Genomic DNA, 112,892 nt, shown 5'->3' on the forward strand with positions numbered 1-112,892 from the left:
GTTTACTCCGAACCAATATCAAGCATATACTGCCAAGTAACGGTAATATCTCGTGTTTATATAGAGGGAGACTCTTTGAGGTATTAGAATGAAAGTGGCATTAGAGATGTGGGCTAATACTGGGTCTTGAAGGACCTTTTTGCCACAGGATGCCCCCTGACCAGACCGAGACTGTTATCCAAGAAAGTCTATATAGCAGCTAGGTCTGATTCAGTATCTCAGCATGCACAGTAGCAACTCTTTGACCTACCTGACCTACCACCAAGGCCAGAGGCGCTGCTCTATTCATGCTATACTCTATACCACTGTATCTCAGATAGAGACCTATTTAGGGACATGGAGACTCTGCTACAGTGACCCCACTGTGCATATATCTAGCTACTAGATCAGACTCAGGTTTTGCCTATACCATCTTTATTGGAAAACCTGAGCCTTGCACTACTTGACAGGGGTCACTTTTATCTATTTGTTGGCATAAGAGGGCTTATTCTCTAATTTTAAAAAAGAGGCTTCCTCTAATATAACTGCCGCTATAGGCAGTACTTGCTCTATTTTGCCCGTTCACAGGCACAGCTAAAGAATTGCTACTGTGCACGCTTTATCCATGTTGGCACAAGAGGGCTTATTCTCTAAAGAGGGCTTATTCTCTAAAGAGGTCTCCTCTAATACAACTGCCGCTACAGACATTATCTGTTCTATATTGCCCGTCCTCAGGCACAGTCAAAGAGTTGCTACTGTGCATGCTGAGATACTGAATCAGACCTAGCTGCTATATAGACTTTCTTGGATAACAGTCTCGGTCTGGTCAGGGGGCATCCTGTGGCAAAAAGGTCCTTCAAGACCCACTATTATCCCACATCTCTAATGCCACTTTCATTCTAATACCTCAAAGAGTCTCCCTCTATATAAACACGAGATATTACCGTTACTTGGCAGTATATGCTTGATATTGGTTCGGAGTAAACTCGGAAATACATTATGAACAAGCACCAATGATTCGTGCTTTGTGTACTAATAAACATATAAAATTGATCCTTTAGTACTAAACTCATTGATCTCCTGATGACCCGCCATTATTAGCGGAGAAACGCGTTGAGAATAAATGGAAAGAGATTATACAGTACTGAGAGAGCTAACTATGAGTGCATTAATGCCGATACTAGTAATCTGAATGAATTAAGAGTCCAGGACTACTAAACAGGCCCTGGAAGGAGAAGAAGTGTGCTCATTGACATTTATACTGGGCCCACAACTTGTCCTTATATCCTTTCTCTTTTGCTCGCATGAATTCAAGCATAAGAGGGTTTCTAGAGAGGCTTATAGGTTTATGAATAATGATATGAAGGCCCGCACCACTGCATGATACATTTCAATCAACCTTTATTACAACACAGCTCTCTAGAAACTTATTTTCCCTCTGTTTAAAACTATACTATGCTCATCTATTTAAGCTTCATTGCTGAGTCTATCTAGTGATGGTAGCTGATTTGTTCGTTACTTTGATAGTGAACTAAGAGCACAAGAGAGGGACACTAGTATAGAATTTGGTCCGAGTTCTTTTTAATTGTTCGTTGATTAAAGCCACTGTACGTTGCCAACTTCCCATAACATGCTCTTCCTCTCTGCTATGATTGTATACAGAGGGAAGCAGTATTAGGATGTGGCACCTAGGTCCTTGAAGAGACTCTTATATCTCCATCAACCCAGTGGCTTCTGTGTTGTGCCCCGTGTTCGTTTAAGTAATTTTAAAATATAATTAATAAAGAATTATCATTTTAGATTTGTCTAAACTGTGAAAGGGCTGTTTTTATATGAAAGCACCTCCATCCACTGGGGTTTTTATGGTGGGGAATGCGATATGAGGGCGAGATTCACAGCTCTTTTGAAGTCGTGATACTTCAGAGGAATCGAGGAATAAAATATGTATATACATAGAGAAGCATTAGATTCTCCTCAGGCTGCATGTACCAATGTCCCTCTGCAGAATGTGCCACCCCTCTCATTCTTCTCACTTTTTACTCTTAAAGGTAACGCCCATTTTTAATCAAATTTACCCCCAGACTGTTGGTTGCAGCCCCTTCTTAGCCTTAAAGGCATGCTCCATCCCTGTAGTTCATGGTTGCTTCTTTATGTACTTTACAGCCTTTCAGTATATACACAGAGGTCAGTTAGATTCCCCTCAGTATATACACTTAGAGGTCAGTTTTATTCTGTTCAATATATACACACAGTGGTCAGTTATATTCTTTTATATTCTCCTCAGTATATACGCATAGAGGTGAGATAGATTCTCCTCAGGATATACACATAGTGGTGAGGTAGATTCTCCTCAGTATATACACATAGAGGTGAGGAAGATTCTCCCCAGTATATACATATAGAGGTCAGTTATATTCTCCTCAGTATAAACACACAGAGGTCAAATATATTCTCAGTATCTACACACAGAGGACAGTTATATTCTCCTCAGTATATACACATAGAGGTGAGGTAGATTCTCCTCAGTATATACACATAGAGGTGAGGTAGATTCTCCTCAGTATATACGTATAGAGGTGAGGACAATTCTCTTCAGTATATACACACAGAGATCAGTTATATTCTCCTCAGGACATACACATATGCATACATTATATAGGGGGTCATTTATTTTTGCACTTAGAATTAAATATTCAAGTTGCGACCCTTTTATTTTTGCTACTTAGAACCAAAAGAATGATCATGTTTGTACAACACCGGGAAGTTACATAATATAGGGGGTCACATACTTTTGCACTTAGAATTGAATAATCGAGTTGCGACCCTTTTTCTTTTCTATGTAGGACCTAAAGAATGGTTGTGCCAAATTTCATGTTTGTGTGGCACTGATGTGTGTTATTATGTATATTGCAAAGGGGGTCTCTTACTTTTGCACTTAGAATTGAATAATCAAGTTGCGACCCCTTTACTTTTTCTATTTAGGATCTAAACAATGCTCGTGCAAATTTCACGTTTGTACGACACCGGGAAGATACATAACATAGGCGGTCACTTACTTTTCCACTAAGAATTGAATAATCTCATTATGATCCCTTTACGTTTCCTATTTAGGACCTAAAGAATGGTAAGGCCAAATTTCAAGTTTGTACAACACGGGAAAGTTAGAGAATTAGATTAGGTAAATTACATAAGGGTGCACTTACTTTTGCACTTAGCATAGAATAATCAAGTTGTGACCCCCCTACTTTTCCTATTTAGCACCTATAGAATGGTCCTGCCAAAGTTCAAGTTTGTATGACATTAGGTACATCACATAGTGTAGTAGCCCAGAGTTGGGCACTACAAAAGTAAATAAGATTGCTTGTATTTAAAATCTGTGTATGTGCCTTTAAAATGAATTTTGCATATTCATTGCTTATTACACATTCTGCCAGAAAACCTGCAGCGTTCCTGATTGGCTGTCAGGAGTCTTACTCTGATTGGGCATGTCACCACCCAGCAACAGGTCTGTGATTGGTGGAGGAATTCCAGTCAGAGCAAATTTCAGCTAGGACTAGAGAGGTGGAGTTCAGTAGTCAAATAGTATGGCCGGGTCAGATCCCACTGCGAGTATTCTCGCAGCGGGATGTGGACCCGTGCCCCTGCACAGCCCTCTGGCTTACATGCTTCCTGCATCTCCTCTCTGCATGCGCACAGAGGAGCCAGCCCATCACCACTGACATTTCTGTGCGGGCCTCTGCAAGACCCGCACAGAAATAGAACATGCCGTGATTTGTTTTCCGCGTGTGTTTTCACATGTACAAATTGCAGCCGTCTGCAATGCAATCCTATGCAGGCGGGCATGGGCGGGAAATCCCGCCGCGGAATTTCCGCCTGTGTACAAGGGCCTAAGGAAGCAAAGACAAGGGCAGAAGAGATAAAATAGTGCGGCAAGAAGGCAGATATGTGAGTAACAAAGGAGAAGAGAGAAAAAAGAGAGCAAATAACTAAAATAAACATTTTTTGTTTGAATAGAAAGAGAAATTTACAGTCAGAAAGAGAAATAGCCTAAAAGAAGATTTTCTAACAGGAAACTAGATAGAGAAAGCCCAGTGTCCAGATGTGGTTCCTGTATTCATATAAGAAATAGTTTACCTCAAGAAGTGTGTTGTCTGCGATTATTTAGATCAAGATGCAAAATACAGATGTGTTGCCTGTATACATTTAGAAGAAGAAGTGTTACTGACTACTCGTACAGATGCGGCTCCGGTACTTCTAGGAAATAGGATTTACCTCAGAGAATTGTAATATATTGAGGACTGCTCTCAAAGAAAATAGTCTGTTATTTTGGTTTACTGCTTATCCTTGTCTCCTGGAGTCCCTTCTTGCCACCATAACACCAGCAATGAATAGCACCACACCATCCTCCAGGGGAAAAGGACCATTCCCAATTTTTATTTTATTTTTTCCTTCTTATTTATTTTTGCCCGGAGGAGGCTGGTGTAGGGCTGGCGTCATTAACAAATTACCAATTTATCACCATACCCTGAACGAATCACGGGTAGCAATGTAAGAAACAGCAAACTAGAGAGACTTTATTTTTTATGCTACAGCTTTGAAGTCTCCGAGCAGGATAGAGCCGCTGTGCCTAAAGCGAACAGGATAGAGCCGCTGTGCCTAAAGCGAACAGGATAGAGCCGCTGTGCCTAAAGCGAACAGGATAGAGCCGCTGTGCCTAAAGCGAACAGGATAGAGCCGCTGTGCCTAAAGCGAACAGGATAGAACCGCTGTGCCTAAAGCGAACAGGATAGAGCCGCTGTGCCTAAAGCGAACAGGATAGAGCCGCTGTGCCTAAAGCGAACAGGATAGAGCCGCTGTGCCTAAAGCGAACAGGATAGAGCCGCTGTGCCTAAAGCGAACAGGATAGAGCCGCTGTGCCTAAAGCAAACAGGATAGAGCCGCTGTGCCTAAAGCAAACAGCATAGAGCCGCTGTGCCTAAAGCGAACAGGATAGAGCCGCTGTGCCTAAAGCGAACAGGATAGAGCCGCTGTGCCTAAAGCGAACAGGATAGAGCCGCTGTGCCTAAAGCGAACAGGATAGAGCCGCTGTGCCTAAAGCGAACAGGATAGAGCCGCTGTGCCTAAAGCGAACAGGATAGAGCCGCTGTGCCTAAAGCGAACAGGATAGAGCCGCTGTGCCTAAAGCAAACAGGATAGAGCCGCTGTGCCTAAAGCGAACAGGATAGAGCCGCTGTGCCTAAAAGAAACGTACCACAAAGGTACCGGATAAAATTTCCTGAGCCTTAAAGCAAGGGACAAGATTTGAAAGCCCTTTGAGCCTCCAAAATCAAGGACATGATTCCTCTAACCCTCTGAGCCTTATAGAGGAAAGGAAACGGTAGCAGACCCTCTGAGCAGGGGCTGGCGTCACAAACAAATTCTCAATTTACCACCATGCTCTGCCCAACCCACGGGTAGTAGTTTAAGAAATGCCAAACAAGAGACTTGTTTATATGTAGCCGCTGGAACTGCCGCCCACGCTTGCAAGAAAAAGGCAGCTCGGTCAACGCCAGCTGCCATTTTTTCACCGGCAACCGCGTATCCCTGTTCGCCACGATCTCCCCCGACCATTACATATATTGGCGTCACTAACAAAATTAATAATATTTACCACCCTGCCTGACCGACGGATAGCATCACGCTAAAGAAAATGCCAAACTAGAGACTTATTGTTATTTCATATGCTACCGCTGTTTGTGGGGGAGAGCCATGGAGCCTCGCATTCCCGGTCTTCCCCGACTGCTACACATAGGGCTGCACTTAATTTTGCACTTAGCATTAAATAATCAAGTTGTGACACCTTTACTTTTCCTATTTAGGACTTAAAGAATGGTTGTGCCAAATTTCATGTTTGTATGACACCAGGAGGTTATAGAGTTAGTGGAGAGTCAGTCAGTGAGTGAGTGAAGGCTTTCGGCTTTATATATAGAGATGCGAAAGCTCTCGCTGACTATCCTACTGACCACTAATTCTCCCACTTTCCAACTAATTCTCCAACAAAGGTGAAATTTGGCATGACCATTCTTTTGGTCCTAAATAGGAAATGTAAAGGGGTCACAACTTGATTAGTCAATTTGAAGTGCGAAAATCTGTAAAAAAAAAACATGATACATGAGATAATTGTTTTCTCAGAAACCAAAAAGCCTATGGAAATGATATTTTGCACACACACTACCTTCAGGTCATTGAGGCGTACTAAGCAGGCCTTTTTGAAAAAATTCATTGTCCAACCACGATAATTCGCAATCAAGATGCAAATCTTGAAAATTCGGTATGTAAAATTAAATCTATTTCCCATTGAACTATTAAAGGGGTTGTCCCGCGAAAGCAAGTTGGGGTATACACTTCTGTATGGCCATATTAATGCACTTTGTAATATACATTGTGCATTAAATATGAGCCATACAGAAGTTATTCACTTACCTGTTCCGTTGCTAGCGTCCTCGTCTCCATGGTGCCGTCTAATTTTCAGCGTCTAATCGCCGGATTAGACGCGCTTGCGCAGTCCGGTCTTCCTCTTTTCTGAATGGGGCCGCTCGTGCCGGAGAGCGGCTCCTCATAGCTCCGCCCCGTCACGTGCCGATTCCAGCCAATCAGGAGGCTAGAATCGGCAATGGACCGCACAGAAGCCCTGCGGTCCACCGAGGGTGAAGATCCCGGCGGCCATCTTCACCAGGTAAGTAAGAAGTCACCGGAGCGCGGGGATTCAGGTAAGCACTATCCGGTTTTCTTTTTTTACCCCTGCATCGGGTTTGTCTCGCAGCGAACGGGGGGGCTTTTGAAAAAAAAAAAAACCCGTTTCGGCGCGGGACAACCCCTTTAATATATTTTATATAAACTTATTTCTAAACAAAATGTCTGTTGAATGCATTATTGGTGATGGACACGCTATAGTAGCAAATACTACTTCAGATGGTTTCTGTCTACATGGTCACCTCCACCTGGTGTTTCCTGGGTAACGCCAAGAACCATGCAAAATAGTGAACATATTTTATTTCTCGGTTCCTCTGAAGTAACCACGACTTTTAAATTTTCATTACGAACAACAGGTAAACACATATACCAAGGTAAGTTGGGCAAAGCCGGGTATATCAGCTAGTGTATATATAAAGGTAAGTAATAGTCTGCACTCACCTGGTAATGTATAGAACAATGGGAATATGATGCATGGCCCCTCTGACGGACCCCCCTGTACTGTTACCTCCCACTGAAGTAATTCTCACCATGCTTCCTCTTTCCTCCTCTTCTGCTTCCTAGAAAGCTCTTACTTGCACTCATGACTTAATATGGGAACTTTCACACGGGACGGAATATTCCACAACAGCGCTGCTAATCTGCCATCCCTGAATTCCACAGCGAAATGTGGGTTTTGATGCAGGATTGCTGGCAGGATTCTGCTATTCCCACTTCTGCACCAAAATCTGCATGTTAGCAGTGTGGATGTTTGGGCTGAATATTCCACAGAAGGACGTATTCTGCAACACTGTTACATAATATCCCGTCATGTATGAAAAGTCCCTAATATCTCTCCGTCTTGTAAATTCTTCTGGCTGCTTTTCTTTCACTTCCTCTTTTTTGCATCTTCTCTACATTTGTTTTAAGAAGCATAAGGCTGATTTCACAAGGGAGTATTTATGTCCACAATATGCCGAGAATAGAACCCATTGATTTTAATGGGTTCATTCACATTTCCATATTTTGTACATTTTGGCTCCGCAAAACAACCCCGCTGCAAGCTCTCCTTTTCTGCGCATGTACACACCAAAGATCCTCATAGGGGTGCGCAAATGTGCACAAAATATTCAAGGAAATGAGTAATACACTGTGTAATGCTGCTGGAAAATGAACACATCAGTGTGCCTTTGTTTGTCATCTGTAAAGCCCAATGTCCACAAGCAGATCTGATTTGCAGAATCCACGTCGGTCACTCGCGTAGAAGATTTGCAAATCAAGCCACCCACAGGGAAGTATCCGCACATGAATTAAACCATGCAGATATTGGGTCAGTTCTTATATAGCCCTAGCTGCTCCCAACCACTTGGGGGTAAATCCACCACTTGGATTATCCTTTTGGAATAGAAAGTTTAGGTTCCTAATGAGGCTGCGTTATTGTAGCAGAAACGCGTTGAACCTTGCGAACACTCCTTATGTCTATTACGCTGATTAGAATACAGTAGAAACAATCCTGGTATTTAATTTAATATAGCAAAAAATTCATCTACTATAGAAATTCCAAGAATAGTGCAGTAAAAAATGTTTCCAGGATAGATTGAGATTATTGTGGTTCTCCATTTGTTAGGAACCATTATTCTCGTACCTGGATGACGGTTTTGGAATGTCATCCATCCATTTAGGTGACAACTACAAGATTGCATGAATTGCAATCGCTTTTTCCAGAATTAGTCCTTACTGCATTTTCTATATTATCTGTCCTTCCACCAGATTAGTGAAAGGGATTTTGTGTGTGTCAGTCAGTTCGGCCTTATTGTTTTTAATATAGTTATTAACCCCTTAAGGACATGGCCTATTTTGGGCTTAAGGACGCAACAATTTTTGGCTGATTTTCTTCTCCGTTTATCAAAAGCCATAACTTTTTAATTTTTCCGTAGTCGCGGCCGTATAAGGGCTTGTTTTTTGCGTGGCGAACTGTAGTTTTTATCGGCGTTATTTTTGGGTACATTGACTATATTGTAAAACTTTCTTTTTTTTTTATGATAGCAGGGAGAGAAAACGCATCAATTCTGCCATAGATTTTTTTTTTTTAAAGCGCTAATCATGCAGCATAAATGAGACAATCCATTTTTTTCTGCAGACCGGTACGGTTACAACGATACCGAAATTCTTACTTTTTTTTAGTTTTTTCCACTTTTCTGCAATAAAAACCCTTTTCTTGGAAATCTTTTTTTTTTCTAAATCGCTGCATTCAAAGTCCTGTAACTTTTTAATTTTTTGATGTACGGAGCTCTGTGAGGGCTTACTTTTTGCGAGACGAGCTGTAGTTTTTACTGGTCCCATTTTGGGGTACATACGGCTTTTTTGATCACTTTTATTGCGTTTTTAGTGAGGCAAAATGCTAAAAATTAGCATTTTGCCTCAGTTTTTTAGCGTTTTTTTTTTTTGCGTTTTTTTCCGTGCACAGTCAAAAGCATGTGCATCTTATTGTACGCATTGTTAAGGACGCGACAATACCAAGTATGTGGGGGTTTTTTTACCTTTTTTATGCTAATCTGAGAAAAAGCATTAAAAAATGTTTTTTTTACTCTTTTTTTACATTTTTTTAATTCATTTCTTTAATGTTTGTTTTTCTTTACAACATTTGTGTCCCCCGGGGACACTTTAACCACTGCCCTGATGATCGCTGTCATAAGGCATGGCAGAGCTACTGCTCTGCCATGCCTTATCGCTTATACAGCGATCTCAGGCACTGGTAATACAGGATGCCAGTGTCTGGCATCCTGTTACCATGGCGACAGGCCGGGCTCTCGCAATAACATTGCGAGAGCCGGCCGGAGACACAGAGGGAGCGCTCCCTCTGTGAACTCTTTCCCTGCCGCGATCTACTTAGATCGTGGCAGGGAAGGGGATAACAGCGGGACGCTGGCTGTGACTGACAGCCGGCTCCCGCTGTGGGATAGCGCGGGATCATATGTGAACCCCCGCTATCTCCAGGACGTAAGTTTACGTTCTGTTGCGGGAAGTACCCTGCTGCCAGGACGTAAACTTACGTCCTACAGCGGGAAGGGATTAATAAAGGTTGTTTTTAATAAAGAGATAAGAATCATTACAGTGAAAAGTATATTCAAAGAACAGATGATTCTTCTGCCACAGTGAAAGCTGAGTGGGTTCGAAAGCTCATTGTAACATCATGTATTTTTGTTAACCATTAAAAGGTATCATATCTACAAGATTACTTGGTTTCTCTTGCTGGGAACAATCACATTTTGCTCAACAGGCTAACACCGTAACAGACTTTTTTTTTTTTTAAATCATCTGAATAAGGACTTTATTTTACTCTGCTAAGTTGCAACATACCAATGAGCAGAACACAATATTATCTATGTATTACAACACAGAAAGGAAGCCAAAGTCAAAAACTCTTGGGGCTACTAAACCTTTACCTCCTCTCATGCAAGCCAGGGGTTAAACATGTTGCAGCATTCATATAAGCGAGTGCCCGGAGATAGCATGGAGACTCCAGGAATTTACTTGTTACTTTCTATGTTGTAGGAATGTTTTTCATGTTACAGACTTTGAAAAATAACATTGGACATATTTTGAAAACTCACAACAGTGAAGAACAACAGTGGGCAAAACTCATGTCCCTCTGGGGCTTCTCCCCACCAGTGGTGTTAATAAAGAGCAAGCAAACACTGCAGGACTAATGGGCTCACGGCTTATTGGTGACAAGCAGAGCTTTAGCCATCTTTTCCCTGAAGATGAACCCAAATATGATGTCTTCCTTCTGTTTCTTCACGTAATAATATATATATACTTAACACAAAATCATCAGAAGCCATTTTAGTTGACCCTGTAGACCCGCTGATTACTAGTCCAACCTTATCTGGAGACCATAAGTTTACAAAGGTGTACAAATCATAGACAAGTATAAGCCTCTGCCAACTAGCATAATACTCACCAACTCCCTTCACTTCTCTGCGTGGTCTGTAATCTGATAAATTAGAAGCATTTTACCATTCTCACAAACTTCTCCTTTTTGTAATTTCCCTATTCTATATACAGAAAACTGCATGACCACATAATTTATCTGTTCAGAGCTCAGATGAGTAATGGCAGCCCAAATATAGTTTCTATAGAATGCTTATAACATTGTATTTGCCAGTGACAAGATCTAGTGTGTTGCAGGGTGTCATATATTAATACTGTTGCTTGTCATGAGCGACTAGGCGATGACATAAGATTGGGTCAGCCTGATCCCATTTTTGGAAAAATTGCAGGAAAAGCTGCAGTGAAACAGTATATAGCAGCAGACAAACAGTGCTGTATCCTTGGGACCATAGAATCTGCATCAGGTTTATATGTCTATGAAGAATGTGCCCTGTACTGTGGGAGAGATAATCTGCAGAGTGTATATTTCTACTGGTGTTAAGGGGGAAGCGTTTTATGATCATGAGTTTGTGCAGTAATGATCTCTGGTCAGTTTCATAGGTAGACACAACTTGTAATATAAGTATGACTTCTGCTATTTGTTCTCTGTTATTGGTGTTTGTATATTTTTCATAGTGAGTAAAGGAAGGATATGATTGGCTGTGGTGTCACAAGGAAGGGCGGTGTGTTCGCAAGGGCGTAGTTTATGCCAGCTCTCTCTCTTAGGAAGGCGGTTGCCAGATGGTGTTTTACATCAGGCTCTATGGCACAGTTTAACGAGATTTGGCCTACAGCCTCCAAGGAATAGCTGCTAATTGTTTGTGAGAGCTCACAAGGCATACCCATTCAATGCAATTTGCTGGCAATGACTGGACTACCCTTGTGCCCTACTACTGTCTGTGTTAGGGACCCTCAAACCGAGGATTCATGGTTGCCAGATGCAACTATAGCTGGACTTGAAGGAATGCACCACCGAGTAAGTTGCTACACCTGAACATTTTCACCTCCAATTTTAAGATTCAATAGAGACTCGGTGTCCTTAACGTTTTACGCAGGTAACCTCTGGTAACTCCGGAAGACAAAGCAGAGACCACCATCTCAGTTTAGGACGAGCTCTGTTCATTCTGTAGGATAAGGACATTACAGCTTTGAGTGAACAGAGCTTGTTATACATTAAACGGCTGTAGCTTCAGTTCTAGCAGCCATATCAACATGCTTTTGGTGTCATCTAAAAGTTTTTAAAGGCTTTGAAATGACACCCAAACCATGTTAACAGCATATACATATATTTTTTTCCCCAGAAAAGTAGTGAAAAGATGAAGTCACCATAATTACATTTGCATAAAACATGAATTCAAAATATACAATAAAAAAATGACCTTTTCAGCAGGGGTTTTCCAAATTGAATGTGTCTGTTGGGCATTAAAATAAAAGTTGTTGCAGCATAAAAGCCAGCCCATCGTGTATATAGGCACAAATTGTTGTCTACCTTTATGCAGGAGTGCAATCAGAGCCACAAGAAATACCGTGGCTGAAGAATGTGTACAGGTCCTGTAATCCTCCCAATGGGAAAAGAGAATCCCATTGCCTGAACTGCAAGTGCCCACCAGCACCCCGAACAAGAGTAGGACCCCATGGGCCCATCCCACTGGTAAGTCCCCTACCCCTGCAGTTATCGGAGGGCCTGACACCACACAGGGTTCCTTCAATCACATACTTCCTATCATTTGAATTCCATATATAGTTTTTAATCCCTACTCCTCCTTTCCTAAATAGGAATTCTCTGAATACTAACAGATCCAACCCTTCAAGTGACCTAGTTAGTGGGGAGAGTCCAGTGAAAAAGGGACTGCTATCATACATAATTTTCCTCTAGCTCTAGGTCTTCCTGTCATCCTAGAGCACTGTGTCACCTAGTTAACAATTTTCATATCCTTAACATAAAAAAGAACAATGATCAGTTGTGTTCTTGAATTTTCTATCAGCCTCAAATTTCTCAGGGCCTCCTATAGGCAAGTGTCCTGCATGTAAGTACATTTACACTCTGTAAAAAAATATAATAATAAAGCACCTAGGAGATGTTGTCATTTTGTTGCAAAACTTGGCATGCTGTTACATCTCAGGCAGATATGTAAATGATTAGAGTTGTGGTGTGATTAGATGAACGGTATTGCCTTTTAAGGCAAGCTAGAGGCGGTACAACAGGATACTAGAGCCTCTATGCCTGCCTGTATCACATCTTGTACCCAAGCTAGAGGCGGTACAACAGGGTACGAGAGCCTCTATACCTACCTGTATCACATCTTGTATCCAAGCTAGAGGTCGTGCAACAGGGTACTAGAGCCTCCATGCCCACCTGTATCACATCTTGTATCCAAGCTAGAGGTGGTACAACAGGGTACTAGAGCCTCCCTTCAAGTTTTTTCCTCAATATATTTTCTTTTTGCTCTGATATTGTGATCACTTATATCAACTGTCACGTCTCGGTCAGCACACGGTTAATTATTTGCCAGCACACCTAGTTTCTGTAGGTTCTATCCAGACTAGCAGGGTTAACAGCTCCTGTACTTTATAGTCTAGGTTAATTAGTCCTGCTAATGTCTAATTCAAAATATCCTTTCCTAGTGGATAATACAAAACTACTTTCCAAATTTCATGTTTCTAACTTCAGTAATTTCGGCTCTGCATTGATGAATCAGTCAGTCGTGATATTTTATATATATGAGATTATACAAGGTACTTGATGCGGTTTATACGGCTAAAATAACTAGATAATGGTGGAGCAATGTATAAAAACGGATGATAACTTATTAAGAGACTATTCCCATGTTGTAGGCAGAAGTCCCAACCTTTTATACTCCGTGAGCCACATTCAAGTACAAATGTAATGTTAATGTACAATTTTGATTTTGGTGAAACACAAAGTCATGGCATTTGAAGCACTTATTATACATCAGATTACCAGTGTTCTGGGTATAGAGTACGCCGGTGACATTGTTGATATAAATATCATACTACTGTCTGTGTATATTTCCTAAGGCCACTATGGCAAGTCACATGTTAAGGACCAGGTTTCTAGAACAATGATCTCTATCCTATGGCTATCAAGCAACCCCAGCAAATACCGTTTACAGCTGTCAGGAAATGCTGGGAGTTATGGTCTGATGACAGTGGTGGGAGTTATGGTCTGACATAGCGGATTAGGTACGGATCTGTCCAATGGATTTGACATGGATCCACAACACATTTCACTCTTTGTGTGAAATCGGCTGCGGGTCTACTTTAAAATGACCACCAATATTATGGATTTTAATGTGGAAGTTGATGCAGATTTTGGTGCGGATTTTCTGCTGCAGAGATCCGCTAATGTGAAAGCGCCCTGAAAGGTATTTTCAGATTTTCTGCGGACATTCGGCAGTGCAAAAATCTGTAGCAGATCTGTACCAAAAACCACATCTAAACCCATTCAGTGCAGATTTTGAGGTTAATTTTTATGTGGAGTTGCTGCAAATTTTTCTGCCATGGAAAGTCTGCAACCATATTGCATATTTAAAATATTCATGTCACAGTACAGAAATTATATTCTAACAAAACAAATGTGTCAACTTTTATTTATTATTTGTTTATTATAAAATCTAATAAAACTTATAGAAAAGAAAGTCTGCAACAAATCCACCACCTGTTAAAAATAATAGTCCCATCTGATTGCCCTTTTTACACTTTATTAGAGGGCCAGCACAGGGGGAACTTACATACCCAAACCTTCTTTGTCTAGGGTACTTTTATATATACCAATAGTCACCCCAGCAGTAGATCAAACAAGTGATTATGGGCGACTGTTATACCGTGTATACATAGGAACCCACAAAGCAAATGAGTGCACCTAAAAACCGAGTGACTATCGGCCAGTATAACAAGTAGTCGTTCATCTATGAATTACTGCTTGTTTACTCTAAGTTGAGACAGGCAGCTGGAAGAGATTTCCAGGACTCTCCTCCTCCATTCATCGAACAATTATCACTCTTGTGTAAAAGCACAGGAACGATAATTGCCGTGACAGCTGCCCAGCGCATAAGCGACCGGCGGTTGTCATCCTTTGTCTCTCAGGATTCCTCCAAGTCTCCCATGCTCGGCGGCTGGTTACCTAAAACTCAACCAGATCTCCCTTGGCCCTTCTCCACTGCTGTCCCTGGCTAGTGCCTCTCCTCACATGACCCATTTAGCAGCACTTTTCATGCGTGTGGAATTATCACATTGTCCATTGCTGCGGGGGAGGCTATGCCTGCTTGACTGAGGATCCAATCGGGACAGAGAGACAAGAGTATCATAGTAGTGGCAGCGCAGTATCAACAGTCTAATAATAATAATCTTTATTTGTACAGTGCCAACTTATTCTGCAGCTCTTTAGTGGTACAGTCTAGTGGCACATTATTAATAGGGACGATTTGGATCGCCATGGCCCCCATGGAGCCTTGGGCACAGGGCGGACGTGGCCTTTACCACTATTACAATTCGCCATTGGTTGATTTCCTCTTACAGTCCACAAACATACTGGCAGGTTTTCTGCAATATGAAATTGAACCTATCGTATTTAAGGGAAATTAGATGATGAGCCCCATTAGGGACAGATGTAAATGGTGATAATCACTGTACAACGTTGCAGAACATGTTAGCGCTCCATAAGTAATGGGAAATTAGATAGTGCAGGTCTTTATTATTATCGTGCTTTCAAGCTGTAGTAGATATCAGTTTTCTGTTCTGTTAATTCCTAAAAAACAGAAATTGATAAAAAGAAACATGATCAGAAGATAAATATACCCAGATCTGCTTTATTTCACAAGAGTAAGACCAAACAATATGCAGCGAAATGGGACTTTAGAGATGATAGTTAGGAAGCACTATCTTATGACGGTTCACAGGATAATCAGAGGGTCTGTGGAGACATGAATAGAAGGATGCTGATGTGCAGCATAGGGACATCTGCTGATAAATGATAGACATGTTGTCCTAGTTTGTAGTCAAGCACTGACTCTTTTGGACGTAAACACTATAAAAGGCGCAGAGTGGGAACTGGACATTCTATCATAACAAATAGTGTGTGTGTAATATATATACTGTATATATATATATAAATATATATATATATATATATATGTGTGTGTGTGTGTGTGTGTGTGTGTGTGTGTGTGTGCATGTGTGCATGTATTTTTGTATATCTCAGTTGTTTCTGGTGAAGTGAAGTTGTAGATTGCGGTACAATATGATGATTTAATTCCATGATGAGCTTCTGGTAACTGGATGGAATACTGCCAATCAGCAGCTACCGCCAATCACAGATCTCAGCAAATGAGCATTGAGGTTTGTGATTGGTGGTAGCAGCTTGTGATGTTCCGTACAAAGGCTACCACAGGCTGTTAATGGTACATCACTGGGGAGACCCAGAACTGTCAGCATGGGAGATAAGATGAGCTGGGAGAGTTATAGTTTGTTATTTTCTAAAGTCAGACTTTTTATACAAGCCTTGTTACAATGACCAGGAATTAAAAGCAAAGCCAGCCTCCGTGTACATACAGCTGTTTCAGGGTTTTTACCCTTCATCAGTGTACAGTAGTACCAAAACCAGACTCCTACTGCACACTAATGAAGGGCAAAAACCCTGAAACAGCTGTATGTGCATGGAGTCTGGCTTTGCGTTTAATTCCCGGCCATTGTAACAAGGCTTGTATAAAAAGTCTGACTTTGACTTGAAGGAATGCTGCCTTTCAATAGGTGGCACAGTGGAGGATTTATTCCATCTTCCTTATTAGCCAGTAGAGCAAAATGTTATTGTTCTCAGTAACAGAAACCAAGTAATCCTGTAGATATGATACCTTTTAATGGGTAACAAAAATACATGATATAGTGAGCTTTCAAACCTACTCAGTGTTCCTCTTCATTAGTTGCAGATGTTGGTGTAGTGGCTCAGAGTTTGCAAGGCCCCTCTATAATGTTAAATGTCTGTCTTGTGCAATGGTATTGTCAGTGTCTTCTATGTTGTTTGCATTCGATGTGTATTGCACCTTTGCAGCACTGAATGGGTTAATGTCTGGGAAATGTATATTGTTGTATGTCATGTGACCTTGTAAGATATGTGGTTGCAAGGTGTAGGAGAGGGGGGGGGGGGGGTAGTATTCTGCTGTTTTCTGCTATCCTGCTTGCAAGAGAGCACAAATGAGCAAGTGAAGTGAGTGAGTGAGCCACACAGACAACCATCGGTCTGTGTATGAAGAATAAAGGAAAGTGAGCGATTCCCTACCGCTTGGCCTGGGATTATTCTACTTGGGATGTGCCAGTGCAACCGCTAAAGACTAGAGATGAGCGAACGTACTCGTCCGAGCTTGATGCTCGGGCGAATATTAGCGTGTTCGGGATGCTCGTTACTCGTAACGAGTACCACGCGATGTTCCGGTTACTTTCAGTTTCCTCTCTGAGACGTTAGCGCGCTTTTCTGGCCAATTGAAAGACAGGGAAGGCATTACAACTTCCCCCTGTGACGTTCAAGCCCTATACCACCCCCCTGCTGTGAGTGGCTGGGGAGATCAGATGTCACCCGAGTATAAAAGTCGGCCCCTCCCGCGGCTCGCCTCACATGCCTTGTGACTGAGTTAGCTGAGGGAAAGTGCTGCTGCTGGTGCTGCTGTAGGGAGAGTGTTAGGAGTGAGTGTAGGCTTCCAGAACCCCAACGGTCCTTCTCAGGGCCACATCTATCCGTGTGCAGTACTGTGGAGGGTGCTGTTAGCAGTGTTGCACAATTTTTTTTTTTCAAAATCGGCTGTCTGCAGAGCATTGCGCCCTGCAGTAATAGTCCAGGGACAGAAGTGGTGGTTAGGCAGGGAGAGTGTTAGGAGTGAGTGTAGGCTTCAAGAACCCCAACGGTTCTTCTTAGGGCCACATTTAACCGTGTGCAGTACTGTGCAGGCTGCTGTTAGCAGTGTTGCATATTATTTTTTTTCAAAATCGGCTGTGCAGAGCATTGCGCCCTGCAGTAATACTACAGGGAGAGAATTGTGTAGGCAGGGCCAGAAGACATATATTATTGCTTGAATATAGTCAGTGGGCCTTTTCTTTTTTAAAAAAGGGAAAAATTCTATGTGGCCTGCCTCTGTCAGTCCTCAGCATTCTGTGTACGTGTGTGGTGGGTGGAGATAGTAAAGAAATCATACGCAGCCAGCTACGTTTAACAGGAGGCTTGCGCCAATTTATTTCCTGCCTTCCTGGGAAAAATCACTGCTCTGCTGCACTTCATATAACTGCATTTCTGTGGAACAGATTTCTTATCTGATTGAATATAGTCAGTGGGCCTTTTCTTTTTTAAAAAAGGGAAAAATTCTATGTGCCCTGCCTCTGTCAGTCCTCAGCGTTCTGTGTACGTGTGTGGTGGGTGGAGATAGTAAAGAAATCATACGCAGCCAGCTACGTTTAACAGCAGGCTTGCGCCAATTTATTTCCTGCCTTCCTGGGAAAAATCACCGCTCTGCTGCACTTCATATAACTGCATTTCTGTGGAACAGATTTCTTATCTGATTGAATATAGTCAGTGGGCCTTTTCTTTTTTAAAAAAGGGAAAAATTCTATGTGCCCTGCCTCTGTCAGTCCTCAGCGTTCTGTGTACGTGTGTGGTGGGTGGAGATAGTAAAAAATTCATACGCAGCCAGCTACGTTTAACAGCAGGCTTGCGCCAATTTATTTCCTGCCTGGGAAATCAAATCACTGGTAATACACCATGCTGAGGGGTAGGGGTAGGCCTATAGGACGTGGACGCGGGCGAGGACACGGAGGCCCAAGTCAGGGTGTGGGCACAGGCCGAGCCAGTGCGGTGGCCAGGGGTAGAGGCAGGGCCAGACCGAATAATCCACCAACTGTTTCCCAAAGCGTCCCCTCGCGCCATGCCACCCTGCACAGGTCAAGGTGCTCTACGGTGTGGCAGTTTTTCACAGAGACGCCTGACGACTGACGAACAGTGGTGTGCAACCTTTGTCGCGCCAAGATCAGCTGGGGAGGCACCACCAACAGCATGCGCAGGCATATGATGGCCAAGCACCCCACAAGATGGGACGATGCCCGTTCACCGCCTCCGGTTTGCACCACTGCCTCTCCCCCTGTGCCCCAACCTGCCACTGAGATCCAACCCCCCTCTGAGGACACAGGCACTACCGTCTCCTGGCCTGCACCCACACCCTCACCTCCGCTGTCCTCGGCCCCATCCAGCAATGTCTCTCAGCGTAGCGTCCAGACGTCGCTAGCGCCACAGTTTGAGCGCAAGCGCAAGTACGACGCCACGCACACGCACGCTCAAGCGTTAAACGTGCACATTGCAAAATTGATCAGCCTAGAGATGCTGCCGTATAGGCTTGTGGAAACGGAGGCTTTCAAAAGCATGATGGCGGTGGCGGCCCCACGCTACTCGGTTCCCAGTCGCCACTACTTTTCCCGATGTGCCGTCCCAGGCCTGCACGACCACGTCTCCCGCAACATTGTACGCGCCCTCACCAACGCGGTTACTGCCAAGGTCCACTTAACAACGGACACGTGGACAAGCACAGGCGGGCAGGGCCACTATATCTCCCTGACGGCACATTGGGTGAATTTAGTGGAGGCTGGGACAGAGTCAGAGCCTGGGACAGCTCACATCCTACCCACCCCCAGAATTGCGGGCCCCAGCTCGGTGGTGGTATCTGCGGGGGTTTTTGCGTCCTCCACTAAACCACCCTCCTCCTCCTCCTACGCAACCTCTGTCTCGCAATCAAGATGTGTCAGCAGCAGCAGCACGTCGCCAGCAGTCGGTGTCACGCGGCGTGGCAGCACAGCGGTGGGCAAGCGTCAGCAGGCCGTGCTGAAACTACTCAGCTTAGGAGAGAAGAGGCACACGGCCCACGAACTGCTGCAGGGTCTGACAGAGCAGACCGACCGCTGGCTTGCGCCGCTGAGCCTCCAACCGGGCATGGTCATGTGTGACAACGGCCGTAAGCTGGTGGCGGCTCTGCAGCTCGGCAGCCTCACGCACGTGCCATGCCTGGCCCATGTGTTTAATTTGGTGGTTCAGCGCTTTCTGAAAAGCTACCCCCACTTGTCATACCTGCTCGGAAAGGTGTGCCGGATCTGCGCACATTTCCGCAAATCACACACGCATGCTGCCACCCTGCGGACCCTGCAACATCGGTTTAATCTGCCAGTGCACCGACTGCTTTGCGACGTGCCCACACAGTGGAACTCTACGCTCCACATGTTGGCCAGACTCTATGAGCAGCGTAGAGCTATAGTGGAATACCAACTCCAACTTGCACGGCGCAGTGGGAGTCAGCCTCCTCAATTATTTACAGAAGAGTGGGCCTTGTTGGCAGCCATCTGCCAGGTCCTTCGAAACTTTGAGCAGTCTACCCAGGTGGTGAGCAGCGATGCTGCAATCATTAGCGTCACCATTCCTCTGCTATGCATCTTGAGAAGTTCCCTGCAAAGCATAAAGGCAGACGCTTTGCGCTTGGAAACAGAGGCGGGGGAAGACAGTATGTCGCTGGATAGTCAGAGCACCCTCCTGTCTATATCTCAGCGCGTTCAGGAGGAGGAGGAGCATGAGGAGGATGAGGAGGAGGGGGAAGAGACAGCTTGGCCCACTGCTGACGGTACCCATGCTGCTTGCCTGTCATCCTTTCAGCGTGTATGGCCTGAGGAGGAGGAGGAGGAGGAGGAGGAGGATCCTGAAAGTGATCTTCCTAGTGAAGACAGCCATGTGTTGCGTACAGGTACCCTGGCACACATGGCTGGCTTCATGTTAGGATGCCTTTCTCGTGACCCTCGCGTTACACGCATTCTGGCCACTACAGATTACTGGGTGTACACACTGCTCGATCCACGGTATAAGGAGAGCCTTTGCACTCTCATTCCCGAAGAGGAAAGGAGTTCGAGAATGATGCTATACCACAGGGCGCTGGTGGACAAACTGATGGTAAACTTCCCATCCGACAGCGCTAGTGGCAGAAGGCGCAGTTCCGAGGGCTAGGTAGCAGGGGAGGCGCAGAGATCAGGCAGCATGTACAGCGCAGGCAGGGGAACATTCTCCAAGGCCTTTGCCAGCTTTATGGCTCCCCAGCAAGACTGTGTCACCGCTCCCCAGTCAAGGCTGAGTCGGCGGGAGCACTGTAAAAGGATGGTGAGAGAGTACGTAGCCGATCGCACGACCGTCCTCCGTGACGCCTCTGCCACCTACAACTACTGGGTGTCGAAGCTGGACACGTGGCCTGAACTCGCGCTGTATGCCCTGGAGGTGCTTGCTTGTCCTGCGGCTAGCGTTTTGTCAGAGAGTGTGTTTAGTGTGGGGGGAATCATCACGGATAAGCGTACCCACCTGTCAACCGACACTGCCAACAGGCTTACACTCATCAAGATGAACAAAGCCTGGATTTCCCCAGACTTCTCTTCTCCACCAGCGGACAGCAGCAATACCTAAGCAATACGTAGGCTGCACCCGCGGATGGAAGCATCGTTCTCTCTCACCATCCAAAACGGGGACATTTCTGCTTCATCAATCTGTGTATAATATTCCTCCTCCTCCTCCTCCTGCTCCTCCTCCTGAAAACTCACGTAATCACGCCGAACGGGCAATTTTTCTTAGGGCCACAAGGCTCACTCATTTTTCTAAACAATTTTTATACGTTTCAATGCTCTTAAAAGCGTTGAAACTTTAACTTGAACCAATTTTTCGTTAAACTGGGCTGCCTCCAGGCCTAGTTACCACTTAAGCCACATTAACCAAAGCGATTAATGGGTTTCACCTGCCCTCTTGGTTGGCCATGGCCAATTTTTTGGATGTACATTAGTACTGTTGATACAGCAATTTTTGTGGGCCCTCGCCTACAGTGTAATCAAATGAATTTTTAGCCCACCTGCATTACAGCTGACGTTACATCCGCTGTGTTGGGCAATGCAATGTGATATATTTATGTACCGCCGGTGGCTTCCTGGCACCCACCCATGCTGTGGGTCCACAGAGAATTATAAATGCATCTGAAACCACATCTAAAGAACCCCAGTCAGACTGGGGCATGCAGTGTGGGCCGAAGCCCACCTGCATTAAGCACGACATTACTACCTCAGCTGTGTTGGGGAATGCAATGGGATGTTTTTATGTACCGCCGGTGGGTTCCAGGGAGCCACCCATGCTGTGGGTCCACAGGGAATTATAAATGCACCTGTTTCTACTTCTAAAGAACCCCAGTCTGATTGGGGCATGCAGTGTGGGCCGAAGCCCACCTGCATTAAGCACGACATTACTACCTCAGCTGTGTTGGGCAATGCAATGGGATATTTTTATGTACCGCCGGTGGGTTCCAGGGAGCCACGCATGCTGTCGGTCCACAGGGACTTCACAATAGGGAGTTGTACCTGCCTGTGTCTATGAATTAAAAACCGCGGTCTGACTGGGGCATGCAGACACCTTGACAGAATGAATAGTGTGTGGCACATAGGTTCCCCATTGCTATGCCCACGTGTGCAGCTCCTGATGGCGGTGGTACAGGATTATATTTCTCATTGCTTCTGTACAGCATTGTGGACTATCGCCCCGCCCCTTTTAAAGAGGGTCACTGCCTAGCCGTGCCAACCCTCTGCAGTGTGTGCCTGCGGTTCCTCGTCATGGCAGACGCACTTATAAATAGACATGAGGGTGGTGTGGCATGAGGGCAGCTGAAGGCTGCGCAGGGACACTTTTGTGTGCGCTGTGGACACTGGGTCGTGCAGGGGGGGTTGGGCAGCATGTAACCCAGGAGAAGTGGCAGCGGAGTGTCATGCAGGCAGTGATTGTGCTTTGTTGGAGGTAGTGTGGTGCTTAGCTAAGGTATCCATTGCTAATGAGGGCTTTTCAGAAGTAAAAGTTGTTGGGAGGGGGGGGGGCACTCTTGCAAGTATTGTGGCTTAATAGTGGGACCTGTGAACATGAGATGCAGCCCAACTTGTAGCCCCTCGCCTGCCCTATCCGTTGCTGTGTCGTTCCCATCACTTTCTTGAATTGCCCAGATCTCACACATGAAAACCTTAGCGAGCATCGGCGAAATACAAAAATGCTCGGGTCGCCCATTGACTTCAATGGGGTTCGTTACTCGAAACGAACCCTCGAGCATCGCGATAATTTCGTCCCGAGTAACGAGCACCCGAGCATTTTGGTGCTCGCTCATCTCTACTAAAGACTGATTAAGGAAGGGATCGTTGCTTGGTGGATGAAGGCACAGGAATCGTGAGTGTGGACCGGTAGAGAGTTGGAAAGAGAAAAAGAGTCGCCGGGAGCAGGATCTCACAGATAACTAAGACTGTGGAATGTCTGGATTCCCCTAAGTATCCTCCCTGTCACACTACCTTCTCCTGTTGTATCTGCTGCAAATGTACTGTTGACCATGGATGTTGTTATCAAAGTGCAGTAAACGGACTTTACCGACCATTCCCAGTTTGTCCAGAAAGTTATCCCTGTGTGTGGACTCAGTTATTTCCTACAACACGTTTCACCGCAGCGGATAGAACGGTGGCATCACGAGGGACAAGAAGATTTAGGGTAACTGCTAGTTACCATTTCCCTGTGACCTCCCCCAGCAGTAACTTGGACGGGTCCCAAGCTACCCTCACGGAAGGAGATGGTAGAGCCACAGTGACAAAAACCTTTATCTACCCCGCCATCTCCTCGGCTGTGGGCCCACTACTCAGATGTTGCATTGGCGCCTAGATTGTGGTGATGGATCTCCGGAAATGAAGTATGTAGTACTAGTTTGAAGAATGAAAGTAACCAGAGAGATGGAGGTGACTTGCCTTTCCAAAAATTGAGACATTTTATTAACATAGAATGCTTATTAAAATGCATGAGAAGTTCAAGCACGGTGCTCTCCTATGCGGTGGAAATACTTTACTGGTTTTACTTCAGTAAAGTTGTAATTTTTTTAAAATTCTATTCTGTCTGTTAGCTGTTGTGCCATTTTTGAACCTGCATCACAACTCCACCCTGTTGCATAAAGGCCTTCGATGGCAGTAGATAGCTGTCAGTACACCTAACCTTTCCATCCTGCTGCTGGCGCTGGGCACTGCTGAACAGAGTGCCCTCCTGTCTGGCATCTCCTACATTTTGTATTTCTCTAGATGATGTCACCCCCTGCCTTGCTGCAGCTATCCTGACCGCTGGCACTGATAGATGCGATGATCAGGTGGGAGGAGTCATAGGGCTGGGGAGAGGGCAGAGAGTGGACCTTCAGCCATGGATTCTTGGCTAGTTAGTGGTGTCGGCACAGACAAGGATGGACTAGAGGCCCCGTGTTGCGTTCGTGTGGGCAAGTGAGCACCGGACCCACAGAAACGTGACCAAGGATAAGGAATGCCAACAGGAAACCAACACTCACCTTGCATACCAGCACACATAACAGGTGGAATTGCTGTTAATCAATACGAGGGATTAGTTTGTGAATTGGCCAAGTCACTTAAGCTTCAAGCCCAGCGATTAAGAGCCCTTAAGTCTCGCAGTCTCTACACTAGCAAGACAATTCAACCCACACTGAAGGGAGGATGGCAGGACCCTACCTAATAGGCAAGGTGATCGCCTTGGTAAAGGCAGCCCCATGCTGGAACCTCGGTCCTGACTATCCATGAAGGGTTCATACATGGAACCAGAACCGACTAGGACGCAGAACACAAATCACACACCAACACACTAGGGTTAGCCTGCAAGACAGAACAACTAAATAGAACAGGACAGATCACACCTAATGTCTAGCCACCAGCACAGGCATATAGAACAGGGCGCTGTTCACAACATATACACAGAACAGGGCTCTCCACACCTAATGCCTGGCCACCTTCACAAAAACCCGACCAGCCACTGTTCAAACACATAACACATGTACAGTAGAGATGAGCGAGCGTACTCGTCCGAGCTTGATGCTCGTTCGAGTATTAAGGTGTTCGAAATAATCGTTACTCGAGACGAGCACCACGCGGTGCTCGACTCCATTACATTTCCTTCCCTGAGAAATTTGTGCGCTTTTCTGGCCAATAGAAACACAGGGAAGGCATTACAACTTCCTCCTGTGACATTCCAGCCCTATCCCACCCCCCTGCAGTGAGTGGCTGGGGAGATCAGATGACACCCGAGTATTCAAATCTGCCCCGCCCGCGGCTCGCCACAGATGCATGCTGAGAGAGATCAGGGAAAGTGCTGTCTTGCTGTAGCTGCTATAGGGAGAGTGTTAGGTGTAATTTTTGTCTTCAAGAACCCCAACGGTCCTTCTTAGGGCCACATCTGACCATGTGCAGTACTATTGAGGCTACTTTTAGCAGTGTTGCGCAATTTTTTTTTTTTTTTTGTATATCAGGCGTGCAGACCATAGCGTCCTCAGTCTGCAGTCATTTTACAGAGTATAGGGGCAGTACTGGTGAGGCAGGGACAGTGGTACAGGGAAAGAGGTCTACTGGCTATATAGGCAGTGGGCTTTCTCACAAAAAGTGGGAAAAAATACTATATTTGGCCTGCCTATGACCGTCTTCAGTTTTACTGCATGTCTGCTGGGGGTAGTAGTCGCTGATTAATACCCAGCCTTGCGCATAATTGTTTCCTGGCTGCACTGGGCTTTCAGTAACCACAGTCATCCTCCAACAGGGAAATCCAAATACAGGGTATATCAGAGGCAGTGGGCTTTTTCCCAAAAAGTGGAAAAAAAGACTATATTTGGCCTGCCTGTGACCGTCTTCAGTTTACTGCGTGTGTGCTGGGGGTAGTAGTCGCTTATTAATACCCAGCCTTGCGCATAATTGTTTCCTGGCTGCACTGGGCTTTCAGTAACCACAGTCATCCTCCAACAGGGAAATCCAAATACAGGGTATATCAGAGGCAGTGGGCTTTTTCCCAAAAAGTGGAAAAAAAGACTATATTTGGCCTGCCTGTGACCGTCTTCAGTTTACCGCGTGTGTGCTGGGGGTAGTAGTTGCTGATTAAAGGAGATGTCCCGCGCCGAAACGGGTTTTTTTTTTTTTTAACCCCCCCCCCGTTCGGCGCGAGACAACCCCGATGCAGGGGTTAAAAAAACCACCCGCACAGCGCTTACCTGAATCCCGGCGGTCCGGCGTCTTCATACTCACCTGCTGAAGATGGCCGCCGGGATCTTCTACCTTCGTGGACCGCAGCTCTTCTGTGCGGTCCACTGCCGATTCCAGCCTCCTGATTGGCTGGAATCGGCACGTGACGGGGCGGAGCTACACGGAGCCGCTCTCTGGCACGAGCGGCTCCATAGAAGACTGCTGAAGACCCGGACTGCGCAAGCGCGGCTAATTTGGCCATCGGAGGCCAAAAATTAGTCGGCTCCATGGAGACGAGGACGCTAGCAACGGAGCAGGTAAGTATAAAACTTTTTATAACTTCTGTATGGCTCATAATTAATGCACAATGTATATTACAAAGTGCATTATTATGGCCATACAGAAGTGTATAGACCCACTTGCTGCCTCGGGACATCTCCTTTAATACCTAGCCTTGCGCATAATTGTTTCCTGGCTGCACTGGGCTTTCAGTAACCACAGTCATCCTCCAACAGGGAAATCCAAATACAGGGTATATCAGAGGCAGTGGTTTTTTTTCCCAAAAAGTGGAAAAAAATACTATATTTGGCCTGCCTGTGACCGTCTTCAGTTTACGGTGTGTTTACTGGGGGTAGTAGTCGCTGAATAATACCCAGCCTTGCGCATAATTGTTTCCTGGCTGCACTGGGCTTTCAGTAACCACAGGCATCCTCCAACAGGGAAATCCAAATACAGGGTATATCAGAGGCAGTGTTTTTTTTTCCCAAAAAGTGGAAAAAAATACTATATTTGGCCTGCCTGTGACCGTCTTCAGTTTACGGCGTGTTTGCTGGGGGTAGTAGTCGCTGATTAATACCCAGCCATGCGCATAATTGTTTCCTGGCTCTGCTGTGTCCGTTAGATGATCGCCGTCATCCCGCCAGAGGGAAAGAGTATACATATATACACTGCATACGGTGTCTGTCTGGTTTTTCACCTCATCATTTAAAAAAAATTGAAGCAAAATACTTAAGGCCTACCACTGGCCTTTGGCCACTTGACTGCTTCTGCCCTGCGAATTCCAGTAGCTCAGTCATACGCACCTAGGTCTGACTACAGGCTTGCGCATTATTGTTTCCTGGCTCTGCTGTGCGTTCCGTAACCGAAGTCAGCCTCCAACCACAGGCCAATAAGCGGCACATTTAATTACAGCGTTCTGTTTCTGCTCTACTCGTAATACACCATGCTAAGGGGTAGGGGTAGGCCTAGAGGACATGGACGGGGGCGAGGACGCGGAGGCCCAAGTCAGGGTGTGGGCACAGGCCGAGCTCCTGGTCCAGGTGTATCGTAGCCGACTGTTGCGGGATTAGGAGAGAGGCAAGTTTCTGGGGTCCCCAGATTCATCTCACAATTAATGGGTCCACGCGGTAGACCTTTATTAGAATCTGAGCAGTGTGAGCAGGTCCTGTCGTGGATGGCAGAAAGTGCATCCAGCAATCTATCGACCACCCAGTCTTCTACGCCGTCCACAGCTGCAACTCTGAATCCTCTGGCTGCTGCTCCTCCTTCCTCCCAGCCTCCTCACTCCATGAAAATGGCACATTCTGAGGAGCAGGCAGACTCCCAGGAACTGTTCTCGGGCCCCTGCCGAGATTGGGCAGCAATGGTTCCTCTCCCACCGGAGGAGTTTGTCGTGACCGATGCCCAACCTTTGGAAAGTTCCCAGGGTCCGGGTGAGGAGACTGGGGACTTCCGGCAACTGTCTCAAGAGTTTTCAGTGGGTGAGGAGGACGATGACGATGAGACACAGTTGTCTATCAGTGAGGTAGTAGTAAGGGCAGTAAGTCCGAGGGAGGAGGAACAGAGGATTCGGAGGAAGAGCAGCTGGACGATGAGGTGACTGACCCCACCTGGTTTGCTAAGCCTACTGAGGACAGGTCTTCAGAGAGGGAGGCAAGTGCAGCAGCAGGGCAGGTCGGAAGAGGCAGTGCATTGGCCAGGGGTAGAGGCAGGGCCAGACCGAATAATCCACCAACTGTTTCCCAAAGCGCCCCCTCGTGCCATGCCACCCTGCAGAGGCCGAGGTGCACAAAGATGTGGCAGTTTTTCACTGAGAGTGCAGACGGCCGATGAACTGTGGTGTGCAAGGTTTGTCGCGCCAGGATCAGCCAGGGAGCCACCACCACCAGCCTCACCACCACCAGCATGCGCAGGCATATGATGGCCAAGCACCCCACAAGGTGGGACGAAGGCCGTTCACCGCCTCCGGTTTGCACCGCTGCCTCTCCCCCTGTTCCCCAACCTGCCACTGAGATCCAACCCGCCTCTCAGGACACAGGCACGACCGTCTCCCGGTCTGCACCCACACGCTCACCTCCGCTGTGCTCGGCCCCATCCAGCAATGTCTCTCAGCGCAGCGTCCAGCCGTCGCTAGCACAACTGTTTGAGCGCAAGCGCAAGTACGCCGCCACGCACCCGTACGCTCAAGCGTTAAACATGCACATAGCCAAATCTATCTCTCTAAATCCGTTCTCTATCACCATGAAAAACGGGGACCTTTTAGCTTCATCAATCTGTGTATAATATTCATCCTCCTCCTCCTGCTCCTCCTCCTGAAACCTCACGTAATCAGGCCGAATGGGCAATTTTTCTTAGGCCCACAAGGCTCAGGCATATGACTTTAGTAAACAATGTTTATACGTTTCAATGCTCATTAAAGCGTTGACACTTGCACCTGAACCAATTTTTATTTTAACTGGGCTGCCTCCAGGCCTAGTTACAAATTAAGCCACAGTAACCAAAGCGATTAATGGGTTTCACCTGCCCTCTTGGTTGGGCATGGGCGATTTTTCTGAGGTACATTAGTAGTGTTGGTACACCAATTTTTTTGGGCCCTCGCCTACAGTGTAATCCTAGTAATTTTTATGGGCTTCGCCTGCACCCATGGTACAGCAAGGTGTGTGGGGTTGGCCTACCCTTTTGCTACATAAATGTAACTGGGGCCTTGTCTATACTGCAACTACTGAAATGTGAAAGAGACTGTTATCTCCCTAAACTGCTGCAACGGAAATTTTACTGTGGCCTGTCTTGACTGCTACTACTACTGAAATGGAACTAAGACTGTGCTCCCCCTATACTGCTGCTTCGGAATTGTTAGTGGGGCCTGTTTTGACTGCTACTACTACTGAAATGGAACTAAGACTGTGCTCCCCCTATACTGCTGCTAGTGATATGTTACTGGGGCCTGTCCAGACTGCTACTATTACTGAAATGGAACTAATACTGTGCTCCCCCTAAACTGCTGCTAGTGATATGTTACTGGGGCCTGTCCAGACTGCTACTATTACTGAAATGGAACTAATACTGTGCTCCCCCTATACTGCTGCTAGTGATATGTTACTGGGGCCTGTCTTGACTGCTACTACTACTGAAATGGAACTAATACTGTGCTCCCCCTATACTGCTGCTAGTGATATGTTACTGGGGCCTGTCTTGACTGCTACTACTACTGAAATGGAACTAATACTGTGCTCCCCCTATACTGCTGCTAGTGATATGTTACTGGGGCCTGTCCCTAATGCTACCGCTGAAATGTTACTAATTCTGGGCTCTGCCTATACCGCTGCTAATGCTATGTCACTGGGGTGCGGAAACGGAGGCTTACCAAAGACATGCTGACAGCGAGGCCATTTCCCACCAGCGCGGTTACTGTTAAGGTGCATATAACCACAGACACGTGGAGAGGACACGTAGTGCCTCAAAAACATCCCCCTCCTCCTCCAACAATGAAAACATTCTTGGCAAATACCTTAGCATTGGTCCATCTGGTGGCAGTCCAAGAATTTCACCTTTAACGACACAACAAGAGAGCCCCCCCACCATCCCCCCGCCACGGCCCATTTAATCCTGGCCACATTCCGAAAACCAACTAAATAAAACCGCGCTACTAGGTCCGCAGTCGCGACCACATTCCCAACAACGCGGTTACTGTTAAGGTACATATTACCAGTCTGACTTGGGCATGCACTGTGGGCCGAAGCCCACCTGTATTGTATCTGAAGTTAGCTCTGCTGAGCAGGGCACTGCAATGGGATACATTTATGTACCGCCGATGGGTTCCAGGGAGCCACCCATGCTGTGGGTCCACAGGGACTTCACATTACGGATTTGTACCTGCCAGTGTCTATGTATTAAAAACCCCGGTCAGACTGGGGCATGCAGTGTGGGCCGAAGCCCACCTGCATTTAATCTGACGTTACCTCAGCTGTGCTGGGCACTACAATGGGATTTGTTTATGTACCGCCGGTGGGTTCCAGGGAGCCACCCATGCTGTCGGTCCACACGGACTTCACATTAGGGAGTTGTACCTGCCTGTGTCTACTTATAAAAAAAAAACCCAGTCTGACTGGGGCATGCAGTGTGGGCCGAAGCCCACCTGCGTTTAATCTGACGTTACCTCAGCCGTGCTGGGCAATGCAATGGGATTTATTTATGTAACGCCGGTGGCTTCCTGGGACCCACCCATGCTGTCGGTCCACACGGAGTTGTATTTGCCTGTGTCTACTTATAAAGAACCCCAGTCTGACTGGGGCATGCAGTGTGGGCCGAAGCCCACCTGTACTTAATCTGACGTTAGCGCTACTATCCGGGGCACTGCATTGGGACAAACTACAGGAGCAATACAGCGCTGATGAGATGTGCACAGCTACGCTAGCATTGGAGTCTGCTGAGGGTTTGTGCAGAGTCCTATGTCCTGGGTGCAGTGAAAGTCCTCTTTCAGCCTAGGATTGCTGAATCTGTGGGCCGAGGCCCATGCCGTGGGCGCGGTGCTAGTCTGCCATGTTTGGCCGCTCAGATCAATTTTTTGTTCATGTCTTGGGTTTCCTAGGACCCACCTATGCTGTTGGTGCAAACAAAGGCACTGACTGACTTGGGTAGGGGCAGAGCGCTGGCGGCTTTCCCCTTGCAGTGTGGATTGAGCTATGCGACACCTTGACAGAATGAATGCTGTGTGGCACATGGATTCCCCATTACTATGCCCATGTTTGCAGCTCCTGACGGAGGTGGCACAGGATTGGAGTTCTCATTGCTTCTGTACAGCATTGTGGGCTATCGCCCCGACCCTTTTAAAGAGGGTCGCTGCCTGGCCCTGCCAACTCTCTGCAGTGTGTGCCTCCGGTTCCTCCTCATGGAAGACGCACTTATAAATAGACATGAGGGTGGTGTGGCTAAGAGGCCAGTGTGTGGCATGAGGGCAGCTGAAGGCTGCGCAGGGACACTTTGGTGTGCGCTGTGGACACTGGGTCGTGCAGGGGGTTGGGCAGCATGTTACCCAGGAGATGTGGCAGCGGAGTGTCATGCAGGCAGTGATTGTGCTTTGTTGGAGGTAGTGTGGTGCTTAGCTAAGGTATGCCTTGCTAATGAGGGTTTTTCAGAAGTAAAAATTGTTTGGAGGGGGGGCTCACTCTTGCCGCTATTGTGGCTTAATAGTGGGACCTGGGAACTTGAGATGCAGCCCAACATGTAGCCCCTCGCCTGCCCTATCCGTTTCTGTGTCGTTCCCATCACTTTCTTGAATTTCCCAGATTTTCACAAATGAAAACCTTAGCGAGCATCGGCGATATACAAAAATGCTTGGGTCGCCCATTGACTTCAATGGGGTTCGTTACTCGAAACGAACCCTCGAGCATCGCGGGAAGTTCGACTCGAGTAACGAGCACCCGAGCATTTTGGTGCTCGCTCATCTCTAATGTACAGGCATGAAAGACCAACCAACCCTAAAGTGAAGGGATACCAGACACCAAACACACAGCAAGCTGCACAGACAGGGAAACCAGACCCCAAACACGCAGTAAGCTGCAAAGGAACCATGACTGCTCACTAGGGAAACCAAACCATAGAGTAAAGGCATACCAGCTTCTTCTTGCAAACAGACTGGAAGTGATTGGCTAGCAGGAGAACACCACACCCAGCCAGCCAAATTCACTCACCTGAGAAGGTGTGCTTCTGGAACCCTGTAGAACAATTGATCCCAGCAGCACAACCTGACACCCAGCAAGCCTGCTCTTGCCTCTGCAGATGCATACTGGCCACTGACAGGTAGCTGTGCTTGCCTTTCAGTTGTGCACTGCCCAATCACTCAAGACAGGCAGCGCTGCAGCTGAATGGCAGTAGTGGTAGTGGTGGTTCAGAATAGAGGGAGGGGATGGGGGTCCTGGGCAATTACTCAGTGTGCTTCAACCTCCTGCCACAAATGCAGACCCTGTCAGCCATCTTTGTTTGTCCAGGTAACCTTAAGGAAAGACACATCTGCATATTAAGGAATGATGCCTCCCAAATACTTTCTATACAAGGGGATGAGGTTTCACGTTCCAATGAGAAGGGAAGGAATAAAACAGCTCATTTTAATATTTTCCTTTGAGCTCGTACCTGATATGTGGATTCCATATCTTGTGTCTTGGAGTCAGGAGATGCATTTCCTGGAAAATAAAGTATATTTTTAGTCAGTTGCATGTTCTTACAGTTTTGTTAGATAAGTATTTACCCCCACTTCTAGTTATTACCATTAGCATTAACATAAAGAGGTCATCCCAACTTGACTACTGCTTCTCAGAAGTACCTGGCCACATATTTCTGCTGCAGCGGCCATAACAGGAGAACCTGAGTATTACATGGCACGTGCGTGTTTTCCAGCTCCCATAGTAGTCTATAGGAAGCACGCACCAAAGATAGGACAGGTCCTATTTTGGCGCACACCCTAAACCTGTCCTATCTTTCGCAGGTGCTGGGATTCTGCGCTGCTACCCATTGGTTCTTATAGAAGTGTTTTCTGTGCACACTTAGGGCGAGCACCCACTGGCGATTGCGTTTTCCGCGCGTTTTTCGCGGTGTTTTTCGCGGCGTTTTCGCGGCTTTTCCGTTAATTTCCATTGACATTCATGGGTGCATTAGGAGAAAAATAAGGACACATATGCAACTGACAGTTCCTATGTTAAAAACGCAAACGCAACGCAAAAAAAACGCCAGTGGAGAGGAACACATGTTATCTCTATGCCTGTGCAGGAAAAACGCAAAACGCAGGTAAAAAAACGCCAGTGGGTGCTCGCCCTTAGGGTGCCCACCCACTGGCGTTTTTTTTTTCCTGCGAAATTCGCAGCATTTTTTTCTCTGCAGGGGTCTATGGGACTTGTAATGTTAAAATCGCAATCGCGCAAAATCGCGATTTCGCGGTAAATTGCGATTTTGCGCGATCGCGATTTTAACATTACAAGTCCCATAGACCCCTGCAGAGAAAAAAAATGCAGCGAATTTCGCAGGGAAAAAAATTGCCAGTGGGTGGGCGCCCTTATCCTGCGGGCTGACAGCACTCATCTGAACAAGCCCTAAGAGTGATTTAATACCCAAGATTTTGGGAAACATGCTGAAGTTTTGTGTGCTGCCATCTTTAAAGCTGCCATTTCATGTGCAATATAATGCAGTGAAAAACTTTAAAAAATTTCTATATTACAAGTTGGTTTGGAAAAGAATCCCAGACTCATTTTTCGGAAAAATAGATCTATACAAAATTTATTAGCACCCTTCAGACCTGAATTGAGAAAAACTAAAAAAATAATGAAAATGGCAATCTTGATAATAGATTAGGGATTTTTAGATGCAATAAAGGTAGATGCAAATGCTGCCAGCATATAAAAAGACAGAGGAAATCTATAAATATGGGATCTAAAGAGGAGATTACTTTAAAATTCAAAGATAGATTAGACTGCGATAGCAGATACGTTATATATATGCTAGAATGTAAATGCGGGATGAGATACGTAGGAAGAACAAAAAATGCATTAAGGACACGTATAGCTAACCATAAATTTAACATAAAGAGGGGCTATAGTAAGCATAGTGTGTCTCGGCATTATGCGGAAACACATAATTGTCAGTCCGATGAATTAATAGTAACTAGGGATGAGCGAGTATACTCGCTAAAGCACTACTCGTTCGAGTAATGTGCTGTAGACCAGTATCTCCCTGCTCGTCCCTGAAGATTCGGGGGCCGCCGCGGAGCAGGGAGCGGCGGGGAGGAACGGAGGGGAGATCTCTCTCTCCCTCTCTCCCGCCCGCTCACCCCTGCTACCCGCCGCAACTCACCTGTCAGCTGCGGCGGCCCCCGAATCTTCAGGGATGAGCAGGGAGATACTCGTCTAAAGCACATTACTCGAGCGAGTAGTGCTTTAGCGAGTATGCTCGCTCATCTCTAATAGTAACCCCTTTAGAATTAATTAATAGCAAATCTATAAGCCAATTAAGGAAATGTACTGGATCTACAGGTTGCGCACCTTGGTACTGCTAGGACTGAATGAAGTACTAGAAAAAATATAAAAGGTTTATATCCCCGTCTTTAATTTTTTTAAATACATTTTTTTTTTCTAAATAAAATTTTATATATTCATAATAATTACATTTTTTATATACTACATTAATGAAATATGGGCCGATATAGCCCTTTATTTTAAATTATATATTTATACATAAAGTAAATTAGATGGGTTTATGAATACTATTTATATTTGTTTCATAGTGCTTTTAAGATTAAATATAACCAATATAAGGCACCTCGAATGAGAAGGTGAAAGAGGTAATAGAAGGGAATCACTCCCCATGATAGTAAACAGAGTGAATAGAGTCTTTTTATAAATGAATGAGTTTCACTGAGTAAATGACTGACGTTTAGGGTCACGTGTGTGTGTGTGTCTGGAAATGACGTGTTGAACATGTGATGACAAGATGGCCCCGACAGTGGCGTCTATCAGAGAATCTGAGTAAATTCTTGTAATTTATTGAAATGTATAAATGTGTGTATTGCTTAAACTTATGTTATGCTTGATAAGGGCAAGCTTATTGCCGAAACGCGTTGCATGTTAAATAAAATAGTATTGTATGGACCGCAGAGTCCTATAGTGTATCCTTGGGATCCTTGAGCGTGGGGAACTTTTAAATTTTCCTGGATTGCTACTTTGTACCACAACCTGTGGTGGGCTGTATTCCCGAGTCGGCTCTCAGAAATCCGGATTTGAAACCCAGGGTGGTTTACGGGCGATCGTTTATATCGGGTGCCAGCGGGCTCTCAGATTGGGAGTTCTGCTGAGCACCAGGTGAGTCTGCTTAATATTCACCTATATACAAATCTCTAGAGAAAGATGAGGCGCTGACATTTAATTTTTTTTATCTAACAGGGGCCAAATGGACAAAGGCATTTTTTGTGGGGAAGCGTGGGAATGTTTTTACAGCATTCATGGTGCAGTAAAGATGATGTTATCTCGTTTACTATTACAGCAATATCAAGTTTCTATAGTTTTTATGTAGTAGTACTTAAAAAAATACATTTGAAAAAAATCACTTTGTCGCTATCTTTTGACTCTCACCATTTTATTTTTCTATCATGGCAGCTGTGTGAGGGCTTGTTTTTTTAAGGTGATTTGTACTTTGTACATTGAAAACATAGGGAGAATACCGCGGACTTCTGCCACAGCTGTCACAGCTGTGGCAGGAGTTTCCTTCATCCCCGCAGGGACCACAGGGATGAAAGAATCCTCTGCCACAGCTGTCACAGCTGTGACAGCTGTGGCAGAAGTGCAGCATGGTATCCCATTACTTTCAATAGGATCGGCACTGCTGCCGGTCTCATTGAAAGCAATGGTTTGTGGCAACCCCTGCAGTATGATTTTCGGGGAAGGACTTGAAATATAAGCCCTTCCCTGAAAATCATCATTAACTGGTTAAAAAAGGAAAAATCACCTCTCCGTTGCTCAGAAGCGTCCTCCGGCTGGCTCCTTGGCACTGCTGTCCAGCACTTTCAGCAGGCAGGGATTTAAAAATCCCCGCCTCCTGAAAGGGCTGTGCTGATTGGCTGAGCGCTCAGACGATTACAGCTAGTGCTTATCTATTTATATATATATATACTGTATATATATATATATATATATATATACATATATATATATACACACATATATATATATATACACATATACAAATGTGAGCCTGATATGGTGTGGTTTGTTATTGAAACAGCTCAGCCCTCATGTGTATGCATTGGGTCACTACATTCTATGCCTCACATTCACTCATCTTCACCATAGCATCAAAAAGCTGGACCACGAGTAAGGTAGCCGGCACCACACTCTTATAAAAGCTGTCAAAAGAAAATCTTTGTTGCCCATAGTAACCAATCACAGTGTAGCTTTAATTTCTTATACTGCTGAGATAACATGAACGCTGTATTGTGATTGGTTGCTATGGGCAGCAAATATTTTCTTTTAGACAGTTTTCAAATGAGTTATGTGGCCCATTCTGTACAACAAACTTTGCGCCTCACATCATCTACATCCACCCAAGTGGTGCAAAGCTATCTCTCTCAATCAAACACACAAACCTACATCATAAAATGTTCACTTTTTATCAATCATCTGCTGAGGTTCCAAGATGACTGTTTCATGTAGTGGCAAAATCTTGATTTAACAAATTACAAAGTTATGGGGTTGTCCCACTTCTTGCTGTTTTGTTGCAGGAATCAGACAGCTCCGTAGATTACTCAGTGGCCAGAGTTGGTAATGCAGGCTGAGTCCTATTGAAGGGAATGGGACTCAGCCTGCAGTACCAACCTGAGTCATTGTGCAATGTGTGGAGCTGTCTGCTTCCTGTAGCGAAACAGCTAGAAGTGGGACAACCCCTTTAAGTCCTGTAAAATCCTAATACATCCTTGAATATAGCGAAATGGAGCACCGAGCTGCAGAGAGAATAAGGCAACGAAGAGCCAACAGAAGTGAAGAACAGCAAGCTGTTTTCTACTAGTACATCTATAACTATCTATGCACATTTGCCTCGTCCATGGCAGCTTTATATATAATCTTCTAGCAAAATATTTTAAAAGTCGTTCAACATTTTATATAGATTGAAATCCAAACTGTAGAGCTTTGTGCTCAGTGCAGCCAAATACTGTCCTCCCTTACCTAATTGTCTTTTCTCCATGTGTCTCTTCAGACAGAAATAGGACGCCACATTAATGAGAATGAAGGCGGCGATGTTCCCAATAACTATCCCAATAATGAAGATGGAATCCACGACTCTAACTGTACAAACTACAAAGATGGCAATGATGAGTTTCATCAGGTATGACACTACTACAATACAGGCTTACAGGGGTTGTCCCACCACTAAATGTTACATCTTGTCATTAGATCATGCAAGACATCTCAGTGGGCCCCTCTTTCTAGCAATGCCCCAGTTAACAATAATACCCTGTTTTGCACCAGTCAGTAATAATACCTTCTCTTGCCACTTTTCAGTAATAGTGACACCTTTTGCTGCCTTTTAAAAATGGGATAAAATAAAAACAGTACATACCTCCTCTGTAGCTCCCCGGCAGCAGCAGTCGGCGACACTGGTCCGAAGTCTAACTTTCGAGTTATGCAATCATGTGACACACACATCATTACTGCAGACCGTCCTCGATCTCAGTGATCCCGAAATATCTGCACTGATCATGTGGCAAACCACATGATTACATAACCCCTTAGTCAGACAGCGGGGACAGTGGTGCCGACTACAGCTGCCGGGGAGCGACAGAGGAGGCGAGTATGTACTGTTTTTATTTTATTAAACAGATTTTAAAATTAAAATAAGTGGATCTTGACTGATGTACCATACCCAGCAGCCCGGGCTCCTTCTCTTTCTCGGCCCCTGTGCGCTGTGGGCCCTGACAACTGCCCGGGTTTGGCTCATGCTGGCGACAGCCCTGCACCCATCTAGTAGTGCAGTGGAATACCTTTGACCTTCAGAACTACAACCTGAAAAACCACAACATTTAGTCATCATGTAGATTCCAAGTGTCGCCGCATTCCAAGAGCCATAGTAATGTTATTTTTCCATTGTCAGAGCTCTAGAAGGCCTTGATTTTTGCGGGATAAACTCCAGTTTTCAATTATCTATTTTTTTAGAAACATGTAAAATTTTGATAGATTTTTATTCAATTTTTTCTAGGGACAAGAATAACAAAATCTGTAATTCTGTCATGTTTTTTATTTTTCACTGCATTCTCTGAGCAGTATAAATAATATATTAAAGTAAATCTACAGGCCAGTACGATTATGCCAATACCAAAATGTAATAATTTTTTTTCGCTACATTTTCACAGTTTAAAAAAAACTGAATATTTTTTTATCGCTGCATTCAAAGATCCCTAGCATTTTAATTTTTTTTTAGCAACGGAGTTGTGTAAGGGTTTTTATTTAGCAGGATGGGTTGTACTTATTATTAGTACTAGAGATGAGCGAGCGTACTCGTCCGAGCTTGATACTCATTCGAGTATTAGGGGGTTCGAGCTGCTCGTTACTCGAGACAAGCACCATGCGTTACTCGAGTCAATTCCATTTCCTTCACTGAAAGTTTTGCGCCATTTTCTGGCCATTTTTTTTTTTTTTTTTTAATCGGATGTGCAGGCTATAGCGTTCTCAGGCTGCAGTCTGTACTACGTAGTATAGGGGCAGTATTGGTCAGGCAGGGACAGTGGTAGTGTGGAATCCTGTGTACAAGAACCCCAACGGTCCTTCTTAGGGCTACCTGTGACCGTGTGCATTTAACTCCATGGCTGCTGGGAGTTCTAGTACCTCACTATTGCACAGCTAGGCCTGCTTGCAGGCTTCTGTATTATTTTTTTTCTGGCTGCAGTTTGTGTAACATAAGCGCTGTCTCCCTCCAACTGCATGCCAAGAATTCAAAAATTTTTACACCGCCTGTGCCTGCCATGAACTGCACGCAGAGCGTACAGCGACAGCCCCTGATAGAGGGAAAGTCAGATATACGCTATATAGCCTGCATTGCATTTCCCCCCCAATTTTTTTTTTTAAATCCTTCTTACGGCTACCTGTGACCATCTGCATTTCACTGCGTGGCTGCTGGGAGTTCAGGTGCATCACTATTGCATATTGCATAGCTAGACCTGCTTGCAGGCTTCCGTATTATTTTTAGTCTGGCTGCAGTTTGTGTAACATAAGCGCTGTCTCCCTCCAACTGCACGCCAAGAATTCAAAAAATCTTTACACCGCTCTGTGTCTGCTCTATTCGTAATCCACCATGCTGTGAGGTAGGGGTAGGGCTAGAGGATGTGGACGCAGGTGAGGACGCGGAGTTCCACGTGAGGGTGTGGGCATAGGCCGAGTTCCTGGTCCAGGTGAATCGCAGCCGGCTGCTGCGGGATTAGGAGCGAGGAAAGTTTCTGGGGTCCCCAGCTTCACATTTTCTTCCTCCCAGCCTCCTCACTCCATGAAAATGACACATTCTGATGAGCAGGCAGACTCCCAGGAACTGTTCTCGTGCCCCTGCCCTGATTGGGAAAAAATGGTTCCTCTCCCACCTGAGGAGTTTGTCGTAACCGATGCCCAACCTTTGGAAAGTTCCCGGGGTGCGGGTGATGAGGCTGGGGACTTCCGGCAACTGTCTCAAGAGCTTTCAGTGGGTGAGGAGATCGATGATGATGATAAGACACAGTTGTCTATCAGTGAGGCAATAGTAAAGACATTAAGTCCGAGGGAGGAGCGCACAGAGGATTCGGAGGAAGAGCCGCTGGACGATGAAGTGACTGACCTCACCTGGTTTGATAAGCCAACTGAGGACAGGTCTTCAGAGGGGGAGGCAAGTGCAGCAGCAGGACAGGTTGGAAGAGGCAGTGGGGTGGCCAGGGGTAGAGGCAGGGCCAGAGCGAAGACTCCCGGCCTGAACCCACACCCTCACCTCCACTGTCCTCGGCCCCATCCAGCAATGTCTCTCAGCGCAGCGTCCAGCTGTTGCTAGCACAAGCGTTGGAGCGAAAGCGCAAATACACCACCAAGCACCCACACGCTCAAGCTTTAAACGTGCACATTGCCAAATTGATCAGCCTGGAGATGCTGTCGTACAGGCTTGAGGAAACGGATGCATTCAAAAACATGATGGCAGCGGCGGCCCCGCGCTACTCGGTCCCCAGTCGCCACTATTTTTCTCGGTGTGCCGTCCCAGCCCTGCACATGTTGACCAGGCTGTATGAGCAGCGTAGAGCTATAGTGGAATACCAACTCCAACATGGGCGGCGTACTGGGAGTCAGCCTCCTCAATTCTTTACAGAGGAGTGGGCAAAGATGGCAGATATCTGCCAGGTCCTTGGAAACTTTGAGGAATCTACCCAGATGGTGAGCTGCGATGCTGCAATCATTAGCGTCACCATCCCTCTGCTATGCCTGTTGAGAAGTTACCTGCAAAGCATAAAGGCTGACGCTTTGCGGTCGGAACAGGAGACGGTGGAAGAGAGTATGACGCTGGATAGTCAGACCACCCTTATGTCTATATCTCAGCGTGTTTTGGAGGAGGGGGAGGAGCCTGAGGAGGAGGAGGAGGGGGAAGAGACAGCTGGGTCCACTGCAGAGGGTACCCATGCTGCTTGCCTCTCATCTGTTCAGCGTGTATGGCCTGTGGAGGAGGAGGAGGATCCTGAAAGTGATCATCCTAGTGAGGACAGCGATGTGTTGCGTACAGGTACCCTGGCACACATGGCTGACTTCATGGTAGGATGCCTTTCTCATGACTCTCGCATTCTGGCCACTACGGATTACTGGGTGTACACACTGCTCGACCCACGGTATAAGGAGAACCTTTCCACTCTCATTCCCGAAGAGAAAAGGGGTTTGAGAGTGATGCAATACCACAGGGCCCTGGTGGACAAACTGATGGTAAACTTCCCATCGGACAGCGCTAGTGGCAGAAGGCACAGTTCCTAGGGCCAAGTAGCAGGGGAGGCGCAGAGATCAGGCAGCATGTTCAGCGCAGGCAGGGGAACACTCTCCAAGGCCTTTGCCCGCTTTATGGCTCCCCAGCAAGACTGTGTCACCACTCCCCAGTCAAGGCTGAGTCGGAGGGAGCACTGTAAAAAGATGGTGAGGGAGTACATAGCCGATCGTACCACCGTCCTCCGTGACGCCTCTGCTCCGTACAACTACTGGGTGTCAAAGCTGGACACGTGGCACAAACTCGCGCTGTATGCCCTGGAGGTGCTTGCTTGCCCTGCAGCTAGCGTTTTGTCAGAAAGGGTGTTTAGTACAGCTGGGGGAATCGTCACGGATAAGCGTATCCGCCTGTCAACTGACAGTGCCGACAGGCTTACACTCATAAAGATGAACAAAGCCTGGATTTCCCCAGACTTCTCTTCTCCACCAGTGGACAGCAGCGGTACCTAAACAATACGTAGGTTGCACCCGCGGATGGAAGCATCTTTTTGCTGCAACCGCGGATGCTAGCATTGTTATCCATCACCGGAAAAAAGGGACATTTACCTTTGTCAATCTGTGTATGATATTAGTCCTCCTCCTGCTCCTCCTCCTGAAGCATCATGTCATCACGCTGAACTGCCAATTTTTCTGCGGCCTAAAAGCCTCATATAACTTTTTTCAAACAATATTTCTACGTTTCTAACTAAAGCATTGAAACTTCAACATGAACCAATTTTTTTAACAGGGCTGCCTCCAGGCTCTGTTACACTTTAAGCCACAGTAAGCTAAAATATTAATGGGTTTCACCTGCATTCTCGGTTGAGCAACTTTTCTGGGGTACATTTGTATTGTTGGTACAGCAATTTTTTGGGCCCTCGCCTACACTGTAATCCAAGTAATTTTTCTGGCCTTCGCCTACACTCATGGTACACCAATGTGTCAGGGGTTGGCCTACACTCTTGCTACAGAAATGTAACTGGGGTCTGCCTACCTATACTTCTGCCACAGTAATGCTACAGGGGTCTGCCTATACTTCTGCAGCAGAAATGTTACTTTGGTCTGCCTATACTTCTGCTCCTGAAATGTTACTGTGGTCTGTCTATACTGTTACAACTGAAAAGTTACTAATACTGGGCTCTGCCTATACTGCTGCTACTAAAATGTTACAGGGCTCTGCCTATACTGCTGCAACTGAAATATTACTGGTCTCTGCCTATACTGCTGCAACTGAAATGTTACTAGGGTTTGTCTATACTGTTACTACTAAAATGTTACTGGGCTCTGCCTATACTGCTGCTACGGAAATGTTACTAGGGTCCGCGAGTTACAACCTTAGTAATAATATCACCCATCAAGGCTATTCTGATGAGCAGGCAGACTCCGCTGTCCTCCGCCCCATCCAGCAATGTCTCTCAGCGCAGCATCCAGCTGTCGCTAGCGCAAGCTTTGGAGCGCAAGCGCAAATACGCAGCCATGCACCCGCACGCTCAAGCATTAAATGTGCACATTACCAAATTGATCAGCCTGGAGATGCTGCCGTACAGGCTTGTGGAAACAGAGGCTTTCCAAAAACATGATGGCGGCAGTCCTGCGCTACTCGGTCCCCAGTCGACACTATTTTTCCCGGTGTGCCGTCCCAGCCCTACAGCAGCACGTCTCCCGTAACATCAATCATGCCCTCACCAACGCGGTTACTGCCAAGGTCCACTTAACAACAGACACGTGGACAAGCACAGGCGGGCAGGGCCACTATATCTCCCTGACGGCACATTGGGTGAATTAGATGGAGGCTGGGACCGAGTCAGAGCCTGAGACCGCACACGTCCTACCCACACCCAGAATTGCGGGTCCTTCCTCGGTTCTGGTATCTGCGGCGGTCTATGCCACCTCCTCTAAACCTTCCCCCTCCTCCTCCTTCAACAATGAAAACATTCTTGGAAAATGCTTTCGGTGTGGTCCGTCTTGCGCCGGTCCAAGAATTTCACCTAAACTGGCACAATAGAAATCCACCCCCTTCCCCGTCCCTCTTAATCCTGGCTACAGTTCTGAAAAACAACTAAATACAACTGGGGTCGTATTGGATTATTCCTAGCTGAAGCATTCAGCCGACCGGTAGAGCAATAGTGGCTTCCATCTTGTTGGTACTGATAATAATTACATATTTTAGTGTGCAGCTGAGGTAGGAATAGAGCCGACTATAGAACACAGCATCTCTGCAGGGCTGGGGACAGAGTAACAGCAGGCACATATCCTTGGTGGAAGCAGGCCAGCTGAGATCCACATACTCCCAGACAGATTTTGGACTGATTGATGAGGCCTTTACTTGTGATCATCTTTGGTAATTCCTGACAAAGATGAGTGGTATAGCCAGAAACTTGCATTGCCAACACTTTGAAATGGTCAACAGAAAACATATGAATGAAGCCATTCCATAGTTCTGATTGAGATGATGAAGAGTTTAGACTTTTAGTACCTAGAATATCCTTTTCATTACTATCAAATGCCCCTCTTGTCTCAGAAAATTCTAGCTTTTCCACATAGCTGTTGTCGCTTCCACTTTTGTTCTGGGGCTTTACCTTTGTCCATTGGCTCTTTTTCGTATCTGAAGGTTTGATTTTGCCCATGGAGGCAAAATGCAAGGTGGAGGCGTGGAACCGAGCCTGACCCTGGGCCCGCTAATGTGCTTCCCACACAGACTATAGCGGGTCCTGGTCATGGTGTCTTGGCCTTGTAATGCCACCTCCTTCTCCCGCTTGGGGACAGGGGATCAGCAATGCACATCATGTATTTTCTCTCGTGTTACCACAGTTATCGGAAAAACTTGTTTGGGCCAAAGGAGAGGAGCGTAACTGCATTAACGTTAAAGGGATCTGCCTAAACTTCAGCTGCAGAAATGTTACAGGGGTCTGCCAATACTGCTGCTACATAAATGTTTCTGGGGTCTGCGTATACTTCAGCAACTAAAATGTTACTGGGGTCTGTCTATACTGTTACTACTGAAATGTACCTAATACTGGGCTCTGCCTATACTGCTGCAACGGAAATGTTACTGGGGTCTGTCTATACTGTTGCTACTGAAATGTTACTAATACTGGGCTCTGCCTATACTGCTGCTACTGAAATGTTACAGGGCTCTGCCTATACTGCTGCAACTGAAATGTTACTGGGGTCTGTCTATATTGTTACCACTGAAATGTTACTAATACTGGGCTCTGCCTATACTGCTGCTACTGAAATGTTACTGGGGCTCTGTCTATACTGTAACTACATAAATGTTACTGGGGTCTACCTATGCTTCTGCAACATAACTTTTAGTGGGGTCAGCTTATACCTTTGCTACAGGAATATTACAGGGGTCTGTGCATAGTATGGGTGCACTAAGTTTTCCCATCGCAGTGTTCTACGTATCTGGCCCCCCAAAAAAACCCAGACTGACTAGGGCATGCAGTGTGGGCCGAAGCCAACCTGTATTTGATCTGACGTTAGCTCAGCTATCGGGGGCACTGCAATGGGATTTATTTATGTACCGTCGTTGGGTTCCAGGGAGCCACCCCTGCTTTGGGTGCACACAGACTTCCCATAGTGGAGTTGTACCTGCCTGTGACTATGAAAAAAGGCCAGACTGACTAAGGCTGCAGTGTGGGCCGAAGCCAACCTGTATTTGATCTCACGTTAGCTCAGCTATCGGGGGCACTGCAATGGGATTTATTAATGTACCATCAGTGGCTTCCTTGGACCCACCCATGCTGTGGGTCCACACAGACTTCCGATTGCGGAGTTGTACCTGCCTGTGACTATTAAAAAAATCCAGTCTGACTTGGGCATGCAGTGAGGGCCGAAACCAACCTGGATTTTGTCTCACGTTAGCTCAGCTATCGGGGGCACTGCAATGGAATTTATTAATGTACCGTCGGTGGCTTCCTGGGACCCACCCATGCTGTGGGTCCACACAGACTTCCCAGAGCAGAGTTGTACCTACCTGTGAATATTAAAAAAAACCCAGTCTGACTCGGGCATGCAGTGTGGGCCGAAGCCCACGTGTATTTGATCTCACGTTAGCTCGGCTATCCGGGGCACTGCAATGGGATTTATTTATGTACCGTCGGTGGGTTCCAGGGAGCCACCCATGCTGTGGGTGCACACAGACTTCCCATAGCGGAGTTGTACCTGCCTGTGACTATGAAAAAAGGCCAGACTGACTCGGGCATGCAGTGTGGGCCGAAGCCAACCTGTATTTGATCTCACGTTAAGTCAGCTATCGGGGGCACTGCAATGGGATTTATTTATGTACTGTCGGTGGGTTCCAGGGACCCACCCATGCTGTGGGTCCACACAGACTTCCCAGAGCAGAGTTGTACCTACCTGTGAATATTAAAAAAAAAACAGTCTGACTCGGGCATGCAGTGTGGGCCGAAGACAACCTGGATTTTATCTCACGTTAGCTCAGCTATCTGGGGCACTGCAATGGGATTTATTTATGTACCGTCGGTGAATTCCAGGGAGCCACCCAAGCTGTGGAAGCACAGAGACTTCCCATAGCGGAGTTGTACCTGCCTGTGACTATGAAAAAAGGCCAGACTGACTTGGGCATGCAGTGTGGGCCGAAGCCAACCTGTATTTGATCTCACGTTAGCTCAGCTTTCGGGGGCACTGCAATGGGATTTATTAATGTACCGTCGGTGGCTTCCTGGGACCCACCCATGCTGTGGGTCCACACAGACTTCCCAGACCGGAGTTGTACCTGCCTGTGACTATTAAAAAAACCGAGTCTGACTCGGGCATGCAGTGTGGGCCGAAGCCACCTGTATTTGATTTCACGTTAGCTCAGCTATCGGGGGCACTGCAATGGGATTTATTAATGTATCGTCGGTGGCTTCCTGGGACCCACCCATGCTGTGGGTCCACACAGACTTCCCATTGTGGAGCTGTACCTGCCTGTGACTATTAAAAAAAATCCAGTCTGACTCGGGCATGCAGCGTGTGCCAAAGCCAACCTGTATTTGATCTCACGTTAGGTCAGCTATCGGGAGCACTGCAATGGGATTTATTAATGTACCGTCGGTGGGTTCCAGGGAGCCACCCATGCTGTGGATCCACACAGACTTCCCATTGCGAGGTTGTACCTACCTGTGACTATTAAAAAAAAACAGTCTGACTCGGGCATGCAGTGTGGGCTGAAGCCAACCTGGATTTTATCTCACGTTAGCTCAGCTATTCGGGGCACTGCAATGGGATAAATTTATGTACCGTCGGTGGGTTCCAGGGAGCCACCCACGCTGTGGATTCACACAGACTTCCCATTGCGAAGTTGTACCTACCTGTGACTATTAAAAAACCCCAGTCTGACTCGGGCATGCAGTGTGGGCCGAAGCCAACATGTATTTGATCTCACGTTAGGTCAGCTATTGTGAGCACTGCAATGGGATTTATTTATGTACCGTCGGTGGGTTCCAGGGAGCCACCCATGCTGTGGGTCCACACAGATTGCCCAGAGTGGAGTTGTACCTGCCTGTGACTATTAAAAAAACCCAGTCTGACTCGGGCATCATAGCCTAAGCTGCCACAGAGACCCATCAGGACCCTTGAGCACATTGCAGGGGTCCAATGGTGACATAAGGAGCCCCCTTCCTCTGTCAGCCCTTCACATGCTGTGGTCGCACAGACCACGGCATGTAAAGGGTTAAACAGCCAGAGATTGCTGGCAGACCTGGAGGTTATAGTCAAGCCTCCGGGTGCTGCATAGACCCATCAGGGGGTCCGATGCTGACAGCCCTTTACATGCTGCAGTCGCATAGACCACAGGCATATAAAGGGTTAAACAGCAGAGAGCAAAGGTTTTCTCCTTTCTCTGCTGTAAGAGCTTGGTGCCTGGCTATCCTCAATCAGCCGAGCACTAGCTTTCCCTGCCATAGAGACGATTGGTCTCCGTAGCAACCGGTAAACAAAGCAGCGTATGAGTTTAAAAAAAGAAGCAGGAAGTTGCCTGCAGATCAGTTAAATCTTCCTGCTTTTTTAAAAACTTCTGCAGTGTTCTCTGCGGGACTGTGCTGGCACAGCACAATGCCATAGCTTATGGCATTGTGCTCTGCAGGTCCCGTAGTGAAACATAGCCAAGAAATCTTCCGGGCTATATCGCTATGGGCAGTGAAGCGCCTCCTGGAAAATTTCTGGGCGTGCTACTAAAGGGGTTAATGGGTTATTCCCACCTGAGACTTTCATAGCACATCCACATGACACTAATTGGAGATTACTTCACCTGTAATCACTATCACTCTGTGGAACTGGTATAGGACTATTATGTGGTGACTGCATTATTTAGAGTTATACTAGAGCTGAGCTACAATATCTAAACCCATCATTTTATAAAAGTTGTGCTATAGATATGTCATATATATAACTTTAATTTTGGATGTGGGCAGCAAAACACATTTTGGGTATCGTGCACCTAATTTTTTAATACTCCAGTAATGTTTATAGCTGCTAGAGCTCCAGCAATGGGTCACTTAAAAGACCCAGCGATGCAATGAAAAGTTATGGATGGAAAACAACTGCCAGCCATAAAGAATAGTCGTGCGGGTGAAGGGGTCAGGGGGCCCAAGTTGAACTTTTGTACCAGGGCCCATAAGACTTTAGCTACACCACTGGTTCTACCTACTGGTGGCTTCAGGTTGATAGAATTGTATAATTTCACTGAGGATGTGAAGGGAATCAGTGAAAGAATTTAGGATTATATTAGTAAGACATTACAACATGTATCCTCCTTGTCTGTAAAGGATGGAGAATCTGGAACAAAAAATACAGTTAAAAGAAATTATAATAAAAGAATAGGAGAAGCCAAAATCAGTAAAAACAAAGTAGAGATTCAAAAAGTATCCTTTATTTGCAGTGAAAAGTGATGGATAGAAAACAACTGCCAGCCATAAAGAATAGTCGTGCGGGAGAAGGGGGTCAGGGGGCCCAAGTTGAACTTTTGCACCAGGGCCCATAAGTCTTTAGCTTCACCATTGGTTCTACCTAGTGGTGACTTCAGGTTGACAGAATTGTATAATTTCACTGAGGATGTGAAGGGAAGCAGTGAAAGGATTTAGAATTATATTAGTAAGACATTACCATTTGTATCCTCCTTGTCTGTAAAGGATGGAAAATCTGGAACAAAAAATACAGTTAAAAGAAGTTTTAATAATAGGAAAAAAAAGCCAAAATCAGTAAAAACAAAGTAGAGATTTAAAAAGTATCCTTTATTTTTATAATTCAATTTTTAGTAACTAAGAACAGCTTTCCTAGATATCTTATTCTCCTTGTGGAGATCCTTCATGTTTAAGGAGACTTTAAAGGGATATTTCCATCACAGATTTTCATGGCTGAGATGAGAAAACCCAGAATCTCTGTTCTGACTATCTATCGGAAAAAGCCAAGTACTTAGGGCTGGTCTCTTTCTGTAGCTCTCATTGAAGTGAATGGGAGCTATGGAATTACGGAAACAGCATAACTCCCATTTACTTCAATTAGAAGCCTGGCTCTTTCAGTACGCTCTGGTCAGTTGGCAGGTAGCCATAGCAGTGAATTCCCATCTTGGCTATGAAAAGCTGAGGTGGGAATAACCCTTTAAGTCACTGTTCTCCAAGAGGTTTAGAAGGGGTGTCGTGGAGACATCAAGATGGCCGACAGGCACCACCATAGTGCCAAAACGTTTCCTCCCACTCATCATAATTGTTTTACAAAGTTTTTTACTTGAATCTCTTTTTGTTTGGAAGACATTCCAGGTGATCCTGACTTTAGAACCACTCTATAATAGTAATGAAACAATTTGTTTCAAGATTCTTCACTATGACTTCACTTCTGTTTGCCCATTATTTCTGGTGCCACCAGGATCTGAAAAATGGGATTTTGTTTCCTATCTCTGATCAGAGTCCTCAACTGCTGAAAACCTTAAAGGGAACCTGTAACGTCCCCATAGCATCATAAACTACGTTATGGCGGTATTAGGGAACATGAAAGGGAGCCAGGTGATGTATTTTTATACTCACCCGCTCAAGTGATTCAGCAGTGTCCGCCTCTGAAAAGAGTCAGATTTTCGTGTTGCGCATCAACGTCAGAGTCCCATGCGCATGCTCTTTTATACAAGTCTATGGAAGAGCGCAGGCATGAGACTCTGAAAAGAGTCAGATTTCAGAAGGGGACACCACTGTATAGCATGAGCCATTGAGTAAAAATACATCACCTGTCTCTCTGTCACGTCCCCTAACAGCACCATAATTTAGTTTATGGTGCTTTGGGGACGTGGCAAATTCCCTTTAATAATTAACTGTAATTTGTTGGTAAATCCAACATCAAAAGTTCACAGGAAAAATGAAATACTACAAAATGTTATAAAATAATATTACAAAAAACGTCTTATTAACATTAGTAGGTAGTCTATGTAATGTATAGAAGTATGAGGACTAACAGGGATGTAGTAGCCTGAAAAAGGACACTACAAATGCTGTCTAGCTGTGGGGACTGGTAATATAATAACCGTCCTTAGGCGTTTAATCTGAGTCATTTTCCTCAGATTATTCAGGTAGCCTAGCAACCAAAAAAGTTGTCATTGGCTGCAGACAGACTGGTCAAGTGACAGAAGCGATAAATAGTGGGACACAACCAGCGCAGAGCAGAGAAGCCAGGGAGAAGCCAGTGAGAAGTCGAGGAGAAAGAGAGAAGGAAAGAGAGAAGCAGGAGAGAAGGAGAGAAACAAGAGAGAAACAGGAGAAGAACCAGAGAAACAGTGTTAAACAGAGAAGAGTCAGCTGTGACAGTTGATAGAGGAAAGATAAGAGAGAGAGCTGAGATGAGGAGAGGGAGGTAAAGAGATAAAGATTAGAGATGAGCGAGCATACTCGTCCGAGATTGATGCTCGTTCGAGTATTAGGGTGTTCGAGATACTCGTTATTCGAGACGAGCACCACGCGTTACTCGAGTCAATAACATTTACTTCCCTGAAATGCTAGCGCCATTTTCTGGCCAATAGACATGCAGGGAAGGCATTACAACTTCCTCCAGTGAGGTTCCAGCCCTATCCCACCCCCCTGCAGTGAGTGGCTGGCAAGATCAGGTGATTGCCGAGTATTTAAATCTTTCATGCCCGCTGCTCGTCTCAGACACACACTGGCAGAGATTAGGGACAGTGCTGCTGCTGCTATAGGGAGAGTGTTAGTGTCTACAAGATCTCCAACGGTCCTTCTTAGGGCCACAGCTCACCTAGTGCACTACTGTTGTGGGTGCTGGGAGCAGTTTTGCCCTTTTTTTTTATATCGGACGTGCAGGCTATAGCGTTCTCAGGCTGCAGTCTGTACTACGTAGTATAGGGGCAGTATTGGTCAGGCAGGGACAGTGGGTAGTGTACAAGAACCCCAACGGTGCTTCTTAGGGACACATCTTACCGTGTGAATTACTGTTGTGGCTGCTAGGAGCAGTTTAGCACCAATTTTTTTTTTTTTTCATCTTGGGCTCTGCAGACTATTGCGTTCTCAATCTGCAGCCAATTATACAGTGTATAGGGGAAGTATTAGTGAGGCAGGGACAGTGATAGTGTGGAATCCTGTCTTGAAGAACCCCAACAGTCCTTCTTAGGGCCACATCTTACCGTGTGAATTACTGTTGTGGCTGCTGGGAGCAGTTTTGCACCAAATGTTTTTTTCCATCTTGGGCTCTGCAGACTATTGCCTTCTCAGTCTGCAGCCAATTATACAGAGTATAGGGGCAGTATTGGTGAGGCGGGGACAGTGCTACTGTAGAATCCTGTCAACAAGTACCCCAAAACAGCACCTGTTTAGGGCTATCTGTGACTGTGTGCATTTATCTCCGTGGCTGCTGGCAGTTGTAGTACCTCACTATTGCACAGCTAGGCCTGCTTGCAGGCTTCTGTATTATTTTTTTCCTGGCTGCAGTTTGCGTTACATAAACTCTGTCTCACTCCAACTGCACGCCAATAATTCAAAAATTTTTTACACTGCTGTGTGTCTGGCGTCAACTGCTCGCATGGCGACAGCTCCCAATAGAGGGAAACTCAGATAGATGCTATATAGCCTGCATTGCATTGCCCAAAAATTAAAAAAAATACTTCTTACGGCTAGCTGTGACTCTCTGCATTTCACTGCGTGGCTGCTGTGGGGTCAGGTGTATTAGTATTGCATATTGCACAGCTAGGCATGCCTGCAGGCTTCCGAATTATTTTTTTCCTGGCTGCAGTTTGCGTTACATAAGCGCTGTCTCACTCCAACTGCACGCTAATAATTCAAAAATGTTTTACACCACTGTGTGTCTGGCGTCAACTGCACGCACGGCGACAGACCCCAATAGAGCGAAACTCAGATAGACGTAATATAGCCTGCTTTGCATTGCCCAAAAATAAAAAAATATTAAAAATACTTCTTTTGGCTAGCTGTGACTCTCTGCATTTCACTGCGTGGCTGCTGTGAGGTCAGGTGCATTAGTATTGCATATTGCACAGCTAGGCGTGCTTGCAGGCTTCCGAATTATTTTTTTTCCTGGCTCCAGTTTGTGTTACATAAGCGCTGTATCACTCCAACTGCACGCCAATAATAATCCAAAAATTTTTACACCGCTGTGTGTCTGTTCTATTCGTAATCCACCATGCGGATGGGTAGGGGTAGGGCTAGAGGACGTGGACGTGGACAAGGGCGAGGACGCGGATTTCCAAGTCAGGGTGTGGGCATAGGCCAAGTTCCTGTTCCAGGTGAATCGCAGCCGGCTGCTGCGGGATTAGGAGAGAGGAAAGTTTCTGGGGTCCCCAGCTTCATATCCCAATTTTTGGGTCCACGTCGTAGACCTTTATTATAAAATGAGCAGTGTGAGCAGGTCCTGTCGTGGATGGCAGAAAGTGCATCCAGCAATGTCTCCAGCAACCTGTCTTCTAAGCCGTCCACTGCTGCAACCCCATGCTGTGGGTTCACACAGACTTCCCTGAGTGGAGTTGTACCTGCCTGTGACTATTAATTAAAAAATACCAGTCTGACTGGGGCATGCAGTGTGGGCCGAAGCCCACCTGTATTTTATCTGACGTTAGCTCTGCTATCGGGGGCACTGCAATGGGATTTATTTATGTACCGTCGGTGGGTTCCAGGGAGCCACCCGTGCTGGGGGTCCACTCCACACAGACTTCCCATAGGGGAGTCGTACCTGCCTGTGACTATTAATGAAAAAAAAACGAGTCTGACTGGGGGCATGCAGTGTGGGCCGAAGCCCACCTGTATTTTATCTGACGTTAGCTCTGCTATCGGGGGCACTGCAATGGGATTTATTAATGTACCATCGGTGGCTTCCTTGGACCCACCCATGCTGTGGGTCCACACAGACTTCCCTGAGCGGAGTTGTACCTGCCTGTGACTATTAATTTAAAAAACCCAGTCTGACTGGGGCATGTAGTGTGGGCCGAAGCTCACCTGTAAGTCATCTGACGTTAGCTCAGCTGTGCAGGGCACTGCAATGGGATTCATTTATGTACCGTCGGTGGGTTCCAGGGAGCCACCCATGGGGGAGTTGTACCTGCCTGTGACTATTATTGAAAAAAAACGAGTCTGACTTGGGCATGCAGTGTGGGCCAAAGCCCACCTGTATTTTATCTGACGTTAGCTCTGCTATCGGGGCACTGCAATGGGATTTATTAATGTACCTTCGGTGGCTTCCTGGGACCCACCCATGCTGTGGGTGCACACAGACTTCCCATAGCGGAGTTGTACCTGCCTGTGACTAATAATTTAAAAAAAACATTATGACTTAGACATGCAGTGTGGGCCGAAGCCCACCTGTATTTTATCTGACGTTAGCTCAGCTGTGCAGGGCACTGCAATGGGATTTATGTATGTACCGCCGATGGGTTCCAGAGAGCCACTAATACTGTGGGTGCACACGGAATTCCCATAGGGGAAGTTGTACCTGCCTGTGTCTATCTATAAAAAACCCCAGTCTGACTGGGGCATGCAGTGTGGGCCGAAGCCCACCTGTATTTTATTTGACGTTAGCTCAGCTGTGCAGGGCACTGCAATGGGATGTATTTATGTACCGTCGGTGGATTCCAGGGAGCCACCCATGCTGTGGGTGCACACGGAATTCCCATAGGGGAGTTGTCCCTGCCTGTGTCTATTTCTAAAAAACCCCAGTCTGACTGGGGCATGCAGTGTGGGCCAAAACCCACCTGTATTCTATCTCACGTTAGCTCTGCTGTCCAGGGCACTGCAATGGGATTTATTTATGAATGGTCGGAGGCTTCCTGGGACCCACCCATGCTGTGGGTGCACACGGAATTCCCATGGCGGAGTTGTACCTGCCTGTGACTATTTCTAAAAAAACGCAGTCTGACTGGGGAATGCAGTGTGGGCCAAAGCCCACCTGTATTTTATCTGACGTTAGCTCAGCTGTGCAGGGCACTGCAATGGGATGTATTTATGTACCGCCGGTGGGTTCCAGGGAGCCACCCATGCTGTGGGTGCACACGGAATTCCCATAGGGGAGTTGTACCTGCCTGTGTCTATTTATAAAAAAAACGCAGTCTGACTGGGGCATGCAGTGTGGGCCAAAGCCCACCTGTACTTTATCTGACGTAACCTCAGCTATCCGGGGGACTGCAATGGGATTTATTAATGTACCGTCGGTGGCTTCCTGGGACCCACCCATGCTGTAAGTCCACACAGACTTCCCTGAGCGGAGTTGTACCTGCCTGTGACTATTAATTTAAAAAAAAACAGTCTGACTCGGGCATGCAGTGTGGGCCGAAGCCCACCTGTATTTTATCTGACGTTAGCTCAACTATTCTGGGCACTGCAATGGGATTTATTTATGTACCGTTCGTGGCTTCCTGGGACCTACCCATGCTGTGGGTCCACACAGACTTCCCAGAGCGGAGTTGTACCTGCCTGTGACTATGAAAAAAGGCCAGACTGACTAGGGCATGGAGTGTGGGCCGAAGTTAACCTGTACTTTATCTCACGTTAGCTCAGCTATCCAGGGCACTGCATTGGGACAAACTAGAGGAGCATTACAGCGCTAATGAGATGTTCACAGCTACGCTAGCATTGGAGTCTGCAGTAGGCCCGTGTTTGCTGAGGGTTTGTGCAGAGGCCTATGTCCTGGGTGCAGTGAAAGTCCGCTTTCTGCCTACGATTGCTGAAGCTGTGGGTCAAGGCCTATGTCGTCGTCGCGCGGTGCAAGTCTACCATGTTTAGCCGCTCTGATTTATTTATTGTTCATGTCTTGGGTTGCCTAGGACCCACCTATGCTGTTGGTGCACACTTAGTTCGCCTCGTGGTGTTTGACCTGTCTGGCACAAAGACACTGACTTGGGTAGGGGGCAGAGTGCAGATAGCTTTCCCCTTGCAGTGTTGATTGAGCTATGCGACACCTTGACAGAATGAATACTGTGTGGGCACATGGATTCCCCATTGCTATGTAACTCATGCCCACGTTTGCAGCTCCTGACGGAGGTGGCACAGGATTGGAATGAAGATCGATCATCAATTTCTCTTTGATTCTGTACAGCATTGTTGGCTATTGCCTCGCCCCTTTTAAAGAGGGTCGCTACCTGGCCCTGCCAACCCTCTGCAGTGTGTGCCTCCGGTTCCTCCTCATCGCAGACACACTTATAAATAGACATGAGGGTGGTGTGGCTATGAGGCCAGCGTGTGGCATGAGGGCAGCTGAAGGCTGCGCAGGGACACTTTTGTGTGCGCTGTGGGCGCAGGGTCGTGCGGGGGTAAGGGGTGGGGGGTTGGGCAGCATGTAACCCAGGAGAAGACGCAGCAGTGTGTCCCCCAGGCAGTGCTTGGTTGGAGGAAGTGTGTTGCTTAGCTAAGATGTGTCTTGCTAATGAGGGTTTGTCCGAAGTAAAAATTGTTGGGGGGGGGGCTCACTCTTGCCGCTATTGTGGCTTAATAGTGGGACCTGGGAACCTGAGATGCAGCCCAGCATGTTGCCTCTCGCCTGCCCTATCCGTATCTGTGCCGTTTCCATCACTTTCGTAGGTTTTGAAGATTTGCACAAATGAAAACCTTAGCGAGCAACAGCAATATACAAAAATGCTCGAGTCGCCCATTGACTTCAATGGGGTTCGTTACTCAAAACAAACCCTCGAGCATCGCGGAAAGCTCGGCTCGAGCAACGAGCACCCGAGCATTTTGTTGCTCGCTCATCTCTAATAAAGATATGTAAATATGAAGAGGGATGGACAAACGAAATTCAGAGTAAGCTCTAAGTATATAAACATGGTAGACTCAAATATCTTCATTGTTGCAAATTGTATATCATTCGTTACTCGCTGTGTGTGTTGAAGAGAATTACCTCATCTCCCTGTCTGATTGAATAACACAGTGTTTACTACAAGTTAAAGGGGTTGTTCCGCGCCGAAACGGGTTTTTTTTTTTTCAATAGCCCCCCCGTTCGGCGCGAGACAAATGCGATGCATGTGTTGAAAAAAAAAAAACGGATAGTACTTACCCGAATCCCCGCGCTCCGGTGACTTCTTACCTACCTTGCGAAGATGGCCGCCGGGATCTTCACCCTCGGTGGACCGCAGGTCTTCTGTGCGGTCCATTGCCGATTCCAGCCTCCTGATTGGCTGGAATCGGCACACATGACGGGGCGGAGCTACGAGGAGCAGCTCTCCAGCACGAGCAGCCCCATTCAACACGGAGAAGACCGGACTGCGCAAGCGCGTCTAATCGGGTGATTAGGCGCTGAAAATTAGACGGCACCATGGAGACGAGGACGCCAGCAATGGAACAGGTAAGTGAATAACTTCTCTATGGCTCATAATTAATGCACAATGTACATTACAAAGTGCATTAATATGGCCATACAGAAGTGTATACCCCAACTTTGTTTCGCGGGACAACCCCTTTAAGCAAAATATCTGGCTCCATGTGTTATTCAGCACCTCACTACTCACTACTACAAATCGTGCCCAAGGGCACTGGTGTCCAAACTAAAAAAGAAAACATCATAATTATCCACTAATAAACCCACCATAGTGAGACAGAATTCCCAACCCCCTCTGTCCCCATAACTTAGAATTTCTTAATATAATAGTTTGAAATAGATTTTCCAAACCAGACAATACTTTATAATCTAGCATTTAGCGCTTCCAAGCTCATACTAAAGTTTGCTAAATTGCAATAAAATCAAGTTATTTCCTACATGGAACAGGAAATACCTTTAATAGTTTAAGTTGATAAGCTATTTCCTCAGGATTTTGGATATAATTTAACCAGATAGGTAGATTAAGTTATGGACTCTAATCTAGAGACTATGGACTTTTAAGCATGTCCACCATGAGTGCATTGGTAAAAGTGGAGCAGTCTGTGAAATAATTAGGAGGATATTGCAAGACTGAATGAACACTCTCCACATGGAGCATCTCTACAGTCATAACTGTTAATATACTTTAGAAGAATATCTTGGGCTTTGAGCATCTCTTTCTTTGGAAAACCCATCATGTCTGTGCATTATATGGCGACCCATTATAATCTACTTAAGTGTTTCTCAACCTTTTCACCCTTAGGGAACCCCTGAAAAAAAAATTACAATGGGCACTAGGACCAAAAAAGAGTGTAGCCAGGGGAAGAGTTAAGGGTGGGGCATTCCACAACGTATGATTTTACCTTCAATATTTCAGGCTCCTGGCAACTTTTAAGGAGCGCAGCACCATTGCGGACTTCTGTAACACCTGAACAGGGATGCCGCACTCACTAGAGGTTGTGGTGTGCTCGGTGAAGAAGCTGCCAAGAGCATGAAGACTTCAAGTGAGAGGGAGCATGGTATGTTCTAAGATTTTGAGTCAAAATCCACACCGATTTTACAAAAATGCAGCGCAAATGCCCATGCAAATACACATACGCTCGTGTGACACAAGCCTTACAGCTACAGTGATTGTCATAATGCTCCACAACAGTAACAATTTCAGTGCACTAACAAAAGTTTGCAATTTCGCAGTGTCCCAATAACTACCCACAGGGGCTATCAAGGTACACTTATAAAAGTGAAAGCCACAGTGGCCATATAACAGTAGCATAGTATCTTTATATCAGCCAAAATTGTTACAATATCTACAAGAGACTTATGGCCCATTTACACATAACAATCACTCACAATTCATCCAAACAAACAAATTTGAGCGATAAACTTTCAGTGTAAATAGGGGGGAAAAAAATCACTCACTTTTCGTTTGTGGTCCAGTCAGCGAAAAAACTATTGATGGATCATTGGCTTCTCGTTATGTGTAAACACTCCCCACTCAGCGCTTCACTTAGAAGGTGAAGTGCTGAGCGAGAGGCCAGCAAGAAACCCAGCGATGTCTAAGCCCAATCTAAACGCTCTGCACGAGCGCTGACAAAGTGTTTCAACGATTGAAAGTTCAAGTGGCAGGTACTAATGTTAGAAGCTGTGCACATAGAAGGGAAATCCCTGCAACACAACAAAAAACCCAGCATTTATTCTTCTCCCTTCTTTGTTACGTCCATTCCGGGGTGCAATGCACAACATGCTCAGAACAGACGCAAGTTTGTGTCAACACTGGACAAATAGGAAAACTGACCCTGCTCACAACCGGGAAAGGTTCCTACCTGAAAGCCAATAGACTGCTCTGAAAAGTGCGAACCTGCTAAATGTCCCTTGGCCCGCTACCTGATCCTAACAGGGGGTAAGGGAGAAGACTAAACAAAAGTATAAATAACCCAGTGTGTGAAAAACAAACTGTAACTTTACTGATGGATGAACTGCTAACTGTAGGAGGACTTGGACATGGCTCTAAGGATGACAGCTAAGTGAAATGAAAAAAAACCCATCAATTAGCTAAGGAAGGGGTAGGAATATAAAGCCTCCCTACCTGCTAATAGGTAGACCAGAGAAGAAACCACACCTAATAAACCCCTCTCAGAGGTGGGGGCCTCTAAGGGAAATACCCGCAACCTGTATAGGAGCAGATGATCCAGTCTGCTTCCGCATTGTGGTTAATGTACCACAACACCATTATGACAGACAAGCCATGACAGTACCTTCCCTCAAAGGAGGATCATCAGGACCCTTTAGACCTGTTCTACTAGGATTATGTATATGAAAGCTTTTAACTAACTGCTCCATGTTGACATCAGTGGCTAGTAGCCATGTCCTCACCTCAGTACCGTGCCCTCGCCAATGTACCAGGTACAGTTATGAGCGCCTGATTAAATGAGAGTCAATGCTGCGGTTGGACTTGAATTGAAGAATCCAATCCACCATTACTGGAGAAGAAGGAGACGACCCATGCATTGGATGAACAAATATCTTAACTAAGGATTTGTGGAACACATAGGTTATTTTCAGCTAATGGAAATCTCCAACCTGAATGATATAGGGTTAATGCTCTCCTTGACATTAAAATGACCAATAAAACATAAACCTAATTTTTGAAGACTTATGCAGAAGCTTGATGTTTTTAGTAAACAACCAGACCAAATCTCCAACTTGAAAACTAACGTCCTCTGATCGACTATTATCCACCATCCTCTTGTAAGTCCTTACAAATCTTTTAAGATTTCAATGGACTTCCTCTCAAACCACCTCTAGGCTGTACGAAAATTCATTTTATTCTGGTACCTCAGATATAGATTTAGAAAATGAACCAAAACACGGATCAAGACCATAATTGCAAATATAGGAGATGTGCCCTTAGTGATCTATTGCTCAGAGCAAATTCTGCTAGGAGGTAAGTACCCACATCAGCCCTACTGATCCCCAAAAACAAAACACCGCAGTTACCGTTCATGACTCTGGTTACACCTCTCCATCTGACCATTTGTTTCTCGAGGATAAGCAGAAAAAAATGACTGTTGTACTCCTAACCAGTGACATACAAAGAGCCAAAACCTAGATACAAACTGCACAACCTGGTCAGAGACAAAATTATATAAAACACCATGTAACCAAACAACATGAGCTATTAACAGTTAAGCTAATGTTTTCACATTAGAAAGACTACGCAAACTGATAAAATGACACATCTTGCTGAATCGATCAACCACCCAGATAACAGTGTTTCCCTCAAAAGAAGACAAGTCAGTGAATAAACCCATGGACAGATGGGTCCAAGGCTCCGAGGCTATTTAGTTCTAGCACAAACTTCACAAGAGGAAACCTAACTAAAAATATAAATTCTGGTTACCAAAAGATTCTGGTTACCAACCTTAGAGTATTATTAATTTCTGGAGGCCCTCCAGAACAGAACTATGCATTTCAGAGAGTACTTGAAGCCTCAAATATAGCAGGACAAAAAGCCTCCCCTCTGGCAGGTCCAAAGGAGCCAAGTCTTAGGCCTTACAAATCTGCTCCTCTAGATCCAGAGTCACTTCTGACACCACCACTACTTCAGACAGAATAGGCGCAGGGGGTTCATCAGAGACCACCAGGACAAAACTTCTAGAGAAAGCACCTGCTTTGACATTTTGACTACTAGGATGGTATGTGACCACAAAGTCGAAATGAGAAAAGAACAACGACCATCTCGCCTGTCTAGGTTTAAGTGTCTTAACCAATTCTAAATATATTAAATTTTTGTTATCCCAAAAATCATCACCTTATGTTGAGTCCCTTCAAGGAGATGTTGTCACTAGAGATGAGCGAACACCAAAATATTCGGGTGTTCGTTATTCGGAACGAACTTCCCGTGATGCTCGAGGGTTCGTTTCGAACAACGAACCCCATTGAAGTCAATGGGCGACCAGAACATTTTTGTATTTCGCCGATGCTCGCTAAGGTTTTCATGTGTGAAAATCTGGGCAATTCAGGAAAGTGATGGGAATGACACAGTGACGGATAGGGCAGGCGAGGGGCTACATGGTGGGCTGCATCTCAAGTTCACAGGTCCCACTATTAAGCCACAATAGCGGCAAGAGTGCCCCCCCCCCCCCCCCCCCACTGTCAGCATAAAGATCGTCCTCCTCTGGCACAGCTGTAACAGCTGTAGCAGAGAAGAACGATGTTTGCCCATTGAATTCAATGGAGCGGCAATACAGCAGGTTCCACTGAATGCAATGGGCTGCCGGCGATCGCAGGATGAATGGTCGGAAAGGGGTTAAATATATAACCCCTTTCCTGCAATTCATCCAGAAATGTGTTACACTAAAAATATATACCGGCGTATAAGGCGACAGGGCGTATAAGACGACCCCCCAACTGTCACCTTATACGCCGGCAATACAGTGGAGCAAAGAATAAAAAGCATTACTTACGTTTTTAGATGATCTGCGGTGCTCCTGCAGGCTGTCACTCCCTCCTAATCCACGGCAGACAAGCTTTCTCTATGAAAGGCTTTAAATCCCTGCCTCCAGGAAGACACGTGCCTTCAGCCAATCACAGCCAATGACAATGATGTCATTGAATGGCTGTGATAGGCTGTGTTTCTGGAGGCGGGGATTTCAAGCCTTGAAATCCCCGCCTCCAGAAACACAGCCAATCACAGCCATTCAATGACATCATTGTCATTGGCTGTGATTGGCTGAAGGCACGTGTGCTTCTGGAGGCAGGGATTTAAAGTCTTTCGTGGAGAAAGCAATACTCTGCCGTGGACCAGGAGGGAGTGACAGCCTGCAGGAGCGCCGCAGATCATCTAAAAACGTAAGTAATGATTTTTATTCTTTGCTCCACTGTATTACCGGCGTATAAGGTGACAGTTGGGGGGTCGTCTTATACGCCCTGTCGCCTTATACGCCGGTATATATTTTTAGTGTAACACATTTCTGGATGAATTGCAGGAAAGGGGTTATATATTTAACCCCTTTCCGACCATTCATCCTGCGATCGCCGGCAGCCCATTGCATTCAGTGGAACATGCTGTATTGCCGCTCCATTGAATTCAATGGGCAAACATCGTTCTTCTCTGCTACAGCTGTTACAGCTGTGCCAGAGAAGAAGGATTTGTCTTCTATATGTTCTCAATGGGGTCAGCGCTGCTGCCGCTGGCCCCATTGAGCGCATATAGAATGCATCCATAGCGAGCAGCGGGAGGGGCAGATTTCAATACTCGGGTGACACCTTATCTCCCCAGCCACTCACAGCAGGGGGGTGGTATAGGGCTTAAACGTTGCAGGGGGAAGTTGTAATGCCTTCCCTGTCTTTATATTGGCCAAAAAAAAGCGCTAACGTCTCAGGGAAGAAAGTTTAATTTACCAGAACACCGCATGGTGTTCGTTACGAATAACGAACATCCCGAACACCCTAATATTCGCACGAATATCAAGCTCGGACGAACGCGTTCGCTCATCTCTAGTTGTCACTCCTCAAAGGCTCATTTAATAGCCAACAGCTATTAACCTATCACTATGTCATAATTTTGAATTAAGAATATTGTGTAAGTAAACTAGTACAAAACATCCAATAAACTTCGGAAACACTTAGTTTATGAAGGCCCGAAACACTGCACGAGCATTAGCCAAACTGAAAGCATCACTAGATTCTCAAAATGCCCCTTTGGAGTGTTGAAAGCCATTTTGCATTCATCCCCCTCTCTGATCCATCTTATGTTGTATGCCCTGTGCAAGTTCAACTTATAGAACCTCCTGGCACCAATCAACTGGTTAAATAGATCAGGGATGAGTGGTAACCGATAGGGATTTCACTTAGTGATCTTAGGCCTCAGTCACACGGGCGTTTTGATGCACAAACTTTTGAACGCATCAGTTATGCATTTAAAAATTTGCGTGAATTAATGAATGGGTGAGTGCTGCCTCTGATTGGCTGAGCGCAGGGACCAATCAGAGGCAGCTCTCAGCTGTCATTCAATAGCTGAGAGCTGCCTCTGGTTACAGTGCTCAGCCAATCAGAGACAGCCCATTCAGCAGGTGGGGATTTTAAATCCCTGCCTGCTGAATACTCCTTAGAGCAGTGCAGGAGAAGAGCCGACTGGACGTGGCTGAGCCCGGGCAACTGCAGAGAGGTGAGTATAGATTTTTTTTTCTTTTTACACATTTTTAGGATGGTTTTCAGGGAAAGGCTTATATTTTAAGCCCTTCCCCGAAAATCACTGCAGCGCTTGCCAGCAGCCCATTGCTTTTAATGGAGCCGGCTGTATTGCAGCTGTGGCAAAGAATCACTATCTTCACTATATGTTCGCAATGGGGTCGGCGCTGCTGCCGCCAGCCCCGTAGAGTGCAAGGTGAAACCCCTGGATGCGACAGCATCCAGGGGTTTCACATACACAGTACACTGGTTTGCCGCAGAACGCAGTTACATGCGTTCTGCGAACTAGTGTCCTATAATTTTTGCCACAGGCGTTTTTCTGCATGTAAAATTCGCACATGTGACCGCTGCTACTGAAAAGCATTGGTTCTATCTAGTGTGAATTTTTTGACGTGTGGAAAAACTCCCGTGTGACTGAGCCCTTATATGGTTCTCTAAAATCCAGACACAGTCAAAGACCCCCAGCGGCCACTGGGGAATTAGATGGTCTTATGTGCTCCTTCTTCCGGCTCTCGGCAATAAAATCTTTGAGGGACTGTCTTTCCACACCAGATAAATTATACATGTGACTCTTGGGTAATTTACAATCTGGAATAAGATTAATAGTACAATCCCCTTCTCTATGAGGTGGTAATTTACCTGCTTCTTCTTTAAAAAAAAGACATCAGCAAACTCCCTGACAAACTTTGGTATTTCTACGGCTTGGAAATATTTACTTACATGCAGTTATGCCTACAAGAAGTATGCCGCTTAACAACGTCCCCTTTTTCCGAATCTACCACTGGGTTGTGCAACCTCAACCACCATCAGATCACTAATCTTATCACCTAATAAAAAACAATATTTGCTCCATAGTGATGGTCATTCCATTAAGTCTTGGTTGCCCAGCGACAAAACTCAGCCCTAAATCCTCAGTGGACGACTTTCCCTGCTGCAAACCTCTAACTTTACTATAAAGTTTTGCCTGTTGAAGGTCTGGGTGTAGAGACCTGCATTGATCGCTATAATAAGCCAGGTAAATTGCTTTTCTGAGCACTGTGACTGAAAGTCTATGGGTTAATCTACATGTACCAGTTATGGAGCTTGGATGAGCACTTCAGCTGGCTAGTTCTAGTGATCAAAAACTTTTGACATGTCCTTACTAGAGATGAGCGAGCGTACTCGGAAAAGCACTACTCGTTCGAGTAATTTGCTTTATCCGAGTATCGCTGTGCTCGGGTCTGAAGATTCGGGTGCCGGCACGGAGCGGGGAGGAACGGAGGTAAGATCTTTCTCTCCCTCTCTCCCGCCCGCTCTCCCCTGCTCCCCGCTGCGACTCACCTGTCAGCCGCAGCGGCACCCGAATCTTCAGACCCGAGCACAGCGATACTCGGATAAAGCACATTACTTGAGCGAGTAGTGCTTTTCCGAGTACGCTCGCTCATCTCTAGTCCTTACACTTTAAGCATGATGGTACATTGTATTGAGCACTGATCAGTAATTTCTTCTCACACCCTGCAACCCAGGAGCTACTCACTAATGTTATGGCAGCTATTATATGCAATAATTGTACTTACATTGTAGAGTTACATTGATACTTGTTGAATTTATCACATATTTTGTCAAGGCTGAGCAGGTATAGGTACCAGTATGGTTCATTGTCATGTTTCCTAATCTGAATTTTAGCTCTGGGGAATACAATATGTTTGCGCCACTGATAATGTCTGGGGAGAAGACTGCCACTATAGGGGATATGGTAGATTCTCCCGAGTGGAAGCCTTCACCTAGCCTGTGCCCGTAATTAACCCCCTATACCCTAGAATAAAAAACCTTGCAAAACATGATGATCATAGCCGACCCTACCTTTGAGGACTCCTTGACAGTAGAGACTGGCTACTCTGACCAGAATCTCTAGCTGGAGTGGATGAGGTACAAGAGCAACAAGTCTGACTGTTACGTGTGCGTTAGTGCCCGACCACACTCGGGGACGGTCCCCATAAATCTCCCTGTAGATGCTAAAGAGTGTTTCCTTAGTCTCTTCACAAACATTTCCACTAATTACACTGCTTGTGAGAAGTGGAAAAAGGAATACTCTATAACTACTTAAGTGTCTTGCCCCGGAGAGAGTATTACTGACTACCCTGGGAACTACACCTGCTATGCAAACAGGCAGGGTGGAGGGAGATTTTTGGGGAACTCACCAACGGGCATTGCTCTTCCTACAGTACATTAGGAGGGGAATGGACGCAGAACCAGGTCAAGTCCTTAGGAGATGTTTACTGGCTTTGCGGGAACATGAGGTGGAGGACCCGCCTGGAAGGTAATTGGATAGGGGAGTGTGCCTTAGCAAAGCCCTTATGCTCCTCCACATCCTGTCAGACAGCATTAAGGATAATGAGGTTACCCCCAATAGTTACCTTATCTCAATCCAACTCTGTCTGTGTTCTGTGGTTTTCCTGTCATGTTGGTCCATCCTTGTTTTCTGCATAGGTACGGCGGTTCCTTCTAGTCTTGTCACTAGGCAGCGTAGGGCTCAGTGTTGGCGGCCTGGACCTGTCCACCTTTAGGGCTATCTCCAGGAAGGGACATTGTTGTGGGTGAAGGTCAGGGAGTCCCGCACCATGCATACCTGTGCACACTACTAGTATTGTAACACTACCCTAGAGCGAAGAGAGAGGCTGGTGCTGGTAGTTTTGATCTAAACATGTACATTGACGTCATAGGACAACCAAGGGGGGTACCTGAAGAGTTTTAAAACTAGAGACCAAGTTAAAGCTGGATTCGAGTCCATTTTTCCAATCATTATGGTAAATAAAATGTTGACTGGATTAATTATGTTTATTATAATTAGCGACGGTTTATAATTTATACTAGAGATGCCTTATAGGGACTAGTCGACCAATTAGGACCTACCTCGACTATGACTTTTCAAAATAGAATGGCCTTGGATATGATTTTAGCTGAAAAGGGGGGTGTCTGTAAGATAATAGGGGAGACTTGTTGTACCTACATCCCAGACAACACGGGACCCACAGGTAAAGACACAGTTGCCATTAAGAAGCTGACCGCACTAACTAAAAAAAGCTAATCCTTGGGACCAGTACTTTCCATGGATGAGCGGATGGCAAAGGATCCTGGCTCAGATAGGCGTCGCTGTTGTATGTGTACTGATTATCTTTTCCATTCTAGTCTGCTGTGTTATCCCCTGTGTCAGAGAGACCTGTGAAACTGCCACTGAAAAAGACGCTCCCACAATGAGTTTGCTGGATGTATCCCCAGAAGGAGTGGACAAGTCCTACACCCCCTTGAAGACCCTAAATCCAACCTTCAACGTGCTCCAGTTATAGGGTCACATGCAGAGGACTGTGAAAATTACCAGGGAGAGATAGAGGATAGACATTTCAAGGGGGGATTGTAGTAGACATGATGATTAGTTAGCATAAAATGTCTATTGATTTGTATAAGCTAGATGTATTACGCAGCTGTAGTGATTTAACTCTGTAGAGGCTAATGGCTGCATAATTTCATTATGGTAATTGCTGGACAATGGCATGGTGAAAGATGTGTGCTATAATGTTAACCTAATGTAAAGCACTGGTGCAGCCTCTAAGAGTTAAAGTCACATTGCTATATTTGTTACTGTATCCACATTGGGCTTCTTCCCAGCCCTCCCCCACCCTCAACTTCTGAGACAAAGAAACTACTTTTGCCTGGCCACATGTTGAAAATACAAAGACTAGCTCATAGACTGGACTTGAGAGAGGTGTGGGGAGGGGCGGGGAGAATTCTATATGTTACTGATGAATGTCTTATACGCCCATAAAGGGCAGGTATTATGTGTTTCAATAAACCTGAGGCTCTGAGCATTGTACGCCCAGATCCAGTTTAGACTTGAGACTTATATCTTGCATCTGACTTGGGTGGTGTGCGCATACCATATTACACAATTAGGAAGCTACAGAATACCCTGAAACCTGCTGGAGAAAATGCCATCCAGTACAAGGCGTGCACTGCGTATTTTGACTCCACCATTTTTAAATGAATCTGAACAAAGCAGAAGGAAAAAACTATGATTTTCATTTTTTTTGGCAATTGTGTCATTTTAAAAACAGGTTTTTTTTTTTGTATAGCACACGTATGAATGGAAACTTTCACCTGAAAATGGATCCCCCTGTTTGTCCTGTTTTCAGAAACATACCCATTGTGGCCCTAATCTTATGTCTGTATGCACAACCGAGCCCATACTGAAAGGAGCAGTCCGTGGCTTTCAGAAAAGAAATTTGCTTGAAGGTGTTTTGAGCCCCATTGCCTGCTTGTAGAGCCCTTGAGCATCCAAAATGATTAAGAACCCCCACAAATGACCCCAATTTAGCAATCGTGTCATTTTAAAAACTGTTTTTTTCTGTACAGCATACATATGAATGAACCCTTTCACTCCAAAATGGATACCCCCGTTTTTACTTTGTTCAGAAACATACTCATTGTAGCCTTAATCTACTTATAGGACACATGGCTAGGCCTGTAATGGAGGGAACATCAGTTGGATATGTTCTAGGCCCGATTATTCATTTGTGCAGAAAAAAATTGACTCCCTAAAAATAATACCACCCTCCCCCTTGTATGGCATTCTCTAAATTTGGCTGGTTTGGATGGGACAATTATTGGCACATGAGGCAATAAAGATCCCTCTTCCTCCCATGCTTTTTTGAGGTATTTCTTGACATCAGCAGCAGGGATGGGGTGTAAAAAGTGGTGCTCCGTGAAGCTTCGTAAGTAGAGATGAGCAAGCACCAAAGTGCTCGGGTGCTCGTTACTCGAGTCGAACTTTCCGCGATGCTCGAGGGTTCGTTTCGCGTAACGAACCCTATTGAAGTCAATGGGCGACTCGAGCATTTTTTTATATCGCCGATGCTCGCTAAGGTTTTCATTTGTGAAAATCTGGGAAATTCAAGAAAGTGATGGGAACGACACAGAAACGGATAGGGCAGGCGAGGGGCTACATGTTGGGCTGCATCTCAAGTTCCCAGGTCCCACTATTAAGCCACAATAGCGGCAACAGTGCACCCCCCCAACAATTTGTACTTCTGAAAAACCCTCATTAGCAAGGCATACCTTAGCTAAGCACCACACTACCTCCAATAAAGCACAAGCACTGCCTGCATGACACTCCGCTGCCACTTCTCCTGGGTTACATGCTGCCCAACCCAGTGTCCACAGCGCACACCAAAGTGTCCCTGCGCAGCCTTCAGCTGCCCTCATGCCACACACTGGCCTCATAGCCACACCACCCTCATGTCTATTTATAAGTGCGTCTGCCATGAGGAGGAACCAGAGGCACACACTGCAGAGGGTTGGCAGGGCCAGGCAGCAACCCTCTTTAAAAGGGGCAGGGCGATAGCCCACAATGCTGTACAGAAGCAATAAGAACTCCAATCCTGTGCCACCTCCGTCAGGAGCTGCAAACGTGGGCATAGCAATGGGGAATCCATGTGCCACACAGTATTCATTCTGTCAAGTTGTCACATAGCTCAATCCACACTGCAAGGGGAAAGCCGTCAGCGCTCTGCCCTCTACCCAAGTCAGTCAGTGCCTTTGTGCCAGACAGGTCAAACACCGCAATGGGAACTAAGTTTGCACCAACAGCATAGGTGGGTCCTAGGAAACCCAAGACATGAACAAAAAATTGATCTGAGCGGCCAAACATGGCAGACTTGCACCGCGCCCACGGCATAGGCCTCGGCCCACAGATTCAGCAATCCTAGGCTGGAAGCGGACTTTCACTGTACCCAGGACATAGGCCTCTGCACAAACCCTCAGCAATCGCGTGCCTACAGCGGACTCCAATGCTAGCGTAGCTGTGCACGTCTTATTAGCGCTGTATAGCTCCTGTATTTTATCCCAATGCAGTGCCCCGGATAGTAGAGCTAACGTCAGATTAAATACAAGTGGGCTTCGGCCCACACTGCATGCCCCAGTCAGACTGGGGTTCTTTATAAGTAGACACAGGCAGGTACAACTCCGTGTGGACCGACAGCATGGGTGGGTCCCAGGAAGCCACCGGCGTTACATAAATAAATCCCATTGCATTGCCCAGCACGGCTGAGGTAACGTCAGATTAAACGCAGGTGGGCTTCGGCCCACACTGCATGCCCCAGTCAGACTGGGTTTTTTTTATAAGTAGACACAGGCAGGTACAACTCTCTAATGTGAAGTCCGTGTGGACCCAAAGCATGGGTGGCTCACTGGAACCCACCGGCGGTACATAAACAAATCCCATTGCAGTGCCCAGCACAGCTGAGGTAACGTCAGATTAAATGCAGGTGGGCTTCGGCCCACACTGCATGCCCCAGTCTGACCGGGGTTTTTAATACATAGACACTGGCAGGTACATATCCGTAATGTGAAGTCCCTGTGGACCCACAGCATGGGTGGCTCCCTGGAACCCATCAGCGGTACATAAATGTATCCCATTGCAGTGCCCTGCTCAGCAGAGCTAACGTCAGATACAATACAGGTGGGCTTCGGCCCACAGTGCATGACCCAGTCAGACTGGTAATATGTACCTTAACAGTAACCGCGTTGGTGGGAATGTGGTCGCGACTGCGGACCTAGTAGCGCGGTTTTATTTAGTTGGTTTTCAGAATTTGGCCATGATTAAGTGGGCCATGGCGGGGGGATGGTGAGGGGTCTCTCTTGTTGTGTCGTTAAAAGTGAAATTCTTGGACTGCCACCAGACGGACCAATGCAAAGGTATTTGCCAAGAATGTTTTCATTGTTGGAGGAGGAGGGGGATGTTTTTGAGGCACTACGTGTCCTCTCCATGTGTCCGTGGTTATATGTACCTTAACAGTAACCGTGTTGGTGGGAAATGGCCTCGCTGCCATCATGTCTTTGGGAAGCCTCCGTTTCCACACCCCAGTGACATAGCATTAGCAGCGGTATAGGCAGAGCCCAGAATTAGTAACATTTCAGCAGTAGCATTAGGGACAGGCCCCAGTAACATATCACTAGCAGCAGTATAGGGGGAGCACAGTATTAGTACCATTTCAGTAGTAGTAGTAGTCAAGACAGGCCCCAGTAACATATCACTAGCAGCAGTATAGGGGGAGCACAGTATTAGTTCCATTTCAGTAATAGTAGCAGTCAAGACAGGCCCCAGTAACATATCACTAGCAGCAGTATAGGGGGAGCACAGTCTTAGTTTCATTTCAGTAGTAGTAGCAATCAAGACAGGCCACAGTAACATTCCCGTTGCAGCAGTTTAGGGAGATAACAGTCTCTTTCACATTTCAGTAGTTGCAGTATAGACAAGGCCCCAGTTACATTTATGTAGCAAAAGTGTAGGCCAACCCCACACACCTTGCTGTAGCATGAGTGCAGGCGAAGCCCATAAAAATTACTAGGATTACACTGTAGGCGAGGGCCCAAAAAAATTGGTGTACCAACAGTACTAATGTACCTCAGAAAAATTGCCCATGCCCAACCAAGAGGGCAGGTGAAACCCATTAATCGCTTTGGTTACTGTGGCTTAATTTGTAACTAGGCCTGGAGGCAGCCCAGTTAAAATAAAAATTGGTTCAGGTGCAAGTTTCAATGCTTTAATGAGAATTGAAACGTAAAAACATTGTTTACAAAAGTAATATGACTGAGCCTTGTGGGCCTAAGAAAAATTGCCCGTTCGGTGTGATTACGTGAGGTTTCAGGAGGAGGAGCAGGAGGAGGAGGATGAATATAATACACAGATTGATGAAGCCAAAAGGTCCCCGTTTTTTATGGTGATAGAGAACGATGCTTCCATCCGCGGGTGCAGCCTACGTTTTGTTTAGGTACCGCTGCTGTCCACTGGTGGAGAAGAGAAGTCTGGGGAAATCCAGGCTTTGTTCATCTTTATGAGTGTAAGCCTGTCGGCACTGTCAGTTGACAGGCGGGTACGCTTATCCGTGATGATTCCCACAGCCGCACTAAACACCCTCTCTAACAAGACGCTAGCCGCCAGACAAGCAAGCACCTTCAGGGCATACAGCGCGAGTTCAGGCCACGTGTCCAGCTTCGACACCCAGTAGTTGTAGGGAGCAGAGGCGTCACGGAGGACGGTCGTGCGATCGGCTACGTACTCCCTCACCATACTTTTACAGTGCTCCCGCCGACTCAACCTTGACTGGGAAGCGGTGACACAGTCTTGCTGGGGAGCCATAAAGCTGTCAAAGGCCCTGGAGAGTGTTCTCCTGCCTGCGCTGTACATGCTGCCTGATCTCCGCGCCTCCCCTGCTACCTGGCCCTCGGAACTGCGCCTTCTGCCACTAGCGCTGTCGGATGGGAATTTTACCATCAGTTTGTCCATCAGGGTCCTGTGGTATAGCATCACTCTCGAACCCCTTTCCTCTTCGGGTATGAGAGTGGAAAGGTTCTCCTTATACCGTGGGTCGAGCAGTGTGTACACCCAGTAATCCGTAGTGGCCAGAATGCGTGTAACGCGAGGGTCACGAGAAAGGCATCCGAACATGAAGTCAGCCATGAAGTCGCTAATGATTGCAGCATCGCCACTCAACATCTGGGTAGACTCCTCAAAGTTTCCAAGGACCTGGCAGATGTCTGCCAACCAGGCCCACTCTTCTGTAAAGAATTGAGGAGGCTGACTCCCACTACGCCGCCCATGTTGGAGTTGGTATTCCACTATAGCTCTACGCTGCTCATAGAGCCTGGCCAAAATGTGGAGCGTAGAGTTCCACCGTGTGGGCACGTCGCACAGCAGTCGGTGCACTGGCAGATTAAACCGATGTTGCAGGGTCCGCAGGGTGGCAGCGTCCGTGTTGGACTTGCGGAAATGTGCGCTGACCCGGCGCACCTTTCCGAGCAGGTCTGACAAGCGTGGGTAGCTTTTCAGAAACCGCTGAACCACCAAATTAAAGACGTGGGCCAGGCATGGCACGTGCATGAAGCTGCCGAGCTGCAGAGCTGCCACCAGGTTACGGCCGTTGTCACACACGACCATGCCCGGTTGGAGGCTTAGCGGCGAAAGCCAGCGGTCGGTCTGCTCTGTCAGACCCTGCAGCAGTTCGTGGGCCATGTGCCTCTTCTCTCCTAAGCTGAGTAGTTTCAGCACTGCCTGCTGACACTTGCCCACCGCTGTGCTGCCATGCCGTGCGACACTGACTGCTGGCGACGTGCTGCTGCTGACACATCTTGATTGCGAGACAGAGGTTGCGTAGGAGGAGGAGGGTGGTTTAGTGGAGGAAGCATACACCGCCGCAGATACCAGCACCGAGCTGGGGCCCGCAATTCTGGGGGTGGGTAGGACGTGAGCGGTCCCAGGCTCTGACTCGGTCCCAGCCTCCACTAAATTCACCCAATGTGCCGTCAGGGAGATATAGTGACCCTGCCTGACTGTGCTTGTCCACGTGTCCGTTGTTAAGTGGACCTTGGCAGTAACCGCGTTGGTGAGGGCACGTACAATGTTGCGGGAGACGTGGTCGTGCAGGGCTGGGATGGCACATCGGGAAAAGTAGTGGCGACTGGGAACCGGATAGCGCAGGGCCGCCGCCGCCATCATGTTTTTGAAAGCCTTCGTTTCCACAAGCCTATACAGCAGCATCTCCAGACTGACCAATTTGGCTATGTGCTCGTTTAACACTTGAGCGTGCGGGTGCGTGGCGGCGTACTTGCGCTTGTGCTTAAACAGTTGCGCTAGGGATGGCTGGACGCTGCGCTGAGAGACATTGCTGGATGGGGCCGAGGACAGCGGAGGTGAGCGTGTGGGTGCTGGCCGGGAGACGGTCATGCCTGTGTCCTGAGAGGGGGGTTGGATCTCAGTGGCAGGTTGCGGCACAGGGGGAGAGGCAGTGGTGCTACCTGGAGGCGGTGAACGGCCTTCGTCCCACCTTGTGGGGTCCTTTCCCATCATATGCCTGCGCATGCTGGTGGTGGTGGCTCCCCGGCTGATCATGGCGCGACAAACCTTGCACACCACAGTTCGTCGGTCGTCTGCACTCTCCTTGAAAAACTGCCAGACCTTTGAGCACCTCGGCCTCTGCAGGGTGGCATGGCGCGAGGGGGCGCTTTGGGAAACAGTTGATGGATTATTCGGTCTGGCCCTGCCTCTACCCCTGGCCACCGCACTGCCTCTTCCAACCTGCCCTGCTGCTGCCCTTGCCTCCCCCTCTGAAGACCTGTCCTCAGTAGGCTTAGCAAACCAGGTAGGGTCAGTCACCTCATCGTCCAGCTGCTTTTCCTCTGAATCCTCTGTGCGCTCCTCCCTCGGACTTATTGAAATTACTACTACCTCACTGATAGACAACAGTGACTCATCGTCATCGTCCTCCTCACCCACTGAAAGCTCTTGAGACAGTTGCCGGAAGTCCCCAGCCTCATCCTCTGGACCCCGGGAACTTTCCAAAGGTTGGGCATCGGTCACGACAAACTCCTCCGGTGGGAGAGGAACCATTGCTGCCCAATCTTGGCAGGAGCCCGAGAACAGTTCCTGGGAGTCTGCCTGCTCCTCAGAATGTGTCATTTTCATGGAGTGAGGAGGCTGGGAGGAAGGAGGAGCAGCAGCCAGAGGATTCAGAGTTGCAGCTGTGGACGGCGTAGAAGACTGGGTGGTCGATAGTTTGCTGGATGCACTTTCTGCCATCCATGACAGGACCTGCTCACACTGCTCAGTTTCTAATGAAGGTCTACCGCGTGGACCCATTAATTGTGAGATGAATGTGGGGACCCCAGAAACTTGCCTTTCTCCTAATTCTGCAGCAGTCGGCTGCGATACACCTGGACCAGGAGCTCGGCCTGTGCCCACACCCTGACTTGGGCTCCGAGTCCTCGCCCCCGTCCACGTCCTCTAGGCCTACCCCTACCCCTCAGCATGGTGTATTACGAGTAGCGCAGAAAGAGAACGCTGTAATTAAATGTGCCACTTATTGGCCTGTGGTTTGAGGCTGACTTCGCTTACGGAACGCACAGTGCAGCCAGGAAACAATTATGCGCAAGGCTGGGTATTAATCAGCGACTACTACCCGCAGCACACACGCCGTAAACTGAAGACGGTCACTGCCAGGCCAAATATAGTATTTTTTTCCACTTTTTGGGAAAAAACCCACTGCCTCTGATATACCCTGTATTTGGATTTCCCTGTTGGAGGATGACTGTGGTTACTGAAAGGCCAGTGCAGCCAGGAAACAATTATGCGCAAGGCTGGGTATTAATCAGCGACTACTACCCCCAGCAGAAACGCAGGAAACTGAAGACAGTCATAGGCAGGCCAAATATAGTATTTTTTTCCACTTTTTGGGAAAAAGACCACTGCCTCTGATATACCCTGTATTTGGATTTCCCTGTTGGAGGAGGACTGTGGTTACTGAAAGCCCAGTGCAGCCAGGAAACAATTATGCGCAAGGCTGGGTATTAATCAGCGACTACTACCCCCAGCAGACACGCAGTAAACTGAAGACGGTCACAGGCAGGCCAAATATAGTATTTTTTTCCACTTTTTGGGAAAAAGCCCACTGCCTCTGATATACCCTGTATTTGGATTTCCCTGTTGGAGGAGGACTGTGGTTACTGAAAGGCCAGTGCAGCCAGGAAACAATTATGCGCAAGGCTGGGTATTAATCAGCGACTACTACCCCCAGCAGACACGCAGTAAACTGAAGACAGTCACAGGCAGGCCAAATATAGTATTTTTTTCCACTTATTGGGGAAAAGCCCACTGCCTATATAGCCAGTATACCTCTTTCCCTGCCTCACCAGTACTGCCCCTATACTCTGTAAAATGACTGCAGACTGAGGACACTATGGTCTGCACGCCCGATATACAAAAAAAAAAAAAATTGTGCAACACTGCTAAAAGCAGCCTCAACAGTACTGCACACGGTCAGATGTGGCCCTAAGAAGGACCGTTGGGGTTCTTGAAGACTAAAATAACACCTAGCACTCTCCCTATAGCAGCTACAGCAAAACAGCACTTTCCCTGATCTCTCTCAGGGTGCATCTGTGGGGAGCCACGGGCGGGGCAGATTTTAATACTCAGGTGCCACCTTATCTCCCCACCCACTCACTGCAGGGGGGTGGGATAGGGCTGGAATGTCACAGGAGGAAGTTGTAATGCCTTCCCTGTCTTTCTATTGGCCAGAAAAGCGCACAAATTTCTCAGGGAAGGAAATGTAATGGAGTCGAGTACCGTGTGGTGCTCGCCTCGAGTAACGAGCATCTCGAACACCCTAATACTCGAACGAGTATCAAGCTCGGACGAGTACACTCTCTCATCTCTATTCGTAAGCTTGCTAAGGTGTGGCGGTCTCACACCAAAGGCGCTCAACAAGCTGCTCCTGGAACTGCAGGAAGCGAGCGTTCTCAGGCGCTTTTTTTAAACTATGATTTATAGGTAGCGATCGGAATAATGCCGGGCTCACATGGCCATATGGGGAATCCGCTTGCAGAGGCCCGCAGCGAATCCCAGCTGTGAGCGCGGCCGTGGCCCTGTATACGGCCACGTAGTGTACTGCGCATAACTGCCTACTCACACAGGTGGTCATGCACAGTACACCTTTTTTTCTTTATATATCCCGCACCATCGCTAAGCAATGATGCGGGTACCCACAGCCTGTACACAATGTAGTTGTGTATGGGCTGCAGGTATATCCACGACCATAGAGCACAATGGGCTATGTTGCAGATATCTGCAGTACACTAGAACATGCTGCGTTCTGTTTTATGTCAGTGGATTATGTAATTCTGACCCGCTGATGTGAGCAGAATTGTGGAATTTGAATGAGCCGCATATTACTGCAGATTTAATGCATGCAGAATCCTCAATTCCTATCCGGTTTCAAAAGACCGGCCTAAGTTAGATCGTTACCTGTTTGTCACGTGACCGAGGACCACTCAAAGAGACCTCCAGTCACTGCTCTAGGCTCACGTCTACCTTTAAGCCAAGAGTAAGTAAATTTTAAATTTCCCAGGCCCTCCCCAGCTTCTGCACTTGCGTCCACTATTTCGGCGACTGGATAAATATCCCGTTGAGGAACATCGACAGATGGATAACGGCAATCACGTCCCCAGGGACTGCATACCCCGGGCCCCGTGACATCTCCTGGCTCTTGGCTATGTTTGGTAGCTAGAAGTGGGAGATTTTAAATTACCCTGGCAATCTGTGCCTTTTGTGCATGCATCCGCCATTTTGATGACGAACAGGTGTACCGAAACACTGGGATAAGGTCTGTGGTTAAATCCGGGGGCCTTAGGTATGTAATTTCATCTCCCCTCTTGGATATGATCCATAAGGGGAGATAAAACTTAAAATTTTTATTAAACTTTTTTTTTTTTTTACACTTTTTTTAACTTTATATGATCGCCATTATCTATTGGATAACTGTGATCATGTGACCAGGGACAGCATACCACGGCCCCTGGTGACATCCCCCTGCGCTCAGCTACTCATGCTAGCCGGGAGCAGGGTAATTTTAAATTTTATGGGCCATTATTGTCTAAGCCCTCTGTATGATCCTCTCTGGTATGTATCTCCAACCATGAAGAAGGATATTTGTTAAATAATGTGTACTTACAGCAGACATCAAGAAGAATAGTTTTTTGAGTTGTCATCCCCCTGGAGTTTGTCGTCTGACATGTGATATTTTCCTGGTGATCATTTAGAGATGGGGTAAATGTTACAGTAGATGAATTCTCCCAGACACCGGCCACATTACTCTTCCTCCATTGGATTACTAAGGATGTTGCAGAGCAGTTTCCTGGAGGAGTGCAGGTCAGTGTCTTATTTATACCAGCAATGACTGTCCCAGGATCTGAGATGACTGGTTCTTCTGTGAGATCTACAGGAGGAACAAGCAGTGAGCTATGAGAATATAGAAAAACTGCGCAAAAATGCAAAAATTCCCAAATACCCATATACTTCCAGATCATTATATTCCCAAACTAGGTTTGGATAAATGGGAAGACAAGGGAATTTCACCAATCCAAGGCATACTAGATTCAAACTATACTTTATACTTCACATCTTTAATGCAAAAATACCAACTTTCCAGCAAGAAATTCTACAAATGTGATCGTTTCCACAACATAATTCCCTTAAAGACATCAACTTCAACTCCTCTACGTTGCACTTTCTAATTGCTGCCAATCAGAAATCTAAACGAATATCCTTTTTCTACAATCAATTGAACTAAAAAAATCGCCAACCCCCTACCGGAATATATGAACAAGTGGTGGATCGCCCTCAATCCCAGTTCCTCTTCAGATGAATGGTGCAGCACATTCAGACTGATACACAGTACTTTACACAAACCCCCAAGAAGCTCTGAGCATGACCTTTAGGATGGTATCTCACCTGAAGCAAACTGCACTGAATATATCCGACTTGGTCTGCTTACTGCTGGAGGAATTGTCGCTCTATTGGCTCTTTAGTCCTCATTATATGGGACTGTAAGTTACTCCAACCACGACGGAGCGCCACCAATATTCTCATCAGTAGGCTCACTAATTTGAACATGATGCTATCTCTGATAGTATCATATTAGGCAGTGAATCAAACCCATTGATTCCTATGGGTTTCTTCACACATTCGTATTTCTGTCACGTTAAAAAATAAAATGCAGCATGTCCTATTTTGCTGTATATGAGAGCAGCTTCACACGTTTGTATGCGTTTTTGAACACACTTCAGTGCAACACATATGTGCGTGAACGAGGTGCGTTTGCACGCATATCAGCAGATTTTACTGTACCTTTTTGCATGCACAGGGCATTTTTGCTGCATCCCTAAAGTGATGCGAGGCTGTTTTGACATGAAAATGCCTCACATCCTTGGGGATTTCCCATGGTGAGAAGCGCGATATGGGGGCGGGATTCATGGCCCAATATCACATTCACGTGTGAAGTTAGCCTCAGTTTTTGTCATGTGTTTTCTTTTTTGTTAATTTTTTATTGGACAGCTCGATCTAAGTAGCATAACCAAATATATCGATACATCTGTAATACTGGGTAATCTGAATATCTGGTATTATAGAATGTTCTACTTGTTTTATTTTGTATAATTTCTTTGATAAAACAATAAATACTAAACAACAAAAGGGGAATCTGTGAAAACTTCTGTCCCCCAGTTGTCTACTACAATATCACATTATGGTCTGTACACGGCCTGGATGCACAGAGAGCAGATTCTGTGAACACACGAATGATTCAAGAGATATTTTATAGTTTAATATCAAATCTACAGTATTCAGCAAATATGCATTTTCTTATTAATAACTGATTTTAATGAGGAATGTAGGAATTTCTAATAATGTAATTTCATTTAATTTGCTGAACCATTCATACCAATGAGGTACATATAGATCTACAGCTTGTTGTTACTGCAGGATCCCTGCCATCACTTACCGATTACAGTAATTGTGGTTTTCATACTGTTAAAACTATATTTCACTGCACTGGTCTTGCTTTCTACAAATCTAAAGTAATATGTCCCAGCATCTTCTTTCCTGGCATTGGTTATTGTCAGGCTGCAATCTCCAGTGTCCGGATTTCCCGTCAGATTGAAGTTTGTTTTTCTCACAGGATTGGATTTATTATTAGTTGCTATGATATAATGTGATTTGAGTGCTTCCCGCATCCAGTATCCAAAGGAATTCTTGAATGTAATTCTATAATCAGCAGTAAAGTTACATGGAATCGTGACACAGAGACCCTCCTGTACAGGGACACTAGGAGGCACATCAATAGAATATCCAGGTACGACCTGACATGTGACACCTGTGGAAGGAGAAAATATGTCATTACTCCATATCAGGTATTTTACATTTATCAAATAATCCACAAAGACATTGAGAATTTATTTTCTTAATCCTTATCTGTTTCTTTCACAACTCTATAAAACTGAACCTAATCATAGTAAATATAGTGTGTGCTATATTATGCAAAAAAGTTCCTGAGTCTTATAGTCCAAACTCAACCCAGACCTCCCTGATTGCATCATCAACAATTATCCAGAGTGCTGCTAAAGCATTCTAACTAGAGATGAGCGAGCACCAAAATGCTCGGGTGCTCGATACTCGAGACGAACTTTTCGCGATGCTCGAGGGTTCGTTTCCACTAACGAACCCCATTGAAGTAAATGGGCGACCCGAGCATTTTTGTATATCGCCGATGCTCGCTAAGGTTTTCATTTGTGAAAATCTGAGTAATTCAAGAAAGTGATAGGAATGACACAGCAACGGATAGGGCAGGTGAGGGGCTACATGTTGGGCTGCATTTCAGGTTCCCAGGTTACACTATTAAGCCACAATAGCGGTGAGAGTGCCCACCCCCTCCCAACAATTTTTACTTCTGAAAAACCTTCATTAGCAAGGCATACCTTAGCTAAGCACCACACTACCTTCAATAAAGCACAATCACTGCCTGCATGACACTCCGCTGCCACTTCTCCTGGGTTACATGCTGCCCAACCCCCCCCCCTCCCCGTACGACCCAGTGTCCACAGCGCACACCAAAGTGTCCCTGCGCAGCCTTCAGCTGCCCTCATGCCACACGCTGGCCTCATAGCCACACCACCCTCATGTCTATTTATAAGTGCGTCTGCCATGAGGAGGAACCGCAGGCACACACTGCAGAGGGTTGGCACGGCCAGGCAGCGACCCTCTTTAAAAGGGGCGGGGCAAAAGCCCATAATGCTGTACAGAAGCAATGAGAAATCCAATCCTGTGCCACCTCCATCAGGAGCTGCAAACGTGGGCATAGCAATGGGGAACCTATGTGCTACACACTATTCATTCTGTCAAGGTGTCTGCATGCCCCAGACAGACCGGGTTTTTTTTTATAAATAGTCACAGGCAGGTACAACTCCGCAATGGGTATTCCGTGTGCACCCACAGCATGGGTGGCTCCCTGGAACCCACCGGCTGTACATAAATGTATCCCATTGCAGTGCCCAGCACAGCTGAGGTAACGTCAGGTTTAATGCAGGTGGGCTTCGGCCCACACTGCATGCCCCAGTCTAACCGGGGTTTTTAATACATAGACACTGGCAGGTACAAATCCCAAATTCGAAGTCCCTGTGGACCCACAGCATGGGTGGCTCCCAGGAAGCCACCGGCGGTACATAAATATATCCCATTGCATTGCCCATCACAGCTGAGGTAACGTCAGATTTGATGCAGGTGGGCTTCAGCCCACACCGCATGCCCCAGTCAGACTGGGGTTCTTTAGAAGTGGACACATGCAGTTACAACTCCGTGTGGACTGACAGCATGGGTGGCTCCCTGGAACCCACCGGCGGTACATAAATATATCCCATTGCAGTGCCCAGCACAGATGAGGTAATGTCGGCTTTAATGCAGGTGGGCTAAAAATTACTAGGATTACAATGTAGGCGAGGGCCCCCAAAAATTGGTGTACCAACAGTGCAAATGTACCTCAGAAAAATTGCCCATGCCCAACCAAGAGGGCAGGTGAAACCCATTAATCGCTTTGGTTAATGTGGCTTAATTTGTAACTAGGCCTGTAGGCAGCCCAGTTAAAATAAAAATTGGTTCAGGTGCAAGTGTCAACGCTTTAATGAGCATTGAAACGTATAAACATTGTTTACTAAAGTCATATGCCTGAGCCTTGTGGGCCTAAGAAAAATTGCCCATTCGGCCTGATTACGTGAGGTTTCAGGAGGAGGAGCAGGAGGAGGAGGATGAATATTATACACAGATTGATGAAGCTAAAAGGTCCCCGTTTTTCATGGTGATAGAGAACGATGCTTCCATCCGCGGGTGCAGCCTACGCATTGTTTAGGTATCGCTGCTGTCCGCTGGTGGAGAAGAGAACTCTGGGGAAATCCAGACTTTGTTCATCTTGATGATTGTAAGCCTGTCGGCACTGTCGGTTGACAGATGGGTACGCTTATCCGTGATTATTCCCCCAGCCGCACTAAACACCCTCTCTGACAAAACGCTAGCCGCAGGACAAGCAAGCACCTCCAGGGCATACAGCGCGAGTTCAGGCCACGTGTCCAGCTTCGACACCCAGTAGTTGTAGGGGGCAGAGGCGTCACTGAGGACGGTCGTGCGATCGGCTACGTACTCCCTCACCATCCTTTTACAGTGCTCCCGCCGACTCAGCCTTGACTGGGGAGCGGTGACACAGTCTTGCTGGGGAGCCATACAGCTGGCAAAGGCCTTGGATAGTGTTCCCCTGCCTGTGCTGTACATGCTGCCTGATCTCCGCGCCTCCCTTGCTACCTGGCCCTCGGAACTGCACCTTCTGCCACTAGCGCTGTCGGATGGGAATTTTACCATCAGTTTGTCCGCCAGGGTCCTGTGGTATAGCATCACTCTCGAACCCCTTTCCTCTTCGGGTATGAGAGTGGAAAGGTTCTCCTTATACCGTGGGTCGAGCAGTGTGTACACCCAGTAATCCGTAGTGGCCAGAATTCGTGTAACGCGAGGGTCACGAGAAAGGCATCCTAACATGAAGTCAGCCATATGTGCCAGCGTACCTGTACGCAACACATGGCTGTCCTCACTAGGAAGATCACTTTCAGGATCCTCCTCCTCCTCCTCCTCCTCAGGCCATACACGCTGAAAGGAAGACAGGCAAGCAGCATGGGTACCCTCAGCAGTGGGCCAAGCTGTCTCTTCCCCCTCCTCCTCATACTCCTCCCCCTCCTCCTCCTCCTCCTCAACTTGCTGAGATATAGACATGAGGGTGCTCTGACTATCCAGCGACATACTGTCTTCCCCCGCCTCCGTTTCCGAGCGTAAAGCGTCTGCCTTTATGCTTTGCAGGGAACTTCTCAAGAGGCATAGCAGAGGAATGGTGACGCTAATGATTGCAGCATCGCCGCTCACCATCTGGGTAGACTCCTCAAAGTTTTCAAGGACCTGGCAGATGTCTGCCAACCAGGCCCACTCTTCTGTAAAGAATTGAGGAGGCTGACTCCCACTACGCCGCCTATGTTGGAGTTGGTATTCCACTATAGCTCTACGCTGCTCATAGAGCCTGGCCAACATGTGGGACGTAGATTTCCACCGTGTGGGCACGTCGCACAGCAGTCGGTGCACTGGCAGATTAAATCGATGTTGCAGGGTCCGCAGGGTGGCAGTGTCCGTCTTGGACTTGCGGAAATGTGGGCTGAGTCGGCGCACCTTTCCGAGCAGGTTAGACAAGCGTGGGTAGCTTTTCAGAAAGCACTGAACCACCAAATTAAAGACATGGGCCAGGCATGGCACGTGCGTGAGGCTGCCGAGCTGCAGAGCCGCCACCAGGTTACGGCCGTTGTCACACACGACCATGCCCGGTTGGAGGCTGAGCGGCGAAAGCCAGTGGTCGGTCTGCTCTGTCAGACCCTGCAGCAGTTCGTGGGCCGTGTGCCTCTTCTCTCCTAAGCTGAGTAGTTTCAGCATGGCCTGCTGGCGCTTGCCCACCGCTGTGCTGCCACCCCGCGCGACACCGACTGGTGGCGACGTGCTGCTGCTGACACATCTTGATTGCGAGACAGAGGTTGCGTAGGAGGAGGAGGGTGGTTTAGTGGAGGAAGCATACACCGCCGCAGATACCAGCACCGAGCTGGGGCCCGCAATTCTGGGGGTGGGTAGGACGTGAGCGGTCCCAGGCTCTGACTCTGTCCCAGCCTCCACTAAATTCACCCAATGTGCCGTCAGGGAGATATAGTGGCCCTGCCCGCCTGTGCTTGTCCACGTGTCCGTTGTTAAGTGGACCTTGGCAGGAACCGCGTTGGTGAGGGCGCGTACAATGTTGCGGGAGACGTGGTTGTGCAGGGCTGGGACGGCACATTGGGAAAAGTAGTGGCGACTGGGAACCGAGTAGCGCGGGGCCGCCGCCGCCATCATGTTTTTGAAAGCCTCCGTTTCCACAAGCCTATATAACAGCATCTCCAGGCTGATAAATTTGGCTATGTGCACATTTAACGCTTGAGTGTGCGGGTGCGTGGCTGCGTACTTGCGCTTGCGCCCAAACACTTGCGCTAGCGACGGCTGGACGGTGCGCTCAGAGACATTACTGGATGGGGCCGAGGACAGCGGAGGTGAGGGTGTGGGAGATGGTCGTGTCTGTGTCCTGAGAGGGGGGCTGGATCTCAGTGGCAGGTTGGGGCACAGGGGGAGAGGCAGTGGTGCAAACCGGAGGCGGTGAACAGCCTTCATCGCACCTTGTGGGGTGCTTGGCCATCATATGTCTGCGCATGCTGGTGGTGGTGAGGCTGGTGCTGGTGGCTCCACGGCTAATCTTGGCACGACAAACCTTGTACACCACAGTTCGTCGGTCGTCTGCACTCTCAGTGAAAAACTGCCAGACCTACGAGCACCTTGGCCTCTGCAGGGTGGCATGGCGCGAGGGGGCGCTTTGGGAAACAGTTGGTGGATTCTTCGGTCTGGCCCTGCCTCTACCCCTGGCCACCGCACTGCCTCTTCCAACCTGCCCTGCTGCTGCACTTGCCTCCCCCTCTGAAGACCTGTCCTCAGTAGGCTTAGCAAACTAGATGGGGTCAGTCACCTCATCGTCCAGCTGCTCTTCCTCCGAATCCTCTGTGCGCTCCTCCCTCGGACTTACTGCCCTTACTACTACCTCACTGATAGGCAACTGTGTCTCATCGTCATCGTCCTCCTCACCACTGAAAGCTCTTGAGACAGTTGTTGGAAGTCCCCAGCCTCATCTCCCAGACACCGGGAACTTTCCAAAGGTTGGGCATCGGTCACGACAAACTCCTCCGGTGGAAGAGGAACCATTGCTGCCCATTCTGGGCAGGGGCCCGAGAGCAGTTCCTGGGAGTCTGCCTGCTCCTCAGAATGTGTCATTGTAATGGAGTGAGGAGGCTGGGAGGAAGGAGGAGCAGCAGCCAGAGGATTCAGAGTTGCAGCAGTGGACAGCGCAGAATTCTGGGTGGTCGATTGCTGGATGCACTTTCTGCCATCCACGACAGGACTTGCTCACACTGCTCATTTTCTAATAAAGGTCTACCGTGTGGACCCATTAATTGTGAGATGAATCTGGGGACCCCTGAAACTTGTCTCTTTCCTAATCCCGCAGCAGTCAGCTGCGATACACCTGGATCAGGAGCTCGGCCTGTGCCCTCACCCTGACTTGGGCCTCCTCGTCCACATCCTCTAGGCCTACCCCTACCCCTCTGCATGGTGTATTACGAGTAGAGCAGAAGCAGAACGCTGTAATTAAATGTGCTGCTTATTGGCCTGTGGTTGGAGGCTGACTTCGCTTACGGATGCACAGCAGAGCCAGGAAACAATTTTGCGCACGCCTGTAGTGAGGCGTAGGTGCGTATCACTGAGCTAGTGGAATTCACAGCTCAGAAGCAGTCAAGTGGCCAAAGGCCAGTAGTAGGCCTTAAGTATTTTGCTTCTATTTCTTTTAAATGCTGAGCTGATACAGCAGACAGATACTGTAGGCAGCGTATAATATTATGTATACTGATTCATTCTGCCGGGATGACGGCGGTGATGTAACGGAGACAGCAGAGGCAGGAAACAATTTTGTGCACGCCTGCTGTAACGCTTAGCTGCGTATTAATTAGGACTTCTACCCCCAGCAGACAGATACTTTAGGCAGCGTATAATATTATCTATACTGATTCCCTCTGCCGGGATGACGTCGGTGATGTAACAGAGACAGCAGAGGCAGGAAACAATTTTGTGCACGCCTGCTGTAACGCTTAGCTGCGTATTAATTAGGACTACTACCCCCAGCAGACAGATACTGTAGGCAGCGTATAATATTATGTATACTGATTCCCTCTGCCGGGATGACGGCGGTGATGTAACGGAGACAGCAGAGGCAGGAAACCATTTTGCGCACGCCTGCTGTAACGCTTAGCTGCGTATTAATTAGGAATACTACCACCAGCAGACACGCAGTAAACTGTACACGGTCACAGGCTTCCCAAGTTAGTATTTTTCCCCAATTTTTTTGAAAAAGCCCACTGCCTATATAGCCTGTATATCTCTTTCCCTGCCTCACCAGTACTGGCCCTATACTCTGTGCAATGACTGCAGACTGAGGACGCAATGCTCTGCATGCCCGATATACAAAAAAAAAAATTGTGCAACACTGCTAAAAGCAGCCTCAACAGTACTGCACACGGTCAGATGTGGCCCTAAGAAGGACCGTTGGGGTTCTTCAAGCATAATATAACTCCTAATGCTCTCCCTATAGCAGCAGCAGCACTGTCCCTGATCTATGTCAGAATGCATCTGTGGTGAGCCGCAGGCGGGGCAGATTTTAATACCCGGGTGTCACCTGATCTCCCCAGCCACTCACTGCAGAGGGGTGGTATAGGGCTTGAACATCACATGAGGAAGTTGTAATGCCTTCCATGTCTTTCTATTGGTCAGAAAAGCACGCTAATGTCTCAGAGATGAAAGTGAAAGTAACTCGAACATCGCGTGGTGCTCGTCTCGAGTAACGAGCATCTCGAACACACTAATACTCGAACGAGTATCAAGCTCGGACGAGTACGCTCGCTCATCTCTAATTCTAACCAGTGATGGGCAGGAGAGAAAGCATCACATTCAGCTGTTAGCTATACTGTAGGAGTAAAGGCCATTTAAAAGGGATCATTATCGGGCAAAATTCATTCAAACAAACAAAAATTCGCAATAATTGTTGCACCAAAAATGTAAAGCCGCCGTGCACAATTTGTTTACATTTCGTTTAACGCTCACTTTCAACCAGCATGAAAATCTAGACTTTTCCCGCTCAGTGCTTCACATACAATGAGAAGTGCTGACCAAGAAGTCAGCGAGAAATCAGCGATAGTCAGTGGTGATCTGCCTGTCTAAACCCTCTGCATGAGTGCTAACAATTAGCGGTGATGTCACCCACTTGCGGAGATTGCTATTCTGACAGTTGTCAGTTGTAAATGGGGCATTAGTCTGTTGGAGTTACTGAAAACTTCGTACGGCTTCCCATGAGTATACACGCAAAACGCACGCAATAGCGCAATGTGTTTGTGCTGTGAACATCACGCTTTTGCTCGCATATCTGTGCATTTTACTGACCAGGATTGTTCCCATGGGAATAGTACATGCCTTGAGTTAAAAGGCTATTTAGCCTAATCTGTCACCGATGTGTATTGCACAATCATGTGGGTCATGGGTGTGCATTTGCACACCCCCTATAGACTGCTATAGGGCCTTTCTTATGTAAATGTGCACTAAAAGAGAGCATGCTGCACGTGAAATGCTCGCACAAAAGTGAAAATGAGAGTGAACCCATTGAAAACAATGGGTTCTATTGTCTGCACATTGCGTGCTAATATACGCTCCTCTGAAGTAGCCCTTACACCGTCTACTAGTCTAGTGTACACAAGTGTTTATAGCCATGATTAAAACGAATAAGATACTGTGTGTGTGAACTTTGTGTGTGTGCAGCGCCGTCAGCGCTCCCTAGCTTCCAGTCCCAGTGGCCTGGTCCGGAGCAGCGCCGCTGGTCAGGTGGGCCCACTACAGGCAGCTGGGAACGGGAAGCCAGGGAGCGATGACAGCTGGAAGCCTTCGGAGGAGGTGAGGGGAAGCGCCGCATAGCATGAAATCAGCTGCGGATAGGCGGCTGATTTGCCGTCAAAATCTGCAAAAATGGTACATATTTTGACTGCTTATTGGATGAAGAAATGCTGCAGAATTTGCTCCCTGTCTTTTTTGAACTGGTCATGTAATTTTTATAACAACGAACGTAAAATCATACGCTGGGATAAGCCCCGCCACTGAACCCTTTGTCCTGCTTTGACTCTGGGAATCTCTGGTCACCTTACTTTTATGCAGGGGGTAATATATGTATTTCTATGAGAAATGCTATTTTATAACAGAGAAGCCCTGAATGAGACTAAAAGTGTTCTTAACAAAATTCACATCTGACAGTTTAGGGCAATTCCTAGTTATTGGCATGCCCTCCACACCATTCATACTCAAAGAGGCCCAGGAACCTGTAATACATGGTGCTATTTGTCAGGGAACTCATAATATGTGTGTAATATAGATCTACCATACAGCCGTTTCCGTATGTCCTTACTGTACAGCTCATTGTTTGACTCACAGAAAAGTGGTTCTTCCAGGTGAGACTCTACAAGGCAGGACCGGAAATCTCACCTCCCTGAGATGTGACAATGATATCTGATACCTTCATTAATATTAATATCAGGTCTATTTTATATCAGCAAGATATTTATATGTTGTACTTACCTTCCCAGAAGAGAGGGAGCATAATCACAAGACCGACCCACATGCTGCTGTGCTTTATGTGCCTCATCTTGATCCTGAGATGAACCCGTGGGTAAGACCACGTATGGATTGTAGATTCTTTGTAACTAATTAGTTCTTACTTTATGTCTGTCCTGTTGGGAGTCCTATAAGAGTAACACAGGAGTAACATATATGGCAGAACATCTGACATCATTATTATGAGGACTACAACATATTCTGCTATGACTGATATAAAACTACTGTAAAGCCAGCTTCACACAGGTGATAAAATCGTGCAAGATTTGCGTGTTTTGAGACGCACAAATCTCGCAGAAATATGAACCCCATTCATTTGAATGGTTTCATACACATGATCAATGTTTTCCCGCATAGAATTGCATGGAAAACAAATTGTGGCATGTTATATGTGTCTGTGTGATATTGAAGCACCCATTGAAAGCAATAGGAGAAACTGTGTGATCATCTGCCATGGCCATGACAGCAGAGCCGAAGGATCCTTTCATCCCCGTAGATGCAAGGCTGTTTTCATATGCCCTCACAGAAGCAGATTAACGTCTAAATTATTAGTAATAAAGCCCTTTCACAGTTTAGACAAATCTAAAATGATAATTCTTCATTAATTATATTTAAAAATTACTTAAATGAACATGGGGCACAACACAGAAGCCACTGGGTTGATGGAGATATAAGAGTCTCTTCAAGGACCTAGGTGCCACATCCTAATACTGCTTCCCTCTGTATACAATCATAGCAGAGAGGAAGAGCATGTTATGGGAAGTTGGCAACGTACAGTGGCTTTAATCAATGAACAATTAAAAAGAACTCGGACCAAATTCTATACTAGTGTCCCTCTCTTGTGCTCTTAGTTCACTATCAAAGTAACGAACAAATCAGCTACCATCACTAGATAGACTCAGCAATGAAGCTTAAATAGATGAGCATAGTATAGTTTTAAACAGAGGGAAAATAAGTTTCTAGAGAGCTGTGTTGTAATTAAGGTTGATTGAAATGTATCATGCAGTGGTGCGGGTCTTCATAGCATTATTCATAAACCTATATGCCTCTCTAGAAACCCTCTTATGCTTGAATTCATGCGAGCAAAAGAGAAAGGATATAAGGACAAGTTGTGGGCCCAGTATAAATGTCAATGAGCACACTTCTTCTCCTTCCAGGGCCTGTTTAGTAGTGCTGGATTCTTAATTCATTCAGATTACTAATATCGGCATTGATGCACTCATAGTTAGCTCTCTCAGTACTGTATAATCTCTTTCCATTTATTCTCAACGCGTTTCTCCGCTAATAATGGCGGGTCATCAGGAGATCAATGAGTTTAGTACTAAAGGATCAATTTTATATGTTTATTAGTACACAAAGCACGAATCATTGGTGCTTGTTCATAATGTATTTCCGAGTTTACTCCGAACCAATATCAAGCATATACTGCCAAGTAACGGTAATATCTCGTGTTTATATAGAGGGAGACTCTTTGAGGTATTAGAATGAAAGTGGCATTAGAGATGTGGGCTAATACTGGGTCTTGAAGGACCTTTTTGCCACAGGATGCCCCCTGACCAGACCGAGACTGTTATCCAAGAAAGTCTATATAGCAGCTAGGTCTGATTCAGTATCTCAGCATGCACAGTAGCAACTCTTTGACCTACCTGACCTACCACCAAGGCCAGAGGCGCTGCTCTATTCATGCTATACTCTATACCACTGTATCTCAGATAGAGACCTATTTAGGGACATGGAGACTCTGCTACAGTGACCCCACTGTGCATATATCTAGCTACTAGATCAGACTCAGGTTTTGCCTATACCATCTTTATTGGAAAACCTGAGCCTTGCACTACTTGACAGGGGTCACTTTTATCTATTTGTTGGCATAAGAGGGCTTATTCTCTAATTTTAAAAAAGAGGCTTCCTCTAATATAACTGCCGCTATAGGCAGTACTTGCTCTATTTTGCCCGTTCACAGGCACAGCTAAAGAATTGCTACTGTGCACGCTTTATCCATGTTGGCACAAGAGGGCTTATTCTCTAAAGAGGGCTTATTCTCTAAAGAGGTCTCCTCTAATACAACTGCCGCTACAGACATTATCTGTTCTATATTGCCCGTCCTCAGGCACAGTCAAAGAGTTGCTACTGTGCATGCTGAGATACTGAATCAGACCTAGCTGCTATATAGACTTTCTTGGATAACAGTCTCGGTCTGGTCAGGGGGCATCCTGTGGCAAAAAGGTCCTTCAAGACCCACTATTATCCCACATCTCTAATGCCACTTTCATTCTAATACCTCAAAGAGTCTCCCTCTATATAAACACGAGATATTACCGTTACTTGGCAGTATATGCTTGATATTGGTTCGGAGTAAACTCGGAAATACATTATGAACAAGCACCAATGATTCGTGCTTTGTGTACTAATAAACATATAAAATTGATCCTTTAGTACTAAACTCATTGATCTCCTGATGACCCGCCATTATTAGCGGAGAAACGCGTTGAGAATAAATGGAAAGAGATTATACAGTACTGAGAGAGCTAACTATGAGTGCATTAATGCCGATACTAGTAATCTGAATGAATTAAGAGTCCAGGACTACTAAACAGGCCCTGGAAGGAGAAGAAGTGTGCTCATTGACATTTATACTGGGCCCACAACTTGTCCTTATATCCTTTCTCTTTTGCTCGCATGAATTCAAGCATAAGAGGGTTTCTAGAGAGGCTTATAGGTTTATGAATAATGATATGAAGGCCCGCACCACTGCATGATACATTTCAATCAACCTTTATTACAACACAGCTCTCTAGAAACTTTTTTTCCCTCTGTTTAAAACTATACTATGCTCATCTATTTAAGCTTCATTGCTGAGTCTATCTAGTGATGGTAGCTGATTTGTTCGTTACTTTGATAGTGAACTAAGAGCACAAGAGAGGGACACTAGTATAGAATTTGGTCCGAGTTCTTTTTAATTGTTCGTTGATTAAAGCCACTGTACGTTGCCAACTTCCCATAACATGCTCTTCCTCTCTGCTATGATTGTATACAGAGGGAAGCAGTATTAGGATGTGGCACCTAGGTCCTTGAAGAGACTCTTATATCTCCATCAACCCAGTGGCTTCTGTGTTGTGCCCCGTGTTCGTTTAAGTAATTTTAAAATATAATTAATAAAGAATTATCATTTTAGATTTGTCTAAACTGTGAAAGGGCTGTTTTTATATGAAAGCACCTCCATCCACTGGGGTTTTTATGGTGGGGAATGCGATATGAGGGCGAGATTCACCAGCTCTTTTGAAGTCGTGATACTTCAGAGGAATCGAGGAATAAAATATGTATATACATAGAGAAGCATTAGATTCTCCTCAGGCTGCATGTACCAATGTCCCTCTGCAGAATGTGCCACCCCTCTCATTCTTCTCACTTTTTACTCTTAAAGGTAACGCCCATTTTTAATCAAATTTACCCCCAGACTGTTGGTTGCAGCCCCTTCTTAGCCTTAAAGGCATGCTCCATCCCTGTAGTTCATGGTTGCTTCTTTATGTACTTTACAGCCTTTCAGTATATACACAGAGGTCAGTTAGATTCCCCTCAGTATATACACTTAGAGGTCAGTTTTATTCTGTTCAATATATACACACAGTGGTCAGTTATATTCTTTTATATTCTCCTCAGTATATACGCATAGAGGTGAGATAGATTCTCCTCAGGATATACACATAGTGGTGAGGTAGATTCTCCTCAGTATATACACATAGAGGTGAGGAAGATTCTCCCCGGTATATACATATAGAGGTCAGTTATATTCTCCTCAGTATAAACACACAGAGGTCAAATATATTCTCAGTATCTACACACAGAGGACAGTTATATTCTCCTCAGTATATACACATAGAGGTGAGGTAGATTCTCCTCAGTATATACACATAGAGGTGAGGTAGATTCTCCTCAGTATATACGTATAGAGGTGAGGACAATTCTCTTCAGTATATACACACAGAGATCAGTTATATTCTCCTCAGGACATACACATATGCATACATTATATAGGGGGTCATTTATTTTTGCACTTAGAATTAAATATTCAAGTTGCGACCCTTTTATTTTTGCTACTTAGAACCAAAAGAATGATCATGTTTGTACAACACCGGGAAGTTACATAATATAGGGGGTCACATACTTTTGCACTTAGAATTGAATAATCGAGTTGCGACCCTTTTTCTTTTCTATGTAGGACCTAAAGAATGGTTGTGCCAAATTTCATGTTTGTGTGGCACTGATGTGTGTTATTATGTATATTGCAAAGGGGGTCTCTTACTTTTGCACTTAGAATTGAATAATCAAGTTGCGACCCCTTTACTTTTTCTATTTAGGATCTAAACAATGCTCGTGCAAATTTCACGTTTGTACGACACCGGGAAGATACATAACATAGGCGGTCACTTACTTTTCCACTAAGAATTGAATAATCTCATTATGATCCCTTTACTTTTCCTATTTAGGACCTAAAGAATGGTAAGGCCAAATTTCAAGTTTGTACAACACGGGAAAGTTAGAGAATTAGATTAGGTAAATTACATAAGGGTGCACTTACTTTTGCACTTAGCATAGAATAATCAAGTTGTGACCCCCCTACTTTTCCTATTTAGCACCTATAGAATGGTCCTGCCAAAGTTCAAGTTTGTATGACATTAGGTACATCACATAGTGTAGTAGCCCAGAGTTGGGCACTACAAAAGTAAATAAGATTGCTTGTATTTAAAATCTGTGTATGTGCCTTTAAAATGAATTTTGCATATTCATTGCTTATTACACATTCTGCCAGAAAACCTGCAGCGTTCCTGATTGGCTGTCAGGAGTCTTACTCTGATTGGGCATGTCACCACCCAGCAACAGGTCTGTGATTGGTGGAGGAATTCCAGTCAGAGCAAATTTCAGCTAGGACTAGAGAGGTGGAGTTCAGTAGTCAAATAGTATGGCCGGGTCAGATCCCACTGCGAGTATTCTCGCAGCGGGATGTGGACCCGTGCCCCTGCACAGCCCTCTGGCTTACATGCTTCCTGCATCTCCTCTCTGCATGCGCACAGAGGAGCCAGCCCATCACCACTGACATTTCTGTGCGGGCCTCTGCAAGACCCGCACAGAAATAGAACATGCCGTGATTTGTTTTCCGCGTGTGTTTTCACATGTACAAATTGCAGCCGTCTGCAATGCAATCCTATGCAGGCGGGCATGGGCGGGAAATCCCGCCGCGGAATTTCCGCCTGTGTACAAGGGCCTAAGGAAGCAAAGACAAGGGCAGAAGAGATAAAATAGTGCGGCAAGAAGGCAGATATGTGAGTAACAAAGGAGAAGAGAGAAAAAAGAGAGCAAATAACTAAAATAAACATTTTTTGTTTGAATAGAAAGAGAAATTTACAGTCAGAAAGAGAAATAGCCTAAAAGAAGATTTTCTAACAGGAAACTAGATAGAGAAAGCCCAGTGTCCAGATGTGGTTCCTGTATTCATATAAGAAATAGTTTACCTCAAGAAGTGTGTTGTCTGCGATTATTTAGATCAAGATGCAAAATACATGCAAAAAAATGTGTTGCCTGTATACATTTAGAAGAAGAAGTGTTACTGACTACTCGTACAGATGCGGCTCCGGTACTTCTAGGAAATAAGATTTACCTCAGAGAATTGTAATATATTGAGGACTGCTCTCAAAGAAAATAGTCTGTTATTTTGGTTTACTGCTTATCCTTGTCTCCTGGAGTCCCTTCTTGCCACCATAACACCAGCAATGAATAGCACCACACCATCCTCCAGGGGAAAAGGACCATTCCCAATTTTTATTTTATTTTTTCCTTCTTATTTATTTTTGCCCGGAGGAGGCTGGTGTAGAGCTGGCGTCATTAACAAATTACCAGTTTATCACCATACCCTGAACGAATCACGGGTAGCAATGTAAGAAACAGCAAACTAGAGAGACTTTATTTTTTATGCTACAGCTTTGAAGTCTCCGAACAGGATAGAGCCGCTGTGCCTAAAGCGGACAGGATAGAGCCGCTGTGCCTAAAGCGAACAGGATAGAGCCGCTGTGCCTAAAGCGAACAGGATAGAGCCCCTGTGCCTAAAGCGAACAGGATAGAGCCGCTGTGCCTAAAGCAAACAGAATAGAGCCGCTGTGCCTAAAGCAAACAGGATAGATCCCCTGTGCCTAAAGCAAACAGGATAGAGCCACTGTGCCTAAAGCAAACAGGATAGAGCCACTGTGCCTAAATCAAACAGGATAGAGCCGCTGTGCCTAAAGCAAACAGGATAGAGCCGCTGTGCCTAAAGCGAACAGGATAGAGCCGCTGTGCCTAAAGCGAACAGGATAGAGCCGCTGTGCCTAAAGCGAACAGGATAGAGCCGCTGTGCCTAAAGCGAACAGGATAGAGCCGCTGTGCCTAAAGCGAACAGGATAGAGCCGCTGTGCCTAAAGCGAACAGGATTGAGCCGCTGTGCCTAAAGCGAACAGGATAGAGGCGCTGTGCCTAAAGCAAACAGGATAGAGATGCTGTACCTAAAGCGAACAGGATAGAGCCGCTGTGCCTAAAGCGAACAGGATAGAGCCGCTGTGCCTAAAGCAAACAGGATAGAACCGCTGTGCCTAAAGCAAACAGGATAGAGCCGCTGTGCCTAAAGCGAACAGGATAGAGCCGCTGTGCCTAAAGCGAACAGGATTGAGCCGCTGTGCCTAAAGCAAACAGGATAGAGCCGCTGTGCCTAAAGCGAACAGGATAGAGCCGCTGTGCCTAAAAGAAACGTACCACAAAGGTACCGGATAAAATTTCCTGAGCCTTAAAGCAAGGGACAAGATTTGAAAGCCCTTTGAGCCTCCAAAATCAAGGACATGATTCCTCTAACCCTCTGAGCCTTATAGAGGAAAGGAAACGGTAGCAGACCCTCTGAGCAGGGGCTGGCGTCACAAACAAATTCTCAATTTACCACCATGCTCTGCCCAACCCACGGGTAGTAGTTTAAGAAATGCCAAACAAGAGACTTGTTTATATGTAGCCGCTGGAACTGCCGCCCACGCTTGCAAGAAAAAGGCAGCTCGGTCAACGCCAGCTGCCATTTTTTCAACGGCAACCGCGTATCCCTGTTCGCCACGATCTCCCCCGACCATTACATATATTGGCGTCACTAACAAAATTAATAATATTTACCACCCTGCCTGACCGACGGATAGCATCACGCTAAAGAAAATGCCAAACTAGAGACTTATTGTTATTTCATATGCTACCGCTGTTTGTGGGGGAGAGCCATGGAGCCTCGCATTCCCGGTCTTCCCCGACTGCTACACATAGGGCTGCACTTAATTTTGCACTTAGCACTAAATAATCAAGTTGTGACACCTTTACTTTTCCTATTTAGGACTTAAAGAATGGTTGTGCCAAATTTCATGTTTGTATGACACCAGGAGGTTATAGAGTTAGTGGAGAGTCAGTCAGCAAGTGAGTGAGGGCTTTCGGCTTTATATATAGAGATGCGAAAGCTCTCGCTGACTATCCTGCTGACCACTAATTCTCCCACTTTCCAACTAATTCTCCAACAAAGGTGAAATTTGGCATGACCATTCTTTTGGTCCTAAATAGGAAATGTAAAGGGGTCACAACTTGATTAGTCAATTTGAAGTGCGAAAATCCGTAAAAAAAAACATGATACATGAGATAATTGTTTTCTCAGAAACCAAAAAGCCTATGGAAATGATATTTTGCACACACACTACCTTCAGGTCATTGAGGCGTACTAAGCAGGCCTTTTTGAAAAAATTCATTGTCCAACCACGATAATTCGCAATCAAGATGCAAATCTTGAAAATTCGGTATGTAAAATTAAATCTATTTCCCATTGAACTATTAAAGGGGTTGTCCCGCGAAAGCAAGTTGGGGTATACACTTCTGTATGGCCATATTAATGCACTTTGTAATATACATTGTGCATTAAATATGAGCCATACAGAAGTTATTCACTTACCTGTTCCGTTGCTAGCGTCCTCGTCTCCATGGTGCCGTCTAATTTTCAGCGTCTAATCGCCGGATTAGACGCGCTTGCGCAGTCCGGTCTTCCTCTTTTCTGAATGGGGCCGCTCGTGCCGGAGAGCGGCTCCTCATAGCTCCGCCCCGTCACGTGCCGATTCCAGCCAATCAGGAGGCTAGAATCGGCAATGGACCGCACAGAAGCCCTGCGGTCCACCGAGGGTGAAGATCCCGGCGGCCATCTTCACCAGGTAAGTAAGAAGTCACCGGAGCGCGGGGATTCAGGTAAGCACTATCCGGTTTTCTTTTTTTACCCCTGCATCGGGTTTGTCTCGCAGCGAACGGGGGGGCTTTTGAAAAAAAAAAAACCCGTTTCGGCGCGGGACAACCCCTTTAATATATTTTATATAAACTTATTTCTAAACAAAATGTCTGTTGAATGCATTATTGGTGATGGACACGCTATAGTAGCAAATACTACTTCAGATGGTTTCTGTCTACATGGTCACCTCCACCTGGTGTTTCCTGGGTAACGCCAAGAACCATGCAAAATAGTGAACATATTTTATTTCTCGGTTCCTCTGAAGTAACCACGACTTTTACATTTTCATTGCGAACAACAGGTAAACACATATACCAAGGTAAATTGGGCAAAGCCGGGTATATCAGCTAGTGTATATATAAAGGTAAGTAATAGTCTGCACTCACCTGGTAATGTATAGAACAATGGGAATATGATGCATGGCCCCTCTGACGGACCCCCCTGTACTGTTACCTCCCACTAAAGTAATTCTCACCATGCTTCCTCTTTCCTCCTCTTCTGCTTCCTAGAAAGCTCTTACTTGCACTCATGACTTAATATGGGAACTTTCACACGGGACGGAATATTCCACAACAGCGCTGCTAATCTGCCATCCCTGAATTCCACAGCGAAATGTGGGTTTTGATGCAGGATTGCTGGCAGGATTCTGCTATTCCCACTTCTGCACCAAAATCTGCATGTTAGCAGTGTGGATTTTTGGGCTGAATATTCCACAGAAGGACGTATTCTGCAACACTGTTACATAATATCCCGTCATGTATGAAAAGTCCCTAATATCTCTCCGTCTTGTAAATTCTTCTGGCTGCTTTTCTTTCACTTCCTCTTTTTTGCATCTTCTCTACATTTGTTTTAAGAAGCATAAGGCTGATTTCACAAGGGAGTATTTATGTCCACAATATGCCGAGAATAGAACCCATTGATTTTAATGGGTTCATTCACATTTCCATATTTTGTACATTTTGGCTCCGCAAAACAACCCCGCTGCAAGCTCTCCTTTTCTGCGCATGTACACACCAAAGATCCTCATAGGGGTGCGCAAATGTGCACAAAATATTCAAGGAAATGAGTAATATGCTGTGTAATGCCGCTGGAAAATGAACACATCAGTGTGCCTTTGTTTGTCATCTGTAAAGCCCAATGTCCACAAGCAGATCTGATTTGCAGAATCCACGTCGGTCACTCGCGTAGAAGATTTGCAAATCAAGCCACCCACAGGGAAGTATCCGCACATGAATTAAACCATGCAGATATTGGGTCAGTTCTTATATAGCCCTAGCTGCTCCCAACCACTTGGGGGTAAATCCACCACTTGGATTATCCTTTTGGAATAGAAAGTTTAGGTTCCTAATGAGGCTGCGTTATTGTAGCAGAAACGCGTTGAACCTTGCGAACACTCCTTATGTCTATTACGCTGATTAGAATACAGTAGAAACAATCCTGGTATTTAATTTAATATAGCAAAAAATTCATCTACTATAGAAATTCCAAGAATAGTGCAGTAAAAAATGTTTCCAGGATAGATTGAGATTATTGTGGTTCTCCATTTGTTAGGAACCATTATTCTCGTACCTGGATGACGGTTTTGGAATGTCATCCATCCATTTAGGTGACAACTACAAGATTGCATGAATTGCAATCGCTTTTTCTAGAATTAGTCCTTACTGCATTTTCTATATTATCTGTCCTTCCACCAGATTAGTGAAAGGGATTTTGTGTGTGTCTGTCAGTTCGGCCTTATTGTTTTTAATATAGTTATTAACCCCTTAAGGACATGGCCTATTTTGGGCTTAAGGACGCAACAATTTTTGGCTGATTTTCTTCTCCGTTTATCAAAAGCCATAACTTTTTAATTTTTCCGTAGTCGCGGCCGTATAAGGGCTTGTTTTTTGCGTGGCGAACTGTAGTTTTTATCGGCGTTATTTTTGGGTACATTGACTATATTGTAAAACTTTCTTTTTTTTTATGATAGCAGGGAGAGAAAACGCATCAATTCTGCCATAGATTTTTTTTTTTTAAAGCGCTAATCATGCAGCATAAATGAGACAATCCATTTTTTTCTGCAGACCGGTACGGTTACAACGATACCGAAATTCTTACTTTTTTTTAGTTTTTTCCACTTTTCTGCAATAAAAACCCTTTTCTTGGAAATCTTTTTTTTTTCTAAATCGCTGCATTCAAAGTCCTGTAACTTTTTAATTTTTTGATGTACGGAGCTCTGTGAGGGCTTACTTTTTGCGAGACGAGCTGTAGTTTTTACTGGTCCCATTTTGGGGTACATACGGCTTTTTTGATCACTTTTATTGCGTTTTTAGTGAGGCAAAATGCTAAAAATTAGCATTTTGCCTCAGTTTTTTAGCGTTTTTTTTTTTTGCGTTTTTTTCCGTGCACAGTCAAAAGCATGTGCATCTTATTGTACGCATTGTTAAGGACGCGACAATACCAAGTATGTGGGGGGTTTTTTACCTTTTTTATGCTAATCTGAGAAAAAGCATTAAAAAATGTTTTTTTTACTCTTTTTTTACATTTTTTTAATTCATTTCTTTAATGTTTGTTTTTCTTTACAACATTTGTGTCCCCCGGGGACACTTTAACCACTGCCCTGATGATCGCTGTCATAAGGCATGGCAGAGCTACTGCTCTGCCATGCCTTATCGCTTATACAGCGATCTCAGGCACTGGTAATACAGGATGCCAGTGTCTGGCATCCTGTTACCATGGCGACAGGCCGGGCTCTCGCAATAACATTGCGAGAGCCGGCCGGAGACACAGAGGGAGCGCTCCCTCTGTGAACTCTTTCCCTGCCGCGATCTACTTAGATCGTGGCAGGGAAGGGGATAACAGCGGGACGCTGGCTGTGACTGACAGCCGGCTCCCGCTGTGGGATAGCGCGGGATCATATGTGAACCCCCGCTATCTCCAGGACGTAAGTTTACGTTCTGTTGCGGGAAGTACCCTGCTGCCAGGACGTAAACTTACGTCCTACAGCGGGAAGGGATTAATAAAGGTTGTTTTTAATAAAGAGATAAGAATCATTACAGTGAAAAGTATATTCAAAGAACAGATGATTCTTCTGCCACAGTGAAAGCTGAGTGGGTTCGAAAGCTCATTGTAACATCATGTATTTTTGTTAACCATTAAAAGGTATCATATCTACAAGATTACTTGGTTTCTCTTGCTGGGAACAATCACATTTTGCTCAACAGGCTAACACCGTAACAGACTTTTTTTTTTTTTAAATCATCTGAATAAGGACTTTATTTTACTCTGCTAAGTTGCAACATACCAATGAGCAGAACACAATATTATCTATGTATTACAACACAGAAAGGAAGCCAAAGTCAAAAACTCTTGGGGCTACTAAACCTTTACCTCCTCTCATGCAAGCCAGGGGTTAAACATGTTGCAGCATTCATATAAGCGAGTGCCCGGAGATAGCATGGAGACTCCAGGAATTTACTTGTTACTTTCTATGTTGTAGGAATGTTTTTCATGTTACAGACTTTGAAAAATAACATTGGACATATTTTGAAAACTCACAACAGTGAAGAACAACAGTGGGCAAAACTCATGTCCCTCTGGGGCTTCTCCCCACCAGTGGTGTTAATAAAGAGCAAGCAAACACTGCAGGACTAATGGGCTCACGGCTTATTGGTGACAAGCAGAGCTTTAGCCATCTTTTCCCTGAAGATGAACCCAAATATGATGTCTTCCTTCTGTTTCTTCACGTAATAATATATATATACTTAACACAAAATCATCAGAAGCCATTTTAGTTGACCCTGTAGACCCGCTGATTACTAGTCCAACCTTATCTGGAGACCATAAGTTTACAAAGGTGTACAAATCATAGACAAGTATAAGCCTCTGCCAACTAGCATAATACTCACCAACTCCCTTCACTTCTCTGCGTGGTCTGTAATCTGATAAATTAGAAGCATTTTACCATTCTCACAAACTTCTCCTTTTTGTAATTTCCCTATTCTATATACAGAAAACTGCATGACCACATAATTTATCTGTTCAGAGCTCAGATGAGTAATGGCAGCCCAAATATAGTTTCTATAGAATGCTTATAACATTGTATTTGCCAGTGACAAGATCTAGTGTGTTGCAGGGTGTCATATATTAATACTGTTGCTTGTCATGAGCGACTAGGCGATGACATAAGATTGGGTCAGCCTGATCCCATTTTTGGAAAAATTGCAGGAAAAGCTGCAGTGAAACAGTATATAGCAGCAGACACACAGTGCTGTATCCTTGGGACCATAGAATCTGCATCAGGTTTATATCTCTATGGAGAATGTGCCCTGTACTGTGGGAGAGATAATCTGCAGAGTGTATATTTCTACTGGTGTTAAGGGGGAAGCGTTTTATGATCATGAGTTTGTGCAGTAATGATCTCTGGTCAGTTTCATAGGTAGACACAACTTGTAATATAAGTGTGACTTCTGCTATTTGTTCTCTGTTATTGGTGTTTGTATATTTTTCATAGTGAGTAAAGGAAGGATATGATTGGCTGTGGTGTCACAAGGAAGGGCGGTGTGTTCGCAAGGGCGTAGTTTATGCCAGCTCTCTCTCTTAGGAAGACGGTTGCCAGATAGTGTCTTACATCAGGCTCTATGGCACAGCCTAATGAGATTTGGCCTACTGCCTCCAAGGAATAGCTGCTAATTGTTTGTGAGAGCTCACAAGGCATACCCATTCAATGCAATTTGCTGGCAATGACTGGACTACCCTTGTGCCCTACTACTGTCTGTGTTAGGGACCCTCAAACCGAGGATTCATGGTTGCCAGATGCAACTATAGCTGGACTTGAAGGAATGCACCACCGAGTAAGTTGCTACACCTGAACATTTTCACCTTTGGTTTTAAGATTCAATAGAGACTCGGTGTCCATAACGTTTTACGCAGGTAACCTCTGGTAACTCCGGAAGACAAAGCCGAGACCACCGCCTGTTGTTAGCCCACTACAGTTTAGGACGAGCTCTGTTCATTCTGTAGGATAAGGACATTACAGCTTTGAGTGAACAGAGCTTGTTATACATTAAACGGCTGTAGCTTCAGTTCTAGCAGCCATATCAACATGCTTTTGGTGTCATCTAAAAGTTTTTAAAGGCTTTGAAATGACACCCAAACCATGTTAACAGCATATACATATATTTTTTTCCCCAGAAAAGTAGTGAAAAGATGAAGTCACCATAATTACATTTGCATAAAACATGAATTCAAAATATACAATAAAAAAATGACCTTTTCAGCAGGGGTTTTCCAAATTGAATGTGTCTGTTGGGCATTAAAATAAAAGTTGTTGCAGCATAAAAGCCAGCCCATCGTGTATATAGGCACAAATTGTTGTCTACCTTTATGCAGGAGTGCAATCAGAGCCACAAGAAATACCGTAGCTGAAGAATGTGTACAGGTCCTGTAATCCTCCCAATGGGAAAAGAGAATCCCATTGCCTGAACTGCAAGTGCCCACCAGCACCCCGAACAAGAGTAGGACCCCATGGGCCCATCCCACTGGTAAGTCCCCTACCCCTGCAGTTATCGGAGGGCCTGACACCACACAGGGTTCCTTCAATCACATGCTTCCTATCATTTGAATTCCATATATAGTTTTTAATCCCTACTCCTCCTTTCCTAATTAGGAATTCTCTGAATACTGACAGATCCAACCCTTCAAGTGACCTAGTTAGTGGGGAGAGTCCAGTGAAAAAGGGACTGCTATCATACATAATTTTCCTCTAGCTCTAGGTCTTCCTGTCATCCTAGAGCACTGTGTCACCTAGTTAACAATTTTCATATCCTTAACATAAAAAAGAACAATGATCAGTTGTGTTCTTGAATTTTCTATCAGCCTCAAATTTCTCAGGGCCTCCTATAGGCAAGTGTCCTGCATGTAAGTACATTTACACTCTGTAAAAAAATATAATAATAAAGCACCTAGGAGATGTTGTCATTTTGTTGCAAAACTTGGCATGCTGTTACATCTCAGGCAGATATGTAAATGATTAGAGTTGTGGTGTGATTAGATGAACGGTATTGCCTTTTTAGGCAAGCTAGAGGCGGTACAACAGGATACTAGAGCCTCTATGCCTGCCTGTATCACATCTTGTACCCAAGCTAGAGGCGGTACAACAGGGTACGAGAGCCTCTATACCTACCTGTATCACATCTTGTATCCAAGCTAGAGGTCGTGCAACAGGGTACTAGAGCCTCCATGCCCACCTGTATCACATCTTGTATCCAAGCTAGAGGTGGTACAACAGGGTACTAGAGCCTCCCTTCAAGTTTTTTCCTCAATATATTTTCTTTTTGCTCTGATATTGTGATCACTTATATCAACTGTCACGTCTCGGTCAGCACACGGTTAATTATTTGCCAGCACACCTAGTTTCTGTAGGTTCTATCCAGACTAGCAGGGTTAACAGCTCCTGTACTTTATAGTCTAGGTTAATTAGTCCTGCTAATGTCTAATTCAAAATATCCTTTCCTAGTGGATAATACAAAACTACTTTCCAAATTTCATGTTTCTAACTTCAGTAATTTCGGCTCTGCATTGATGAATCAGTCAGTCGTGATATTTTATATATATGAGATTATACAAGGTACTTGATGCGGTTTATACGGCTAAAATAACTAGATAATGGTGGAGCAATGTATAAAAACGGATGATAACTTATTAAGAGACTATTCCCATGTTGTAGGCAGAAGTCCCAACCTTTTATACTCCGTGAGCCACATTCAAGTACAAATGTAATGTTAATGTACAATTTTGATTTTGGTGAAACACAAAGTCATGGCATTTGAAGCACTTATTATACATCAGATTACCAGTGTTCTGGGTATAGAGTACGCCGGTGACATTGTTGATATAAATATCATACTATTGTCTGTGTATATTTCCTAAGGCCACTATGGCAAGTCACATGTTAAGGACCAGGTTTCTAGAACAATGATCTCTATCCTATGGCTATCAAGCAACCCCAGCAAATACCGTTTACAGCTGTCAGGAAATGCTGGGAGTTATGGTCTGATGACAGTGGTGGGAGTTATGGTCTGACATAGCGGATTAGGTACGGATCTGTCCAATGGATTTGACATGGATCCACAACACATTTCACTCTTTGTGTGAAATCGGTTGCGGGTCTACTTTAAAATGACCACCAATATTATGGATTTTAATGTGGAAGTTGATGCAGATTTTGGTGCGGATTTTCTGCTGCAGAGATCCGCTAATGTGAAAGCGCCCTGAAAGGTATTTTCAGATTTTCTGCGGACATTCGGCAGTGCAAAAATCTGTAGCAGATCTGTACCATAAACCACATCTAAACCCATTCAGTGCAGATTTTGAGGTTAATTTTTATGTGGAGTTGCTGCAAATTTTTCTGCCATGGAAAGTCTGCAACCATATTGCATATTTAAAATATTCATGTCACAGTACAGAAATTATATTCTAACAAAACAAATGTGTCAACTTTTATTTATTATTTGTTTATTATAAAATCTAATAAAACTTATAGAAAAGAAAGTCTGCAACAAATCCACCACCTGTTAAAAATAATAGTCCCATCTGATTGCCCTTTTTACACTTTATTAGAGGGCCAGCACAGGGGGAACTTACATACCCAAACCTTCTTTGTCTAGGGTACTTTTATATACACCAATAGTCACCCCAGCAGTAGATCAAACAAGTGATTATGGGCGACTGTTATACCGTGTATACATAGGAACCCACAAAGCAAGTGAGTGCACCTAAAAACCGAGTGACTATCGGCCAGTATAACAAGTAGTCGTTCATCTATGAATTACTGCTTGTTTACTCTAAGTTGAGACAGGCAGCTGGAAGAGATTTCCAGGACTCTCCTCCTCCATTCATCGAACAATTATCACTCTTGTGTAAAACACAGGAACGATAATTGCCGTGACAGCTGCCCAGCGCATAAGTGACCGGCGGTTGTCATCCTTTGTCTCTCAGGATTCCTCCAAGTCTCCCATGCTCGGCGGCTGGTTGCCTAAAACTCAACCAGATCTCCCTTGGCCCTTCTCCACTGCTGTCCCTGGCTAGTGCCTCTCCTCACATGACCCATTTAGCAGCACTTTTCATGCGTGTGGAATTATCACATTGTCCATTGCTGCGGGGGAGGCTATGCCTGCTTGACTGAGGATCCAATCGGGACAGAGAGACAAGAGTATCATAGTAGTGGCAGCGCAGTATCAACAGTCTAATAATAATAATCTTTATTTGTACAGTGCCAACTTATTCTGCAGCTCTTTAGTGGTACAGTCTAGTGGCACATTATTAATAGGGACGATTTGGATCGCCATGGCCCCCATGGAGCCTTGGGCACAGGGCGGACGTGGCCTTTACCACTATTACAATTCGCCATTGGTTGATTTCCTCTTACAGTCCACAAACATACTGGCAGGTTTTCTGCAATATGAAATTGAACCTATCGTATTTAAGGGAAATTAGATGATGAGCCCCATTAGGGACAGATGTAAATGGTGATAATCACTGTACAACATTGCAGAACATGTTAGCGCTCCATAAGTAATGGGAAATTAGATAGTGCAGGTCTTTATTATTATCGTGCTTTCAAGCTGTAGTAGATATCAGTTTTCTGTTCTGTTAATTCCTAAAAAACAGAAATTGATAAAAAGAAACATGATCAGAAGATAAATATACCCAGATCTGCTTTATTTCACAAGAGTAAGACCAAACAATATGCAGCTAAATGGGACTTTAGAGATGATAGTTAGGAAGCACTATCTTATGACGGTTCACAGGATAATCAGAGGGTCTGTGGAGACATGAATAGAAGGATGCTGAAGTGCAGCATAGGGACATCTGCTGATAAATGATAGACATGTTGTCCTAGTTTGTAGTCAAGAAGTGCGCATGTGTGCATGTATTTTTGTATATCTCAGTTGTTTCTGGTGAAGTGAAGTTGTAGATTGCGGTACAATATGATGATTTAATTCCATGATGAGCTTCTGGTAACTGGATGGAATACTGCCAATCAGCAGCTACCGCCAATCACAGATCTCAGCAAATGAGCATTGAGGTTAGTGATTGGTGGTAGCAGCTTGTGATGTTCCGTACAAAGGCTACCACAGGCTGTTAACCCCTTAATGACATGGCCTATTTTGAGCTTAAGGACCAAGCCTTATTTTTCAAATCTGACATCTGTCACTTTCTGTGCTAATAACTTTTGAATGCTTTTACTTATCAAGGTGATTCTGAGATTGTTTTTTCGTGACATATTGTACTTTATGTTAGTGTAAAAATTTCATCAATAAATTTTGTCCTTATTTGGAAAAAAAATCCAAATTTACTGAAAATTTGGAAAAATTCACAATTTTCAAACTTTGAATTGTTTTCTTTGTAAGATAGAAAGTCAAACACCACAACATAGTTATTAATTAACATTTCCCATAGGCCTACTTTACACAGCAATCATTTTTTAAGTGTTATTTTACTTTTTGCAGACTCCACAAAGTATATAAATTTAGCAGTAATTTTTCACATTTACTAGCAAATTTCAAAATCTAAATTTTTTAAGGACCAATGCAGTTCAGACATAGTTTTGCCGAGCCTGTATATCAGAATCCCCCATGAATTGCCCCATTTTAAATTCAGCACCCTTCAAAGTATTCAAAATGGCATTTAGAAAGTTTATTAACCCTTTAGATGTTTTACAGGAATTAAAGGAAAGTGCATCAAAAATTAGAACAGTTCCTTTTTTCTACTGATTTTCAATATAAAACCTTTTTTTTAATATAAAACAGTAGGAGTTAGCAAAGAAACAAAACTTGGAATGTATGACCCAGATTCCGCAGTTTTTAGAAATGCCCCATATGTGGACGTAGCCTGTTGTATTGGCACATGGTAGGTCTCAGAAGGAAAGGAGCGCTTCTTGTCTTTTTGAATGCAGATTTGGCAGGAATAATTTTCAGACCCCATGTAGTGTTTGCAGTGCCCCTGAGGTAGCAGTACATTTGAAACCCCCAATAACTGACCCCATTTTGGAAACTACACCCCTCAGGGAATTTATTAAGGGGTGTAGTGAGCGGTTTGAACCCACAGATGTTTGAGGAATTTTTTTTAACAGTTTGAGTTCAATACGAAAAAATCCAATTTTTCACATAATGTTTAGCTTTAGGCCCAGATTTTCATTTTTCACCAGTGGCAGAAGGAAAAACGTACCCCATGATGCGTTACCCAGTTGCTCTCGAACACGGAAATGCCCCATATGTGGACGTAGCCTGTTGTATGGGCACATGGCAGGACTCAGAAGGATAGGAGCGCTTCTTGGCTTTTTGAATGCAGGTTTTGCTAGAATAATTTTCAGACCCCATGTAGTGTTTACAGTGCCCCTGAGGTACCAGTGCATTTGAAACCCCCAACAACTGACCCCATTTTGGAAACTACACCCCTCAGGGAATTTTTTAAGGGGTGTAGTGAGCGGTTTGAACCCACAGGTATTTGAGGAATTTTTTTAAAAGTTTGAGTTCAATACAAAAAAATCACATTTTTCACATAATGTTCAGCTTTAGGCCCAGATTTATATTTTTTACCAGTGGCAGAAGGAAAAAACGTACCCCATGATGCGTTACCCAGTTGCTCTCGAACACGGAAATGCCCCATATGTGGACGTAGCCTGTTGTATGGGCACATGGCAGGACTCAGAAGGAAAGGAGCGCTTCTTGGCTTTTTGAATGCTGATTTTGCTGGAATAATTTTCAGAGCCCATGTAGTGTTTGCAGTGCCCCTGAGGTACCAGTGCATTTGAAACCCCCTACAACTGACCCCATTTTGGAAACTACACCCCTCAGGGAATTTTTTAAGGGGTGTAGTGAGCGGTTTGAACCCACAGGTATTTGAGGAATTTTTTTAACAGTTTGAGTTCAATACAAAAAAATCACATTTTTCACATAATGTTCAGCTTTAGGCCCAGATTTATATTTTTTACTAGTGGCAGAAGGAAAAAACGTACCCCATGATGCGTTACCCAGTTGCTCTCGAACACGGAAATGCCCCATATGTGGACGTAGCCTGTTGTATGGGCACATGGCAGGACTCAGAAGGATAGGAGCGCTTCTTGGCTTTTTGAATGCAGATTTTGCTGGAATAATTTTCAGAGCCCATGTAGTGTTTGCAGTGCCCCTGAGGTACCAGTGCATTTGAAACCCCCAACAACTGACCCCATTTTGGAAACTAGACCCCTCAGGGAATTTTTTAAGGGGTGTAGTGAGCGGTTTGAACCCACAGGTATTTGAGGAATTTTTTTAACAGTTTGAGTTCAATACAAAAAAATCACATTTTTCACATAATGTTCAGCTTTAGGCCCAGATTTATATTTTTTACCAGTGGCAGAAGGAAAAAACGTACCCCATGATGCGTTACCCAGTTGCTCTCGAACACGGAAATGCCCCATATGTGGACGTAGCCTGTTGTATGGGCACATGGCAGGACTCAGAAGGATAGGAGCGCTTCTTGGCTTTTTGAATGCAGATTTTGCTGGAATAATTTTTAGACCCCATGTAGTGTTTACAGTGCCCCTGAGGTACCAGTGCATTTGAAACCCCCAACAACCGACCCCATTTTGGAAACTACACCCCTCAGGGAATTTTTTAAGGGGTGTAGTGAGCGGTTTGAACCCACAGGTATTTGAGGAATTTTTTTTAACAATTTGAGTTGAGAACGAAAAATTCAGATTTTTCACATAATGTTCAGCTTTAGGCCCAGATTTTCATTTTTCACCAGGGGCAGAAGGAGAAAACATAGTCCATAATGCATTACCCAATTACTCTCGAGCACGGAAATGCCCCATATGTGGATGTAAACTGTTGTTTGGGCACATAGCAGGGCTCAGAAAGAAAGGAGCGCTTTTTTTGAATGCAGATTTTGCTGGAATAATTTTCAGACACTGTGTAGTGTTTGCAGTGCCCCTGAGGTACCAGTGCATTTGAAACCCCCAACAACTGACCCCATTTTGGAAACTACACCCCTCAGGGAATTTTTTAAGGGGTGTAGTGAGAGGTTTGAACCCACAGGTATTTGAGGAATTTTTTTTAACAATTTGAGTTGAGAACGAAAAATTCACATTTTTCCAATAATGCTCAGTTTAGGCCCAGATTTTTATTTTTTACCAGGGGCAGAAGGAGAAAACGTAATCCATGATGTTACCCAACAGGGAAATGCCCCATATGTGAATCTAAACTGTTTTTAGGGCGCAGGGCTCAGAAGGGAAGGACTTAGCATGTGGCTTTATGTACAAGCTGTGCGAAGTACATCAGGGTAAAACGTCAGGGCAATAAAAAAATTAAAATTTCAGGGACGTGTGGTAGATCTTAAAACACTCATTTATACAGAGGCCGGGTTGTGTGGGGCACGTTTCACACTGGTATCTGGTGTCTTTTCTTATCCCCTGTTTGTAGCACACTCTGCACCTCTTTTGGGGCCTTCCCTTCGTCGCAGTGGAGGGAATTTCACTGAGAAAATGCTGCCCTGGTACAATTCTTGTGGCCTCGCTTCCAGAAGTACTGGGCCTCTCCCCCACCTCCTGGTCCCCAAATATTAGGTCCTTGATAACTTCCTCTTGAAATTCAAGGAATGTCCCCCTGTGGCCTGCACCTCGGAACAGCACGTAGGCATTATACAGTGCCATCTGTACGAGGTGCACGGCCAGTTTTTTGTACCACACCCGTGTTTTCCGCATGGCTCTATAGGGCTCCAGTACCTGGTCTGATAGATCGACCCCTCCCATGTACTTATTATAGTCGAGGACGCAGTCTGGTTTGGGGGTCTCTGCACTGGTACCTCGTACTGGGCAGGGGGTACTGCTGTGGCCGTGTATTGTCGTCAACATAAGGACATCCCTCTTGTCCTTATATTTAACGCACAATACATTGTCGCTGCATTGGGCCCGGCTCTCACCCCTTCTGAGCAGTTGCCCAAGCAGCGTCTTAGGGAGGCTTTTTTGATTTTTCCGAACAGTGCCACATGCCACTGTTCCTCTGGAAGCGAGGCACTGAAACAGGGGGACACTGGTATAAAAGTTATCCAGGTACAGATGGTAACCCTGGTCTAATAGTGGGTGCACCAGTTCCCACACTATTTTCCCTGTTACTCCCAGCACGGGGGGGCATTCTGGGGGCTCAATTTTAGTGTCCTTCCCCTCGTAAATACGGAACTTGTGGGTGTACCCTGATGTACTTTCGCACAGCTTGTACAACTTCACACCATACCGTGCCCGCTTACAGGGCAGGTACTGGCGGAATTTTAGCCTCCCCTTGAAGTGTACCAGGGACTCGTCTACTGCAATGTTTATCTGTGGGGCATACGCCTGGGCAAACTTGGCGTTAAAATGGTCTATTACGGGCCTGATCTTATACAACCGATTGTAATTGGGGTGATCGCTGGGGGGGGCACAGCTGGTTGTCATTGTAGTGCAGAAATTTTAAAATACACTCAAAGCGTGTCCTTGACATCGCCATGCGGAACATTGGGGTGTGGTACAAAATATCGGTAGACCAGTACGCCCTGATTGTTGGCTTCTTTATTAGCCCCATGGTTAGTATAAGCCCCCAAAATTTTTGTATCTCTGGTGCATCCACAGGGGTCCACTTATCGGGTCTGGCATAGCTGGAGGTGGGATTTTGTTGAATAAAATTCTGGGCGTACAAATTAGTCTGGGTAACAATGTGGGCAATGAACTCTTCTGAAAAAAAAAACTTGAAGAAGTCCTTCCCTCTGAGCCCTTCCGGATCAAATTGAATCCCTGGGTTCCCAATAAAATCAGGGATCTGGGGTCTATAATCTTCCGGGGTACTCCAGTGAGCATCTGATGCATTGGGGTCAGTGGCGGTCCTTGGACGCCTTCTCGGGGGTGCAGGGAGCTCAGACTCGCTGGATGAGGATGAGGATGAGGAGTCGGAGAATGCCAAAAAAGTGGGGTCGTCATCACCACTACCTGAGTCCGAGTCTGATGCAATGATTGCATACAGTTCCTCTGAAGTGTACCTCCTGCGGGCCATATTTATATAAAATGGGGCACACGGGGAAAAAGTTTTATTAGATGGGACACTGCGGGATGGGGTGACCACGGGACGGGGGTCGGAAAGAACGCGGAAACTTATGTGGTGTATTCACGTAAGTGTTTTTTTTTTTCCTTTTTTTTTTTTTTTTTTACACAGACGAATACACTGACACAACACGGACTAACGACACACTACACACTAGACGGACTAACGACACGCTACACTAACTAATGACGGGTGACGGGACAGGTAACGAAATGGGAACAACAGGAACTTTTTTTGTTTTTTTTGTTTTTTTTTTACACAGACGAATACACTGACAGTACACGGACTAACGACACGCTACACACTAGACGGACTAACTAAACGCTACACTAACTAATAACGGGTGACGGGACAGGTAACGAAATGGGAACAACAGGAACTTTTTTTGTTTTTTTTGTTTTTTTTACACAGACGAATACACTGACAGTACACTGACTAACGACACGCTACACACTAGACGGACTAACTAAACGCTACACTAACTAATAACGGGTGACGGGACAGGTAGCGAAATGGGAACAACAGGAACTTTTTTTTTTTTTTTTTTTTTACACAGACGAATACACTGACAGTACACGGACTAACGACACGCTACACACTAGACGGACTAACTAAACGCTACACTAACTAATAAGGGGTGACGGGACAGGTAACAAAATGGGAACAACAGGAACTTTTTTTTTTTTTTTTACACCAAGGGATACACTGACTACACGCTGCGCTACACTACACTGCTGATCGCACGCTACAGCTCACTCACTACACTTCTGATCACACACTACAGATCCCTCACTCACTACACTACACTGCACTTCTGATCACTCACTCCACTCTGCTACACTACACTGCCTGATCAATCACTCACTACACTCACTACACTACACTGCCTGATCAATCACTCACTACACTCACTACACTACACCACACTGATCACTAACACTCACTCCACTACACCACACTGATGACTAACTCCTCTCCACTACACTGATCACTAACTCCACTCTGCTACACTACACTCCACTACACTCCACTACACTACACTACACTACACTACACTACACTCACTCCCTGCCTAATCTACACTCTAATCGCACTTATATTCAGAAAAAAACACAGTAGGTGCTCTCTGTACAAGCACCGGAAACACACTGCGGTGCTTGCACATGGAGCCCCTACTGTAAACAGCGCAAAGTCCGCTGCTGCGCTGTGATTGGTCAGGGAGTTTTTCCCTGACCAATCACAGCGATCGTGGGGGAGGGACCGCTCTGATTGGTCCCCAGCCCGGATGCCTCACTTGTCTGCCGACGATATCAGCCAGGATCGCTGCTGTGTCGTCGCGATTGTCACCGCGGCGACACTTTAATGGCATGACGTACCAGGTACGTCATGTTGCGGGAAGTATCCCGCTACCATGACGTACCAGGTACGTCCAGGAGCGGGAAGGGGTTAATGGTACATCACTGGGGAGACCCAGAACTGTCAGCATGGGAGATACGATGAGCTGGGAGAGTTATAGTTTGTTATTTTCTAAAGTCAGACTTTTTATACAAGCCTTGTTACAATGACCAGGAATTAAAAGCAAAGCCAGCCTCCGTGTACATACAGCTGTTTCAGGGTTTTTGCCCTTCATCAGTGTACAGTAGTACCAAAGCCAGACTCCTACTGCACACTAATGAAGGGCAAAAACCCTGAAACAGCTGTATGTGCATGGAGTCTGGCTTTGCGTTTAATTCCCGGCCATTGTAACAAGGCTTGTATAAAAAGTCTGACTTTGACTTGAAGGAATGCTGCCTTTCAATAGGTGGCACAGTGGAGGATTTATTCCATCTTCCTTATTAGCCAGTAGAGCAAAATGTTATTGTTCTCAGTAACAGAAACCAAGTAATCCTGTAGATATGATACCTTTTAATGGGTAACAAAAATACATGATATAGTGAGCTTTCAAACCTACTCAGTGTTCCTCTTCATTAGTTGCAGATGTTGGTGTAGTGGCTCAGAGTTTGCAAGGCCCCTCTATAATGTTAAATGTCTGTCTTGTGCAATGGTATTGTCAGTGTCTTCTATGTTGTTTGCATTCGATGTGTATTGCACCTTTGCAGCACTGAATGGGTTAATGTCTGGGAAATGTATATTGTTGTATGTCATGTGACCTTGTAAGATATGTGGTTGCAAGGTGTAGGAGAGGGGGGGGGAGTATTCTGCTGTTTTCTGCTATCCTGCTTGCAAGAGAGCACAAATGAGCAAGTGAAGTGAGTGAGTGAGCCACACAGACAACCATCGGTCTGTGTATGAAGAATAAAGGAAAGTGAGCGATTCCCTACCGCTTGGCCTGGGATTATTCTACTTGGGATGTGCCAGTGCTACCGCTAAAGACTAGAGATGAGCGAACGTACTCGTCCGAGCTTGATGCTCGGGCGAATATTAGCGTGTTCGGGATGCTCGTTACTCGTAACGAGTACCACGCGATGTTCCGGTTACTTTCAGTTTCCTCTCTGAGACGTTAGCGCGCTTTTCTGGCCAATTGAAAGACAGGGAAGGCATTACAACTTCCCCCTGTGACGTTCAAGCCCTATACCACCCCCCTGCTGTGAGTGGCTGGGGAGATCACATGTCACCCGAGTATAAAAGTCGGCCCCTCCCGCGGCTCGCCTCAGATGCCTTGTGACTGAGTTAGCTGAGGGAAAGTGCTGCTGCTGGTGCTGCTGTAGGGAGAGTGTTAGGAATGAGTGTAGGCTTCAAGAACCCCAACGGTCCTTCTCAGGGCCACATCTATCCATGTGCAGTACTGTGGAGGATGCTGTTAGCAGTGTTGCACAATTTTTTTTTTTCAAAATCGGCTGTCTGCAGAGCATTGCGCCCTGCAGTAATAGTCCAGGGACAGAAGTGGTGGTTAGGCAGGGAGAGTGTTAGGAGTGAGTGTAGGCTTCAAGAACCCCAACGGTCCTTCTCAGGGCCACATCTATCCGTGTGCAGTACTGTGGAGGATGCTGTTAGCAGTGTTGCACAATTTTTTTTTTTTCAAAATCGGCTGTCTGCAGAGCATTGCGCCCTGCAGTAATAGTCCAGGGACAGAAGTGGTGGTTAGGCAGGGAGAGTGTTAGGAGTGAGTGTAGGCTTCAAGAACCCCAACGGTCCTTCTTAGGGCCACATTTAACCGTGTGCAGTACTGTGCAGGCTGCTGTTAGCAGTGTTGCATATTATTTTTTTTCAAAATCGGCTGTGCAGAGCATTGCGCCCTGCAGTAATACTACAGGGAGAGAATTGTGTAGGCAGGGCCAGAAGACATATATTATTGCTTGAATATAGTCAGTGGGCCTTTTCTTTTTAAAAAAAGGGGAAAATTCTATGTGCCCTGCCTCTGTCAGTCCTCAGCGTTCTGTGTACGTGTGTGGTGGGTGGAGATAGTAAAAAATTCATACGCAGCCAGCTACGTTTAACAGCAGGCTTGCGCCAATTTATTTCCTGCCTTCCTGGGAAAAATCACCGCTCTGCTGCACTTCATATAACTGCAATTCTGTGGAACAGATTTCTTATCTGATTGAATATAGTCAATGGGCCTTTTCTTTTTTAAAAAAGGGAAAAATTCTATGTGCCCTGCCTCTGTCAGTCCTCAGCGTTCTGTGTACGTGTGTGGTGGGTGGAGATAGTAAAGAAATCATACGCAGCCAGCTACGTTTAACAGCAGGCTTGCGCCAATTTATTTCCTGCCTTCCTGGGAAAAATCACCGCTCTGCTGCACTTCATATAACTGCATTTCTGTGGAACAGATTTCTTATCTGATTGAATATAGTCAGTGGGCCTTTTCTTTTTTAAAAAAGGGAAAAATTCTTTGTGCCCTGCCTCTGTCAGTCCTCAGCATTCTGTGTACGTGTGTGGTGGGTGGAGATAGTAAAGAAATCATACGCAGCCAGCTACGTTTAACAGCAGACTTGCGCCAATTTATTTCCTGCCTTCCTGGGAAAAATCACCGCTCTGCTGCACTTCATATAACTGCATTTCTGTGGAACAGATTTCTTATCTGATTGAATATAGTCAGTGGGCCTTTTCTTTTTTAAAAAAGGGAAAAATTCTATGTGCCCTGCCTCTGTCAGTCCTCAGCGTTCTGTGTATGTGTGTGGTGGGTGGAGATAGTAAAGAAATCATACGCAGCCAGCTACGTTTAACAGGAGGCATGCTCCAATTTATTTCCTGCCTTCCTGGGAAAAATCACTGCTCTGCTGCACTTCATATAACTGCATTTCTGTGGAACAGATTTCTTATCTGATTGAATATAGTCAGTGGACCTTTTCTTTTTTAAAAAAGGGAAAAATTCTATGTGCCCTGCCTCTGTCAGTCCTCAGCGTTCTGTGTACATGTGTGGTGGGTGGAGATAGTAAAGAAATCATACGCAGCCAGCTACGTTTAACAGCAGGCTTGCGCCAATTTATTTCCTGCCTTCCTGGGAAAAATCACCGCTCTTCTGCACTTCATATAACTGCATTTCTGTGGAACAGATTTCTTATCTGATTGAATATAGTCAGTGGGCCTTTTCTTTTTTAAAAAAGGGAAAAATTCTATGTGCCCTGCCTCTGTCAGTCCTCAGCATTCTGTGTATGTGTGTGGTGGGTGGAGATAGTAAAGAAATCATACGCAGCCAGCTACGTTTAACAGGAGGCTTGCTCCAATTTATTTCCTGCCTTCCTGGGAAAAATCACTGCTCTGCTGCACTTCATATAACTGCATTTCTGTGGAACAGATTTCTTATCTGATTGAATATAGTCAGTGGACCTTTTCTTTTTTAAAAAAGGGAAAAATTCTATGTGCCCTGCCTCTGTCAGTCCTCAGCGTTCTGTGTA

The 112,892-nt window shown here is 45.7% G+C and overlaps 1 protein-coding gene across 1 annotated transcript; it reads right to left on the reverse strand.

Moving 5' to 3' along the window:
- Window positions 1-14,781: 14,781 nt before the first annotated feature.
- LOC136631364 (myeloid cell surface antigen CD33-like) lies at window positions 14,782-85,747 on the reverse strand. Its single transcript, XM_066605633.1, has 7 exons — window positions 85,618-85,747; window positions 76,808-77,179; window positions 74,981-75,244; window positions 47,577-47,612; window positions 36,681-36,809; window positions 32,110-32,159; window positions 14,782-15,391 (listed from the first exon to the last, which is right to left on the reverse strand). Exons 1-7 carry the CDS (start codon window positions 85,682-85,684, stop codon window positions 15,341-15,343), a joined length of 969 nt encoding a protein of 322 aa, XP_066461730.1. The 5' UTR covers window positions 85,685-85,747; the 3' UTR covers window positions 14,782-15,340.
- Between the last annotated feature and the right edge of the window lie 27,145 nt (window positions 85,748-112,892).

The sequence above is a fragment of the Eleutherodactylus coqui genome, chromosome 6 (assembly GCF_035609145.1).
Source record: "Eleutherodactylus coqui strain aEleCoq1 chromosome 6, aEleCoq1.hap1, whole genome shotgun sequence".
Taxonomy (NCBI): domain Eukaryota; kingdom Metazoa; phylum Chordata; class Amphibia; order Anura; family Eleutherodactylidae; genus Eleutherodactylus; species Eleutherodactylus coqui.

Excerpts from the sequence above, each read along its gene's own strand:
- LOC136631364 (XM_066605633.1), bottom strand. The coding sequence starts at position 85,684 with ATGAGGCACATAAAGCACAGCAGCATGTGGGTCGGTCTTGTGATTATG. Across the intron at positions 47,613-74,980 it reads TATTCTTCTTGATGTCTGCT|ATTTTCCATCCTTTACAGAC; the intron begins GTAAGTACACAT and ends TTTTTGTTCCAG. Across the intron at positions 36,810-47,576 it reads AGACAAGGAGGATACAAATG|TTTGTACAGTTAGAGTCGTG; the intron begins GTAATGTCTTAC and ends CCATCTTTGTAG.